Below are 130,000 nucleotides of genomic sequence, written 5' to 3'. Positions count from 1 at the left end.
CTGTAATCTACAATGAATGAGGGGTCATCTTAACATGAAAGAACTGTAATCTACAATGAATGAGAGGTCATCTTAACATGAAATAACTGTAATCTACAATGAATGAGGATGCTCATCTCAGTTACAGTGTTATTCCATTAACATAAAAATCCCAAATCTCTGTATTCCTCCTTGTGACCCCATCTTGAACCCGAGAGTCATGCTGTGAACACACGTGTGACCTCACCTTAAACCGGAGAGTTGTGTTGTGAACACACTTGTGAACAAATTTGAGATCCCACCTTCAACCCAAGAGTCGTGTTGTGAACAAACTTATGACACTACCTTGAAGATGAGAGTCGTGGTCTGAACAAATTTGTGATCCCACCTTGAACCCAAGAGTCGTCTTGGGAACAAATTTGTGACACCACCTTCAAATCAAGAGTCGTGTTGTGCACAAATTTAATGCACAAGATGATGCTTGCAGATCTATTTGTAAAATGAATTTAAATTGGTTGTTCCTAAATAGAAAATTTATCTTGGAAGAAAACATTTTCCCTCTGTGACTTCACCCTGACCTCAGGAGTCCTGGTATGAACAAACTTGAATGTACACTTCATGAGGATGCATGTTTAGTGATATTACTATGTATACCAATAACCATTGTGGTTCTTAAGAAGATTTATCACAGAGAATTGATGGACCTTACTGGTCACATGAGTCTTTGTATGTCCATATTTCTGTAGCCCCATCTGAGATCATTGTGTCTACAAACTGGAATCTACACTAAATGAGGATGTGGGCATTACGACATAAATAATGATATTTATCTCATACGTGTGGTGTATATTGCAAGTGAGATAAAGCATTAACTTCACCACACGCCCGTTTGATAAAGCACTTTCGGTCTAAACTACTTTTGACACTGTCCCCGCTTGGATGACCTATTTTCTGTTTATGCATATTGATGCATGAAAAAGTACATATAACTTGTTATTCAGAATAACATTTGATTTAGAATTTCTTTTATACCAAAATTAAAATGATATTGCCCCCACTGTGATAATGCAAATTAACGGTCATAAAAATGTCAACTCGATCAATAACTAGAAATAAAATTTTCTCAAGAATTACGATCAAAAAACAAAGAGATGTCCACATGAAGTCTATTATCATCGACAAGGAATCAACTGTCAACTGGAAGGCCTAATCAAACGTACCTCGACAATTTGCAGTACCAAGCATTCACAAGTGTAGTGTCTTTTCTCTGGAGCCATATTAAATTTAATGAATCTCAACAGCTTTACTTACTAAAGCGCCCAGAAATTCCTCTTGCCCTCAGATCCAAAGAAACCATGTGAATAAAATCCTAATGTATATATAGGTGAGTGATGACATGTACAATAACCCCTGTACTCAGGGGTAGGTGAGTGATGACATTTACAATAACCCCCTGTACTCGTGGTGGGTGAGTGATGACATGTACAATAACCTCCTGTACTCGGGGGTGTGTGATTGATGACGTACAATAATTCCTGTACTCGGGGATGGGTGAGTGATGACATGTACAATAACCCCCTGTACTCGGGGATGGGTGATTGATGACATATATATACAATAACCCCCTGTACTTGGGGGTGGGTGTGGTGACATGTACAACAAGAGGTACTGTGAGCAATACTCACTAAGAATACCCCCCACTTACCCCAATCTCCCAAAGGGTGTTGGTAATAGGTATAAACTACCTCTTTTCTGAGTGTAAAAAACAAATGGCATAACAATCCAACCCATATTGCTACTTCGATGTCCAGTGCGCGTGACCTTTGACCCCAAAATCAATAGGGAACACCTTCATCCCATGGGTAGTCCATATGTATGATATGGTGACTGTAGCTGGAAAGGATAACGCTTTAGAGCCCGGAAACCATATTGCTACTTTGATGTCCAGTGCGCTTGACCTTTGACCCCAAAATCAATAGGGAACATCTTCATCCCATGGGTAGTCCATATGTATGATATGGTGACGGTAGGTGGAAAGGATAACGCTTTATAGCCCGGAAACCATATTGCTACTTCGATGTCCAGTGCGCTTGACCTTTGACCTTTTGACTCCAAAATCGATAGGGAACATCTTCATCCCATGTGTAGTCCATATGTATGATATGGTGACGTTAGGTGGAAAGGATAACACTTTAGAGCCCGGAAACCATTGCGTCTACAGACGGACGGACGGACAGACAGACAACCCGATTCCAGTATACCCCCCCCCCCCACAACTTGTTGCGGGGGGTATAATAACCCCCTGTACTCGGGGGTGGGTGGGTGATGACATGTACAATAACCCCTGTACTCGGTGGTGGGTGAGTGATGATATGTACAATAACCCCCTGTACTCAGGGGTGGGTGAGTGATGTCATGTACAATAACCCCCTGTACTTGGGGTGGGTGAGTGATGACATGTACAATAACCCCCTGTACTCAGGGTGGGTGAGTGATGACATGTACAATAACCCCCTGTACTCGGGGGTGGGTGGGTGATGACATGTACAATAACCCCTGTACTCGGTGGTGGGTGAGTGATGATATGTACAATAACCCCCTGTACTCAGGGGTGGGTGAGTGATGTCATGTACAATAACCCCCTGTACTTGGGGTGGGTGAGTGATGACATGTACAATAACCCCCTGTACTCAGGGTGGGTGAGTGATGACATGTACAATAACCCCCTGTACTCGGGGTGTGTGAGTGATGACATGTATAATAACCCCCTGTACTCGGGGGTAGGTGAGTGATGACATGTACAATAACCCCTGTACTCGGGGATGGGTGATTGATGACATATATATACAATAACCTCCTGTACTTGGGGGTGGGTGTGGTGACATGTACAACAAGAGGTACTGTGAGCAATGCTCACTAAGAATACCCCCCGCTTACCCCAATCTCCCAAAGGGTGTTGGTAATAGGTATAAACTACCTCTTTTCTGAGTGTAAAACACAAATGGGCCCCAGCGATTTTTTTCTACCCACTGGTACTGGTACCGGTACCCATTCAATTGGGAAAAATAGCGTCAAAATCGAACAAATTGGGAATTTTCTACAAATGTTTCAGCAAATGATATTAAATAAAAGAAAAGAAAAAAAGAGAACAAAACAAGAACTATTCATCTCTTTACAAACTTTTTACGGTAATATTTGCTGTTGGATTGTTTTAGAATCGCTGTAGCTCTACAAAACATGCGCACTGCCATGATCTGTACTTTCGATTTAATACCAGAAGTGAACATTTTACTTAACTTGTATATCGTTTCAGACTAAGTAAATTACGATGTCAGCGGTCTATTTTTCGGAAAGAAAGTTGGGAATTTTTAGTCTCAAAATTGGGAAAAATCAACAGTTTTTGGCATTGGGAATGGTACCGTTTATCGGTACCAGTTATATAAGGAAAAAAATCGCTGATGGCATAACAATCCGACCCATATTGCTACTTCGATGTCCAGTGCGCGTGACCTTTGACCCCAAAATCAATAGGGAACATCTTCATCCCATGGGTAGTCCATATGTATGATATGGTGACTGTGGGTGGAAAGGATAACACTTTAGAGCCCGGAAACCATTATGCTACTACAATGTCCAGTGTGCTTGACCTTTGACCTTTTGACCCCAAAATCGATAGGGAACATCTTCATCCCATGGGTAGTCCATATGTATGATATGGTGACTGTAGGTGGAAAGGATAACGCTTTAGAGCCCGGAAACCATATTGCTACTTCGATGTCCAGTGCGCTTGACCTTTGACCTTTTGACCCCAAAATCAATAGGGAACATCTTCATCCCATGGGTAGTCCATATGTATGATATGGTGACTGTAGCTGGAAAGGATAACGCTTTAGAGCCCGGAAACCATATTGCTACTTCGATGTCCAGTGCGCTTGACCTTTGACCTTTTGACTCCAAAATCGATAGGGAACATCTTCATCCCATGTGTAGTCCATATGTATGATATGGTGACGTTAGGTGGAAAGGATAACACTTTAGAGCCCGGAAACCATTGCGTCTACAGACGGACGGACGGACAGACATACAACCCGATTCCAGTATACCTCCCCACAACTTGTTGCGGGGGGTATAATAACCCCCTGTACTCGGGGGTGGGTGGGTGATGACATGTACAATAACCCCTGTACTCGGTGGTGGGTGAGTGATGACATGTACAATAACCCCCTGTACTCAGGGGTGGGTGAATGATGTCATGTACAATAACCCCTGTACTTGGGGGTGGGTGAGTGATGACATACATGTACAATAACCCCCTGTACTCGGGGGTGGGAGAGTGATGACATGTAGAATAACCCCTGTATTCGGGGGTGGGTGAGTAATGACATGTACAATAAACCCAGTACTCGGGGGTGGATGAGTGATGACATGTACAATAACCCTTGTACTCGGGGGTGGGTAAATGATTACATGTACAATAACCTCCTGTACTCGAGGTAGGGTGAGTCATGACATGTACAATAGTCCTTGGTACTTGGGGGTGGGTGAGTGATGACATGTACAATAGTCCTTGATACTTGGGGGTTGGTGAGTAATGCAAATATAAGGGTGAAAAGTTCTTCCAGCTGACAAAACAACCTTTCATAAGAACATCTAAAAAATTAAAATGATGGAATAGAATACAATTTTCTTAACACATACACACTTACTAAATAAGAAAACAGCTGTAGTCCTGGGGTATCTGGAGTAAACCTGTCATCATACTATAGGGATGGAGTTCACCTGGAATAGTGATGCTATGAGGGAACTCCTCTGTGATAGTGACCTTGAGGTACTGGGGATAACCACTGACCCGATCAGTGATACTGGTCAAGCGGCAGATTCCCTCTACCTGGACGGGCTTCTGAAAAAAACATTGACACTTGTCTGAGAGAATTACAATTTTCATTAAGAAAGACAAAAACACTTTCACAAATCATGCCGGGAAGAATCAAATATTTCCGTAATTTAGATGACTTCTTTTTCATACCTTTCTGATTAGATTTGAATTGTAAGCGAATATGGAAATTGTTTAAATGAGACAACTGTTGTTACGCGAATGCAACTTCATCATACAGCTGACAGATGCATCAATGAGATTTAAGGAGGACTGCTACACTAGAGAGATATGAACTGGAGGATAATATACAACATTATTATATACTTTCAATTTCATCTCTTCTTTTTTCTTTAAAAGTTTGCGGGCATATATCACACGATATATGCCCGGAAACATTCCGGCCCGCAAACGTTACGTCACAATCAAATTTTTACGCAGTTAACTTTCAAATTTTTCGTGTTTTTCATCTTTTACTCAGTTAAACCGATAAAGTTATTGTTAAAAATAAAATTATTGTTAGTTTCTAAATGAAATTGAAAGTATATAATAAAAAGGTTAGGGCTATTCCAGAAATAAATACATGGGGGGGTCGGGAGGCACCTTTTGTATATACCAAGCACCCATAAAAAAAATAAAAAATTACCTCATGACCCATCAAATTAATAAACTCATTTTACAATGACCCATCTAATAAAAAAAAAACTAACCAGACCCACCACAAAAATATTTTTAAAAATGAAAACGGTAAAAATCTCGCGAGGTTTTCGGGACAAACATTCTAGTCAATGACGCGGTAATGCCTGTGCGACATTGTATCACAGTAGTTCTGAAGAAATGATGTCACATCAACAATCAAAGGCATCTATGGCGGGAATGTTGGAAAGATTGAGAGTCCAAACGATGCTATTATTATGAAATGGGTATGGATATGTTTTTCCACGAATCGTTCGTCTTCTAATGGAGCCCGCGCCCGGAGGCCTCTAAATCACCATCACACCGACTGATAAATATAACGCATCGGTACCCTCGTATAAATCAACTAAGGTTTGCCTATTTTTATTAGAAAACGGAATACCTATTGGTTTCACAATATTCCCAAAACCGATGCACTGTAAACTGTAATAATCTACAGAACAGAGTTCGCCGCCATCACGTCCAAAGGGACCCTACTAAACGCGCCTCTAATTTGAAGAGTGCCGTAATGGAAAGTTATGCACTGCAAAGAGCGACAACTTGAATAGTTCTATGTTACTTCCGATTTCCGATTTCGAAAGCAGCATTTCGAGAGCACGTTTTCAATTTTCCCCCGACGTTTTGTAACCAACACGACAAGAGCGACAATAAAAATATTCTGAAAACTCAACACCCACGTGGCACAAAATAAAACAATAGAAACTACCCACAACCCATAATAAATAATTTTTTAACAGTCCAACCACGGACCAATTAAAATATGAAAAAATACGACCACCCACACAAAAAAATATTGTTTGCCGCCCGACCCTCCCATTTGATCATTTCTGGAACAGTCCTTATACACTTTGTATGGGAAATATGACGACCTCGTTTTTTGTCGCGAACGGACCTCGCAAGCTCGGTCCGTCTATGCGCCAAAAAAACTTGGTTGTCATATTTTCCCATACAAAGTCTATAACCTATAAATATTTTGAAAATGAATACTTTCAAATTTACTCTATTTAATCAAACGAGATTGCTACTCATAACCATATGTCCCTAGCCGACGCAAAAAGTTGATTAGCACAAAAGTCCCATAACTCCTGTAAAATTGATCAAATGAAAAGAGCAGCGAAATATGATCAGTTACATATGGTGACTAACATTAAACAATCCTACAAAATTTGAACAAAATCCATTGATTGGTTTCGGAGACGTTGTGTCCACAAAGTCAAAGACTATCATTCTTGATCCTGTCTGTGAAATACATCGGACTGTCGGATCTGACCGATGTACAGTGCCTCAGGTCCGATGCGTCATTTTTTGCACCGGACCGGAATGTCGGATGTCTCAGTGTCCGGTTTTGAGCTTTACTGTTTTGACGCAGAGTCATTTAAATGTTTGTTTTAAGTAACAAATATCACACAAATCCAAATCCGTAAATGTGATTAAAACCGCATGGACTGTCTAAAGTGTTATGCGGGAGGGATCCCTGGTAGAGTATTATTAGTATAATAAATAAGATTTCCTTGGTTTTGCATTTTTACGTGTTTTGCTTGGTTACATTAGGTTTATCGGTCTGACAAAGACTTTTGCATAGACTGTCTTGATCCCTCGAAGTGTAGCGTATACAGACCGTCACTTATGCATATAATTATTTCTGATTGGATCTTGCCTGGATCAGTTCAGTTTATTCTCTCAAACCATTATTGATACATGAGGTACAATGAGCCGGTAATTTTGAGAATAAAGTTTTATTTTAGAGACATGCCATGTGATCATCGTTATTTATTATGTGTGTTTTGTGTAAAGTGACTGAGAATTGTGATGATTATGCTCTGTACAGTTACTGTAGTGATGGGCCTCTGTACAGTTAGTGTAGTGGTGGGCCTCTGTACAGTTAGTGTAGTGATGGACCTCTGTGTAGTTAGTGTAGTGATGGACCTCTGTGTAGTTAGTGTAGTGATGGGCCTCTGTATTGTTAGTCTAGTGATGGACCTCTGTATAGATAGTGTAGTGATGGACCTCTGTATTGTTAGTGTAGTGATGGACCTCTGTGTAGTTAGTGTAGTGATGGACCTCTGTGTAGTTAGTGTAGTGGTGGATCTCTGTATAGTTAGTGTAGTGATGGACCTCTGTGTAGTTAGTGTAGTGATGGGCCTCTGTGTAATTAGTGTAGTGATGGACCTCTGTGTGATTAGTGTAGTGATGGACCTCTGTGTAGTTAGTGTAGTGATGGCCCTCTGTGTAGTTAGTGTAGTGATGGGCTTCTGTATAGTCAGTGTAATGACGGGCAATCGGGGAAATGGCTGAGATCTCGCAAAGTCACACCTTGGACTGTGATTGTGAACTTGCGTTGGTTATTATCCTAATCCTGTGGTCTCCTAGCTCGAAAATTCAGTGCACCATTAGGCGTACTGTTTATAACAAATAGAAGTGTGCGGTAGTATCAGTATTTTTCTGGTCCCGGTATGTACCGTGGTACAGGAGGCGAAATATCAGTATATTCAAGTCTCATAGCTCTTTAAAAAAATATAAAATTGAAACAAAGTAAAAATATTAAGAAAAAATAATGAAAAAAATCTGTGTGCGCAGTGACTCACTTTATTTACATCGTTCCTTCGTTGTGATGTAATAAAAGGTAAGTCTGTTAACAGTACACAATCGGTAAATATATGAACAAGTCGCGCATCAAAGGTTAAGTAAGTCACAGTGAAGGCGGCAGAAGTAAAATGTATAGGTATAAAATATTTCAATCCCATTCACATAAAAGTTTTATGCTTTAATGATTTGATATAAAACCATGGGAGAAAACTAGAATGGGCTGTTTCTGTTGCCTAATTTCATTCATGTACTGAGTATTTGGCAAATAGATATTGTTAAAATTAAACCTGACCAAAGCATGAACATTACAAAATATGTACATACCTACGTAGAGCTCTGGGCTCGCTCAAACGGTAGCACCGTCAACATTGATTATCGCACTTGAAACAACAGATGCATTGCTCGACTGCCCCTTATACAATTATACAAACATACAGTTTACCAAGGGACGGATCATCTATGGACGGATCAACTGTGTGACGAATAAACCTAACACCGGATGGTCTGACATGGATGGCATTCAACCGTCCGAATTTACTCTTTCCTCTGATATGAGGCTGTGAATATTTTGGGCTGGCTTTAATGATTAATTTGTTTTAAAGTTTTCTTTTTCTATTTAAGTAATAAAAATGCTGAACGGTAAATATTTCTTCAAACCAGTCAATTTCATCCATTCACAGGTGACCCCTCATAACATCGCTGCATACAATATTTTCCGTTCCATTTTCTGTTCCGCGTTTTAGCAACACCCATGAAATTTGAAAAACCCGTCTGTCCTGAATATTTCTTTCATGCAACTCAGGCAAAACCAAATAACCAGAGGAATCTAAATAAATGGTACCTACATGTAATAGTACTGTACCCGACAGTCATTTTCGCTAAGTACCTGCAAATATAAGCTTTCTGTCTGATCACGCTGATTCGGCATCCATCTTCATTTCCGCTGCAAGTGTCTTCTGCTTCATCAAGAAAGACAACTCTTTTAGCAATCGCACATTCTCGGGCCTTTCCGGCAAGCGAAATGCAACACATTCATATTCCCGAGTTTACGGAATGACCCGAAAAGTTCCTTTCAAGATTTTTTTTTTGTTTGTTGGTGGCGGATCAAAAAAAATTTGCAACCAAAGAGAAGGAAGGGGAGATCTTTTTATGTGCCCCTCCCCCAACTACCATAACCAAAGGGGCTAGGGGTACACGTACTCCCGTATCTTTTAGATCCGCAAACGTAAATTCTAAAAAATCTAACTTTTATAGGCTATAACATCTAAATATAAATTGAAAAAAAATGTCAGCGTACATTTTCATTCTTGACACTCCTCCCCCATTTTTACTCACCCATGGCGTGACGCCATTGTGCAACATGATTTCAGGTTTGCTCCTATATATATGTAAACTTCAATATATTTTCATTTCTACAATAGCGGATTTGGACCTTTTTTTTTAAATGAGAGAGATGCGATCCAAGTGTGTACCTTTTTCTCCTACCCCCCCCCCCTACCCCCTCCCCTGTAAACGTGAAGATCCCAAAATGGCAAAAATGGACTATTTAAAAAAACAACAATAGGTGCATGCCTATAAACAAAATTGATATGGGGTTTTTTTTTTAATCAAGCCCCGCTACTCCCCCCCCCCCTCCACCCCGTCCCGCTAGATCCGCCACTGTTGTACAACAATATGCGATCGAGAGAGTAATTCATTCACTTTTTTGTATAGAAATATAATCAAGTGGCGTAGCGACCTTTACACAACAGCACAAATGAATACACAGAGTTTTCATTGTTCATCTTTTATAGATCCCTTTTGTTTTTCATACTATCAATTCAAAGCATCATCAAATCATTTAAAAAGGTCAAACTAAAACCCGAGAAAGTTTCTGAGGTCAGTATTTAACTCAATTTGTGGGGGAAAAAAAGATGTCATACAGAAAATTGAGACGGACTGTTTGATTTTCGTTCGAGGTAATTTGATCAATAATTATCTAAATTATGTTGCTAAAAGTAGAATGAGATATTTTTATTTTCTAATTGCCTCGATATTATTTTTTTTTTTTTTTTTTTATTCATTTTTACTTTCTTTTGGGAAGTGACCTTAAAAACGGAGGTCCCACGTCGCGGCAGGCATTGACACACTAACGAACCCTCACTGCTACGACCCTGAGCGCTAAGTATAGGTCTAAATTTGTGGTACTTCACGTACAGCTGATGACATCTCAAAAGAAGTGAAAAATTCTCGACAGAAAATTCATGTTCCTGGCCTTTCCGGAAAGACCCGAGAAGTTGTTATTGCTTTCAAGATATAAGATAAAGATTTTTAAAGAACTTTTTGTACCAAACAAAGTGAGAGAAAATAGAAGACCCCGAAATGACAAAAGAAAAAAAAAATGTGTCTGAAATATTGAACCATAGGGGGTTGAGATGCAATTATCGTGCCTTCTACGTTCGCCATCGTAAATTCTCTTGCAGTGAAACAAAATTATAAAAAAAATCAAAGTTTCATTGACTAGCGTGCAGTTTTACCTGTGAAAATTCCCTCCACATTTTAACATCCCCCCCCCCCCCCCCCCCCGTTGTGTATCAGAATATTTTCAGTTAAAGGATTACCCCCCCCCCCTCCTATACAGGGGCGGATCCGAAACATTTACCAAGGGAGGGACGCGACACTATATTGCACGTTTTCCGCCAATGAAGTTTCCTTTTAAAAACAATATCTGCTTTTTAAAATCAACCAAAAGGAGGGGGGGGGGGTTAAACCCCTGGTCCGTTATTCCCCGCCCCTCTAGATCCGCCACTGATGAGCAGCAACACGCGATCAAGCGAGTGATCTATTCAGGTTTTGTAAGTGACATAATGACCTTCACGCAACATCACAAACGGAGAAATTTCTTCTTTTTTTTTTTTTTTCTTGTTTAAATTGGAATTTCCTTACTTTAAAGGTCAAGTGTAATAAAAATATATTTGAAAATAAAGTTTATAATTCATTAAAACCCGTTTTGAAAAGTTTATTGATGTGCTTTTTTTTTTTTTTAAAATCCAGGTAAATGCGCAAAATACCTATTCAAAAATCGTTGTTTATAGAAACGAATGAAGGAATTGTCGCCCTTTCTTATTACGTCATTTGAGACAATTGTAGTTGTTTACGCTTGTATATCATTGTTTTAATTTCTGTGAGAAATTGCCACTTTTAGCAACACCGTGGATAGTGACGGTGAAATACCGTAGATACACTTGAGTTTAGGGATTCAACCTTTTATGTTTGTACCTGCACCCGTTTCGAAACCATCAGATAGTAATATATCATATACCTAGTAGTGTATCAGCCCTGATACACCTATCTTGGCTAGGGTGAGACAGCTGCAAGTAGGTAGGGCTGTCTCGCCCTAAGGGCCGAGATATCTCTGTCTCGGCCCGTTGTCAAGGGGCTGTCTCGCCCTCAAATTTCAAATGGCCATTTCTTCTTTAATCTTTTGAAATCTAACATAACTACATGAAAAAATGATGTTAGACACAATTTTTTTTTCAAATATAATACTTTTATCCACGACAAAATTCAATTTAAGCAGAAAAATTAAATAAAAACGTTTTCAAAAACAGCGCTAAATTGTAGCGAGTATCTAAGCAAAGGGGGGTAACCCAAGTAACAATTGTTTATTTAGAACAATAGCACGTTTAACTTCATTTAAAAACAAGCAACGTTCTAGGCGACAGAAAACAGTAGAAGGATTATGGAGGGTGATACTTAAGCATTAATAGAAATTCCCGTTCCTAATGGAGATCAAAATGATAATTTACGGTAATTTTGATGTAGAAAACTTCTTTAAAACGATTTCTGAAACCTAAAATCCCGAGGGCTTGGCAATAAAACGAGAAAAGCAGAACCAATATCTTCCAACGTTTTTCAACGACTTATAGATGCTAAACAGATGGGAAACGGTAAAAAAAACTTACTTCAGTATAAGGTAACATTCCCTAAGCAAATAAATAGCAGCATCAGATCTGTAAACATTCCCGTTCATACGATGACGCCACGTCAACAAAGTTCTACAACTCTTACAAATTATATGAAATAATGAAAACGGGCGAGTTTGGTAAATCCGAAAAAAGAAATAAAAATAATTCACTTATTTTCCAATTTTAGTATTCATTGGCAGGCCCCTAGGAGCTGCTTAATAGTATATACATGTACATGAACAGCACAACGATAGATATGACGAGTTTCTCAGCCAAGCAGTTCAGTTAATTGAAACGTCCAGATTCTAGACCACATGAAGGGATGTCCATGATTAATCATCCAATTATTGTGACCAGCAGTGGAATAAAGCTACAAAACCCAGACTTTAGCATGTTTCACAATGCCAATAGTACTGGAAACATAACCATTAAAGTAAACTCACTGAAGGAATAAAGTAGTCAAATATCGTTGTATATAGTATACCATGTATTTATGTTTGGGCCAATCCCCCCCCCCCCCCAATTTTTCAAAAAATGTTTATCAACTTGTTGTGTTTTAGGTATATGATATAAACAATATCACACTCTAATGTTGATCTCGGACCTGTGTTTAGCTAGATATATATTTAATTGAAAAATGCCTTTTTGAAAAAAAAAACAAAACAAAAAAACAAAAAAAAACAACTTATTGTGCAAAATGTTATTTGTATCCCCCCCCCCTCCTTGTTAAAACATCTACATGTAGATACAATATCATAAAATGTAAATTAGGCCTATTAGTGCATGCACTTTCTTCACAACACACGTCAAATGCGAAATTGAAATATTACGGCACAAACTTGTGAAATTTTGCCTTAATGATCCATGATATATTAATTAATATAGCACTTAAAAGCAATTAGGAAAAGGAAAAACTTGTACTTGTTTGCATAATGATCTTGGGGGAAAAAAGCTTTGGAAATTGGACTGACCTCGCAATAAATAAGGTTTTATCAAAATGGGTTTTTAAAATTGAATTAATTTCCAGTTTTACTATATTTTATTTTTTCAAAATAGTATAGTGAAGAAATGAAGTGATGAGTCTGTTATAAATACAGTATGATTCGAAAGATATTTCATTTAATAAAATCAATTTAAACTAGGTAATGGGTGACATTAACTTTTATGTTCTATCGCAAACGCAATGCATACAATGTCGCATTAAAGCATTCAGTGGTGGATGTAGAGAGGGGTGGATTGCATCCCCCCTTTTGAGGTTGAACTTTTTTATAATTAAAATACATCCCTCCACTTGTTTTGTAGAATGTCCAGTTAATCACGTTGCACTTTGTTTGGAGTCAAACAGGATGATACGTCAGGGTTGATGGAAACTTAATCCTCGTTAATATTAAAGTGTCGCTCACTGATCCTTGTGGCTTGTCACAAATCTCAGTGCCTCTTTTCAGTTTCAGTGTCCAAATTCTTCGAAATTTAGGGTCTTTTGGGGAAAGAAACATACTTAATCCCTGTCCCGATTTCACATTGCAGTTCAAAGCAGCGCACTGTACCTTAAATGCAAGACTTTTCTATAATAGATGTAAACAAGCCTATCAATGCAATCGAAAGTTGTCTCAGATGACGTCATAAGCTACGAGCGATAACTCACGTCACAACACATTTATCGATTGCACAGGTAAAAGTTTGATAGCGCCGTGTAATTCACGCCAAGTGATTTTTATCAAAATTGCCATGGAAATTAATCCATAAGTGTACGACAGACATTTTTCTGTATAAAACTCAAGTTTTTGGAAAACCATCGTACTTGACCTTTAAAGTGAGTCAGAGTGTTTGTATTTGTATCGAGGTAATTCAATGAAATAATCAACTAATCAATAATTATAAAATGAAGTATGCTGCTACAAGGGAAATGAATTTTTTTTTTTCATAGTTTGCTTAGATGTAATTTCATTTTTGTTTTCATGCATTTGTTTTCACTTTCCCGTCTTCCTAAGTTTGAATGCTTATAGAAAATCAATACAATATGTTAATATTAAATTCAAACATCAATTTTATCATGTTGCATTTTTACACAATACGGAGAACTGCATTTTATTAAAACTTTTCGCTATTTTTGAGTAAACCAGGGAATGGATAATGCGATATTAAAAGATAATTACTCTGCATTTCTTTTGGGAACCTCCGGGCCCCCACCATGGCGTTTCAATGTGTATAAAAGTACGCGAGAGGACCAATCACTAATATCTAAGGATCATAACTAAAGAGAGAAAACTCTTAATCAAAACTTTCCAATTCATTTTGCCAGAGTTGTCTTTCTTTTATTTTCATTTTAACGGACTAATATTCGTTGACACTCCTACTTGGCATTACTATTTCTGATGTTTAAATTGATAAAACGAATTGATAAAATGGTCAGTTATGGAGTCAAGCCTTCAGTAGCCCCAGCCTGGCAAGAGTAGAACCGACACCTGTAATTACACCCATGTATGTATTGTCTACATTTTAACGTGATTTAGGACGAACAGTCTGATTTCGGATTGAGAAATTCAGCCAATTAAATAGTACACGTGTTACAGCCTAAAACGTCGATACACCCCGATTTGGGGATGTCCTAAATCGTCAGCCGCCAATATTATATTGACGTTTCTAGGATAAATTGCTTGTTGGCGTGGGAGCGCTAAGGCACGTTGCTTGTTTGCACAAAGGCGCGTTGCTTGTTGGCGTGAGAGCGCAAAAGCGCGTTGCTTAATTGTTGGCGTGAGAGCGCGAAAGCGCGTTGCTTGTTGGCGTGAGAGCGCGAAGGCGCGTTGGTTGTTTGCGCGTTGCTTATTGGCGTGAGAGCGCGAAAGCGCGTTAAATTGCTTGTTGGCGTGACGGCGTGTTAAGACTAACGTGCAGTCACGCTTTTGCAAATGGCCCTATCCGGACACCATACAAACTTCATACCATCAATTCAAAGCAATATCAGATCACTTTGTTAAATCAAACCAAAACCGGAGAAAGTTTCTGAGGTCAGTATAATTCAATTTGTGAAAAGAAAAAAATAGGCCCTACTTCATAGAAAGAAAAAAAATGAGACGAAGTGTTTGATTTTCGTTCGAGGTAATTTGATCAATAATTATCTAAATTATGTTGTTAAAAGGAGAATGAGAAATTTATATTTTCTAATTTGCTTAGATATTATTTATTTATTTATTTTTAATTATTATTATTGATTTTTACTTTCCTTTGGATATGACCTTAAAAACGGAGGCCCAGCATCGCGGCAGGCATTGACACGCTAACGAACCCTCACTACTACGACCCTGAGCGCTAAGTATAGGTCTAAATTTGTGGTACTTCACGTACAGCTGGTGACATCTCAAAAGGAGTGAAAAATTATCGACAACAAATTCAATTAATCAGTCAATGTTCACTTCCCCGTCTTCATAAGTTTGAATGTTTTGAGAATCAATAACGTATGTTATTATTGATATCAACCATCAAATCTATTTTGTTACATATTCCAGAGAAATATTTTTAAAAACTGAATACCTTTAAACATCGGAATATTTTAGTTATTATTTGTAGGGAATAAATAATGCGATATTCAGACCATTTAAAAAAACAAACCCAAAAAACCATTGGACTGCATTTTCGGCAGTCAACCTCCAGGTCTCCATCATGGCATTGTTTTAGGTTGGGTCAAGGACATTTTCCTCGATTCCCCGGGGTCTTACGGCACCCCATTCTTAAGGTATTCCATAACGCGTCATACCACTGCAAAACGCCACCGTTTTAAATAAGGTAACCGTTGTATCTACATAAAAGGATCAACATTGAAATAGACAATTTTAACTGGAAATATATAATTATAAATTAATAAATTTTGCTAATAAACTACGAAACGCTTGCTTTAAAGTTACTGCTTGCACCTTTAATTTTGTTTCATATTTGAGGTGAAGTCCGTAAGCTATGATAGAAACTTACTTGACTAGTACACATCGTAAAATGAAAGCTTTCGTTTTCGATAAACTACCCTGAAATTGCAGAAAGAAAGTAAATTGGCGGATCTAAGACAATTTTCTTCTTCGTTTAAGGACAACCTAATATGGTACGATATGAAGTAAACCCGTCGTTTATCGACCTTTCATTTTGATCTTACAAAAGAAATAAGTTCTGATTATTGTTGAATCGAGCGTTCTAGGGTCTTTCCGGCAAGCCGACACGATGCGATTGGTTTACAATATGATCAGAATAAAATATGTGTAGGTTTTGAGTGATTTCTCTACTTATAATAGTTTTGACTAGGTCCATATTCATCACTTTATGAAGATTTATATCTATTTCAGTTAAATGTATATCTCATTCAAGTGCATGTAAATAACCAACCAGATCAAACTCATACCAAAATGGAGGAAACACGAGAGTACGACAAAATAGGTGTCAGAGATACGGACGACTATCAAGAGCTGTCGCGCACTGTCATTGACCAATCTCCACAAGACAGAGCTTCCGCTTATATCAACTTATCGTGATAAAGATAACATTTTTCACACAAATAATTTGTATCTTGTTTTGAGATAACGGTAGTAACACCTGTTACTTAATTGACAATCATATCAAGTTTTTTATGGTTTGGTAGAATAAAGTCATGAAGTGTTATCCGGAAATAAATATATTTTATCGACACTGAAATGGTATGATTATTGTGAACTTTACCTCGTTTTGCGATGGTTGATTCTGATCGGGGCTACATATACAAACCAAATATTCCCCGCAATGTAGATGCACCTAGACAGTTAATGAAATTGATAAAACAAGTCATTTCACTCGGTAGGCGTCAAATATAGTGTAGATTATTCAAAACAGATTGGATAGAAATAAGTAATACTTAGTTGAATGAATGGTACATAAATCTTCGACAAGCATATGTGGATGATCGATAATGATTTGAGAGAGAGAGAGAGAGAGAGAGAGGGTAAACTTCATTTGCAAACAACGAGCTTGTCTTCAAATAATAATAGAAGCTGTTTAATTGGGTTCGGAATTAACTTTTAAAGGAAAAATATGCCTTAAACGGAACTTGTACCAGTATATTCATTCTATGTAAACAAAAAATATCACACGCCTTGTTTACATAACAATGAATCATGAGCTCTGTACCCCCCACATACCTTGACAACTGACATTCAAATTCTTGTTGACCATTAGAAATACTTTTTCTTAGCCTTCTAAACAATAAAAAGGAAAAAAGAAACATAGTTAGAAAAGTTCAGCTCAAACCATCCCTTTAAAAATCATAGATAACATAAAACAAAACTTCAACTAACTTAATAACTTTAAACAAATTGAAACCGTGTATAGTGTTTTATTTTTCGATCTCCTGTAGTCATGATAGTTCCTTCGTAATCAGGTACACTACCACTAGACTACCAGTACGCTATTTCTTCCAATCAGTCATACTATTATCGGACTACAAGTACGAGGTTTCTACTTAATAGATTACACTATTACTGAATTACCTCTACGATACGTGAAAAGTGTTGATCAATCTCAATAATAGCTGAGGTCCTTACATGTGTCAGCCGAATTAGATCGCCGGTGTGTAGGTTAATAGAGCACCCCACTAGATATTCAGGGGTCCCGGGTTCGAATACCGGTGTGGTCTGTTGCATTTAACCCCTCCCGTTATTTCCTGGAACTGACAGGTGAAAATGCCTGCCACGGGGTAAAAATCCTAGGTTGATCTACCCAAGTGCATGCGATTTTGAGCTATCTTCAAATTCAGATATCCCGTGGTGATCAGGGTTAGAATAGATCCTCAGTACCCCTTGCTTGTCGAAAGAGGCGACTAAATGGGGCGGTCCTTCGGATGAGACTGCATAAACCGAGGTCCCGTGTCACAGCAGGAGTGGCACGATAAAGATCCCTCCCTGCTCAATGACCATAAGCGCCGACCATACGCATAACATTTTGCAGCCCTTCACCGGCAGTGGTGACGTCTCCATATGAGTGAATTATTCTGGAGTGAGACGTTAAACAATATATAATCAATCAATCAACCAAATTCGGAGACTTTCCTTATTTGTAATGACAATGACCTTGGCGTGTTGACGTTAATTTGTCGAATCCAAAATCACTGCATGAAAACTATGGTTTCTACGGTTTGGAAACTACGTACTTTATGCGGAAACTTATAAGATAACAAATGGTTTACGCAAGGTTTCAGTTTGGAAACCTCAAGTTTACAAGGGTTTACGGAGTATGTACACCTAGGCCGTCCTCAATTCCAGGTGGTTTAAATAGCGGAAACTTGCTGAAACCTAAGGTTTCTGTACTGTTTCCTCACTACTAAAACTGGTCGCCACCCTAGGTTTCCATAAGGTTTCCACACTACTCACACTACTTTACAGCCTATGTCTATGCAGTGCGGAAGCCTCCAGAAACGTATTAACATGAATAGCCCACCCTTCTCTAAAATATAACGACATGATTGAATCAAGGCCATGTACACCCAGTCACACTTTAGTATTAATGATATATATTCTGCTCCTGAAATTTACAAATCTTTGAGCAAGAGTTTATGCAAACCAATTCTGTTTAAATAAAATATTACTTTAGGATTTCGGGTTTTTGTTCGTTTAGGAAACTAACCGCTAAGGTTTTGAGCAGAATTTCGAAGTTTGTTATAACTGTTTAAGTACTGTCTCAATACTTAGTTCATTGATCCCCATATATATTATGCATTTATCCAGTTAAAGCTATGTTTGTCAATTCAAATTTTAAATGGGTTTGGAAAGGAATTCATGCTGTGGCGGAAATATTGTTTGATAAAATAAAATATCTACCTCTGTCATTTCCTTGTTATCGAGTATTTTGTATATTTTTATACCACTATACACTCATTTCAAAATAATTATTTGCGATTGAAATATCTCTTTCCTGAATTTGGTTGTTATATTTTTTTTCTAAACAGGATTCCTAAATAAAAAAGGTCAACATTACTTTACTGAAATTTTGCATAAAATTTTGGATTTCCGTCAGAAAGTCAGACATTTGATACATAATTCCACTTTCTAATTCTTTTAAGTTTCATCTGAAATTTAAAGGCAAGATTTGGTAACGTGTGCACAATTTTAACTGGATACCCGCTGACCTTATCAGTTAACTGAGTATCAGTTAAAAATATCGCTAGTCAAAAGGGTTATGGAACATAAAACACATTTCATGTTTTTCATTCCTAAGCTAAATTCTTATATTCAGCAACAGTATCAAACAACATGTGTTCTGAAAGTGACTATAATGATGAAAGATGTTACACGATACATGTAACATTAAGACAGTGTGACTAATTGGGATCCGTCCTCGAATCAAAACCCCGGTATTGCAAAATTCACAATCTTCATACATCCTATCCTGTTTTACCTGAATACCTACTGCAAACATAATAATTTTGGCCCCATCCTAGAAATTATCAACAAACTTCATCCCCACCCCCACCCCCACCCGGGTTTAAAGAAATGCAATTTTGGTATAGGATGACCGACTCCTTTTAAGTTTTATTTTAAAATATGAATTGCATTAAAGAAAACATTATTGAAATGTTTTACACATATACACTCATAAGTATATACAATACTAAGTTTGGATTAACCCTGGGTTCAGAACCATTAACCCGGGAGATGTGAAATTACCCATTTTGGCTGAGACCTTCCTGCTCCACATTACTATATATTTAGTTTGTCGTAAATTTAGTTTTTGTGGCGAACATTTTTCTAAAAACTGGTTATTTTTGGAAGTTTTTGGCCCACTTCCAAATCCCAGGAAGTTCTGAAATTTGCAATTTATGTACTCGTGTACCAAAAACACTGCATATCAAACCGGAAAAGAATTAGAATATAACGTAGTTACCAAAAAAGTTCAAAATGTTCAATTGTGAACAAATGTTCACGCTGGTCAACTGGTAAACAATGTACCAATGAATTCGTACAATATATCTAATATGTTTATAACTCACAGATTATATATGATGATATTTAACTACCAACATATCGTATATATCTATACTGCCATTCTATAGGTACATCACTTATTAACTATCAATATTGTTAGAAGGCATGCAAGGTGAAGATAACGTGTGTATCAATGTGATGAGCGAATCGTATCCAATACGTTGAATCGATTATAATCTATAATAGTAAGTAAATTATATGGGTAAAAAGTAGATTTCAACACATTCAAGTTCAATAACGCTATGACTCTATGTTTTCTTTCGAATTATATAACCTCTTCCAAGTAGAACTTAAAATGTACTTCAAAAAAGAAAATGACAGTACAACCTATGTAGCATATTTGTTTCATTTATTTCAATTAACATGCAAACTGTAGAGAAATATTTGAGATAGAAGGTCAGATAAGGAAGTTAAATGTGTGTAAAGCATTAACATGGATCAGAACATTAGATTAATAGGACAAAGATAACACATAACAGATAACGTATAGCAAGACAAAAGCAACAGGCATGTCATAATTTTGCAGATTTAGAGCTTGCTTATAAATATATATACAGTAAAATATCTCTATCTCGAAGTTCAAGGGACTTCGAAAAAACTTCGAGATATCCGGGGGTTCGAGATATCCAAAATCGATCTTGAATTTTTTTTTGAAGGGGGATATATGATGCATAGTATGGGATTTGCGTTATAAACAACAACCCCGTTGCCGTTTCTTATAATGCAAGTTGATTGATATTGTGGGATTTCAAAGGCAAATATTTCGGTGTTTTTTTCTCCATATCTATAAACATCACATTCACAATGTGTTTCAAAATTAAGATGATCGTACAATTTGTATGCTTAGTTTACTGATGTCTAGGCCCGACTAGGATGTAGTTATTGCGTTGTAGTGAAAGAACCTATCACGTAAGAAACAAAAAAGACGGATTTTTAAAAAGAACTTTTTATGTTTATTAAATACAATATCTTATTAAGTACAGCTAATACGCATGCTATTCTATTCAGCATTTTTTATCCATGTTGATAATGTGTTTGGAGGGATTTCGTATTTTTTAGCGATGGCCGCCTTACTGTCAATTCCTTTCTCTACATCTGCAATAGCTTGAATCTTAGTTTCTATGGTATGCGATTTTAACTCTCTTTTAATGCCAGGGATTAGCAGCTTGTCTTTACTGTCTTGAGACATGTTGTCGAATGATGAAAATTTCACGGGTCTCTATTTATATGTTGTTGTGATCCAAAGTGTTTAATTTCTGTTCACTTTGAAGATTTTCGTGTTTTCTATGTTCTAGTTTTAATGATGAGGCGTGTATTATTAAATGCATTATCGTTATTATGAGCATTAACTTCAAGCTCACTTCGACAATTTTGTGCGTTTATCTAACCCACATGTTAATGATATAGCGTGTATCAATCAAAACACCATCCCTGGAATCGGGCGTGTCGGTTCATAATTGGCGGTGGACTGAATCCGTAATGTTGGAAGGCTTCACTAATCACCTGAGCTGTTGAAACAATTATGGTCACCAGTGACTACTCGGAAAAGGCGAGCGTGGATTAGCGGTCATTAATTATAATTGATGTAGCCGCGGGCGGAGACGTGTGTTTTAACGACGCCAGGTATGGTAAGCAGACCGGAAAATTGACTGCACTTCGAGCTAAGCCAGGTGAAATTAGGCATGGGACCTTGAAAATACTTCGACATAAGCGGAGTATTCGAGATTACCGTGTTCGAGATATCAGAAGTTTTTCAAATCATTTATATAGGGAAAACGGCCGGGACCGGCGGTCGACTTCGACTCAAGCGGGGTATTCGAGACAAACCACATTCGAGATACAGATATTTTACTGTATTTGTGATATTTCAGAAATATTAATCGGAAAACAAAGTTCCGTTGTAAAAGTATTTCTTAAAATGCCATTTTAAAACACGATCTCCTTCCTGTTCTCTTTTATCAGGAAAATCTTAATTTAGAATTATTTCTGAAGCAGTGTTCCTGATACTCTCATATGTTTATTGACAATATCTGATCGCTTTATTGACTTAATGTTTTATGTAAAACGCAATGTGTTAGAGACGGAGAATTTCATTACTCTGTTATTTCCAGCATAATATACATTACGTTAAACACACAGCTATGAGATCAAAGCCATAAAGCTAGAATTGTTAAATATCGGACACGGATGTATGAAAATGTGGGTGCTGAAACACGTGTGGGTGCTGCTATTTGCGATAAATTGTGAATGTTTTGGTAAGCCCTCTCAATATCTCTATTTCTCCATTTATCTCCCTTCAATTAGTGAATGTTTTGCTAAGCCCTCTCAATATCTTTATTTCTCTCCCTTAATTTAGTAAACGAAACGATAGTGTAGCAGAAAATGTTAAAGGCATTTTCTTTTTATTACACTTTTATTTGTTTTGTTTTGTTTTAATTTAGGTTTTTATTTGGTGCGAGGATTCCTATTTTCTGTATTTGTTTTTATTTGCCGAGAATAAAAAGTGATATTTGCGTAGCAAAAGAATTCAAAGATTGCCACGACAGAGTTTTATTCCAATGTGATAAATTAGTTATAATAAAACAAGTAGACCTATGAACAATCTTTCTAAAATCATGTTTTTATTAATCAGTGTCTAGCCATGTGATATACAATATCAATAGATTCTTGAATTATATCATCACATTTATAAAGTACTCACCACTATCAATAATCTTTATTTAATATTCATAAAGCGGAGGAATACGTGCTGTCTTACTTCTACATTATCCCCTACATTTCTCTCAGATGGGCTATTTTACTCTACCCGTAATATGCTTATATATACTCCAATGTGATTATTGCACCCAGTGACTTTCTAGCTAGATCGGACTGGGCTGATAGTAATGTATAGGGAATGTGTATTTTTCGAAAATATTACAGTATATTTACTCTGCAAAACCTACTCCATTTGTATCAAGTATTCATGCTTGGTTGCGACACACTCCACTCGTGCCAATCAAGATGTCTCCAATGAGGATGTTATCAGAATCAAATAGTGCTTCCTGTTTTGAATGATTGACTGGTCAGATGTTTTGCAGTTTATTAAAATCAAGAATCTGATCAGGAAGTACAATTTATGTATGGTTTCATATCAAACATGAATACTATTCAAATATAAAATACATTATGACATACATTTGGACGAAAATACGGATATTATTCGCGCAATCCTAAATAGACAGTTAATAACACACACGCATAACACCTGTCTTTGAGAATCACATAACCGCTTAAGGTCAGTTTGTGTATACATAATCAAATTAACAATATATAGAAGGAGATAGTTATACTTAGATGCTTTATATACCTCTGGTATCTTCTTCAAGAGTAACATTGATGTTTTTCTTCGAAAGTAATATTAGTTTTGGTTTGGACATCAACAAAATCAATTACTGGTATGGAATAACAGGCCTTTCTTTAAGGTAGATAAACAGTACATGAAATGCCTACCTTAAACGCTTCAGAAAAAAATCTTTAAGTTACGGTATTTTTTTTATAAATGTAAGTCAAAATCCAAGATCAAGATTATGACGTCAAAATCAAAAGGAAAAGGTCTTGTCAGAAGGAAGACATATGTGAAATATGTGTCACTCCCTATACCAATAATATGTGAAGGTTAGGCTTGACATCAAACTTTTAAAACTTCGGTCAAACTATACGATGAAGGTAACAAGTTAAAAAGCCATGGCGTCAAATAAATTTTCTTCGCATAGGTGATCTTAAAACAAAGCATGAAAGCGCTGCAATAAAGAGTTCAGAAGATATTGTCCAGGTTAGATTTCCCTAAAGGTACGTCAAACTCCCTGATGAAGGTCACATGGTGAAACATATATATATATCTATTTCTTTCCTTTCATTTGCTTTATTTGATTCATTTAAAACACGTATTAATTAAAAATTATACATATCTGAGGATTATAAAATGAAAGCGCTTGCGTTAAATTTTTAACTTTGTGTACTATTTATTTTATTTCTTTTAATATATATATATATATATATATATATATATATATATATATATATATATCACTATAATCCAACTTAAAATTGTTCTGCGTATAATCAGTTTTTAAATCGAGGTAAGCTAATGACAAACAAGTTGATGGTACAGGGGTTTCAACAGCCTCGATTGAAGTCAGCATTTCGCAAATTATATGGACGTTATGACGATCTAGTACGTCAATGCAATCTCGCATTGGGCTAAATGATGTCTGACGTGTTTGATACCGATTGCTAGGCCGTTCTTGGGACACTGATTTTCACTACGGATAACTCCGTTTACCTGATCAGGATATAGGGTTACGGCGGGTGTGACCGCTCAAGAGAGGATGCCTACTTCTCCAAAGCACCTGATTCCACCTCTGGTGTGTCCAGGGGTCTGTATTTGCCCAACTATCAATTTTGTATTGCTTATAGGAGTTGTTAGATTGATCACTGTTCGTTATCTTCACCTTGCATATCCGAGTAAATCAAAGATATTTTCTTGAATTATATCAACACAAATTAAGTCAGAGTATGTTAAATTCCGTAAAATGCGGATATGATGAGTAACGGAATATTGATTTTATATTATCTAGTTGATCTTGTTGATGAATTTGGAGGCAAGGCGACGATGAGTGAGCGTCCTTTTTATGATTACGTGGCTTCCAATGCAATTAATGGAGATACAGGCGCCCAGAAATCATGCGCCGTCATGGACGTCTCAGGGGGATATCAAAGTGTCTGGTGGAAAGTGTGGCTGCAGAGGAATTTCAACGTTGCTGAAATAAAGATCCATTTTCAACCAGCTAGTAATGTTTTCACTATATGAGTAAATGGGAAAATACGTTAAAAGCAGAATGCAACACACAAACATGAAATTGAAATAAATAATAATTGTTGTTTAACACCCACTACCCCATGCTTGAGGTTTTAGTCGTGTGGAAAATGAGGCATATATTGGAAATACAGTGTGAAATCAACTTCTCTTTCAGTTCCCTCACCTTTTTGTCGAAATACTATGCTACCTGTCTGAAACATGACTTGACGAATTTAATAATATCTAAAATTATTTGTTTCAGCGATATATTGGTCAACAGGATTTTCAATATACGTTTTTGACAATGAATCCTTTATACCCCCTAATAATGTGACAGAACATCTAGTGTACCATCATGACCCATCTACCGGATGTCTACTACAGCATATGAATATAACCGTGCACAGCACAGCACACGGCATCGCTTTCTATAACACTAGACAAAGGGTCCTACAATCCAACTGTAACGACAAAAATGAAAATAGACAGTTCGTAGAGATTTGTGAAGTCAATGTACTAGGTACGATCGCTATCTTTCTGTCTCTCTTTTCATTTCAAATATTAAATGTTTGTATTACTACTTCATTTAAACATACTATGACAATCTTAGATACGTAATATGCGATTACTTGATCATTCCATAGCCTAGATATTCTATAAACTATAAGTTAATTATAACAACGCTGTTGAATGTTAGGTTGTGATGCCACGCGATACAGTGAAAATTGTTCTCATGAATGTGACAGAATATGTCTAAACCAACACTGTGATGCCTATAATGGTGAATTTATATATGGATGTAGTGAACCGCATCGTGCTGGACCACATTGTACAGGTATTGTCGGAATTATTTTACCCTTCATAATTTAATGCACAAATCCAATATGAAATTTACAGAAAATAGCAACAACAATTAGAGTTGGGTACCGCAGAAAATAAATGTACCGCGGTATACCGTGGTATTTGCAAAATACCGCGGTACATACCACGGTATACCGCAGATTTAATCTTTTAATTTTATGATTCAATTTTAGTGGATTTTAGTTGCGATTTATTGTAAATAATGAACAGTTATTAGTTTATTGATTGTAAATTGCACTTAATTTATTCAAATATAAATAATAAGGAAAATATCTTATTTAAATCTATTTTGAAACCAGTTAACAGAACAAAAGTCTAATCGATACATAAAAGTTAGCATATATTGTACATACAATATAGTAGTCTCTCTGTATCATGACTAGAATCGACTGTGACTGGACTACTGACTGGAACGACTATCAAAATAACTAATAGGGGGAAACCTGTGGAATTTATTTGACACGATCTCAAAGTCTAGAAGTTCTTACACTTGGAGTCGGGAATGACGAGAACTTTTACCTGTTGGATACGTCTGTCCAGAACATGTGCGCACGAATGTGTTCTTGTTCTTCGACCACAATTCCTATATTCTTGCACCTCAAACCCATTAACTCGACGCTCATAATCGGCAGGAATTTGTACTCGCGCGAAGAACGGTGGTTTCGAACACACATGTCTGCATCGGCCATTTTATTTTATTTTTTATTCGGGGTTTGCCTAATAAGCAGAAATGGTATTCGACCCACATAAACCAAACAACATAATAACATTTTTTATAATCTACCTTGTATATTAAAATAATTACTTAATGAAATGTTTCCTATTATTTTTCTCTTTAATTTTGATTTGTTTTCACATCATTAATAATCAAATCATCGCGTTTTATACTTCGCATGTTTTACCGATTGTGTGCAGTTATTAGACATACCTTTCATTACATTACAACGAGGGATCTATGTAGATAAAGTGAGTCACTGTGTACACAAATTTCTTTAATTATTTTTTCTTGTTTGAATTTTATATTTTTGTTAAGAGTTATCGGACTTGAATATACCGGTATTTCGCCTCGTGTACCACGGTACATACCGCTACCAGAAAAATACCGGTACACCGGTATACCGGTAATACCGCGCACCTCTAACAACAATATCACATCGACACGCGTGTCATACACCATAGAAGTTTGATTTGATGTAAAATATCCCATTGACAAAATGAAAACTGACTTTGGCAATCACCTTTAAACATTCTGACAATGTCATAAATAAGACATGCTTTCAATGGAGTAGGCCATAAATATAAAAAGATGCTGAATAGCACAGGATTCCTGCAAGCTGCAAGCCATGACAACGTTAGATAACTCTATAACAATGTCTCCACTCCGCAATAATAATCATAACTCCTGATCAGATAAAACAGAAAAATTACAAAAAATGCAATTATGAAACACGCGGATGTTTACCTAACCCCATCCCTGGTATATCCAGGGGTCCGTATTTGCCAAACTTTTTTATTTTGTATTCATTTTTGGAATTACAGAATTGATCAGTATTCGGTATACTCGCCTTCCACGTACATAACCACAGTTCACCGTGCTGTGTACCATGCCAGCGTGCATTTAAAGAAATAAAAAAAATCAATAGTTCACCAAGTTTTGATCATATTGTTTTAACTTTGAAAATATGTAACATCCTAAAGATTACAAAACATATGTAAAATGATTTGAATTCGCCACCCCCAATTTTGTATCTTATTATAGACTGCCAAAAGGGATACTATGGAGTAAAATATACACATAAATGTGGTCACTGCATCGACAAACACGACTGTAATAAGACAACTGGCGTTTGCTTCAAAGGATGTCTGCCGCACTGGAACGGGCCGAAATGTGATGGTTAGTATTTCAATTATTTACATTTGGTGATATAAAAACGTTACATATGAATTTAACGTTGTGCTTCCCATATATACCTGTAGCAATCAGCTGTGTTCGATCGCTGGTGCCAAGATAGTTCAGTTGGTAGAGTAAATGACTAGAGATTCAGGAGACCAGGGTCCGAATTTCGGTCTGGTCGGATGTTTTCCCTTCTTGTTATAGTGAGTACCGTAGACTAAGATCTGAGTTGATGTCTGCAAGTATGAAGGCATTTAAAGAGGAGTGAACGTAGCAGTCAGTCGCGTTACATTTTCTCCATTCCCGATACACACCATTGTAAACCACTGCTGTAATGTTCTTGATTTCATTTGGAAATTCGACATTCTTACTGTTTGCTAATGTTTGGTAGTTTTTTCGACTGCACTCTCTTATATGTATGCTCGTTTGTAATTTTTGCTGACGGATATTACGAAAGAAACTGTTCGTTGCGTTGTGGTCATTGTAAAAACAACATGCTCTGCAGCCAAGATGGATTATGTCTTGATAACTGTTCCGACGATGGACATTGGAAATATCCAACATGTCATGGTAAATAAAGGATATCCATTGATCGTTTGGTATGAATTGTAGCGAACGAGGTGTGTGATTTCTATCTCTGATGGGGTAGAATAAAAAGTCTACCATAACTACCCTAAAGGGATTAAAAAACCCAACTCAGCAGCACTCATTTATATGGTAACATGTAAAACATTGCATTGCTAAGAGCAGAAAACAGCATACTCGTCAACATATTTCACATTTAGGCAAGATACGAGATAATCTAAATTCCCTTATTCTCAATACCTATCAATAGTCATGGTGTAAAAGAAATCTATACAGTTTTTCAGGAGAATTAATGTACTAGTACGTTCGAAAATGTCCGGATAAACAGACAGACAATAGACGCAATACTTTCATTATACATATCCCAAGGCGTACTACACGCTTCGTTCTCGATTAGAATCGTTCCGTTCTGTTCCCACATCACACATTTCCGTTCAATTCATACAGTGTTCCGTCCTCAGACCAAATTGCTCCGTTCTCAGATCGAGCCGTTCTGTTCTCATTTAAAACCGCGTTGGTTCCATCAAACTGTATGTTTCCGAATCCACAGTACACGACACGAGTTTTATGCGTGTTCCACGCAACGCGGTGGAACAAATTTGCCCCAAACACGGTGGACCTTTAAAATTGTCGGCACCTTTGAAGTCCTATTTTTCCGGGCGAGCTAGACATTGAAGTCCACGGAGGATCTCCGTGGATGCCACCGCGCATCTCCGTGGATGTCACCTGTACCTCCGTCGATGCCACCGTGTACCTCCGTGTGATAAAACAAAGAAATAATTTCCGAAATGATTCACCCAAAAAACCTTTTCGCTTGGCCAGCATGCATGCCCCCACCCCATTACTTATTTAGAAATTAGCTATAAATCATTCAATTCTTGTAATTGTTGTTTAATGATACGTTGGTGTTTTCGGTACATATCCGTATGTAGACTTCCCAGCAGACGTTCACACCTTTTTATGAAACGCCCAAATTCTCGACATCCTGTATATAAACACCTGTGTTATTCCTACCACTCGTCGGTACATTGTTTCACGGCACGTGCATGCAGCACAATTTCACCAAATAAAAGAAGGGTCATGAACAACGACAATCACATGCCAGTAATTTCAATTTGATAAACAGCAGTTCAAAGAAATGTGTACCATAAGCAATAGTTTATTTTTACGTAAATTTTTCATTGTAATTAGGAATATGTGATTAAGGTCAGCTATATACAAGTACATGTTTACATTGGATATGAATTTCATTATGTGCTCAACGTGAGCAAAGAATCAAAATTTTATCACCTAAATAAATAAATATTGAAAACATCTTTACTTTTAAACAAACCTTTAGAAAACTCCGTACTTTCATTAAGAAAATAATAAAATAAAATGTGCTCCCCTACCTAGAATACCCATACTTCACATTAATAATAACACGTCTTTTTTAGTTTTTTTTTTCTAACTTGATAAATAATTTATTACACTCATGTATTATTTACTAAATGTATATATAACACCTTTTTGTCTTATATTTTTGTATACCATTGCATAATGGTGATGAGATCCAATAAATTGAATTGAGTACATGTAGTCTTGAAATATCACAAAGTAAAGAGTTGACAACGATTGAAATAAAAATGCAGACGTTTTCTCGTTTATTCAGTAACTCAATAACTTGCGCGTCTTCTGAATGACAGTTGTAAAACAAACGTACTAGGTTTTGGTCAGTTATAACATAATACGGGGGTAAAATTCATCTAATCTCCGCTAACAATGGGTTTTGAGTCAACTGTGCCTTCGTGGACGAATAATCTCGACTAGCGAAGATGGGAAACCTAGATAGTCCGCTTGCATTAACATGTATTATGAAGGTGCAATCGAAGAATTATCCAGTAAATCCAATGATGTTGCAGTATATATAGCATGTATTTATTTCATTTTTGACTGAGAAGGAGATAGACAGCTAAGCACGTAACATCGTTTTAGAAGGGGGGGGGGGGGACTCATTCATTAGTCCTAACCCGGACCAGCCAAAAAATTTAACATTGAAAGAAAACAAAATGGGAAGTAAAAAAAAATATCACAATGAAAGGGGATGGATAATTAATCAGAAAGAAATTGTACTTTCAAGATTTATACTGAACGTATTAAACTTCCCGTATCTGCATACATTCATGAATATTATAATCAATGATTACCAATGCTCTCTCTCTCTCTCTCTCTCTCTCTCTCTCATTATCTAATGCATCTAAAGATTAAATTAAAGATTTTAATAATCGATAGCGTATATGAACAAAAGCTAATAATCGTTAAGTCATTTCTGTTTATATGTATATTAGTTGTTTTTTTTTTTCATGAACTAGTTGCATTTGACACCGAGGATTTACTTCCTTAAATAGTGATTACAAGCACGTAGAATCGGAGAGGGTGTACTTTGAAAACTTGAAAGGTTTTCGTAATCGGACAATTTAAGCACCATTTTTGTTGTTATTTTATTGTTTATCAAGAAATTTTCACAACTTAACCGGCAACATACCTCTTCTGATACATTGAAAAATATAAGTAATGTTAGCACGGGGCTCTATAAAGTCCATTCTGCAGTTTGGTCATACTTCGTCATTCAATAACTTATTCAAAATAAAAAAAAAAATGTTTGTCGGGTTAGCGGTACTATGATGTATGACTATAACAATTGCCTGTGTATAACTTGTACATTCCTTGCAAATTCGAAGGGGTTTTCGCCTCAGTAGAACAATGGAGGTCAGCTAATCCGTGTATTGGAAATCAACAGAAGTGCTTAGCTTCTTGCGGAAAGTGTGAAATATATTGGGTCGGCGCAAGATACCCGTGATCTTAGACTAGAACTGATATCGCGCCGACCCAATATATTTCACACTTTTCATGAGAAGTCAAAACCCAAACTAGTTAACTGTAATTTAGTTATACTGTGACAAGACCCTAGCAATTTGCATGGTATATACTTATTATACAAAAATCATTGCATTATCCAGACACTCCCGATGAACATTTTTTTTTAATGAAAACCTCTATTAAAGTATATCGAACATAAGTCTCGGTCAAATGTAATTAACTCGGGATTTTAAAAATAAATAATTCCATTTTTTGTATTTTTGCTTCTATTAATTACGTAATAAATTAATTCCAATTTGTTAATCATCGATAATGCTCTAATTTATATATTGGATCAAGTTATATTTGTCAAGATGCATATCAACACAATATGATGGAGGTTATTATGTTAAACAGCGCATTTGTCAGAGAGAGAGAGAGAGAGAGAGAGAGAGAGAGAGAGAGAGAGAGCACATCGGTAATTATTAAATATCCCTATCACATGTTGTACATGTATGTTTTTCATTTACTGAATATATAAATTCGCATTCAAAACAGGAATTGCCTGCAAGTACGCATTATTTAAACATAGAATTTAAGAATATTTTAATGAAGAAAGAAGATTAAAAGAAAAAAATTCAAAACCAGGTTTTCTTAAAAACATAATATGTAGTGTTTGGTATCGTTGGAATCGGTTCAATATGCTGAAAAACAATATAAGTATCAGGGGGGAAATTATTGACATTTTTTCTTTTTCTTAAAATTCCACCCTTATCTTGATTATTTGGCTTGCGGCACATTTTCACATCTCCCGCAAGGCGCCCGTGGCCAGAACAAAGCTCTTAGCAGCTGTGTGTATTCGCAAATAACACACACCGTGGAACACGGAGGACAGGGTGTATCTCCGTGGATTTTCCACCGTGGTCTTTCCACGGTGGGTTGTATAAAACTCGTGTCGTGTACTGTAATTCGGAACTCTCCTAGCATGATTGAGTCGTTTATATCAACATGCTGCTCAGTTAGGGACAGAGAAGTTATTTTTTGGATGAAAAAGATAACATCAATGTGTCATAGTCAATGTTTATTCAGGATCAGATTGCAACTTGGTTTCAAAAGAAACAAAACGTCAAATTACACGCTCATTGTAAATGCGATTAAGTCTTAAATTCAAAAAACAAAACCACATATTGACATAATTGTTGGAAAAGAGGAATTATTTAGGTGTTTACCTGGCCATGATATAGGACTCATGGTGGGTGTGACCGGTCGACAAATGATGCTTACTACTCCTATGCACCTGATCCCACATCTGGTACAACCAGGGTAAGTGTTTGTCAAACTATCTATTTTGTATTGCTTATAGGAGTTACGAGATGTGTCACTGTTCGTTATCTTCACCCTGCATTCATCATTTTTATCCATCCTTTACTTTGGCAAGAAAAAAGAAATCTATCTAAAATCGTACGCGTGGATAAATCTCAATTAAGTAAACATTTATGTCACTGTTCGTTATGGTCAGCTGTCCTTCAGTTGTTGTTTTCAAGTGCGAGTGTGAATTGAGAAGCTATGAATAACTAATGCAATGCTGTTTTACTATACGAATGAATGGACACGGAGTCCAAGATCAGGTACAATTAGCCTTCTTGGTATATCTCTCTGGGTCATTAAGTATAAAAACAACTACTTACATGAGCTGTATATTACATGGATACCATTACATATCTGTATCGTCAATTTGTTCAATGCGAGCACAATCCCTTAAAAAAATAAGAAAATGCCCAGCGTGACTTGTTTATAAACGTTATTCAATTATTTCTTTAAAACAACAGCTCCGTATATTTTTTATGTTAAATCATTTTGAAAATATAACTTGCATCATGATAAATCATAGGGGCCTCCGTGGCTGAGTGGTTAGAGCATTGCGCTCAAAATCACACGGCCTCTCACCTCTGTCGGCGCGGGTTCGAATCCCGCTCGCACCGGTAAGTGAGCAAGTTTCCCAGTTTACTTTCGGAAGGTCGGTGGTCTCTTCCCAGGTACATTGTATCTGGGTTCTCTCTTCCACCAATAAAAACTGGGTTCCACCATATAACTGAAAAATTGTTGAGTGTGGCAGAAAACATCAAAACAAACAAAACATGATAAATCATCAATGTCATTCACATTGCGCATGTACATCAATATTGACTATATTATTTACTGGGAACCTTTCACATATCTTAAAGCATACTATCACACCAGTAGAACGGTGTACGAACGTTGAATGACTTAGGAACGAACAGTTTTGATTGGGACACGAACGGTTAAGGTTTGAACGGAAAGATTCGCAGCAAGAACGAAGCGCTTTCTATCGAGAACGGGACGCTTTAAGATGGAGAATGAACAGCTTAAGACGGGAGCGAACGGTTTGGCCTTGATTTCAAATTCCGTATTTCGATCGATTCTTTTTATGCCGAGACATTGGGATCAAGAAAGATGAGAAATAGAGAATGAATTGAAGTTTTCAAACGATTTATTTGAAAATGTTACCGTTATAAAATAAAAAGAAATGGGGAATGAAAATGAAATGAAGCATGATATATTTATTTATCCGGAACTTAAGCTCAGAAACAATAATTACCTGTGTAACGTTATTGATACAGACAGTCTTTTAAGAATAATTCTGCTGGGACCTGTTCAGGATTTGTAACGCTGTGTTATCTCAGAGACACTACTCTTTTTATTTTGGGTGCAGCATGCTTTGTGATGACACAGGTCTTAAAAGTGAATAATAAGTAGAAAACTGTCCAATATGCCAGATTTCGAATGGGCCAGTACTAGTCTGAAAATTTTGCGCCTTAAAACTTAAGCGTATAACCGTAATTAGATTGCACACTACCTGACAATGTCCACGAAATCAGGCCACTATTCACGGTATAGCAGTTTTCAGTTTGCCGTTCATGTAATGCACTACGTTTTCGATTATTGCGTTTGAGGAGAAGAAACAACGTGCATTCAAAACCTTGCCCTTAAATTGTCGCACAGGAAAAAAATTAGAACATTTGATTTGGAGCGCGAATTGACTTCCTAATAATCAAGTTTATTTACTGCATAAGATATCAATAAATATAACTGATCCACCATATTATTAAAAACAATGATAAATTCATTGGAATTACATATATCGTTAATTCAATTCATGTGCATAACAATTCAAACACCCATTTAAAAAGTCCTTCCTCTTTGTTATAATATTTAATTTTGATTCCCCGTGTGTTTGCAGAATTTCATCTAGTAGATAAAAAGGAAATAAAGATCAAAACATTATATACATGTAGAAAATTTGCATAACATAATCTTTAGTATTGTTCTTTATTTTTAGTATCTCCTGACTCGAGCAGTTTAACATTTACCAAATATGGTAAGGCGTCATTTTGGATCATTATCATCAGTACATCATTATCATTAGTCAAAATGTTCTATCACATTGTGTAATTTCAGAGAAAGGTTCCTCCAGTGGATTGCACATTGCTATAATCGCTGTTACCTCAACACTCCTGGTCATTTCCGTATTGGTGAACGTTATTCTAGTTTTCCGCAAACAGAGACGGCAATCCTCAACACAGCATGTAAATAACCAACCAGAACAAAATCATACCGAAATGGAGGAAACACGAGAGTACGACAAAATAGGTGTCAGAAATACGGACGAGTATCAAGAGATGTCGCCCACTGTCATTGACCAATCTCCTCAAGACAGAGCTTCCGCTTATATCAACTTATCGTGATAAGTAGCGCATTTTCTCACACAAATAATTTGTATCTTCTTTTGAGATAACGATAAGGACACCTGTTACCTAATTGACAATCCTATCAAGTTTTTTTTTATGGTTTAGTAGAATAAAGTCAAGAAGTGTTATCCGGAAGTAAACATATTTTATCGACACTGAAATGGTATGTCTAGTCTGAACTTTACCTCAAGGATTGTACCATGTTTTTGTTTATATATAGATTGCTTATTATAGAATATAACGTTTAAGACAAAATGAGTGGTGCCAAACTCTAGAAGCTGTTTAATTGGGTTCGGAATTAACTTTCAAATAAAAAAAATATGCCTTAAACGGAACTTGTACTTGCATATTCAGTCTATGTAAACAAAAAATGCCACGCGCCTTGTTTACATAACAATGAATTCTGAGCTCTGTATCTCCCAAACACCGTATTAACTGACACTCAACTTCTTGTTGACCGCCAGAAATACTTCATCTTAGCCTTCTAAACAATAAAAAGGAAAAAAAGAAACATAATTTGAAAAGGTTCAGCTCAAATCCTGCCCATGTCCCTTTCAAAATCATAGATAACATAAAACAAAACTTCAACTAACTTACTAATGTTAAACAAATTGAAACCGTGTATAGTGTTTTATTTTTCGATATTCCATAGTCATGATAGTTATTTCTTAATCAGTTACACTGTCACTGGACTACCAGTAAGATATTTCCTCCAATCAGTTTTACTATTACCGTACTACAAATACGAAATTTCTACTTAATCGATTACACTATTACCGAACTACCTCTACGATACGTGAAAAGTGTTGATCACTCTCAATACTAACTGAGGTCCTTACATGTGTCAGCCGAATTATATCTCCCGTGTCCAGGTTGATATAGCACCTCACTAAAGATTCAGGGGGGCCGGGTTCGAGTGTCAGTGTGGTCCGTTGCATTTAACCCCTCCCGTTATTTCCTGGAACTGACAGGTGAAAATGCCTGCCACGGGGTAAAAATCCTTGGTTGATTTACCCAAGTGCATGCGATTTTTAGTTATCTTCAAATTCAGATATCCCGTGGTGATCAGGGTTAGAATAGATCCTCAGTACCCCCTTGCTTGTCGAAAGAGGCGACTAAATGGGGCGGTCATTCGGATGAGACTGCATAAACCGAGGTCCCGTGTCAAAGCAGGAGCGGTACGATTAAGGTCCCTCCCTGCTCAATGGCCATAAGTGCTGAACATAGGCCTAAATTTTACAGCCTTTCACCAGTGGTGACATCTTCATATGAGTGAACTATTCTGGATAGGGACGTTATACAATATTAATCAATCAATCAATCAAATTCGGAGACTTTACTTATTTGTAATGACAATGCCTATGGCGTGCTGACGTTAATTTCTCGAATCAAACATCACTGCATGGTAACTATGATTTCCACGGTGTGGAAACTATGGGCAAACTATGTGAAAACTTAAGATAAGAAATGGCTTACGTAAGGTTTCAGTTTGGGAACCTCAAGTTAACAAGGGTTTGCGGAGTGCATAAACCTAGGCCGTCCTCAATTCTAGGTGGTTTAAACTCGCTGAAACCTAGGGTTTCTGTACTATTTCCGCACTACTGAAACTAGTCGCCACCCTAGGTTCCCACGTTTCCACACTATTCACTTTACAGTCAAGGTTTATGCAGTGCAGAAGCCCCCAGAAACTTATGAACATGAATAGCCAACCCTTTTCTAAAATATAATATAATTGAATCAAGGCTATATACATAAAGTCACACTTTAGTATTTGTGATACATATTATGCTCCTGAACTTTACAAATCATTCAACAATGGTTTGTGCAAACTAATTCTCTATTAATTGAATAAATTGTTTTAAATCTAAGATATTACCAACCACACAGACGTTTGGATATTACTTTAGGATTTCGGGGTTTTTTCTTCGGTAGGGAAATTAACCCCTTTGCTTTTGAGCAAAATCTCGAAGTTTGTTTTAACTGTTTAAGTACTAGCTCAATACGTATTTCATTGATTCACACATATTATGCATTTATTACTTAATCTTACCAGTTCAAACTATGTTTTACTAATTCTTTACAAGAAAACTATGTTTTACTAATACTTTACAAGAAATACAAGACAGAGCTCTTCTAATTTTACCAATTTTGGTAATCATACTTATACTCCAACTGCCCTTTCAAAAGACGAAATTCTTCAAAACCATGCTTCAGTTTTAGACACATTTAATATTCCAGTCAATGGGTCGAATGAATATGAGTTACCGTACCTATACTGGATTCCTAAACTACATAAAAACCCTTACAAACAAAGATACATTGCTGGATCCAGTAAGTGCTCTACCAAGCTCATATCTTTGCTCCTTGCAAAAATGTTAACAGCTGTGAAGGAGAAACTTCAAACTTACTGTGCGACTACATATGCCAGAAGTGGTGTTAATCAAATGTGGATTCTAAAAAATTCTAAAGAACTTTTAGTAAACTTGATATCACAGAATTCTTCCCAAATCAATAGCATTAAAACCTATGACTTTGCAACACTATACACGACCATTCCTCACGATAAATTAAAGACTAGACTTTTTAACATCATAGACAGTTGCTTCTTCAACAAAAACGGAAAACGGAAATGTTCATATCTAGTGATCAGTCATTCAAAAATTTACTTTGTTAAACACCACTCTGATTCCACGCACAAGTACTCTGAAGTTGAAATAAAAAATATGCTAGAGTTCTTCATTGACAATAACTTCGTGGTCTTTGGTGATCAGGTCTTCCAACAGTCTGTTAGAATTTCCATGGGCACGAACTGTGATCCTTTGTTAGCTGACCTGTTTTTATATTCATATGAAGCAGAATTTATTCAAAAACTTCTACGTGAGAAGAAAAAATCTCTCGCTGTGACCTTCAATTCGACTTTTAGATATATCGATGACATTTTGTCTATAAACAATGATAGCTTTCATTCATATGTCGATTTGATATATCCTTGTGAGCTCGAAATAAAGGACACCACAGAATCGTCCACTTCTGCTTCATACTTAGGTATTTTATTGAAAGTAGACATTAACGGCAAACTGACAACTCAACTGTATGACAAACGGGATGATTTCAGCTTCTCCATCGTCAACTTCCCACATTTAAGTAGCAATATTTCATTATCACCTGTATATGGTGTTTATATATCTCAACTGATTCGATATGCAAGAGCTTGTTCTGGGTATAGTCAGTTTTTAAATCGGGGTAAGCTACTGACAAACAAGTTGATGGTACAGGGATTTCAACAGTCTCGATTGAAGTCAGCATTTTCTCAAATTCTATGGTCGTTATAACGATCTAGTTCGTTAAGACAACCTCGCATTGGGTCAAATGCTGTCTGACGTGTTTCATACCGATTGTTAAGCCGTACTTGGCATACTGATTTGACTGCGGATAACTCCGTTTACCTGATCAGGATATGGGGCTCACGGCGGGTGTGACCGATCAACAGGGGATGCTTACTCCTCCTAGGCACCTGATCCCACCTCTGGTGTGTCCAGGGTCCCATGTTTGCCCAACTATCTATTTTGAATTGCTTGTAGGAGTTATGAGATTGATCACTGTTCGTTATCTTCACCTTGCATTTATGTTGCAAGAGCCAAAACAGAATATTTTAGAAGATATTTTATCATTTCAGCAGCAATTTCATGGAACTCGTTACCCGATTTTATAAGGAAATGCACAACTACCATATATTTTAAAGCAGCCTATCTAAGACATTATCTTTATCATCAATGATACTCATGTCATTGTCTCTTTTCATTTAGTTCTTATCTGTATATATATAAATTGTGATATTTCCATGCTTTGTGATATATGTTCTCGACATGTATATATGTTTTAGACAGGACCACAATGTAAACTAGTTTATACAACTAATTGTGCAATCCTGTATAAATAAAGGATATTATTATTTGTCAATTAAGATTTTAAATGGGTTTGGAAAGGAATTCATGTTATGGCGGAAGTATTGTTTGATGAAATAAAATATTTACCTCTGTCATTTCCTTGTTATCGAGTATTTTGTATATTTTTATACCACTATACACTCCTTTCAAATTAATTATTTGCGATTAAAATATTTCTTTCCTGAATTTGGTTGTTATAATTTTTTTTTAAACAGGATTTCTAAATGAAAAAGGTCTACACTACTTTACTGAAATTTTGCATAAAATTTTGGATTTCCGTCAGAAAGTCAGACAATTGATACATAATTCCACTTTTCTATTTTTTTAAGTTCCATCTGAAATTTAAAGGCAAGATTTGGTAATCTGTGCACAATTTTAACAGGATACCCACTGGCCTTATTTGTCAACTGAATATCAGTTAAGAATATTGCTAGTACAAAGGGCTGCGTGATGTAGAAAACATTTCATGTTTTGCATTCATAAGCTAAATTCTTATATTCAGCAACAGTATCAAACAACATGTGTTCTGAAAGTGACTATACTGATGAAAGATGTTACACGATACATGTAACATTAAGACAGTGTGACTAATTGGGATCCGTCCTCGAATCAAAACCCCTGGATTGCAAAATTCGCAAATTTCATACATCCGTTCCTGTTTTACTGCAATCACAATAATTTTGGCCCCATCCTAGAAATCATTAACAACCCATTAATGAATTGCATTAAAGAAGACATTATTGAAATGTTTTACACATATACACTCACAAGTATATACAATACTAAGTTTGGATTAACCCTGGGTTCAGAACCATTAACCCGGGAAGTATGAAATTACCCATTTTGGCAGTGACCTTCCTGCTCCACATTACTATATATTTAGTTTGTCGTAAATTTACTTTTTGTGGCGAAAATATTTCTAAAAACTGGTTATTTTTGGAAGCTTTTAATCCACTTCCAAATCCCAAGAAGTTCTGAAATTTGCAATTAATGCACTCTTGTATCAAAGACACTACATATCAAATCGGGAAAGAATTAGAATATTACGTAGTTACTAAAAAAGTTAAAAATGTTCAATTGCGAACAAATGTTTACGCTGGTCAATTGGTAAACAATGTACCAATGAATTCGTACAATATATCTAATATGTTTATAACTCACAGATTATATATGATGATATTTAACTACGAACATATCGTATATAGCTATACTGTCATTCTATAGGTAGATCACTTATTAACTATCAATATTGTTAGAAGACATAAGGCGTGGTTGTTTCTGTGCCGGTATTAACACCGGCAATTCGGCACGGGCACTTTTTTCTCGACCGGAAATGCACACGCAATTCCGGGTTATGCCGCTGTATGCCGCTTTGAATTGACCGGGTGGATCGGCAACTGCAGATTCCAAGATGGCATCAAACAGGTAGAAAACCAATATCTGCAATTTAACTTCTGCAAATTAATGCGTTAATCTTTCGTTTTGAAACTCATACTAATTGAAAATTATTTACACGCCAACTGAAGCATAATTAATCGACAATAAGCACATTATACACGTATCTAAATCGGTGGATGAGTCGCATGAGAAAAAAGTGCAAATTTTGATTTATATTTTATTGCATCATTTTCCCCCACAGTAACAATGAACTGCACCGGCTGAGGATAAATGGTTCCGATGGAAAAACTACGAGTATTAAAGTGGATGGACCGACTTTAGAAGCACTGAGAAATAACGGTACGCACATACTATGATACTAGATGTCCCCCTCCCATCAAACATGCACCATGTCTTGTCATTCTTACACACGGGCGTTTGACGTGAGTAAAGAGATCACATAGGCTTCTATATATTGAGGAATAAAGACTATCTTCTACATGTATGAATAAAAATCGCCAAACTGCAATTGAATTCCCAAGCGCTTATTGAAGTCGGGGTTACCTAAGATTAGAAAAGGAGGGGGGATGCTCCAGTATAAATTTGAATTAAACTGGTTTTGTTGTCATGTAAGTGCATTTATATTTGGAATCAAATAAGATTTCCTTGAACTTCTGTCACCCTCCCCCACATCACTAACATTTTCAGGAAAAAAAATTGAATTAGATTTAAGTATTGCGCAGTTTGTTACATGGTCATTTTTAGTTGTAACCCCCCATCCCCCGCGGGGAAAAACATGCAATACATATTCTGTAGAATTTATAACTTATGACTTCAGTCAGACATTTTAAGTACATGTTTATTTTTTTAGTAATTTTATATTTGTATTAATTTTTTTGTCAGACCCAACTACTACTGCCTTAATTCTGGAGGCAATTGGTGACCCCAAAATTAAGGGGGATGAGATTGTCTATTTAAAAGAAGCTACCAGTGAAGCTGATGGTAAATATATACATAGTGTACTTTCTGTCCTTCTCCTGTTAAAATTACAATATCATACTTTGGAGGATACCATATGATTTGATACAAATTTTTAGAGTAGTAAAATACATGTTTAGATTAAAACCTTAACATACACAGGTTATTCACACAAAATATTGTTTGTGACAAATCTCACTAAGATTTTGTTTAGTTAATTCTGAACTGCATTCAAAATTTCATGAAATCCTTGACACCTCCCCCTTGGAATTAATTGTAATTTTAATATGTAGTCAAATTGAATGAAATCTTCCCTGCATTATTCTGAATAATTTACAGCTTACACAATGTAATGTATATAATCATTACTCCATATTGTTCTAATCTTGGTTTCATTGCTTAAAGAGGTCTGAATTTTTTTAATATATCATGACTGAACACTATAATTTAAAATTAAAAGCCAAAGGGTTATCAATTGATGCATTTCATGTATAAGTCCTGAAACTTTTCCAGTACAAGTTGCCAGTACACAATGGACAGCAGAGGCTGAAAGTGTCTTAATGGACATATTCCGTGAAACTGATGAGAAAGGTCCTGTCAAAAACAAATGGGCCAAAATTTCACAAAAACTGAAAGATGCTGGTTTCCATTTTTCATCTGAGGAATGTCGATTAAAGATAAAATATTTGAAAGAAAAATTTTCTAAAATTTCCAAACAAAGAACAAAAAGTGGGAATGGAACACCAGATACACGCTGTTTTTGGCTATATTTAGCTCTAAAACTTCATAGTTATTTCGGATTTCAAAGATTTCGGTTGAGCATCACTGAAGAGACATTATTTGTCGAAATGCGCATCTGGTGCATCAAAATTGGTACCGTATAAGTTTTGCATACAGGTGTAAGTGATGAGATTGGGGAAAAGATGCTGTTGACGTTTTCTACCCCAGACTGCAAACCAATTTATGTTACAGAGTCAGGTAGATTATTTAAACAATATTGTATTCACTAATAAGTAACAGAATCAGGTACTATTGATATTGGTGAATTCACAATGAAGTCATTTATTTTTTATTTTTACTCTCAAATACACATTTCATGAAATTTATTTAAAGATATATAACAAAAAAGAAAATCAGCATTTCAATTTCTTTAAAATTAATTTAGAAAAGAAAATTCAGTCTAATGATGACGATGAAAACCCAGCAGCCAAAAAAATAAAAGAGGAAGACATGTGGTAAGTTATTTGAATTTATATTAATTTGGCACTCGTCTCCATAGATAGGTACCCTTGTAGCATCATAGGAGTCGTTTGTTATAAATCTCTAGGTCTTGGAATTTAAGATCCTATAGCATGTAAAGCCAAACTTTATGTTTACCTAGAGAAACATTATGTACTACTGTAAAGGTTTTGAATTCAACTCTTTATATACATATATAAAACATGTCACATATTATCAAAATTCATTCTTTTTTAAATTGATTCTGGGCAGAGAAAAACTTAATATATCCAAGAAGAGCAAGTGCATGTCAGTGTTAGGGGGGGGGGGTCACCACTGCCTTGGGTATAGTTCATGCAATGAAGGAGTACTTGGCCTGATACTGAAACGTCAGAGTGGCAGTTTTTTACGAAACCCATCGTCTTTCATCAAAGCCAGTTATTTTTTCATATTTCCTGAGACCACACCTAGAAATTTTGTAATGAAACCTGGACAGTTAATTGAATTTAAATTTCACCCAAATTGTAAAAATGGATGTTAATGGTAAGCCTCGTTAACTAGTTACTGAAAAGTTATTTATTTATTCAAATTAACTTATCATCGATTAACTGAATTTAAGTATTTAACCCTTTCTCTACCGGCACATTTTAGAGGTTTTTAAAGATTAAATGACAATATTTTTAAATCGATTTAAATCTGCATGGATCACGATTTGGTGTAGGCATATGACATGTAATTCTGTTAGGAATTGGACAGGGAACAATTTCTTATAAAATTTGTCAATGTATCCCATGACCTCAAATAGATGTACGGGCTCAAAGGTCATATAAGTGCACATTTTTGCAATCTTTTTTCTCTGAAATATATATATATTACGACTCCTCTCACTAGATTAGAGTCAAAAATAGGAAATTCTAAATATATGAGCTAATATGCCTTTTAATATACTACAAAAAGAACAAAATCAAACTAATCAATTTTATTGACAAACAAATATTTTTGGTTGCTAAGTAACAACACTCATAGTACAATTTTGACCATAATTTGCCTTTCTGCATCCATTCGACACAATTTAAACGTAATTACAATCCATGATGATTAGTAAATGTCACATTATTTTAAAGATATAATCTTTAAATAGATCTTAATCATTTTAAAAGGTTTTTCACAAAAATATGATGAAGAGAATTAAGGTCAAAGGTCATCAAATGGAAACTTCGTACTTTATATACTTGTCCATCATTTTCTAATAATATGACGTTTTGCCATTATGTTCCATTAAATAGAATAAGTATTGCAACATTAAAACAAAGATCTTTCAATTATTGTTAATCTAAAACAATCTATTTTTTTTATTCAATTATATTTGGTTGCTAAGCAACAACACCTTATCAAAGGTTATCAAAAAGTACTAACCATTTTTCCTCTCCAAGTTCAACATATACGAATGTTCAAGTACTTACTTTCAATCACTAGATTTAAATGTACTTGCATCATATTTAACAAAAATGTTCTTATATTTAACCTCTTGAAACCTATTTCTAGACATAATTCTTGATAATGAGTTGTTCCGACAGGGGCATGCGTTGACCAATATCTGTCTATCGACTGGAACTTCACAGCAGGCGTGTATAAGATAATGCACAAAAATCTGGAAAAAAAGTATTTCTTAATACATAGTCCTAAATACTAATTTATTGTCAAAGCTTTTGAATACTCAATTGGCTCTGTAAATGTTTTCGATAAGCAAGGCCCGCTGAAAAGTATGCATTTAATTACTTATGAAATTTTATCAGAGTTAATTGTAGTACACATTTAATAAATGAGCTACATTCACAGCCAGATTAATTTTGGTAAAGGTAATCTTTTTACGATGCATTTTATTATTCTTTTTAAACTGGAAATCACCGCCACAATATCGGTTTTTAAAACTAGTAATACCTGTACAGTTCCTCTTCAGTGAGAGGCTGCAAACTTCCTTGGGAAGTATATGGCAACCCTTCCCCCTAGATATGACCATCTCATTCTCAGCATAATGGTTGATGGCAACACAGATGGAGAAAACCAAATCTTCTGTCAAAGACAGCTTCATAAAATCTGCAGTTCTCCAAATAATAGGGTCCCATATCTGAAAGAAAATTGCAAATAAAATCAGTATTGGCCACCATACCATAAAACGTGCCATACCTTATAATTAGAAACTATTTAAATATTGTTTTGTCTCATTTTGTATGTATACGATCCCTAGTTATGCAGCCAAAAGACCCACAAAGAAACAAAAAAAAAAAACCCAGTAAAATGGTACACACATATCAGTGTACCATAATGCCATGATTCCAATTGTGAATGCATTACCTGGATTTATTTGAATGTTAATCAAATTTATACTGATTTAACTCTATATTCAACCTCAAAGAGTCATACCAACTGAAAGCCAGGTTGTCACCCCGAATGAAATGCCACAGTTCTGGGATCAGGTGTTCCTGTGTCCTCCACATCAGCATCCTTCCAATACATGTCTGGATTTGCCAGTAGACTGTCGCTAGCAGATGATACCTGGGAACTTCCAACTAAATATTGGGATGTCAATACCCTTTTTAAAGAAGGAAAGAAATTACAATTAAGAATTGTTGGTTTATATTTAAAAAGCAAAATCTAAGTTTCACGGTAGCATGGAACAGTTTCGCACTTAAATTTATTTACTCAGATTTATTTAAAGATAAGGTAAGGAATTGCATACATGTGTTAGAAATGAATCGAATATTTTATTATACATTGCGAGAGTAGCAGAGTGGGTAATGAAAAAAATATGTATCATGTAGGTATCTGCATTATGCCCAACATATATTATACACGAGGGCAAATACTGAAGAAATTCAGGTTAAAACCTACAGGGTCCAGCGAAAATACTGAAACTATGAGGGAAAGTGAATGACCCCAGATATAAAAGTTGAATTGAATTGCTTCTTAATGGTACCCAGTGTCTAAATCCCCTTGCATGGTACTCTGATGGGCTGTGGATTTAGTCGAAATTAGAGAAAATCTAGGCAAGAAGGGGATTGATTGATGTTTTCTGCCAAACTCAACAATTTTTCAGTTATCTGGTGGCACCCAGTTTTTTTTTATTGTTAGAAGAGAGAACCCAGATACCTGGGGAGAGACCACCGACCTTTTGAAAGTAAACTGGGAAAAACTTCTCACTTACCGGCGCGAACGGGATTCGAACCCTCGCCGACAGAGGTGAGAGGCCGTGTGATTTTGAGCGCAATGCTCTAACCACTCGGCCACGGAGGAGGCCGACAAGAAGGGGACACGTGCCCATCAGCTCATAGCATACAAGTACCAGCATGTATGGATCACATGTAATTTATGGTCATAAGCTACTAAGTGTATATAAAATAGATGCATTTCAATAAAAGAGAAATCAATATGATTTTTCATTAGCCTGTCATAATCAGACTTTGATTGATGTTAACCCACCCACCATTTTGGCCCAAACACACATTTTGTTTTTATTTCTGTTACAGAATAAAGAAAATAATTCAAATTATGATAATAAATTATATCATTACAATAATGCAAAGTGTGTTTTCCTAACAGATTGTGTTTTCTTTTCATAGAAAGATAATTTCTTTTATAAACATGGAAAAAAAAACTTGGAAAATAGCCTTCTCACCAGCGGTCGTGAATGCCCAGTCTGATTAAATCCATCCCATCCCATTATACACTAAATATACCCTCTTCTTAGACTCGCGCGTCAGATAAGGAGATAATTTTGGGAAAAGGGGGGGGGGTAGTCAAACTGCCGGACCCGGACAGGGTGTTATTCACTTGGTTTAGGTATCATAAAATATAAATATTTTCTTCCATGAAACGACAAATCATGGCATCAAATCGCGGTTAATTAATCGTGAATTTTTCATAGCATGACAAAACCGCATTTTTTTTTCTTTTTAGTCGGCCTATGTGGCTACATCAACTTACATGTACGTATTTATACTGAATGCATGATCGTTTGGGTCATCCCGTAACAGGAGATCCAGGGCATCTTCTTCTGACATCAGGTCGTTTTAAAGATGTAAAATACTTGTAAGCGTTCGCTGTGACAGTCACGGTGAAGCTGTGTTGTTTTCGTTGAAACGGAAACACGTGTGTTCTCCGTGCACACTTTCAGAAAACCCCGCGATTCGGATCACGGAAAAATAAAAGTATACAGGCTATATATAGGCGAACTTCCTTTTTGTTTTCTTTCTTTGGCAGAGAAAAAAATTATTACTATTCCGAACAAATATAACGTTTATATCTGAATTTGAAGTACTTTATCTTTTTTTAAATTCAATCTGCCGATGTAACATTCTCAATAGGTGTTTTATGAAGTTACAAGTAGGTTGTGTAACTGTTATAAACCAATATTGGTTTTATGCTTTTTAAAAATAGCAGAGATACCTGGCTGATTATTTCATACATGTATGTATGTTGTTTTAGTGTATCAACAGGTACTGAATTTACTAAAAGAGGACAATACAAATAGTTTTCACCACTTTATTGTGCGACGCGCGTCGATTGCTGTTAGCGGCGTCGATTTGTCGCTAATTTTTAAGAAAACCGCGCAGCATGTCCCAATTTCATTTTATCGTAATATAAAAACTACCGAGAATTATAATATGAATAAGGGTCCATCAGAAAGAAATGTTCCTCTACTTTTACAGGATGTATTTACTTTTCCCTATTTCCATATATAAATATAGATAAAACGCCGATCTGTTTAAACATTGAGAAATAAAATCGTAAAACAACGTATATGTGCAAAAAATTGCTATTTTCTTATAACTTTGCCAGGCATTAAAAATAATTTGTATATGTACTGAAAGCAGGGAATATATGCTTTTCAAAAATATAAAAAAAAAATATTGCATTCATAGGGAAAATTAAAAAAATCATAGCAAGGGGGAAATGACCTTGCGATAAAGCGTTGCGTCATATTTAGACGAAGTCATCTTTCATTTTAAATGCTTTTTTTAATTTAATGGCTTTATTTATTCAATTGATTTTTGCATAGTTAAAAAATATAGAAAATTTCCAAAAATATGATATATAAAACATATATATTAAGTCCGTAGTTTCAAAGATTTATAGACACTCCTTTTGCGTAGCCCTGTTTTTACGCGCTATCGGTCATATTGACCGATACGGTAGAGAGAGGGTTAAGGCTTCCGAGTTGTCAATGACTGCAATTTTGGTTAACATTTGCAGCAATACATGCAATGAATAGTATGTACTTTATTTTCAGATGAAAAAAAAAGACTATGGTGGAAATGCTAACAAAGTCGGAAGCAGATGCAGAAAGACGTCACCAGGAAAAAATGATTGTTTTGAAGGGATTTTTGGATTTGATGACAAATGTTATGAAGAAAGACTGAGTGTCGATCTATTATGATATGAAACATGAACATTTGATACGTGTTTCATATGCACCATTTATTTTTAAAAGTGCCAAATAGCAATTTCATAGATACAATACACTGAAACCAATGTGCCATTTATAAATATATGTACATGTGCATTATTTACCCATTTTTTCCTCATGTGCCAAAAAGCAGGTTGTTTTATTTTGCTTCGATTGTGAAGTACGTTTACATTTTATTGCATTGTCAAATGTGTAACCTTCGAGAGACACTGAGAGTCGTCGGAGTCGGAACTTGCATGTAGTGTGTGGCCTTGACACTAGACAAACAGATTGTACAACCCTGTTATGTTTAAGTCTTAAATTGTAACGGTTCATGATTTATTCAATTGTTTTCATTTGCATTTTACAAATTAAAACTTAACATTTTTGCTTTGTTTTATTTTTAATTACATACATTAGTTACTCAATGTATCTGTAATGTTGATCCTTTTTAAAGTCCCTTCTGCATCATTTTCTGCAATGTTTAATGGGTTCAACATTTGATCTCCATCTTCATCATCCTGGTCCAGAAACTCCTCAATGTCGTCTTTATTCTGGATGCACAAGTTATGCAGGATACATGTGGCTTGAATTGTATCACATGAACTTCGAACAGATTTATTGTTGATGTGTTTTAGTCGACGGAATCTACCTTTCAGAAGTCCAAAAGCTCTTTCAATAACTTGCCGCTTTGAGGAGATACATTTGTTAAAATATTTCTGTTGTCGTGTGAGATGTCCGTTATCTCGATATGGGGTAATCAGCCAGACTTTCAATGGATACGCACCATCCCCCAATAGATGATTGCGACCATAGCGACATTTTTGATACCCTTCTTAGAACTTTGGCATCGTGGACCCAACCTGGCCATCCAATGTTAGTGTGAATAAATTGTAGATTGTCTTTACAAATTCCTTGCAGAACAATAGAGTGAAATTTCTTTCTATTGTAATAGGAATTTGGATTTTCAACAGGGGGTTCTATCGAAATGTGTGAGCCATCAATTGCTCCGATTACTCCTGGAAAATTGTGTGCATCCATGTCATTAAAATGGTCAGAAATAGTGTCCATTTCAGCATCACTGGGCAAGTTGATAAATTTATTGAGTAAATTGTTGTTAATACAATCTATAACTTTTCCTCTATATTTCAAGAATGTGTATTCAGTTACTCCAAATATGTCACTAATTTCCTTTGTGTTTTCTTGTGAAGCTAAGTATCTTAGTGTCATCAATACTTTTTTATCTCTTGCAAGCTCCTCACGGCCTCCCTTGTATTCACGTTTTTTCAGCTCCCTACATCTTCCCAGATGCTGACATAAAATTTCTGCTGTCCCTTTTGACACTCGAAAAAATCCTCCGAAACTGTCAGGGAACAAAGGTGGCACTGTTTTCTCGAAGAACCCCTGAGTTTTTTCTCTTCTTTTTCGAATCCTGTCAAAGAGATAGAATAAATTAATTAATGCAAAATAATTGGAAAAATCAGCAAAACTAGGTTCAACACTAGACCAAAATAAAATATATGTGTGTGTTTCCTATTTCACTCCCCAAAATTAGGTAGAGTAAAGATGTAAATATTGGTGGCCGCCACTTAATCTCTATTAAGACCGCCAGTTATTCAATTATATATATATATATATATCTCTCTCTCTCTCTCTCTCTCTCTCTCTCTCTCTCTCTCTCTCTCTCTGTGAAAATAAAAGGGGTACAATCATAAACTCAAATAATATAGATGCTCTCTCTAAAAGAATATTGCGCGCAATAATTGGATTAATCAATGATATAATCTAAGGAACAATAATTCAGTCATTGTGTGCATCAATTGAACTCAATATTGAATTAATACGCGCTTTAATTCATTTGAAGAGAGCAATGATTCAATAGCGCACTTCAGCAGAATAATTAATGATATCAATTCAATTAATGCGCAATAATTCAGAATGGAAGGTATCATTAATTATTTGAAGATATCTTTAATTGAATTATTGCACACACTAAATTAATAGATGATATTTTCAAATAATCAAAAGATATCTGCTATGAACGTTGGTATGAGAGATAAACACGACTGAAGAAAATATATATATAGTAGTACGACATATCTATATCATGAATACTTGGTATCAAATGCTTACATTCCGTTTGACAAGTATGATTTAAGAAAGGAAAATATCGTGCAATCGTCGTCGTTCAGTAGTTCGTCGATAAGAAAGGGTATAGACCATGAAAGCATGTTATTGTCCGCCATATTAGATTATGCCGTATATGCCCCGGAACACTTGTTTCTTGGCAGTTTGCCGGTCTGCGCCGGTTACAGAAATCGGGAGAGAAACAAGTACGCCTAGTGGTGTGTATCAATTTGATGACCGATTCGTATCCGATACGTTGAGTTGATTATTATCTATAATAGTAAGTAAAGTATATGGGTAAAAAGTTCATTTCAACACACTTAAGTTCAAGAACGCTATGACTTCATGTTTTCTTTCGAATTATATAACCTCTTCCAAGTAGAGCTTAAAATGTACTTCAAAAAGAAAATGACAGTACAACCTATGTAGCATATTTGTTTCATTTATTTCAATTAACATGCAAAATGTAGAGAAATACTTGAGATAGAAGGTCAGATAAGGAAGTTAAATATGTGTAAAGCATTAACATGGATCAGAACATTAGATTAATAGGACAAAGACAACACATAACAAATAACGAGTAGCAAGACAAAAGCAACAGACATGTCATAATTGTGCATATATAGAACTTGCTTATATATATATATATATATATATATATATATATAGATAGATATTTCAGAAATATTAATCAGAAAACAAAGTTCCAAAGTTCCGTTCTATAAGTATTTTTAAGCATTTTAAAACACAATATCCTTCCCGATCTCTTTTATCAGGAAAATCTTAATTGAGTATTATTTCTGAAGCAGTGTTCCTGATACTTTGATATGTTTATTGACAATATCTGGTCGCTTTATTGACTTAATGTTTTATATAAAACGCAATGTGTTAAAGACAGAGAATTTCAATAGCCTGTTATCTCCAGTATGATAAGGTACATTACGTTAAACACACAGCTTTAAGATCCAAACCAGGAAGTTAGAATTGTTTAATATCTGACACGGACGTCTGAAAATGTGGGTGCTGAAACACGTGTGGGTGCTGCTATTTACGATGAATTGTGAATGTTTTGGTAAGCCCTCTCAATATCTCTATTTCTCCATTTATCTCCCTTCATTTCGTGAACGAAACGATAGTATAACAGTAAAACAGTAAATGCTGAAAGTTTTTTTTCTTTTATTTCACTTTTCTTTGTTTTCGCTTTTGATTTGTTTTTTTAATTGAATTTGGGGTTGTTGTTTTTTCTTTTTTGGTTCGAGAATTTCTGTTTTCTGTATTTCATTTCTATTTGCCAAGACCAAAAAATGATATTCTAGCAAAAACAAATTAAAAGCTTACCACCACTGAGAGTATTTCCAATTTGATAAATTGGTTATAATGAAACAATTAGACCGATGGACAATCTTTCTAAAATCGTGTTTTAAGTAACCACTGTCTACCAATGTGTAAATATTAATAATGTCTTGAATTACATCATTACATTTATTAAGTACTCACCACTATCAATGATCTTTATTTAATATTCATAAAGCGAAGAAATACGGGTGGTCTTACTTGTACATTACCCGTATATATGTTTCTCAGATGGGCTATTTTACTCTACCCGTAATATGCTTATATACTCCAATGTGATTATTGCATCCCAGTGACTGTCTAACTAGATCCGACCGGGCTGATAGCAATGTATAGGGAATGTGTATTTTTCTAAAACATTAAAGTATATTTACGCTGATCAATCAGCAAAACCTACTCGTTTGTATCAAGTATTCATGCTTGGTTGTGACACACTCCACTCGTGCCAATCAAGATGTCTCTAATGAGGATGTTATCAGAATCAAATAGTGCTTCTTGTTTTGAATGATGACTGGTCAGATGTTTTGCAGTTTATAAAAATCAAGAGTCTGATCAGGAAGTACAATATATAGATGGTTTCATATCAAACATGAATATTATCCAAATATAAAGTACATTTGGGCGAAAATACGGATATTATTCGCGCAATCCTAAATAGACAGTTAATAACACACACGCACAACATCTGTCTTTGAGAATCACATAACCGCTTAAGATCACTTTGTGTAGACATAGTTAAATGAACAATATATAGATGGAGAGAGTTATACTTCAATACTTTATATACCTCTGGTATTTTCTACAAGAGTAACATTGAATTTCAAACTACCCTAGTAAAAAAAGTACTGGTATCGAATAGCAGGTATCTCATTAAAGGACACATCTCATGTTCTCAAAGTATACAAAATTGTATGCATTTTGTCTTCATTTTGCTTATAGTACTTAATTCTAGTAGTTCGTTTGCCAAAATGTTTCGATAATTAACCACAATACAAACTTAAATCTCAGCCCCGATTTGAAAAAAAAGTCTAGTTAATTAGGTAGGTAGTTACGTGGTACATTGACGTTATATGCGCCCTTTGGATTGTGAAAGTGAGGTGAGGTATTATTAAAAACTCAGCTTTTAGGGGCCTGATTTATTCACCATGGGCAACATTTAAATTGATGTTGACAAATCTCCCGAGTTGTATATCTTTTCGCTACCAGTGCTTACACATAGTGATGTAAATACCCAAATATGGCGAGGAAAGCAAGTATGAAATCGGCAATATTGCGAGTAAATAATGTTTATATGGGTCGCTGTCTACAAACTGTTTGGTAATTTTATTCCTTTATACATCTGTAGTTGGCGCTGTTTTTTTTTTCTAAAATAAACATTGCAGTCATTATTTCTTTTCGGATAAGACAAATTATAATACGTTACATTGCTGACAACTAGGCCCTAGGCCAACTTACTGTCACGGATGCATTTTGAAAAGAAAGAAAAAGAAAAAAACCCACACAAATCAATAAAAATATTCAAATTTAGTGGAAATCACATTATTTTGATAAAGCAATATTATTATTATTATTAGTATTATTGAATAGTGATCTGCACGTCGTTAGGAAGTGAGAGCACGGCATTATCCTGACGCGCACTCTTGAAAGATTTCACGAGTTTAGTGAGGAAATTATTTTATAATTCATTTTAAAGTTAGGAAATACAAAATTCTATTACTTATATTAAACGTTCAATTATTTTGTGTCATTATTATTTTTTTGTAAATCTACTAGTTGGTAGTTCAACTGATAGCACATGTTGTTACAAAGTGAAGGTCAGTTGATTCGAGTGTGTATTGAATTTGAAGACCAAAAGAGAATGTATGCTGTAGGCCTACCAGTGCTTATAGCTTCGATATATCCATTTTCTCGAAGTTTATCTGGGTCTCTGTCCAAGCGGTTTTTGAAAGGTGACTGGGTGTTTGTTATTAAGGTAAAGTTCTTGCTCCAACAAAAAATTATCGACGTCTTTCTTCTCGTACCTTCCTTCGAAAAATTGAAAAATACTCAGTCTAAATCCTTTTTACCGACAACTAGTACACCTGAGCACAGCGCAACACATCTTAATGCAATATTATTTACAAGCCGTTAACGTGATAATTGTTTTTTTGTCAATTAAATCTAATCTGTTTATGAAATGGCTAATAGATGTTTCAAACCCGAGGACGCATATGATGTTACACATAATGTCGCGTAAAATATGCATATCGCAGGGTTTGAATTCCATCGCTTTGAAACTCGAAAACTACGCAAAATATTTAATTTAAAACACTCTTAAAATAGTTTTAGTCATAAAAGGAATTAATTTTGCTGAAAAAAATGAAAAAGTTTAGAAACACACGTTGTGTCTTTCAAGGTAGATGAACAATGCATGACACCCCTACCTTAAACACTTCCAAGAAAATTGTTTAAATTACTTTTTCTTAAATGTAAATAATAATCCAAAATCAAGGTTGCGAGGTCAAAATCAAAAGATCTTGTCAGAAGTATGTGTCACTCACTATTCCAATGTCAGGAGTTTATTAGACTTGAAAACAAAAAATTAAAATTTCGGTCAAACTACACAATGAAGGTCACAAGGTCAAACATCATGTCGTCAAATCAAGTTTCTTGACATAAGGTATAGTTGTACAAAGTATCAAAGCGCTACAATATATAGTTCAGAAGATATTGTCCAGGTTAGATTCCCTTAAAGGTAGGTCAAACTCTATCATGAAGGTCACATGTTTAAACGACATATCATATCACAAGAAATCTCTCTCTCTCTCTCTCTCTCTCTCTCTCTCTCTCTCTCTCTCTCTCTCTCTCTCTCTCTTCATTGCACTTATCGTAATAAAGCATTCAACTGTGAGGAAATTCTTAAGATATCGGACTTTGTAACGTTAAGAAAAAACATCAACCGTAGAACTGCTGTGTATCTTAATCATGCTGAAAAGAATTAAATCAATGAAATGTTAGATTGAAAGTATTGATAAGAATGATTAAACCAATAACTTGTTATTGGAAACATTGATAATAGAATTAAACCAATGAACTAATATTGGAAAATATTGATAAAGAAACAATAAAATCAGTGAAATTCTATTCGAAAATATTGATTAACAACAATCAAATCACTGGAATTTGTTTGCAAAATATCGATAAAAAACATCAAAATAGATCAATGAAATATGATTGGAAAATAACATGTTTTATCTGCCCTTTGTCTATCTTTTTTAACACGTGCATGTTATTTAGAACGTCAAACTATTTTTATAAATTAAAGTTTAGATTTATCAAACATGTCAATTCATCAAACATTTCAGCGTACTTTTACATCCATGGTCTCATATCAGTTCATAGATTTTGACTTTATCATTTTTGATATTGAAACTCGTCACATATACACGGAGAGCTCTGTAAATCTCGCTATACAATAAGAATAGAAAATTCAATGTTACCTTAATACTGTTACATGTATCACAAGCGATGAATTACATCACATACAGTACATCACATGTCTGACCATCTGCAGGAGAGAGGTCGCAGTACTCCAGTGGTAGATCGTTCACTTTGTAACCGGGAGGTGGGGAGTTTGAATCTCACTACGACAAAAAAAAAAGAAACGATTCTAGTATAGCGATTCCCGAAATATGGCGCGAAAATATGTAGATATGTATAACACGTATACGGTACTCTTTTTGTATTCGTATCTTGAATCAGAAGAGCCAAACTACACGTGCGAAAGCGCGAACTATAATTAATCAAATGAGTACTTATTTTTCGTTGGATATGAAAGGTAATATAATTGATATACATATGATGGGTAAAACAATCGCAAAATTAAGCCCAAATTGGAATTCCTTGTGTAAATTGAAGTTTAAAAACTGTGCTTTTAAACAGTTTTCCTTTTTAAAAATTGAAACAAAACCAGAATGAAGAAGACGTACAGTTTGATTTGTTAAGTCATTCTCCTGAATATTCACGTCACTGTTGTTGATGTAAGCATGTGGAATTGTGGGAGGATATGTATTCTTCCTATTTTACAAAAAAATATTGGAGGAAATACGACATTAAAGAAAAAAAATAATAAAACGTTTTTACTGACAATTTCGCTCACAGACACTTCCGAAATGGAGAAATGGGGCAGCCCCCAATAATATTGCTTTATCTTTTTTAAATCTATATAATTGACTTACAAACGGGCGCCCCCAAACCCTCTCTTAATTACGGTCAAACGCCAGTGGGACTTCTAATCAATTTTATTATATGGAACATCGGCGAGTTTCACGTCTCGGCATCCGATGCAAATATGCAAATCATGGTGATTTTCATTTTAAGATGTCTTTGAATAAGTATAATCGGGTTCAATATATTTGTATAAAGTCTAAAACAATAATATTTGAGTCCTCGTCTGTTGAAAAATGATGATGATTACCTACAGTGCTTCATGAAGTTATGGGTTAACGGAGTGCATGGAACTTTAATGAATATTTGAAGCTAAGTTTGAACACAAATATAGTAGGAAAATAAGTTTAAGGACTTTTTGGTATTAAATTGATGAGACGACGATGCAATAATATAACATATAAGACCTGAACCGTGCACATTTTTTATACGCTGTAAATCGAAGGTTTTTATAAGGGATGGATATGTAGCTCTCTGATCTGTCCCAACAATTTCTCAGAGAGCTTAAGTTCTGCAGCTAACCTTCCTACGTTTTCTTTTTGCTTGGATTTAACCATAGACATAAGAAAGCGACCGCTAACTGGTGACGCCCCCTGGGATGTATAGGAAGCAACGTCCTTTGTATGAACACACTGTTGTTTTAAGGAAAATAGACACACAGGGATTTAGCTATGGCAGCCTTTCAAAGAGATTAATACACTGTGTGGCTTGCATGGTTGAGGTTTATTGAATATTTCGAACAATATTGAAACAGTGAATTTTGAATCATTTATTTTTTCATATTGTTTTTAGATTGAAGCTGATTTATGACAAATAATATTTGAAAACAAAACACAATCTGGACTGGCCTTAGAGAGTTCTCAGACATATATGAGTTAAAAGGAGTAAATATTGCTGGCCTTGGTGACCGGTGGCGAGAGCTTATGTGATCCTCTCACTCAAACGTGCATGTATTTCGGATCTATAGGTTATCCAAACATTACAATGAAATTGTGGTAGCTTTTAAAATTATTTAGCTCTTATCCTTGGACGAATTTGCCTCCAATTTTTTGGCACGCTGCTTTTTTTGGCTATATTTAGCTCTAAAACTTCATTGTTATTTCGGATTTCAAACATTTCGGTTGAGTATCACTGAAGATACATTATTTGTCGAAATGCGCATCTGGTGCAGCAACATTGGTACCGTATAAGTTTTACATTAGCAAAGTTTTGATAAATGACAAACGGAGAAACTACAGGCCCCTGAAGTGTGGATCGCCTGTATAGTGTAGAGATCTGCTGTACTCCTCCTTCTAGAATGGTTATTTTTTTACAGAACCAATTATGTATCCAAAATATATTATTTCCCCACCGATCACCCCCATATTCAGTTTCTATCTTCTGTAAGCTTTTGAGATGAACACATGTGAGAAACTAATATATGTAAAGGTGTGCAACAAATCATATAAACAAATAGGGGGCTACCTGCTTCGAGACCGATTCACGGGGTATAAACCAACTTCATCGAAGGAATTTTTGCGAAGATCTCGTTAGGCTAATGTTGTTCTACCTGATATGTCAGTTATCCAAATCCCATGCCATCTGTTTTATTTGTTGCATTCTGTCAGGGTTTTTTTGTATATGGGAGATATTAATGAAAATGAACTGAGTTATAAATGGAGCCGAGTCGCATTTCACCGTTCCTACGACACAGATATATATAGATATTTACATTATTTTGTTTCCCGTTATTTCGGTACTTGTCTATGCTGTTCAGAAACACGAATTCTGCCTTGTAATCTTGTGCTGGCCTTTCCGATGTAGAATTCGTATCTGCCTCTACAGGTTATAACGTAGATAAGAGTTTTGAATTCAAAAGACGTCTGATTTACATGATTTTAGATTACCACGGGGAAAACACATTCCAGATAAAAACAGTCCCAAGTGCTTAGTGCAGATGGACTCTGGACGATTTTTTTTTTACTAAGAAATCAAATTAATTTTTCATCCAACCGCCATTGTTGTTAAGTCAACACTTCAAAAGCTATTGAATGATATACATTTTCGGGAAATTTCTAGTATACCGGTCCCAAGAAGCACGCGACTGTGCATAAACAGTTATTTCCCTTGCCGTTGCTAAGCGGAATGTAAACACGCTGCCATTTGCATTTTCGCCTTGGATGCTGAGCAATGAAAATTGTCCGATAAAAATAAAAGCCCAACGGCGTTTGAGTATACTAAGCCGGTGCTTGGGGGCGGCAGCCCCCGACAAATCAAATGTAGTTAAAATTGTCTTACCTTACAACATAAAATAATATATAAGCTGATGTTTGCATTAATCAGATCAAGGGGTTGAAGAACTAGTCGTGGTTTGGCAATCAAGGGTTCCGAAGTAAGGTTGGGTACGAGTATCGAAGGGTGATATACAGATTTAATGAGTTCTAGAAATTTAAGGAATGGATCTTGGCAGTCTGTAAGATATTTTTTTTTCGGATGCAATACTGACTAAAATAAGTATCGTACAGAGATTTAACTGTTCCGCTGACCGGTAATGACTTTTTTAATGCACGGAAAGTAGATTCTATAGTATTAGTGTGTGCCCTTGTATCGGGATCTACAAAGTTTATAATTATAGTTGTACAGGAATGTATCTTGGTTTTTATTATTTCAAGCAGAGTTTCTCGTGTTCGATCTACTACTGTTGTAAAAAGGCACCTTTTCGTCTCCCTTTCAATGCCACCAAAAATCCAGACATCGTCAACTTTCTGTCCCTTGTGAAATGTTCTTTTACCAAATTTGGTCAATTTCAAAAAAAAATCTACTCCTACTATTTTTTTCTGAATTCTTCTCTAAAATATGCAGGTGCACACTTCTCTGGAATAATTATACCAATCAACCACAGTTTGACTTACAATTTCAAGTTCGTGTCTCACGAAGCTTTTACTAGCTTTGTATACCCAGAAATATGTTATTAACAAAACTTTTTCCAGCGTTAATTTGTGCTTTTCAAACCAGTTACCAGTTATGATGGAAATTTTGTTGCATTTTTTGTTAGAACATCTCCATACAAATCCGTTGCTTGAATATGACGAATCCTTTCTTAATTCAAATTCCCCGTTGTCACAGCTGCCACAGATTTTGCCGTCCAAATTTATCAAAACAGATAATCCTAGTGAATCAGTTCTCTTACATCAGCAGAAATAGAAAAGAAATTCAGTTTTAGAGACATTTCATCGCAAATCAGCTGTTCAATTTGTTTACACCAACACCAGTGACGTCGTATCATACATATATTCATGAGAATTACGTATACAAAGCGCACGTGACCCTTTTGCTCAACAACGTATTCCATTTATTTTGAAACAAAAAATGCACATCTTCTTGCATTATTTTTCATTTCGGATTTTAAAAACTGATTTAAAAAACAGTTTTTTAAACTTTTTAAAAAAGAATTCGAATTTGGACTTATTTTTGTGATTTTTCCCCGTTTTAGCGATTTTACTGATCGCTAACGCGATCGTATATATATATATATATTAAACCACCTTCGACGGCACACATTTTAGCGCCATATTTTGAGGACCGGTATACTAGAAGTGATCTACATTTTCTCTGAAATTAAAGGAGGTCCCTTTTGCCGGACATGTGCTACATCGTAAATCTTTACAATTTCTTCCAGTGTTAGTAGATTTTCTGAATTTGGATAGACAGAGCATTCTCATTAGGTTATTTGGTTTACAATCTGAATATGACGCTCATCGTCCGTAGTCTCAATGAAATTTTGAAGCAGATGAAGAAATACAAGGCGAACTTTCTAATTTTAAACCCATTAACGGCAAACTTAAACATGCATCTGTTTATTAAATTACATTTAGACAGATGACATGGAGGTGTGTGTTTAAACATAATATAATTTATATATTTTATAGTTAATCTGGTTCAGGATCAAGGCTTTACAGCAAAAGCAACAATGAGTAAGAGTCCTTGGAACATTGTTCTAGAAGCTTCCAATGCTATTGATGGTGATACAGGCGCCAAAAAGCCATGTACCGCTATGAACGTCTCTGGGGGATACGAAAGTGTCTGGTGGAAAGTGTGGCTGCAAAGGACTTTTAACGTTGCCGAATTAAAGATCTATTTTCGACCTGCTAGTAAGGCATTTACTTTGAATGGGATAATTCTTTAGAACACGGAATGCAACATATAAGCTGAAAATAAAAAAAAAAATGAAAAAGAAATGTTTGATACCCACTCCGCAACGATTAAGGTTTTTAATGGTGTGTAAAATTATGTCTATCTTTGTTTTACTTCCTTATTCAGAATTTTAGAGAGTTGTGAAATCAACTTCTTTTAAACTGCCATTTTATTTGAGAAAGCAATGTTAACTGCCTAAAACATGAATTGCTCAATTTCATCATATCTAAAATTATCTGTTTCAGCGATATATCGGTCAACAGGATTTTCAATATACGTTTATGACGATGAGTCCTACAATCCTCCTAGTAATGTATCAGGAAGTCTAGTGTACCAACACGATCCATCTAACGGTTGTCCGTCAAATATCACCACTATAACTGTGAACAGAACAACACAAGGCATCGCTTTTTATAACACTAGACAAAGAGCTCTAACCTCTGCATGTATCGACAAAAGTCCAGACAGAAAGGTGGTAGAGATTTGTGAAGTCGATGTACTGGGTATGTCTTTTTCTTTAAAGAAAATATCAGCTCCTTATATTGATACCCCATTTACATGTATTTTAACGCTCTCCAACGCATACTTTGTAATTACCTGATCATTTCACACATCAAACAAAAAGCATGAAATCGAAGGCTAAAATTTCAAGTACTTTACTTGTAACCTAACTCCAAAGAAACACACGTTGACGGCCTTTGAGCAGTGAGGGTTCTTTGCTACACCAACTGTAACACGGGACATCCGTTTTGAAAGTCATTTCCGAGGACCCGTGAAATTCACAACTGATGACGAGCGTTTGGCGATGGAACTGCCACTACCTGTTTTTAACAAAGTTCCGTTCTAAAATTATTTTTAAGCATTTTAAAACAATATCTCCTTTCTGTCATCTTTTAATAATAACTATAGTAACTTAGTATTATTTCTGAAGCTGACTGTGTTATCAATCATGACAGTTTAACCAGTATTTATTCTCAGTTAGATTGCACTTGAAAGTTATATTAGATTTACATATTAAATCAAAATAAAGTTACAAAATTCATGTTCTGCGGGCTTTGCCCCCCGACCCCATCAGGGCGAACGGGGACCGAAAGACGACCAACATACCTCTTGTCTCTCTGATATTTCCCACGCCTCTTTAAATTGAAATCCTAATTTGCTATCTTCACCTTTCATCAGATTGTCCTTGTAAAAACTTCGATTGATTGACTGTATAATTTGGGAATGCTTAAACATTTTAAGTTATAAAAAGGTCAGTAGTTTATTTCTGTTGGTTGAATCTTTCTTCTCAATGCACCGAGTGCAATCCATGATGTTTATGTTCCTGCTCATTCTTTCTCCTCCATACCATTAATTGATTGATTGTATCTTGCTTAACGTCTCGCTCGAGAAATTTTCAAGGGTTTGACGAAGGAACTGTCACTACCTGTTTTAACGACTTAGGCCTGTCACGGCCAGGTTTCGAACTCCGGCCTTCCGCATGCAGGGCGAACGCTCTAACCTCTAGACCACCGCGGCGGTGTAAAAACTTCAAATAAAGTCGTCAATTCATAATATTCATTTAATAATGGATACAAATCAAAATTATTGATTACAGTAATAGCGTCATGTTTCTATATTTCAATATTTTAAGAAGCTTTTATTCAGAACTTGTATTCATGTCATCCGTAAGGAAATATTTATGAAAATCAAATGATTTCCTATTTCCCTGTGCGCACTTTCTAACACAACCGCAGATAGGCCTACAGTGGCAGATCAAGGAATTGATGTTGGGGGCACTTTATGAGGCAGGGTGTCCAGAATTTTGCAGATTTTATAGGGCTTGAAATATGTATCCTATTTAGTCATTTGTATTATTTCCCATCATATTATGTAACGTGAAATTGATAAAATTACCCAAATTTTAAGGTGTGTTTTTTTTTTAAATAAGTTCTCCCAATAAAGTAGTTCAGGAAATCAGGGAGTAGAAGAATTAAATGCTTCTTTTATCGTTTAGTACATTTTTCTATACAAGATACCACGATTGTCCTTAGATGTGAAAATTTGCTGTGCCACCCCTCTCTTCCTCCCCCATTACATCCACCACTGACCAATATTCAACCTAAGTTACATATCATTGCACTCTTTATTGTTAGGTTGTGATGCAACACGATATAGTCAAGGTTGTTCTCATGAATGTGACAGAAGATGTCTCAACCAACACTGTGATGCCTATAATGGTAAATGCATATATGGTTGCAGTGAGCCGCATCGTTCTGGACCGTATTGTGCAGGTATTGTTCAAAAAGGTTGATTCAGAATGGATTTCATGGTACGTTATTGACATCATTGATGGACAGTTGTCAACAGGCGTTCATGCGGTAACGTAACTCGTGGAATGGTTTACGGCTACCACAACCACCGCGAGGCAAACAATATGATGTCAATTCGCGAATTCTATGGTCGTTAATAAGATGTAGTTTGCCAGTATAACCCATCTTTGGGCCAAATGCTGTTTGACATGTTTCATATCAATTCTAAGGCCGTTCTTGGCACACTGATTTTGATTACGGACAACTCCGTTTACCTGATCAGGATATAGGCCTCACGGATTGTGACCGGTCGACAGAGAATGCTTACTCCTCCTAAACACCTGAATCCACCTCTTGTATATCCAATGATCCGTGTTTGTCCAACTCTCTATTTTGTATTCCTGTATGGAGTTATGATATTGATCACTGTTCTTTTTCTTCACCTTTCATGAAAAGCAATTCACCATAGAACAATTTATCGAATATAGAAACGTCATGGAATTCTCGGCAGAAAAGATACAAAGGTTTACAATTTAAACCCAATCATCGGCGTTACAGAGCAAAGTCTATATTTACTATTAAACCAATATAAGATTGGAATATTCTACTGTTCTACATCAACGTTTACCACTACACCTTTTTTATTTTACATTTTGTTACAGATTGCAAAGACGGATACTATGGAGTAAACTGTACACAGGAATGTGGTCATTGCACAGATATACACGACTGTGATACGACAACAGGTGTCTGCTTAAAGGGATGTCTGCCGCACTGGAATGGATCGACATGTGATGGTTAGTGTTGAAAGTAATGTACAGGGAAAAGGTCCGTGAAATAAAATTTATGACAAATGTAGACTACTGCGTATTTTGGTAGGACAAAAAGCTTTTTAAAAAAATAGGTAGTTATCTTAATTATAGTGCTTTAATTTGACAATTTTACTGATATAAAATGTTAGAACATTTCGGTTGAGCATCACTGAAGAGACATTATTTGTCGAAATGCGCATCTGGTGCATCAAATTTGTTACCGTATAAGGTTTACAATACGATCGTATACCATACTGTCATTTAATTTCATTTAATTATGTTTTATTGTTTTATTCTAGTTCTATTATTGTGAAGCACATTGGGATAATTTGTTTTACATAAAGTACTATCTAAATATTATCATTATCATTGTTTTTATCGTTATTATTATTAATAATGATGATAAAAACAATGATAATGATAATATTATTAATAATATGATTTCAAGATATCGATCTTGCAGAATCATAGACCATGGATTGATTCAATTAAGGGATAAAGAATGAGATTCATTTAAAAGTTCTATCATATCAGTCTGATATATCCCAAACTACATTGAAAACTTAAACACTTGAATGTTTCTGATTGATCCGATACTTATGCAAACAAGTGATGTATATCATTGATAGAATGTTCTTACTTTCGTCTGAAAATTTATAATGTTTACGATGAAGGTTTATTAAAATGTCTTTCGATTGTAGTATGTCATTTATATATTCGTTTGTAGTTTGTGCTGGTGGATATTATGGGGAAAACTGTTCATTGCATTGTGGTCACTGTGAGGATAACAAACCCTGTGATCAGCATGGACACTGTCCGGTTAAATGTACCACCGCTGGACATTGGATGTATCCAAAATGTCAAGGTGAATACATGTTATCCCAGAGTTTGTGGTTTGATATGATTTATATCCAACAAGAAGTATGGTCACTACCCTAAAGAGATTGAAGAGGAAGATTATAAAACTTTATAATAAAAGTATACTACAACTGTCCTAACGTGACTAAATATGCCCGAAAGAATAATTTATAAGGGGCATTTCACATTTTGTATTACTGAAGACGAGAAAGTGAAGGTTTTCAACATTATCCATGTTTCAAAATTATGAATACAACACACAGGATAAACATAATTCCTCTAATCTCAACACCTATCACTGAGCATGATGTAATAAGAAGTTTATACACATGTTCAGGAAAATTTATGCACCAGTCGCAAAAAAAAAATCCAAATAAAATCATATCCGGAGACAGATAATGGACATAATTAGTCCATCATACAGACGATGAAGTGTGCTAATACACTAAAACTGTTCCGTTCCCACACCAAACCGTTCCTTTGAAATCGTTCAGTGTTCCGTTTCACCGTTTCAAGACCAAACCATTCCGTTCTCATCTAAAACCGTTACTTAAAGCGTTTGTTTCTTCAAACCGTACATTCCTGCATGGCCATTCAGAGTTCACCTAGCATTATCGAATCATTGTAGATGAACATGGCGCTCGGTCGGGAGCGAAAAAGACGAAATAGATCTATTGATGAAAAGAACATAAAAGATGTGCCGTAAGCGATTTTTATTCCGGGTATTTCTTTAGTATAGTAAACGGACTGTACTAACGGACTGTACCCCTACACTGGTACTAGTAAAAAGTTTAACCAGGGTATTCCTGAACTATGGTCAACACATCGGAATGAAAGCACAAGTAAAGGAGTTTATAATCCATTTATGATATAGGGTTAATTTATTTTGTAATTGATAAAAATAACAATTTACTTAGACAAATAAGTGTAAAGTAGTATTGAAATTGAAATAACAAAAATGGAATATCCAAAGTTTTAAGTATCCATTAACTGACTAAATTAAAAAAGAAGGACTCAATAGTGCAAGGTGAAGATAACGAACAGTGATCAATCTCATAACATAATATGAGAAAAAATATGTAAGGAAATGTAAGGAACTGTGACGGAGTCAAAAATGAAAAAAAAAAATCTAGATATGCCCTTACTGAGCCTCAATAATACTGAACATTTTAAAAAATAGAAAGGGAAATAGCTACATCTTAACCTGTCAAGACTATAATTTATATAAAGTGTGATTGACTCTGAAAAATATTTACACTACAAATATAAAACTTCCTACTACTGTCCACTAAACCTAGAACCAGGACTTACTAGGGAGAATTAATAAACTTCAAAATATGCTAATAGCATATCAAAATAATGTTGAATACTCTTAACTTTGAGGTTTTTGGCAGTTCCAAACACCTACCCATGCTTATTTTATGTTTGAACTATTCAGAGCTTTAAAACCTTCAGGTTTATTTGCTCAGAATAAAAGAATAAAGTACTAACCACGAGGTAAATTCCTAACCAAGTTAGTGAAATTGATCAAACATTCTTGTATACCTTGGGTTATTTCCACTACCTTAACTCTATTCAATAACTTAAACCAATCAAAACCAAACAAACTATGCTGGTTTATCCAATCGCGAAATAGATAGCTTATTCACATATCCAAACATGAAAAGTACTCAAATGCAAGGTGAAGATAACGAACAGTGATCAATCTCATAATTCCTACAAGCAATACAAAATAGATAGTTGGGCAAACACGGACCCCTGGACACACCAGAGGTGGGATCAGGTGCCTAGGAGGAGTAAGCATCCCCTGTTGACCGGTCACACCCGCCGTGAGCCCCATATCCTGATCAGGTAAACGGAGTTATCCGCAGTCAAAATCAGTGTGCCAAAGAAACTAATTTTACAAATCATGGCTTTGAATTAAATTCAACTCTACATAATAAAAACATCAAATCCGCAAAAAAGCATATGCTTACTGTAAGTGCATTTAACTCTTCAATTGTTAAAAATTCCATGTTTTGCCGAATTTTTTGCAAAACAAAGATGAATAATTCACTGAACATATAATGTTTATGGAATCCCTGCTAAAATTTGTTTCCAAGGGGATTCTAATAATGTTTTCAAATATATTGTCAGATGAATACATTGAAAGATTGCTTTATAGGGTACCCTGCTCAACGCGTACAATTTTCAATATCGGCCGATCTGAACGAAATTTGGCACATGTATGATGGAGTAGATAAGGATGGGAAATATAACTATGAAGTTGCAGATTCCAAATTCTACAAACGCCTCAAACTTTTGTATTGGGGAACCCCTGTATTTCACGTATCGACAGCTGTCTCGCTTCCCCAAGTTGATCGTTGCTAGACTTTATAAGGAACAGGATAATATGGTTTAGCGAAATTTTGCATCTTGAACAAAATTAAACGAAACATGATCTTCCTCAGTATAACATAATAACTGTTCTTAAGGATGGAGTCTTGTCAAATTCATTGTTATTAAAAAGTTTTCATTTTTTTCACAGAATCTGAATTAAGATACACTTAATTCAAAAACATGAAGAAACCATGAGGTCATCAGCTTTAATTTTGCGTCAAAGTGAACGGAAGTTCACTTTCTAAAAATAGCATTTCTTTGGATAAAATTGCAAAATTGAACCATACCTTACACAAGTGTTCATAGACAAAATACTTGATGTTGATTTTCAAATATCTAAATAGTATGAATATACAGTACGATATGCCAATTGTATATTTTAGGAAAAATATTGATATATACCTTTAACTTGTTCATATAAATTCGAATTTCCTATGTCTAATTTCAAAATATACTTTTTTTGAGCCAAAAACATAAAATTATATAATAACCATATAATTACAAATTCCTATAATTTTGCCTAATGATTGGCAATTCCTTATAGTTTTTCTGCAAGAAAAAATGTACGTCATCACACATTTAAGAAAGGTGAATATAACAAACAGGTGAGATCAGGTGCCTAGGAGGAGTAAGCATCCCCTGTCGACCGGTCACACCCGCCGTGAGCCTTCTATCCTGCTCAGGTTCACGGCGTTGTCCGTAGTCAAAATCAGTGTGCCAAGAAAATGAGCTTTTATTGAAATTGTACATTCTTTTAAAGTGACTATATTTATAATATCAAAATTTATCAGTGTTATAAGCAAATTAGCAGTCATCATTTGTTATGATGCTTTGAAAAATATGATTTTTTTGTAAAGAAAAAAAAGTAACGATCATTTGCTAGCTGCTTTCGTGAACTAGACTTTTCAAGCAATCTAATCCGAATTTTCTCTATATTTTTTTCTTAAAACTAAAATGCAGTTCTTTTTAAACTCATTTATAATTATAACGTAACTGATGCATTTTAATGGTAAAAAACACTTTGTTTTGAAATTCAATCATTTTCATTTAATAGGATAATTCGATTTGGTACATTTATATCAAAATTCAGAGAACAGTATCACAGCCGTGTGCATCGATACTGATGCAGTTTGCACATCATTTCTTGCAGTGATCTCTCTCTCTCTCTCTCTCTCTCTCTCTCTCTCTCTCTCTCTCTCTCTCTCATAAATAGAATTTGTTAAATTGAGTAGGGTATACAATAATCATTCATATTGTTGACATTCATGCATTGCTATTGTAAATGCATATTTACTTTAGTTTGGAATTTTGAAACAAACTTAAGCATCTATTCCTGCTGAAATTTTCAAAGAATTGAGTTCATTATTTTTGCTAAACATATTCTCATCAACATCTTTGATTCCTATAATTTATGAGGTTTTTGTTGTAATAAGTATTATTGGAAAGATAAATAGGTCCTGAAGCATACCACTACACCGCTTGCTCAGAATGGTACGAAACGATTCTTGCACGGAACGGTGAACAGTTTGCACGAAATGCTGAACGACCTGCACGGAACGGTGAACGGTTTGCACGAAACGCTTTGCACGAAACGCTGGCAATTTAATAGGCGTGACTTGTATGCTTTTTGAACTGTATGCACAAAACAGTAGGCGTGGCCTGCACGCTTTTAGTTTTTTCGGTATTATTTGGTTCATCCTTGGGTTAGTTTAAACAAGTAATAGTTTCAATAGAATGACAGTATTCTAGATATCAAAAAAGGCTGAGAAAGAAATGATAATGATTCATTTTAAAATGATTGCTCATGTACGATGCGGTATATTTCAGCTTTACTTATTAGATCATTGCCTTATGAACACGTTGGAATAAAAGCAATTAATTTTTCTTTTATTTCGGAAATCAAAGAAAAATATACAGAATCGTACCATCACGAAATATTGATTAATCACATTTTATTGATTCATTGCTATATTAGATTCATTGAAACTGAATATGAAATGATCGCGTCTGTTTCGCTATTTTTGTACATTCATTCTAAGTGTTGTTAAAATACGTTTACATTTTTTTATATTCCAGACCTCTTTCGAAAGAATGATGTTAAATAGACCTATAAATTTTATATGCATGTGTACGTGTATGAAAATAGATTAAATAATTTCAAAAAACGTCACATCAGGATAGGTTGAAACATTTTTGGACGGGGAGAGGGCTGTGAACGGTCTGCACGAAACGATAGGCATGGCCTGCACGCTTCGATTTTGTTGGCATTATTTGTTTCATCCTGGGGTTAGTTTAAACATGGAATAGTTTAATAACTTATAAACACATTATAATAAACGGAAATGATTTTTTTTTACTTTGGAAATAAAGGAAAAAGATGCATAGACAGTATTGTCATGGAATACTGATTATTCAACTTTATTTGTTGCTCTATTAAATTCATTGAAAAGAGTTGCGTCTGTTACGCTATTTTTGTATATTCAATCTGAGTGTGATTTTTATATCCCATGTTTTTTTTCAAAGACATATGTAGGATACACCTTTACATTTTCACATACAGGTACATAACAACAGATAAAATGATTTTAAAAAGATCGTCACGTATTAAAGACTTGAGCATATTTTTTTTGGGGGGGGGGGGGGTGATGGGGGATGGGGTTGTATCTAGACATCATATTAGTCAGTCAATAAAATCCTGTTACCTTGCATAAGAAGGGAAAATAAGATACAATCAAGCATATAAATGAATAAATAACACAAATAATGACTACATGTAACTACGGTAATGATCAACATATATGCGAGCGGATCTAACATCCAATATTAATCAGATTTCTGAATTTGCCTCAATTTTAACCTTATAGAAAACTGCATTCATTTTTGAGCGAATCTAACATCTTTCGCTATCTTCACCTTGCATCCAATTTCAATTAGATTGTTGCATTTGCCTCACTTTTAAACCTATAGAAAACTGCATTTATTTTTGAGAGAAAAAAGATATGAACACCTCTTTTGTCATATTTCATTTGCCTCCGCCGATTTTCACATCTTCTGCACGAATGTTAATTTCAAATATCCGGATTAGCTCAAGTTGATCACCTTTATTGTGGTAACAAAAACACGTTGGAATATGCATTCAAGATATACACAGGTCAGTCTTTCCATTATGCGGACATTTCCGATAAACAACTTTGATGACTATATATTTTTTTTTATTTGAAGAGAGAAATTTACCATACAAGTGTAACACATAAATTAATACTATATACAAAAAAAAACTACAGAAGGCAAAGATATACAAGTCCCTGCAGTTGTTAAAAACTACCAAGGGTGATAAAATGGTATCGGATTTTGCTCTGCCTGATGGTTTTATAATAAATTGGGTTTCCCCCTGATTATTTCCAGATGTTCACCGTTGAAAGCCCGTCTTAGAGATAGTTTGAAATGCTCAAATTCCAAACAATGTTTACCTGTCCTACATTCCATTCGGAAATTACTTGCACGGTCTTTACGTTTCTGTGGGCGTAGTTTGAACGATCTGCACGTTTCTATGGACGTGGCTTGATCATACACGGAACGAGTCTTGCACGGAACGCTGAACGGTCTCCAACCAACGCTGAACGGTTTGCACGGAACGGTGAACGGTTTGCACGGAACGCTGAGTGGTCCGCACGGAACGGTGAACGGTTTGCACGAAACGAAACGAAACACTTTGGAGGTGTAGTAGCACGCTTCAGGGTCTGTAGCAAGAACACTTTTCTTCACCACACACGGCAGCTAACTGTGTAATAGGAGAATCGCTAGCTGGAAAACGAATTAATACTAACATATAATACATGTTTTCATTTAAGAACTTCTTTTTTCAACTGATCAAGCAATTTAAATATTGGACAGGTAGTAAAAAGTAACAAACCTAATCCTGTTGATTCCAAGTCAAAGAATACAAATGGGGTGTTGGAGGAAAATGTTGCTTGCTGGAGTGCTGTTTGACAATTGGTTCTGGTATCATTGTCATACCAGTCTCATCAAATGCAATATCACACTTGAGACTTTCGCCATCTCTCGTCTCCATCACAACTGTTGATTGCTACCTAAAATTTTGATAGTCATCATTATTTAGCTTTAATGAAATGTGATGAGAAGTCTATATTCTTAATAAAAGAAATGTATCAACGTTTTTTTTTTAGTTTGGAAATTAACTTTTCTGCCAGTTATCCACTGTGAATCTATCTAGTGAAAAATACAGTTCAATAATTTAAACATGCATAGAATATCTTCATTTTTTTTTGGCAATTTGTAATCAAACATTAGATACTTATGAGCATGAAAGTTGAAGATAAAGAACAGTGGATAATATCATACCTAATATAAGGAATACAAAATATATAGTTGGGTAAACACGGACCCCTGGACATACCAGGGGTGGGACAGGTGCCTAGGAAGAGTAAGCATTACCTGTCGACCGGTCACTCCCACCGTGAGCCCTATATCCCGATCAGGTAAACGACGTTATCCGTAGTCAAAATTGGTGTACCGTACATGGAACTCCTAAAGCACACTTTTCTCAATAATGTGATATCTCCTGACTTACTAGAGTAATTAGCATACAACTTGTTAGTTTATGTATATATATATATATATATATATATATATATATATATATATATATATATTAAAGCACTGAAAAGGCCACGACACTGTTGGTTATTTAAAACTCAAATTTTCGACACAACCCGCGTCTTTATCAAGAGACATAAATTACATAAACAAATAACACACAAAAACGACAAGTATCGATAAACTACATTGGTGAGAAGAGTGATACACTATTGTACTGAGTGATAAAAATGGTGGTGGTTACGTTGTAAAGCGTGTTTACTGACTATGGTTTAGAGAGTTTGTACCATGGTCGGGGTCGGGATGAAAATAAAATTATTCTTGAAAAATTACAGAAATCAGAAAAAATTAGAGGGAAATCTTACAAAACAATGTGATTATGGAATAAAATGGTGGGAAGATAATGATATGGAGTGATTAAGTTCAAAACAATATTAGGTAGTCCGTACCATTGATGATTCGGATATGGTGAACAGCGAAAAATAATGATTGCCAGAAGAACACGATTAAACAACAAACAAAGTCAATCAAAGGACACTGATCTAGCATTAAAATCAACAATCGAATAGGTGAATGGGAGAGAAGTCTAAGGAAAAAGATTCAATAATATTTTTATTTTTCAAGGTAATATATTTTTCAAGGTCAGACAAATTGAAGCCGCATTCTAGAAATTCTGATATCCCAACATAAAGAGCTATGCGAATCCGAATTTATGTTGATTTAGAATAATGTTTTACCATAGTTTAGAGGTCTTAAGATGATATATTAATAAAATACTAGTCTTCAAGGTCAATACATTTTTTCCTTTATTATCATCCCCCCTTTTTTTTATTTTAAAATTTTAAAAATGAGAGGGAGAGAGAGAGAGCGAGAGAGAAAGAGCTATAAAACTTCATAATTGTAATGATTTCTTACGATGTTCTAACATAATTAGGAAGTATTGAAGGTCAAACAACAATCGCAATCCTGGGAATCCTCGCTATGGCTAAACAGGGAACTCAAGGTTAAATAAAGGAACTCAAGGTCAGAGCCTTGAAACCGGGGAAACGAATTGTATTTATATTAATCAAACAAAATAAGATATCTTATCGGGTGAATTTTGGCGATTAGGCTATGGAAACTGATTTTAACTAAGGATTTATCCTGGATTCATGCGCGTGAAATCATTCAAATTATTCATTCCACCTGGACGGAATGATTTCAAACGGTGCATCCAGGATTTTTCCGTGCTCTTTCTCTCTGCATCGGTCCATAATGGGTTATGATCAATAACAACCACTTGCATGTCTTGCCAAATGTGACCTTCTTTGTTGAAATGTTCCCCTACGGGTTCGGTCACGCGTTTGGTTTTGATGGTTGATCGGTGGTTGTTGGTCCTAAGTCTGATGTTTGTAGTTTCCCCAACATATTGTTGTCCACATTGTTTACAATTGATGAGGTATATGCAGTTGTTGGTTTTACAGGAGAGTTGACCCAATATTTTATACGTTTTGCCTGTAGTGAAGCTTTGGAACGTTTCTGAATTATGGCTAAATTTGCAAAGCAAACACCGCTTGTCAGAGCAAGTTGAAAAGCCTCCATTGGGTAGGGGGTTGTCTAATCTGGCCCTTACCACCAAATCCTTGATATTCCTGGGTCGTCTGAAGGACACCATTGGTGGCTCACCAAATTCTCTTGCCAATCTAGGATTATCCAAGAGTTTCGGGAATATGTATATCAATCTAATCTAAATATTTTATTGATGACATGTTTTATCTAAAACTATTGACCTGTCAGCAAGGTATTCCTTAATCTGGAAAATGTCCATTTTCATCATTCGGGTTCTGTTATTTTCGTGCGAAAAACAGTAGCTAGAGTTGAACCATATTATTATTGAACTGCCTATGGTCGAAACCGGAAAAGGTGTTTCTCTGCATATACAGTCTACCAAACAGCAACCTATGCTTACATAATGGTTAACCAAATATGCGCACAGAAGTTACGGAAGCAAGCTCGGCATGTACAATTAAATTTCGGAAGTCAACTAGACATTTGCTATGGCCTAATAACATCCAGGTAATAAACAAAAGATAATTTATTAAAAGTGCTGCAAAAATAAAAACAAAACAAATGAAGGCACATATTCAGTGCAACGACACAACTGAAAAATGCTACATACAGTCAAACTTTTTAACAATCTAGTTTTTGAAGCCATTTTGTTCATGCTTAGTCCAGTATCTTGCATACACGAAGAAACAAAAAGTCAACATGCATGATCAAGGAAATTATGTGGTTTTTCTATTCAACAGAGTGTGACATTGGATTTTATGGAGAAAATTGTACTCAGAAATGTGGACACTGTGTGGATAAAAGTGATTGTAATAAAGCATCAGGCGTATGCAGGGACGGGTGTCAGTGGCATTGGAATGGTTCTAGATGCGATGGTAAGTGTATAACTATGTAAAAATATTGAATTGCTGAATTAGAAATAGCACCCTATTGTTTTCATCTCAACAGAGATTTCCTGACTTCAGATCATTTCATTGCGAAGCTGCATGTATCGCCCGTAATTCATCGTGTCAGCTAAATACTCAAAGTACAAAATGCACTCCTGAGAAACTTACAGTATGTATCAAAATAAGTTCGCAGTAGCCTTGTTATTTATTTCCCATACATTTGCATAATTAACATTATTATACTTTCATGTAAAATAGTCTAACCTGATTGGTCGAGAAGCATTTGAAAAAAGCATATTGTTACCCTCTGAGAACAGAAAACACGCGCCCCAGGATGATAATATCTAGTAACGGGTAACAGTACTTGACAACTGGTGATATTATTAAAAAATATCACATGCGTCAAATTTATGCGCGTACGGTTCGCCGTATATTGCTAGACGACGTCGTTTCAGCGTTTGCAATAAACGCGAGTACTCGCATCGAAATACGAAAAATCGCATGACAGTGATTGATCAAATGTCAACAGACGTACGTTTTTCTGCTTTCCAGTTTACATAACATTCAGTATAATAAAACAAATATTGGGTTTCATTTATTCACAATATGCAGAGACTCCAATGTGTTATGGAATATGTCTTCATTTTGATACTCCTCTATTAATCAGCAATGAACTTGTCGATATAGTGCCCAGCGCGGTGCCGATTGAAGAATGCAAAAGAAAAAAAAAGTTTATATGAATATATAATTTTCTATAATCTATTGTACTTCTTACGAGGTAAAAAATGAATTATAAAAAGCATATTTTCAATAATTTCAGCAATGCCACAGTTTAATCATGAAATGTATATATTCATGAAAGGCGAAGATAACGAACAGTGATCAATCTCATAACTCTTATAAGCCATACAAAACAGATAGTTGAGCATATGAGAACATACCATAGGATCTAACTAGATTTCAACAAAATATTCCTTGATTGTCGCAAATTTTAACAGAAATTACACAAAAAACACGCAACGAATGTAAATATAGAATAAGTAATTATCTTTGGTGTATGATATATTATTAATACTTGATAACATTCCGGATGCACATCTAAATTTAAACATTCTACTAAAATTATACTTACATTCTTAGTCAATTTACTGTGTTCATGTACGCATTCAGTCATTTCTACAACGGTCCTATTGATATCTAATCTGATCGCTTTGATCCAATGGTTAGGAGGAACATGGGGCTAATCTGTTTTTAACTTCTCATTCGAAAGACCAGTGACTCTCACAGATAAATTGTATAAGCTGCATGCAGCTCTTCGGCTTTTTCGGGGGTTGGGGGTAGATATTTTTAAAATAAAAGTCACGTTGTTAAAGATAGTCAGTTTTCTTTAGGAAATATAATATGAGTACTTGGTTTGTCCTTTTAAGTCCTCTCACTGTTTTAAAGCTGTGGGCTTTGTAAACAAATGGAAGATGTGTTCATTGCAAAGATTACCTCCTGAACATATGAATATCTTGTTGAGAGAAATTTAACGAGGTACATTCATAATAAAAGGAAAGGGCTGCGTTTACATAATAATAAGTTGATGTAATATATTCACATAAAGCATCAAACCTACGATGTTCAAGTTTATAAGTTAACCCAAATAAGCTTCCCTGAATATATATGAAATTTAAACGACTAGGTAATTAATATATTGCCGATCTTCCTTTAATTATATGTTACAAAGCAAAGTATGTTACAGCTTGATGATTGTTGATACTACCTTAAGTAAAGTTATATGCTTTTAGGAAATAAGTTGATGTCACAGGGATTTCAAAAGTTTCTCTATCAGTCAGCATTTTGCAAATTCTTTGGCTTTGGTCAAATAAGAATTATTACCCGTCGTAGGCAATTGTTGTGTTTAGGAATCCGTGTTTGTTCTATTCTAAATGTGCATTTTTATAGTAATTATGAGATTGACTCCGTTGTTTTCTTCACATTTTCCCGTTTATGTGTATCTTTTGTTTTCCAGTTTGTGCCGACGGATACTATGGCGACAGTTGTTCATTGCGTTGTGGACGCTGTAAAGATAACAAGCCTTGTGATCAGACTGGACACTGTCCTGTAAACTGCACCAAAGTTGGACATTGGCAATATCCAAAATGTCAAGGTGACATATTAAACACTCGCAAGTATCTACATTGTACAAAAATATCTTCTGAGAATAGATGCCTTGACGATTACAGTGGCTGTTAGGATGTCCGGAAATGCGAGCCGAAGTCTAAATTGATACGATTCATTATGAAAATCATATTTGCATTGTCTTACGCAGTGTAAGTTAAAACAAAGTTCATGAATTTGACAGGTAAATCATTTACGCATAAGGTTTCCTTGTCGAACGATGAATGTCGAATTTCAAAGAAATGGCGAAATCAAACGTATGAACACCACGGGGTTCCTCGGAGTAAATATTCTAACCATCGTTGATAATTACTTGCCTAACATCTGCGTCAAAATGCCACAATTGTTATTCCTTTAATGGTTATTGTCTCTCTCTCTAGAAAATCCAAGTCAAATGTAAACATTGAAGCTTCACTACTGAAATCGAAATAGGGTTTTCGTTTCTTGTATCTTATGATTGCATTTTCCCCACAACATTCTTTCTTTACAATGTAAGATTGTGTGGATGGATTTTATGGATCCGAATGCAACAAGACATGTGGGCATTGTATGGACAATACACAGTGCAATAAAACAACTGGTCATTGTGTTAGTGGATGTAGAGGAAACTGGATGGAACCGAAATGTCAAGGTTAGGAGAATATATATATATATATATATATATATATATATATATATATATATATATATATATATTGATATATATATATATATATATATATATATATATATATATATATATATATATATTGATATATATTGATATATTGAATATTAGTATTATTGGTATTCATCATCATTACCATGATCTTTATTGTATTTTTGAAAAGGTTGTGTGGACTACTTTTATGACGAAGTTTGTTCAAGTAAGTGCGGAAGCTGTGCAAATAATGCAAGCTGTAACAAGATGAATGGGATATGTGATGATGGTTGCAGTGGGAATTTTCAATTGCCACTGTGTCATAGTAGGTACTAATGTTATCGAAAATGTACTCACGTTATGTATATTGAAACAAATACAATAAGTTTTAGTTTAGTGGAGAGCATATATGCAAGGTAATGTTATCTGTTTGCAGAACAAATCATCATTTATGAAATTACTACCCTATCTACTTCAAATTATACGATTGATAACCGTACTGATATCGAGAAAAAATATGAAATAAAGTAAATAAACTTACAGATCCGTCCAAAAAAACACCGCATTTTCATAAAAAAAAATATTTCTAGAAAACAGCAGAGTAATACATAACCCCTTCCTATAACCTTCATTTGTGCTTTGTAATTGTACATATTTGCAGTTTGTTTACTTGTTGATTGATTCCAAAATTGAATTTCGATGGCGACATTTCACTTCACATGCAAGTTGAAAAAGGAAACAAAATGATTGATTGCAAATATAGTAATCATTTCCTCGTTTTTTATGAAATGGGGCAATGTAAAATGTGTTTTAGATTTGTAAAGTTGATTATATCTAGTCTCCAATAAAATCGGTCTATCTACCGGAAAATTCCCCTTGTAATGTGATACCACAGCATAATGTTCCTGGAAGAACTCCACATATTTGCATTTAATTGTGTACAAAAAATAAAGAAAATGTGCCTTTCTCTGATTGTCATCATTTTCGCCATGACAAAATATCTTGAATGATTTTCACTAAAAACATACATATAGTATGCAAAGGGAGTTTATTCTGCATCAAAAACGCAATCCTTGTTAAGGACTTTATAAACAACTTGAAAATGTGCACATTGCAAGGATTTTAATTCTCAACAATTTTCTGATTTTATTTGAAGTTTGAACGTGTTGTTAAACCTTAAACAATTTTCAAGAAAATATTTTTCGTATAGAATCTTAATTTGTCTATCTAACTTCTGTCACAGTTTTAAGTTAGGTAGGATCTTTTCTTCCTGCGATGCAAAAGAAAGTATCTTAATAAACGTTGATATCGGAGTTAGAAGGAGTCCGCAGTAAGAGACGACATAAGAGACGACAAATTAGGGTGGTCCTTCGGATGAAACCGAAGTCTCAAAAGGGACATTAAATAACACACACAGAGAGAGAGAGAGAGAGAGAGAGAGAGAGAGAGAGAGAGAGAGAGAGAGAGAGAGAGTGTGTGTGTGTGTTACCAAGACATTCACAAGATGTTGCATATATTAACAGAGAGAAAATTTAAGAAAGGCTTATTAACCTAGGTAAAGTTCTACAACTCCTGGCTGAAGAATACATCCTATATGATATTGTGACGATCATATCATGTGCCATTTCCAATATTTTTGTTTTTAGAATGTATTGAGTTTTATGCACAGTTTCTTGGATTTTCTTATTCAAATACCTAACTTGGTGCATGTTATGCTAGCAGATTTTATGTATTTCTAGAATGTGTTGGTAATTTTTACGGCCCACATTGTAATTTAACGTGTGGACACTGTAAGGGAAATGGAACGTGTGACAAAGGGACCGGGAAATGCACTAGAGGATGTCAGTCCTCGTATTCTGGAGATTTATGCCAAAGTTTTCGTTAATATATGTGAACGTTTCTTACATTGTTTCTTACATTATTTCTTTACTTTTAGTGTATTGTTCATGCATGTCAATATAAATGAGAAACAATATATCTTAGGTATGTCATGCTATTATTGAAAACAACAAGATAACCGTTAATATGATATATATATATATATATATATATATATATATATATATATAGAGAGAGAGAGAGAGAGAGAGAGAGAGAGAGAGAGAGAGAGATAGAGAGAGATATTTCAAAAAGTTTGGGTGAACATCACTGAAGAGACACCATTTGTCGAAATGTGCATCAGGTGCATCAAAATTGGTACCGTATAAGTTATATATATATATATATATATATATATATATATATATATAGTCCAACTATATTACCTGTCTTATTAAATAATTCTAGGTGGTTCTATCAATATCCCGTTTTATTAGTCAACTTCCGCAACTTATAGAAACACATAACTATCAGATTGATGTACATGGCATGTATTTGTTTTTGTTGTTGTTGTTGTTGCATAAAATCAGTGTTAACGGTCGTTTATTTGATGTGACAAAAATTCAAAACATACGGTAAATGAAATACCCTGCACTCTGCCGTATTCTGTATTTTTCCGTCTCTGTCTCTATGTGTGTGAGGCTGTGTTTTATACGTGCGTTGCAGCTCTCTGCTACCACCCAACATGAGTTAAATATAATAATTCATCTTAGTGGTTGTTTGGTTGAACGCTTAGTAACTGGAAAGTAGAGAAGTAGCGAATTTTAGCTCCGCTCGTGCGATGGTCACGTAAAACCTAAAATAAAATAAAGAAAGTGATATGATAAGTTTGAGTGTATTCGGCGTATGAACAGCTTTCTACACCAAGACAGGCTACTGGCAAACAACTTAATGTTACAGGGATTTCAACAGTCTCGATTAAAGTCAACATTTTACAAATTCGATGGTTGTTTTAACGATCTATTTTGCCAGTAAACATTTCATCGAGTCAAATGCTATTTGACATGTTTCATACCAAATGTTAAGCCGTTCTTTACACATTGCTTTGGTTACCAATTACTCCGTATATCTGATCAAGATACAGGGATCACCTTGGGCGTAACTGATCGACAAGGAATGTTTACTCCTCCTAGGTAACAACTGATCCCACCTCTGGTAAGCCCATGGGCCCGTGTCTGCCCGACTCCTAATGTTATACTCATTATAGGGATTATGTGAGTGGTCACTATTCGATATCTTCACTTTTCATGCTCCTTCGCCATTCGCCATATAAAGGATACTTTTGGATATGGGGGTGTTGGGGCAGGAATTTGCGCGATGCAGAACCCCTAATGTTCCTTCCCTGAGCGCGATGCATAGTCCAGGATTTGTTGTACTTAAATTTTCAGCTGACGTCGCCCCAATGCAGAATCATTGAACACACGTAAACAATGATGATATCTATCAAAATAATTTGCTAAGAACATTGTGACAAAAATCTTTCAATTAAACGGGTATTAAAATATATCTAGCCATTGTTGATATATGTATGCATTACTGGTGTCCATTTTTAGCTGTAGAACATAACTCCGACATCGGTGTTGTTGCTGGAGGAATCGCGAGTGGATTGTTATTTTTGGCAGTCGGAGTGGCTATTTTGATGATCACAAGGTAATAAATTTCCAAGGTTTTGTGCAATTGAATCCATATTAAGCGTCAGAGCAGTGATGAATTTATTGATTGACAGACGACGAAGATTGGGACAAAAAGCGATGGAATCTAGGAATTCAACAACGGAAGGTTTTTGGAAAACGAAAAACAAGGCAAAGGGAAATAAATATATGGAAGGTATATATCTATGTATATCTGTCCAGTCATATCCACTATAGCTATCAATTCCCCACGTGTTACATGAACTTATTTCGAATTTAATTGGATGTATCGACCCGAGATAAGAATGATAGTGAATATTGCTGATAGATAAAACGCCGTCGATATACCTCTGGTGTGTCCAGGGGTCCGTGTTTGCCTAACTATCTATTTTGTATTGCTTATAGGAGTTATGAGATTGATCACTGTTCTTTATCTTCACTTTGCATCTTAGTCAAATTGAAAACAACCGCAAGATATTTTTTCTTCTTCTCATATAGAATATTTTGAATATAAAAACATATCAATTAATAATGGAGCACAATTCGTCCAGTAGAATGCTAAATGTGATTACCAGTATACAGTAAGTATGATACAGTTAAAATCACTATAAGCTCGTGTCCCATACATTGATGTTTTAGGCCGATGTGAACGAAATCCGGTATAAGAACAATGGCAAAGCAGGTTGGTTTTATGTTGTATTATATCCCACTCGAGAATATTTCACTCATATGGAAACGTCACCATTGCCGGTGAAGGGCTGGAAAACTTAGGTATATGCTCAACGCTTACGGTCTACGAGCAGGGAGGGATCTTTATCGTGCCACACCTGCTGTGAAAGCAAGGATACCGAGGGTCTATTTTAATCCAGATCCCAATGGAAGATGCCAAGTATTTACAAAACCTGCTTTCAAGTCTCTTTTCTTTAATAGATATAGTATAATCATAAAAGGGGTGATTGTTTCTTTTCCAAGCTTCCGGTAGAAGACAAGGTTACAAATCTTCAAAAATGACATGTCTTGTCACAGTAGGTGATGACACGATGCAGAACTCTCACTCCTACGGTAGTATGTGCCTTTTAAAAACCATAACCGTTATTCTTATGTTTTACGCTGGCGGAATACTGAACGGACAGTCATTACGTATGTATTCGGTATCTTCACGCAGCACTGGGGAAATCCATCGAACCCGGACCTATCAGTGACAAAGCAAGTAGCTTAATCTATTTCTTTTATATCAACAGTTACTTTTCTCAAAAATCCGATGGACGTACATCTCTATTTTAGAAACCCCTGGCACTGGATCACTTGAAGAACAAGAACTGACGATGAGTAATTCTTCAGATGGTGGTTATTACAATATCGCATCAGTCAATTCCTGCATTCGGGTTGATGATCTTCAGAGGATAATTGCGGAAAAGAATCGTAAAGAAAACAACATATTCGCTGAAGAATATAAGGTAGCCAGCTATATTCAACAAAATATTTATATATTAAGAAATATCGTCCGTAATGATTTTTTTTATAGTTATGTAACCATTTCATTTGCAGAGATTACCGACGAAAAACACTGAGATTTGTGGAACAGCGCAGAGACCTGAGAATGTGTTAAAGAATCGCTTCAAAACAATCTTTCTTTGTAATGTTCATAAGTTTATTCTACTTTCTTCTAAGGTTTAAAATCAGAAAACGCATTTTTTGTTATACCTGCTTCAGTCTGATTCCTTTCTAAACGTCACTAGCTTTACGTATCAAGGGCAAAGGAAATGATACTGTTTCCCGTTTTGTTAACATATGTTAACTAATTAATAGATGAACACTCGAGAGTCGTCCTGGAGGAGAAATGGAATCCGTCTGACAACGACTACATCAATGCAAGCTATATCAAGGTCAGTTCATTTAAATGTACATACGTGTAATATACATGTACAACCACTGTGATAGCTCTCAAAATCAAAACAATATCATAACAACATCGTGATTTTGCTCTGAGCTTCATTGCCGCTTTTATTGTTGCAACCGAGAAATTCTCAAGAATCATCCAGGTATTGATTGCAAAAAATTTTGTTAAGATCTTAGATACAAGATTAAGTGTTATCGACCATTGAAATTGATAACTTAACCCCACAAGCCTAGTTACAGTAATGTAGCTATACTGAATAATGAATCGGGATCGAGATAAGGAACTAAGTTCTTACATACTCGAATAATCATATTTTCAGGATAATGACGGGAACGCACGATTTATAGCTGCACAGGGTATGTTCTTCAATGAAATTATATGAAAATCATTTAACATCAGTGTTTGTACTTAAAAAGTATTACTTGTATATTAAAAGATGTGTCATGTTCATTTTTCAGTTACAAAAGAAAAAGATAATAAAGAAACACCATTATTAATAATTTTGCTAAAAATTATCAAACAATTTAGAATTCAAATCGATTTTTGCTTCTAGGTCCTAAAAAGACTACGATTAAAGATTTTTGGAGAATGATGTGGCAGGGAAATATCAAAACGGTTGTGATGCTGACAAATATTGTTGAAAACGGAAAGGTGCACATTCTTCATCATCAGTACCAGCTTTAGTTAGAAACGGTGAAACGCACTGGTTTGATGACTTAATGTTCGTTGCATTCATCAGAGTCACATTACAAAAAATTAAAGTTTGATGAAGTGGATTAGAATGTCGATAATTCTTTGTTATCAAATGTATCTTTACAATTACAAAATATAAGTCAAGCGATTCAGAACATAACCCCTTTCTTTCAACGTATTTGCAGTGTCGAATATCAGACAAGTAACTTCAGCATTGCATGGTGGTCGCCACATGGATTAAAAAAGAAATAACGACATTGCCTCATAATTCTAAATGATGCAACACAAAACAAGCTAACGTATAGAGTTAAAGTAGTTAGATCTGACAAATATCATGTCAGGGCCAGCTTTTATTCGACAGAATTTAATCAGGTCGGTCAATAAGATAATGCTTTTCTTTTTTTATATATAGATATTTCATAACGGGCTGTTCTATTTTTCAGAATAAATGTAGCAGATACTGGCCAGATAAAGACCAGCCCCTTTGTATCGGCCCGTGTACAGTAACTCTGTCCGAGGAAGTTGTGTACTCTTTCTATGTTGTTCGAAGACTCTGTGTTCAGAACAAGGAGGTAAGTTTTATTGTTGTGTATTTAGATTATATATGCCCTTTCTTCGGATATAGATTGAAACTATCTAAAATTTCTCTTTGATTTGTTTTTCTTTTTGGTCTCAATTTGAACCTTAAGTTTGATGGAGAGTTTCATTCATTATAATTGTACTACAAAAAGACAAAACTACAAGTCTTAGTTGAAATATACTTGAAACATATCTTAACATTTGCTTTGAGAGATCGATCAAGCAAACCCTCCAATACAAAATGCATTTTAAGATAACTACAGTAAAAAAATACACCAATTTTTATTTGCCATTACTTTTGAAATATGTAATATCTGGGGTTGTTTTTGGTATTATCTATATATCATGTAAACATTATATTGCTTTCTTTACAAGAGCATCAATAAAATGCAATAGCAATAATTAACAATTGGCCCTACCCTGGAACCAAAACCCATATCCCTGGGATAATGGAATTTGCAATGTGGTAAAAGATGGCAATCTCCTTTACAAGGCCCTTTAAGTTTTCATTTAGTGCCAATGCATTAAATATGTTATCAAAATTGTTTACACATCATTTTGATTGTATCGTCAAGGTTGGTCCTATTCTAAAGTCAGAACCTCTATCTTGGAAAAGAATTGACCATTCACAGGCCTCTTTGTTCTATGTGACTATGTTTCTAATTTTTCTTGGAGATGTGCGGTCCCAGAAGGTTTCAATTTGGAAAATGGCCAAATGTTGTCTGGCCAAATGTTGTCCCGCCCCAAAACCGTGGAGGTAAAGGCCTCCTGAAATTTATTATTTATGTCTCCCTTTTCCCCAATACCGAATTCGTAATTATTGGAATGATAGTTATCAATAAGTTTAAATTGTCATATAGCAAACGGACGACGATGAACGCAGACTGATCACCATACGGTTCTTACGAAGGGACAGCCACTACCTATTTCACAGTACAGTGTTGAGTCGTATTAGAGAGAGAGAGAGAGATCGATCAATCATGCAAAATGGATTTTAAGATAACTACAGTAAAAAAAATACACCATTTTTTTTTAGTTGCCATTAATTTTGAAAGATGTACTCTCTGGCTTTTTTTTTTTAGTTTAATTTTGTTTTGCTATCATCTATATATTGTGTAAACATTATATTGTTTTCTTTACGAGAGCATCAATAAAATGTAAGAACAATGATCAACAATTGGCCTTACCCTTGAACCAAAACCCCTATCTCTGGGATCATGACATTTGCAATGTGGTAAAGGATGGCACTCTCCTTTTCATTGCCATTTAAGTTTTGATTTAGTGACAATGCATTAAATATGTTATTAAAATTGCTTTCACATGATACTGCGTGTATCGTCAATGTTCGTCCTGCTCTAAAGTCAGATTCTCTATCTTGGAAAAGAATTTGCCATTTACAATTGATAGAGGCTTCCTCGTTCTATGTGATTGTGTTTCTAATTTCTCTTAGAGATTTGCGGTCCCAGAAGTTTTCATTTTTGAAAATGGTCAAATTTTGTCCCGCCCCCAAACCCCGGATGTAAAGAAGTCCAGAAATTTATTATTTAATTCACCCTTTTCCCCAATTCGTCACAGGTCGGTAGTCATCACGAAGTTTAAAATTTCAACAGTAAACGGACGAGGATGAACGTAGACCGATCACATTAGGGTTCTTACAAAGGGATAGTGGTCCCAGAAGTTTACAATTTGGAAAATGGTCAAATGTTGTCCCGCCCCCAAACCTCGGAGGTAAAGACCTCCTGAAATGTATTATTTATGTCTCCCTTTTCCAAATACTGATTTCATAATTATTGAAATGATAATCATCAAGAAGTTTAAAATGTTCAATAGTAAACGGACGACGATGAACCCTGACCGATCCCAATAGGGTTCTTACAAAGGGATAGCCACTACCTATTTCACAGTACAGTGTTGGGTCGTATTTCTTACAAATGATTAAGTGATCAACTTCAATATTTTAGCTAGGCGTGTGTTCTGTATTGGTTTACATACCGTCAGTAAGCGCAACATTACGCATCCCATGTTGATTTCTAGCTAAGTGTTTATATATAACGAACAGACATATTTCATTTATTCAACAATTATCAAAACTTATTTCTGTAAGATCAAATTCAATCATCGATGAACAACGGATCTATCTTCCTACCGTATCATTGTAAGGTGAAGATAACGAACAGTGATCAATCTTATAACTCCTACAAGCATTGTATGTTGCTATTTACAAAAAAAAAGAAAGAAGACAACTGCCTTAGATCTGATATTTTACTTTCATGTTTTTGCAATGTCAACGTAATTTACTGAAAAGGAAAGTATGTTTCTAATTAATTTTACGATATTTACTAATCAATTAAGATGCCATTATAGCTTACAGAGTTCCGCTCAGATATGAAACAATATTAAAGATGCAAGTAGTAACTCTAGAGCAAGCGTTTAGGAGTTTATTGGCAAAATAGTTGTTTATTGATAAGTTTAGATTTTGCACAGCTTTCGCAAACGAACATTATTCAGTTGATGTTGAATTCTAGCTAAGTTTACCGGTTGCGGTAGCTCAGTGGTAGAGCGGTATCGTCGTTACATGGAGGTCGTGAGTTCGAGCTCCGCTCGTGCCATGATCGCGTTAAACTTAGGACTTCAAAGTAGGTACCAATTGCCCCTTCGCCAAACGTTCAACATCTTAAAGCGATAATAACGGGTCTTTCGCATATAACATTAATAACGGAGGTCCCATGTCGCGGCAGGCGCTGTTGCGATAAAGAACCTTCACTGTTTCGGTCCTAAACGCTATGCATAGGTCTATAGATGTGGAACTTCACCTACAGCTGGCGACGTTTCAATATTAGTGAAAGATTTTCGACGGGAAGTAAAAAATCAAAATATCAACCAATCTAGCTAACTAAGCTTCTTCTGTATAATGTTTTACAGGCCCTTCGTAAGCGCACCATCACACAGTACCATTACACAGCCTGGCCTGACCACGGGACCCCAGAAGAAGTCAGTCTCATTCAATTTCACAGAGCTGTGCTAAAAACACACCAGCGAAGGTCACCGTTACTCGTCCATTGTAGGTAAGATGATCATTCTAAAAGGATCCAGGTAAGATTTGTTTTCTAAACTTATATAAGTAATTTGGATTACTTATCTAACAAGATTCAGGTAAGATCAGTATTCTTATAACATTCGTTTAAGATAAGCATTCTAACAAGATTCAAGTAATGCATATACTGATATTGATAATTGTGAGGGTTCAGAAAACGACAGAATTGTCCGAAGGGTATGATCAAATATGAAAAAGGTGGGGATAACGAACAGTGACCGACCTCATATTTCCACAAAGAATACAAATATAAGAGTAGGACAAACGAGGGCCTCCATATAACCCGAATAAACTGTAACTGTATTTGTGATAAAACAACTGGCTATCTATGTATTTTATTTTATTAATTTACAGAATTTAAATCGTAGAACGGTTTTATGGTTCACTTTTAAATCATATTTTCGATGAAAATCTGAAAGTAGGGAGCATAAGGAGTTAATTACAATTTTTTAGATAAAACTATACAAGAAATATTTATATTGAAACCGATACTATGTATATGATGTTCTTAGGAAGCATGAATGACATTTATTATGATTATATTGAAATGATTCTGTATTACTTAGTGGTGGAGTCGGAAGAACAATGATTATCTATTGTGAAATGATTGTACAGTGCTTAGCGCCGATGTCGTCTTTAGTGAAATGACTGTACATTGCTTAGTGCCGGTGTCATTTATAGCACAATATTTTTACATTCCTCATTGCCAGGATAATTGATAGTAAAATGATTGTACATTGCTCAGTGCCGGTGTTGGAAGGACGGGGACATTCATTGCATTGGACACACTGCTGGAAGAAGGACGGAAATCTGGAGAAGTTAACGTGTTGGAGTTTGTGAAATCGATGAGGGAGGACCGCATGACTATGGTTCAAACAGTTGTAAGCTTGACTTATTTTAGTACTGACACAATGGTGCATTTCAGGTGTATATAACTCATCAACACGATTATAATTCATTCAGCCCAGTAGCTAAGTAATTTGTTACCAGCTTGAAAAAAACGGATGTATATTTAATTGCTGTTATAAAATTTAGAAATTCATTTCAAAATTAAGGATTATCTCCCTCAAGCACAGCTCTTATCCTTAAACGAATTTGACTCCACTTTTTGGCACTCTGTTTTTCCCTCACATAGCTCCAACAATTCATTGTTATTTCGGATTTCAAACATTTCGGTTGAGCGTCACTGAAGAGACATCATTTGTCGAAATGCGCATCTGGTGCATCAAAATTGGTACCGTATAAGTTTTACATTATGACCTCTGGGTCGAGGCTGTGCTGGTGGACTGTTAGTCCCCGAGGGTCTCTACAGCCCAGTAGCTAAGTAATTTTTAGTTTTACATTGATATCTGATTATTAACTCACCGGGGCGAGTGTATTGTAAAGTGCGTAAGTACACACTAATGAGAAAAAACTTTTACCTTTGCAATAATTTTGAAGGGGTGTATAGCATAAGTAGGATATATATATATTTCACAGAAAGATTCACCATGTCCATTTATTACCACGGCATTTAATCTAGTGACTTTACTTTTGACCTTACTTTAAAATACTATGACCTTGACTGTATAATCATTTTGACATTTCACACACTACTCGCCTTGCACGTTAACCTACTTTTCAAAAAGCTTAAAACTTAGCTACATGTATTTATATTGAACCACGGACGACATAGCAATTATAGTGGTGGTTTTCCTTTTGATCAGAAATATGAACTTTCTATGAATGAGTTACAGGTAAAATCGTTTCACTTTGCCTACAGGAACAATACGTCTTTCTGCACAAAGCTTTGTTGGACGGCTTACAAGGATCCTGCACTGCGATATCAGAGAGTGATTTCCAAATCAAAGTCAAGAACATGCTGGAAGAGACCTCCGCTCTGAATCAACGACAGCTGTACTGTGAATTTAAGGTACGCTGTGACTGAAATAGTTTGACAACTTATTATGAATGATCATAAACCTGTGATATTTATAAATGTTTGTAGAGTGTAATCATGGAAAACATATTTGTGACTTCTATTTTTTTGGTATTGTTTAGAAATTATTGACATTAAAGCCTGCCTATGACGATGAGGAGAAAGAAGATTCTAAAACACCCGAAAACCTCAAGAAAAACGTATCCATTGATATCTTGCCCGGTAAGCATACTCGTAATTGAAAGATATTTTGATGAACAAATGATATTGAACAATTTCGTTCAATGCCATCAATGATGAATATTTGTATTTAGCTTCAACTCTTTCTTTTTAGTTTCAAAGCATCGTCCCTATCTAGCAACGTATGTAAAAGGCCGGAACGACTACATCAATGCTGTGATAGTGCCAGTATATATTAGTTTGATATAGTCATATTTAATGCTATTTCAATTTAGCAACATTTATTTGTTCACTCACTGTAAATGTATCATTTCTAAAATAAATTATCTTTTAAAAGTAAATTCACTCAATACGTTGTTTACAAGAGTAGTTGCTAGTTTGTAAAAGCAAAATGCGATTTAAAATCACTGTCTTCCAGTCTTTCACAAACCCCATAGGATTCATAATTACCCAAAAGCCTCTTGTGGACACGGAAGTGGACCTGTGGCGGATGTGCATGGACCACGAGACTGACGGAATTGTGGTTCTCAATAATAAAGACGAGGTGTGTTTATCAGGGATACCTAGAATAGTACTCAATATATCAACCGTTCATGTCATAAGGAGAAAAATATACCTTTTCAACCCCACCCCAGGAAACCTTACATATTATCATCAATCTTAGAAATCGTAACAAATTAATGAATGTTTGTGTATCTATATTACTGCAATATCCTATATTATGATGTATATTGTCTCGTTTCCATTTCTTTTATGACTATGACAAGCTTCGCCATCTTATCTCATAGGAGAAAACGTGGATCCCGTATAGAGGGTCATCCCGGACTGTACCGCCATTCAACATTACAGCAAAGGACATAGGGAGCACGATGAATGGCATGATACAAGGTGTCCTTGGAGTGTCTGATCAAGTAAAGTACTGCTTACTTATACGTACACAATGATTTAATTGATAACGAATTTGGAGTCTTTGAGGACTCCACAACCTGTGGGCGACGACGTGACTTGAATTTGGACCCCATGTAAGGCACTGGGAGTCGTGACAGGGAAGTTGTATTTTCGCGTGCAAACATATACCGTGACATGGAACTTCCGCTTTGTATATTAATGTTAGCTGGGTTTATCTTCTCTTCATTTCGACATTATGATCCAACTCTATCAAAGCACAACTATTTCCAAGCATAATGCTGAACTTGCAGTAATTTCGCTGCTGTGGTACTACAAAAATCTAGGTTGGGACTCCAACCCACTCCAGCTTTCGTTCAATCATAAGCACGATTGTTTACACTTACACATATCAGATATTTATATATAAGGGAAACTGTAAACCGCCGATTTTGTCCTCTCTCTATTAATCATGGTATGCCGGTACTTTTGTTGATAATTACAAGTTTTGGAACACACCTCTAGAGAAGCAACTGTCTTTAAGTCCAACCCCCTAATCACTAGTTTACCGCCACCAATTCCTATAGGAGTAGGCTCAAGTTTATTCACAACAACATATTGTGCCTGGGTGATACCCCAATAAAATATTACATTCTCAAATTTGAAATAACTGTTCTGATGACCGAGAAAGATTATGAATTTATTGCTATATTTTCACTTTCTTAAATTTAAAGTACAAAATTACAAATACATTGCAATGGGATTGGAAATATGATTTTTCATTCCGTAGTTATTGATTCTGATGTCACCTTTTATATTCGTCATAATAAATGACAGATGTCTTATCTTTAAACAATTGTATATTTGTGTGATACTGTACTCGTAGAAGGATATGCCATGTGGCGACCAATCATATGTGATGTGACTAGTGTATTTGAAGTTTACTTATCCAGTCTTCATTGTCGTTATTTTTATTTAGGATCGACACAGGTCCATAGACACATTTCAGCTTCCTGCCAAGGACGACAAATCGATTCTGAAAGGAATAGAACTGTTACTGGATAAAACCAAGTCCTCGACATACAGAACAATCGTAATGAGCACGTACGTCACTGTATGTCTGTGTGTTGATTGTGTTCTCTACATTTCATTTTAGTTTGTTATTGTAAGTCCCATTTTGAAATGTCTTGCCTCTGTGAAGAGACACGTTACCTGCTGAAGGTGAAGTATCATAATGATCACCCCTGTATGGCGATTAGGTATGAAAGTTCTTTATTACGCCATTACAGTCCTTCGCAATAGCCACAAGGGTCGTGTTGTATCTCAGTTAAATCACACAACAGTCACAGGAGGTGTGTTGTATCTCCGTTAAAGGATCAGTGGATTTCAGCTATACTACCAAATGCTTTGAAAACGATATCTAGAAGCATATCTGCAAATATCTCCACTAAACCAAGGAGAAAGACGACTTTTATTTCTCAGCTATTTTTTGAATATTTCATAATCCAATATATTTGCAATTGAAACATTTATAAATTGTAACTGAGTTATGAACAATGAGCGTATGTTGATAGTATGATATGTCTAGTTGACATATTTATAGACTGTCACTGAGTTATGAACAATGTGCATATGTTGATAGTATGGTATGTCTAGTTCAGCGATTGAGAATTCTGATAGAAATGAAAGTAAAATGTTAAGATACATTAAATCAATTTTGGAAAAAAACAACATTCGGATGCAAATTTAAACGTTTCGCGCCAGCATACTTTTCATGAAGAGTTACCCTAACTTATTTTCAAATTAACATTTATTTCTTGAATGTTTTTTTATTTATTTTATTTCGCAATATTCATCAATCATTCAACTGTTTAAAACGTCAAACAAAGTTATTTTACATACTTAATGATATAAACTACAGCTGATGTTTTCAATAATAATCATCTTTTTCTATAGAGACGGCGCAGGCGAAGCAGGAATATTTTGTGCTGTTCATAATGCAGTTCAAGAATTAAGGTGGGATGGGGAAATAGATCTGTTCACTATTGTGAGACAGATCCACGTCAGGAAACCGGAAGTTATTGTGAAGCTGGTGCGTATGATGCGATGCAGATATTTTATCTCTTATATCTTATAAAGCACATTGTACTTCGAATTATCATATGTTATTTTGATACAAAATTCACGTTCTGGTTGAAATCTTATAATATTATACGGTATAACAATATACAACTCACATTCTTCTTGTTATAATGATAGATGATATTTGATGGTAATGCAAAATTCGGACCGGCTTTCTTTTGTTTAAAAATTTAGAATTCATTGAGAAATTTATTTCATTTCTAAGAATTGACAGTCTCAACATTTCAACAAATTGTTAACCGGTGAAATACGTTTTGAAATAAGAACTGTGAATTAGATATTATATTGTAGGATGAGTACAGGCGTTGCTACGGCCTGTTGATGACGTTGTTGGAAGCTCAAGGAATATATGCAAATCTATAGTTCAGTACGAGGCCGCCTCTGTTGCTGTCAGCAAATTCTCTTCAATTTTTTCATCTACGTCTTTATCGATGGTGCACCTTTAAGTTTTCCTAGACCATTTGTTTTTCTGATTTCCCTCGGGAGTTCACGCTACAGTTGTTGTGACGTTTTCATCTAGAAATATAGGCTATCCACTTTCGTTGTCGTATTTGGATAGCTATTCACAAATGCTTACAATTTAATTTTGCTTTATGTACTTCAAATCTCCGCACCTTTTAAAAATGCATGTTCTTGTAACTATATATTTTATCATGTTTGAACATTTTGAAATTCCCGATATGAATGAGGAAGCAATACTTTTTATTTGTCCTTTTGTCTGTACGTTAATCAACTGTGAAATAGGTCAATCATTTTATACTTGATGACCGTAGAGACTAATGTTGCAGCCGTGAGCTTGTGATTGAAATGACAAACACTATTTAGAAAAGTCATCACATTCGGCAAAATTGAACTTGGTGTGATCCAGTGACACAATTCAATGTCTAGAACAGACTGACACATGTTACTTCTAAATTAACATGAACACCACACAATTTCATTCAACAGAAATCGTTTTCGATAATTGAATTTTGTATAGAATGTTTATGCTAATTGTTGGTTATCTATTTGTGTTATGTTCTATCGAAAACGTGTCGACGATATTGAGACGTCACCTGATGACCATTTCAACCTATACCTGGTGATAATGATCATAGCAGTAAAGATTTATTAATGTGCTAACGTCTGTCGTAACATACAAACTCCGATTTGAAGGTCAAATATTTGCGACAGCCGAGCGTTTTGCGAAGGAGCGATCATTACCTATTTTTAGATGAATGCTGTTTTTGACATTAGCGGGACTTAAACTAATAATTAAAAAAACAAACTGCGACCGTTCGGGATGTTTCCTGTAATTGTATTATGTTTGTGTTCACCATTACTCAATCATCAGTTTGTAAAACGTGTCAGAATCTCCTATCATCTGTTTACATAATTCAATATATTTTTCGTGAATAATAAGTACTTCACGGTCCGAATACCAAGTCCAGTTAATTCATCACTGCTATGCATGTGATGATGAGGGAATACGTTGGAGAATCTAATCAACATCATCAAACACGGGTTATCACCTCTAAACGATCATTGCCATTGCTGACGCCCCTTTGCATATTATAATTAAATGTATATGGTTTTTAAGTTTTTGATGCACAATGGCTTTTTTTTTTTGTTTCTCTGTTTTTGCTTTATATCGTCTGAGATGTCTTTTTCACTGCATTCGTAATCAATCAATGTGTTTCCTGTCAAATTCATAATGGATAATTTAACTATGTGTAAGTCAAAGCCCTCACTTTAGTTGGATATATATAATAATTCGAATAAACGACTATTTCTATGCATAAACCAGTGACTGTGTTGGGTTTTTTTTCTATATTTAGCTAAAGACGACAATATCTTCTATAAAAACTTTTACGTATGCAAAATTTATACGAAAATCAGGGTTTTTAGTTTAGTTTACGTCAATCGTTAAAGAAAACGTTTACACGGACTTTGTTGTGTTCGAGATGATACGCTAATTTGCTACATAGTTTAAGTAAAACCATAAGTCAGCTTAGTACACATTTAATATCTCAGTCAATGGATCGAATGGATATGAGTTACCGTACCTATATTGGATTCCTAAACTGCATAAGCACCCTTACAAACAAAGATCCATTGCTGAATCAAGTAAGTGCACATGCTCTACCAAGCCCCTATCTTTGTTCCTCACGATTGTTTTTTACAGCTGTGAAGGAGAAACGTCAAACTTAAAATAGTTCGACTACATATGCCAGAAGTGGTATTAATAAAATGAAGATTCTAAACAATTCAAAAGAACTTTTAGTAAATTTGAAATCGCAAAACTTTTCTCAAATCAACAACATCAAAACGTATGTCTTTTTAACACTTTACACGACCATTCCTCACGGTAAATCAACGGTTAGGCGTTTTTACATTATAGACAGCTGCTTGGACAAAAATGGAAAAAGAGAATATTAATATCTAGTGATCAGTCATCAGAAAACTTACTTTGTTAAACACCACTCTGATTCCACGCACAAGTACTCTGAAGTTGAAATAACAAAATAAACTAGAGTTCCTCATACACAATATCTTCGTGGTCTTTGGTAATCAAGTCTTCCAACAGTGTGTTGGAATTAGTCATGGACACGAATTGTGCTCCTTTGTTAGCTGACCTCTTTCTATATTCATATGAAGCAACATTTATTCAAAAAACTTCTACTTGAGAAGAAAACAATTCTTGCTGTGGCATTTAAATCGACATGCGTCGATTCCACATATCCCTGTGAGCTCGAAATAAAAGACACCACAGAATCGTCAACTTCTACTGCATACTTAGATACCTTATCCAAAGTAGACATTAACGGCAGATTGTCCACTCAACTGTATGAAAAACGGGGTGATTTTAACTTATCCATCGTGAACTTCAAATATTTATGGAGCAATATTCAATCATCTCCTGCATATGATGTTTATATCTCTCAACTTATTCGATACGCAAGAGCTTTTTCTACGTATAGTCAGATTTTAAATCGAGGCAAGCTACTGACAAACAAGTAGTTGGTACAGGGGTTTCAAAAGTATCGATTGAAGTCAGCATTTGGCAAATTCTATAGTCGTTATAACGATCTAGTTCGTCAATACAACCTAGCATTGGGTCAAATGCTGTCTGATGTGTTTCATACCGATTGTCAGGCCGTTCTTGCACACTGAATTTGACTATGGATAACTCCGTTTACCTGATCAGGAAATAGGGCTCACGGCGGATTTGACTGGTCGACAGGGGATGCCTACCCTTTCTACGTACCTGATCCCACCTATAGTATATACCATCTCCAGAAGAGTAAACAGTTCAAGTAATTTCAATGCGAAAATTACAGAAATCAACAAACGAAAATAACGAAAGCTCTCCGATCTCATAAATTCCTCAGAGGATACATATTTCACAGAATGGAAAACATGAACCCCAGTGGTGGGATAAGGTGACTAATAGAAGTAAAATATATTTGTTGACCGGTCACATCCACCGATAACCGATATATTGACCAGGTTAACGGAGTAATCCGTAGTAAAAATCAGTATGTAACGAACGGCCTAACATCTTCCGATCCAGTATATTAGCAAATTATGACGGTCATCCAATTTACGATATCTTGACTTCAAACGACAGTGTTGAAACCCATGTAACTTTGACTTAGTTGTCAGCAGCATGCCTCCTCATTGAAATTGATCATAGGCAGAACATGCTCTTGCATATCGAATCGGTGTAGTGACATAAACACGATGTCCAAGTGATGATGGGACGCTGCTATACCAGTATAAGGAGTTGACAACGAGACGCTGAAATCAGCTTGTTGTCTTGAAAATGTACTTGAGAATTACGTACTTGCAACATATCTCTTCGCCACCCACACATCATGAATGCTTCTAAGAATTGTCTAGTATTCGAGCAGGGGACACGTGTGTTAAATAATTTAAACGTCTGAAGGATTTCAACACAGAGTAAACTTCACACGATACCTGTCACCCTTTTTCTCGCCATTTTTGACTTATATAAAACTTTAAGCATTCTATGAATTACATTCCAGGAAAGGCGAATATTTTAGATTAAAAAGAAATTGTTTGTCTAGTCCAAATCATCGTAATGAAATGAGGAACCTTTACATAGTTTGAATACAAATACATGTGAGAGGATGTTACCGTCTGTGTTTCGGCACGAGTTGATTGACACATTTTTTAAGTTTTTGATTAGGTAGTTTGGAAAACGCTGTTTGTATTTTTCCATAACAATATCTCATGCTGGTGAAACAATGCAATAGCACAGGCAGTAGCCAGCAAACCTGAATATTCATATACAAGTGAAATTGATGCAATGTTATACTAGTTTGATGAAATTTATTCGTTTCACCCACTCTAAAGCGAATTTGAAGTTCTGGGAAGTACGTGTTGCCATTTGAAGTTTATCTTTGACGTAGAGATAGGGTGCGAGCGTTGCATAATCATTAATGTAAACGTTTTCCCTAAATCAAAATTTGAATCAGTGTTATCATGGGATGAGACTTACCGATATATCCTTGTGAAGAAGTCGACCAGGAAATACAGAGGTTTAAAACAGATCTCTTCCACATCCATATCCTGCATATAAGTCCTGAATATCGTAGTACACGGTCTGTCATCTGCAATAAAACAAACAAGATGTGTCCAATGTACTCCTAAGCCCGTTCTCCGGGAAATATACAGAATCTACTCTTAAAGAGGACGCCGAAACATAGTGATGTGACAACCACGATTTTAAACACGACTGTTTGGATTCAGTTTTCCAGGTCGAATAACGAGGATGATAAGGTACAAGAAATGTTGACGTGAACCACACGGAACTTAAATGATGAACGTTAAATATTTCTTAAGTGGATGTAATGACGTCAAATTTCCTTAGTGGATAAAATTATGTCACATATTTCCTTAGTGGATGTAATGACGTTACATATTTCTTTAGTGGATGTAATAAAGTTACAGATATCCTTAGTTGATGTAATGACATCACAGATGTCCTTAGTAGCTGTAATGACAGGAGATGATAACGCTTTTTTTTCCTCTACATTTGCATACCCTTGTTCGTCTACAGTGTTATCAATATAAGTGTTTCAGTTTGGTGGAAATATTTAATGTAACATTAGTCTCCACCTTAATGACTCCTCAATTTATACGTGTCTTCCTTCAAAGCTCAACCGCTTTTGCAACACCATTCACGAAAACTGATCAAGATAGTTGATATTTGGAAAAGTACAACCACGGTACATACGTATATATGTACGCAAGTAAAAAAAAGTGTACTCACACACATACATGCACGCACGTTCTAAGTCTAATTTCATTTCCTTAATTGTATGTGTTTTGTGTGAAAAAAAGCTCAAATGTTTAAGAACTTTGAATACTTTTTTAATGGAAATAAATATAACTACTTTAACATGATATTCACGACGTAAAGGGAAATTAGCTCTTCACTGTTTTAGTTAAACAAAGTAAAACATGAAACATACCGTGTAAAATATGCATTGGTATTTCATATGCACCCCTTGTTTGAGTATGATAATTGATGAAGAATATCGCAGCTCGTGTGCATAATACGCGGCAAATATTCTGATCAAACGGTAATCTTGATTTTATTATTTGCGATTTGTTGAAATAATGTAATATATTATTATTGTCTTATATACACCTTCTATCAAAATTGATTCCGCAATCATGCTGATATTAAAGTCATTAATCTGGCCATGAATTGTTCGAATAGAAGATAATTATCTCATATGTATTTAATGATAAGTGTCACTACAGTATGTTAATTTTTCGTAAACTGTGTAAGTCAGAATGGCAGAGGGTCACTAGCTTTGTAAACTTCGGCTTACATCGTTGACCTTATACATTCAATGAGAAGCCATCTTCCTTTCTATGAAATTCCATTGAAAACAATTACCTATGGAGTATGTTCAGAACATTTTCATAGTTTAACTTAAGAAAAAAATACCCTTCAAATTAAGGAAAGGATTTTAAAATGACCACGTGGTATACGTATTCTGCTTTATGTCCCATTCAAAATTATCACAAATGTTTTTATGGCATTCTATTAATTGTAGCTTGGAAATGTGGGTTAGAATTTGTCATTCAGTACATCTTACTTGTCGTAAGAGGTGGCTAAGTGGGGCGGTCCTTCGGATGAGACCGTATAAATCGAAGTGCCGTGTCACAGCAGGTGTGGCACGATAAAGATCACTCCTTTCTCAAAGGTCGCAAGTACCGAGCATGGACTTAAATGTTGTAGTGTTTTATTTGCAATGGTGGCGTCTCCATATCAGTGAACAATTCTCGAACATCCCGTTCAACCATATACATTTTAAATAGAATTATGAGTTTTAAAAACCGGAAATGACACCTTAAATTCAAGTAAAACCAATCAATACATGCAACCCATTACTAATATTCATATTGGCGCTGTGCTTCTCATAGGAAATATAGTCTTAAAAATGTTTGTTTAGAATATTGTTTGTCCAAGAGTATTTCTGAATACTATAATCATAGTGTCTTTTCTGACCAGTTTAATGGTGAGTATCGTCTTTTCCTGATTCGTTTTCCGATTATTGTCTTTATTTTTGACTTGTATAAATCAATGAGCATCAAATTTACACTAAACCTCAGTAGATGAAAAATCATCGAATAATCTCGGTAATCTAGTAAACGCATCTCACTTGTGACGTAGTTTATTTACTTAGAACATTGATAAACAACGCGTCTGATCGGAGGGGAGACAACCGATGTAGCCGGCATAAACAGATATGACATCAATCATGGACGGTATCAAGAACAACTGGCATCGTTGAGTACCGATTTTGAATTGAAATGAAAGATCACAAGTATGAACCATCCCATCGTTAGATTCCCCATACATCGGAGACTCGTAAGACATGGATACATGTCATTCGGGGGGATCCTTATTCATTATTCCGGGTATGTTTATAACAACTAATGTGCTGATATCCATTTTCACATCAAATTTACAAAACAACCAACCATCTATAGATAATTACTTTACTAGTGACGTTTTCCATATCCTAATCATTTTCATAATAATAGTGAATTAAGCTTTCTGGTGCAAGGTGAAGATAACGAGCAGTGATCAATCTCATAACTCCTATAAGCAATACAAAATAGATAGTTGGGCAATCACGGACCCCTGGACACACCAGAGGTGGGATCAGGTGCTTAGGAAAAGTATGCATCCCCTGTTGACCGGTCACACCCGCCGTGGTCTGATTTATCTCCTGGACTGAGGTGATTCAATGATGGTAGACAATGAATATGTTCTGAACAAACTATTATAGTTAAGTCCTACGAGGTCAACAGTCAGAGGAAGAAGCATTAAAGGACCAGGCAGTAGCAAAACTAAGGATAATATAAAGAGTATATCCTTAGAGTCAAGGAATATCATCTGTTTGATAGTGTCATTCCCTTGAGTATGGTAGGACAGATAAATCGATTATGGATGGTGACAAATATGCTGACTTCATACAAAGCTTCTATCGTCAAGAAATGAAAGTACAACCAGCGATAGTAAACTAGGATTACTAAATTTCAGATTTAAAACTAAAGTTGGTAGATTTCAGTTTTAAGAATAGAGTTAATGATGAAAATATACTCAATTTCAGAGTAAAACCAGGATAGATAGAATCCAGATTTAGAACCAGGCCTGTGAAAGCAGGATAGGTGTTTTTATGCGTGAAAACCAGAGCTAACAAAGTTCTTATTTACAGTGAATTTAAAACTGTAATGAAGGGGTATTAAATTTCATATTTCAATAAAGGGCAAGTAAATATCAGATTTAAATCCAGAGATACTTCTTTTCAGGCTCAAAATACGAAATCCTGGATGGAAACACAAAGTATCAAATTTTCAATCCACGACTAAAATAAATTCAGTAGAACAATTGCTCATCAATTTCAGATTTAAAACCACGGTTAGTAAGATTGCAGGTGTAAAACTAGGACAAATATATTTCATATTTTAAACCAATGCTAATAAATTTTAAATTTGAAAACCTTATCTGGTAAATTACAAACGCGTACTAAGATATGGGTCCCCTGTTGACCCGTTACACTGATGAAGAATCTGGAATTATCTCGTTAGCCATGCAATATAATTGGAAGTTTACCTTTGAGATATATTCAATGAATGTTTAAATATAACATAGTAGGAGTTATGAGATTGATCACTGTTCGTTATCTTCACCTTGCATATGAGAGACTCTCTTGTGTTAAGATATATTATATAAATGTTTAAATATATGAGAGACTCTCTTGTGTCTTATCTGGAGTTTACTGGAATTCATTGAACCAACAAATGAATGAAAATGAAGATTGTTAATAAAACGTATCGCTGTTTGTTATCTTCACCTTCCATCTTGAGTTGGAAGTCATAGCAAAAGATTATATTCTCGTGTAAAAGCTTTTGAATAAAGTCTGCCTCATAACAATATAAGCATGATGTTAGGTAATAAAGGAACATAATTCGTGATCAGAGGAATTCATACAGACATATAGCAGACAGGGGATGCTTACTCTTCCGAGACAGCTGATCCCACCTCTTGTATATCCTGGGGTCCGTGTTTGTCCAAGTCTTTATTTTGTATTGTTTATAGGAGTTGTGTGATTGATCACTATCCTTTATCTTCACCTTTCACCTTTCTCGTAGATAGTTAATGTAGGTCCAAAGCACCTTTTTATAATAATTTCAGAGCAGTTGTGCGTATAATCAGATTGGCGTTTAGCATAAATGAAGCGAATGTATCGAACAGTTAGAATTGGTTCTGCACTCGTCACATGTTGGGTCATTCTTACCATATTGGATTGAGTACGGATTACCCCCTTACCTGATCAAGCTATACAGTTCATGCTGGATATGGCTGATCAACAGAGAATGTTTTCTCCTTAAGGTACCTGATACCACGAATTATATATCAAGGCGTCTGTGTTTGTCCCACTCGTACTTGGGTCAACTGTATGAACGGTGAAGATAAAGAACACTGATAAATCTCATGACTTATATCAGCAATACAAATAGAGAGTTGTGTAAACACGGACCTCTGAACACACCAGAGGTGCGATCAGACAAACACGGACCCCTGGATACACCAGAGGTGGGATCGGATGCCTAGGAGGAGTGAGAACCCCCTGCTGACTGGTCACACCCGCCGTGAACGCGATAAGATAAGTCGTACGTTGAATTAAATTTACCTCCAAATTATATTTGAATGAATCACTCTTTAAGAATAACAGAAATCGGAACAATTCAGAAATGATATTTGAAAAGTTGTTAGACATTCGGATTTATAATATCGATCACTCCTCGTTATATCCATTTGTAAATTTCATTTCTTACACTATATTGCTTATATGAAAAAAGACTTTACTTTGTCTTTAATCCTTGTGAAAGCTAAAAGAACTACATGAATGGTATTAATCGTTAAGGATGATAGAAAATTATTAATTACCATAACTTTGAACATTGTTTTCCAGTATGGCTAATGTTACTGTAAAATCATTATACTAATAATAGTTTTTTGCTGCACGTCATGACGATGTGATCTTGTAAACTGATTATTATAATGCAAGTTTTACAGTAAAAGTTTTGTTTGTGTTGATTGATTAATGCTAGTTTCACCGCGACACCTGTGTTTATGTTAATGCTAGCTTTCCCAAAATGCAGATTTGTATATGATTTAGTTATGCCACTGATTTTACTTTTAACCTATATTGATTTCCTATCTACATTTTATTTACATTCATTTCTGATTCGCATTCATTAATTGAAATCATACGTAGAAAATAGAATAATGCAAGGTGAAGATAACGAACAGTGATCAATCTCATAACTCATAATAATGTAATTCAATGCTTGAGGAAACTTAGAATACATAACCAACGATTACACTGAGGTTGAAAGGTTTTATTACAAAATCAATCCATCCATCAATTTCTTCATAGTCGTACTGGCCACGCCCCTCCTGCGCCTGTCGGGTGTTGACGTCAATAATGCAGCTTTGATCATCAGATTCGGGATATAAGAAGGTAATGAACTCATTCCCAAAGTCCTCCACGACTGTTTTCAGGTTGGTATATTCAGTTTCACCACATTTGTATTTGGCGACTCGTAAACGCTGCCGAATTTTTTCCTTGGCCACCCTTCAATAAAATCAACGTATCACAGAACACTTGTCTGAACAAAATTAACGTATCAGTGAACACGCGTCTGAAGCAACATCAGTAATACTAAGGGCAGGAAGTCGGGATCAAATACTTTTAAGTGTTTTGAATCTCCGCCGGAAATGGCTGGTATTTTGTTTCGATTTTCATCTAGTAGACTGACTAAGCATTTTGAACTAAATATATCTCACTGCATGCGGCTCTTTCAATTTCTGAAACAAAACAGTATTTTATACAAATCCAACATCTTAACTCGAGTCCCGTGGAGATCCGCGTTAGAGTAGGTCCTCAGTACACTTGCTTGTCATAAGAAGTGACCAAAAGGAGAGGTCGGTCGGATGAGAACACAAGCGATACACGGTGTCGCAGCAGAAGGGACACGATACATACTTCTCTCTCCTCAAAGGCTGTAACCGTCGAACATATACCTACATTTCTAAGCCCTTCTTCGGTAATGGCGAGGTCTCCATATGAGTGAACAATTCTCGAGAAGAACGTTAGATAATACACGGACAGTCAATTAACAAGTCTTAATCCAACAGTATTAATACCCGATTCACTTACGTCTCGTCTGAGAAGTTGATAGAAATGAACAACTAAAGATAGCGAACAGCGTCCAATCTCATAGAGGATGAAAAGGAGGAGATAACAAACAGTCATCAATCTTAACTCATATAAGGAAAGGTGAAGATAACGAACAGTGATCAATCTCATAACTCCTACAATCAATATAAAATAGATAGATGGAAAAACACGGAAACCTGGACAAACCAGAGGTGGGATCAGGTGCCTAGGAGGAGTAAGCATCAACTGTCGACCGGTCACACCCGTCGTGAGCTCTATATCCTGATCAGGTAAACGGAGTTATCCGCAGTCAAAATCAGTGTGGCAAGAACGGCCTAACAATCGGTATGAAACACGGCAGACAGCATTTGACGCAATGATAGGTTTTATTGACGAACTAAATCGTTATAACGAGCATAGAATTTGCGAGATGCTGACTTCAATCGATACTGTTGAAATCCCTGTACAATCAACTATTTTGTCTGTAGCTTTCCTCGATTCAAAAACTGACTATACGTAGAACAAGCTTTTGCATATCGAATCAGTTGAGATATAAACACCATATGCAGGTGATAATGGAATATTGCTACATCAATATGGGAAGTTGACGATGGAGAAGGAATAGACATTTAAGAGTTGGACAAATACGGATCACTAGATATACGAGATATAGGAGGAGTAAACATCTTCTGTCGACCGGTGACACCCACTCTGAGCACTGTATGTTGATAAGGTAAACGGGGTAATTTGCAGTTAAAACCAGTATGTAAAGAACGGTCTTACAATTGGTATGAAACACACCAGACAGCTTTCGACTGAGTGATAGATTGTATTTGCAAATGAGATTATGACGGTCATATAATTTGAAAAAAAAATGTTAACTTCAAACGGCGTTGTTGAAACTCCTGTAACAATGCTATTTCTCGATATCCTGTCTCCATCTTACAATATTGATTATGTGCAGATCATGTTCTTGAATGTCGAATCGTCTGGAGGACATGTAGGTGACAATGGAATACTGCTAGACATATAAAGCAGGTTAACAATGAAGTAATATCCTTTGTCATAAAGCTCACATTAGAGCAGATGGTGTCATCTCCTTTGTCATAAAGTTCACAACAGTAAAGCGGAAGTCAGCTTGCACATCATAAAGGTGTGTACATAATTAATTTCATAGTCGATTACTTACTTGCAACGATTTCCACCCTCCTCGTCTTCAACTGGGCGATTGTATTCGTCATAGAAATCTTTATCATTCAAGCAGTGAATAAGAGTGTTCATGGCTGAAATAAAGCATTGGCAAGGGTAACGATTTCACTATGATGTACAACTAGCTTCTGTGAAAACAAGAGCTCTGAATGATACTTCTCACCTTTTCCCGCCGCTGTTTCAATATTGCAAAAATGTTAAACATTTTGTCAGTTGCCTTCTATTTCTGACGTAATATTTTGTTTGTGTTTATTGTCAAAGACATTGTATTGAAATGAAGAAATTTTCAGCCTGAGATAAAAGGTGGAGATAACGAACATTAATCAATTTGGTATCATAATTGTTTTACCGTTTGCGTTTCGACACAATTTGATGGACATGATCTTCGATCCCTTCACTGCTTTCCTCGAAAAACCTGGCCCGCATGATGTCGATTTCATTTTTTCATAACAACCACTGAATGTGGCGAAATATCTGATAAGCAATAAGATGTATCGGTGATTATCCATCAAAATGAAAATTCATATGCAAGTGAAAATAACAAAACCTAATGATAGTTTGATAACAATTTGTTCATTTTATCCATGCACAGTAAACCGGATTTAATTTGGGAACAAATCCAACACTTGCCTTTGGTGTAGATAAAGATTAATTGTGTTGCAACTCATTTTTCCTCTTTAAAACGAAGTTAAATGTTGAATTATAGGAATGTATCACTTACTCACATGCCCTTTTGAAGAAATCGGGCGGGAAATACAAACTCCCATCAGATTTGGTGACCGGTTTTACATCCCCCTCATTCACATTCTTCATACAAGTCCAGTACCTTCTAGAACAGTATCCTTCCACTGCAATTAAACAAATGTTTCCAGCGTACAATTTCCTAAAATGTTGCTTTTTGATAACAAAAAAGGTTGGTGGGCTGTATATTACTTAACGTCCTGCTCGAGAACTGTTCACTGATATAGATGTAGATAAGCAACCAATGCCGGTGAAGGACTGCATAATTTAGATTTATGATCAGCACTCACGGTCTCTAAGCAGGGGTAGTAAAGATGAGCATTGTATAGGTAAAGCGGAACAGTGTCACCCTGCCTAGACAAGGGAGGGGGAGGGGTCTATAGTGAAAGAAGTATACAAGTAACACTTCATCAATCATAAACAATATACATATGGATATCCATAAACTAGTAACGGACATCCACAGAGAGAGAGAGAGAGAGAGAGAGAGAGAGAGAGAGAGAGAGAGAGAGAGAGAGAGAGAGACGCGCTACAGGTTGGGGAAATCAAATGCTAGACAAATAAATATCGACACAAGGTTTTATAAAACAAATGTCCTATATAGTGAGCTCACGGTATTCACTCCCCGTGCCTTTCCGTTACTATCGTCTCATAATCTCGCCTGACAAAACGTGCGGTGGTACATCTACATAAAATAGCTGTGATGATCACAAACCCTAACACTGAAACAGGAGTCATGTCTCTGATAGTATGGTAGTATGGTGTAAACATGTGTCGCATCTATTGTTTTATATACACCTGCTTCCCTAAATTATTTCGACAATTACGGTTGTTAGTAAAGTCATTATTCTGTATTTAACACAGCCATAACATTCTCGAATTGCAGAAAATTGTCTCTCGTTTGTTTATTGACAGACTTTACTCCAGTGTGAATGAATTGTTGATGAAGTTTAATTATTAACAACTGGTATCTTTATACTATAATATAAAGTAACTGAATGTCAAATGAACAATTTATATGTTTATATGGTGAGTGAAGAGTTCAGACACTGGTAGTCCTTTTTAATTTATTGGCCTCAATTGAGAATTCAACGAACTTAATGTCAAACCGTCCTGACTGAGAGTAATCCTGTGTCATCTCTAATCATTGTGCATCAATAGAATGAACATGATGGTAAATACATCTGGCACAATTGATATAAGACTGCTAATCTAATGAAGACATTTTTTTTTTTCAAATTGATCTTATCCATGAAATATTGATATTCAAAATTCAGCGAAATTCAAATTGAGATTTAAAATTCGGTTCAGAATGACAAAGAATATCCGTGTGATTTTAACAAGGTAAAGGCATATATTGTTACTATTTCACTTAAATATAGTTCTCTGTTTAAGACCACGGAGTCTGGATTGTGCATGGATAGATCTGTACATTTTAGTTTGTCACATTCTAATCTATGTATAACTTTTCATAGTTAATTTCTTTTTCTCGATTCACATTGGAGCTAATCGAACGCACCTTTACCCTGTTCTGGACCTCTTTTAAAACTGTAAACACCCTTTATCAAACCTCAGTGTAATGGAGCTTTAAACCGCCAGCCTGTGCTCTCAGTAGGAACGGGGTAGTCCAGCGAGAAGGACGCATTCACCTTCTCAGTAATTTCCAAACTATCAAGTACATATTACCAGTAACATACCAGTATTCAGAAACAACTTAAAGCCACTTTTATCTAAATATTGCTTTTGTTCTGTTTTTCTATTGTGAGTTTTATTTTGATAATTTTAAAAGTATTTCCTTTGTTGAAAAGGTCCTAGAGCTTCTAATCGTCATTATTCATACTTTGTGCTGCTATATACTGTTATTTGCAACGCAATGCGTATATGTTTTAGGGTTCTAAAATCCCGAGTATATTACGATACCAAATTATACGTCGGGTTCGTATTCTCTATAAAAAAGATTAAACTGACAAGATTTTTTTATGAATATCGAGGAAATCGCCAAAAATATAGAGAGATTAATGAACAATATCGTATGTTTCATGCGGCTGATTCCATTATATCATTTCTATTTTAATTAATTTGTTAATGCGATGCAGGTGTGAACTGCCTGTATATTAATTTTGATAGCTGCAAAAATGTAGTTATCTAACCACATACTGGGACAGATCAGAGAGCTACAGATCCACCCCTTGTAAAAACCTTAGATTTACGGCAAACAAAAACATGTACACGTTTGAGGCGTTGCATCGCTCTATTCTTGCATTATCTTCTCATAGATTCAATGTAAAAAAGATTGTAACATATTTTCCTGCTATATTCGTGTCCAAACATACCTTCAAACATTCAGTGAAGAACAAATTGCAGTCTTACACTGTCAAGAAAATTCCCCAAAACATTAAATATGGTATTTGAGAATGTGTAATTAAAAAAACGGCAACTATTAGGTTTTTTTACTCTCAATTGAAACTGTAATATATTCAACGGAAAATCCTATATGAAATTGACGGCGTCGCCACTTTGACATTATTTTTGACGTAAATATACAAGGGTTCTCCCAAACAGTTGTATAGTCAAGCGATATTTTCAAACGTCTGATAACGTAGAAAAATCAAATGTGTAGCACATATATAGAAGTTGAAACTTTCAATATCATATCATTATTTCTCTTACCAGTCACGTGCCTTCTCGTTTAAAAGATCATATGGGTCACAGTGCAGTTGACGAATATAAAGGATTCTGATCTTGCTCTCTCACAATTTTGTTTATGCCATCCATAGTAAAATAAAGGCATGAAGGAATGAAAAATTCCGACTCCGACGTTGATAAATATCATGCATTAAAGAAATATGCATGAAAGTATAAATTGACTGATATTAACTTATTTATAAGTCACAAGTAAAATTTGATAATCTTACAAGCGATCTTATACCATAATAAACACAAATCAAAGAAATACAAAATTCCGGAAAAATTGAAACAAAAGAATTTTTTAAAAAAATTCAACTTGTCCCCAGCTTTTGACCGGGGCGCTATTTACAGAATATACTTATTTAGTTACCAAACATATTAATGTGAAAATTTAACCGCGGTCGACGGCTGGGGAAGCATTAAATGTTTCTGCATTTTGTGATTAACAGACGTAAATATACCATTTTGGGACTCCTTCTGGTGGTTTTAAACACTATATATCACATATGCGCGCACGTGCACTGAATATCTCATATGTTTGGTCTTAAGGTGTACTATACTGATAATTCATACAAATGAAATCCTTCCATCTGCACGTTTAAGTTTTTGGAAATAACAGGGTTTATATATGCACAAACCGTATCTTGTTTTTCTTTCATATAACCCTACAGCTTCAAATGATTACGTTTGATGACGTAGCCATGTTAGGTAGCCCGTCATATTCGAACCATGTTCCTATTGGTATTTATTCATAATTTTCGTTACAGATTATATGTTTGTTCTTCACTTATTTAAACACTGATAATTGATATAAATAAAAACTATAGTTTTTCTCAAGGTAAAATAAGCTCTTGATTATAGAAAATGTTACAAAAGGCATGACTGATCCTCTACGCTCTGGTAGCAGGGATAGGCAATGCGCCAGACCATTGAAAGCCGCGTAGCCATGAGTTCACTTACATGAACAATTACTATTTAACCAAACCGGGATGGTTTATCATCTAAAATGTATCCTGTAGATGGAAATTCCTAAAGATGAGACCCGTCACGTTCGCAGTCATAAAAAAATTACAATGCACGAAATCCTGGACAGAAATTTAAAAGCAAATGATGGTCATCAATAGAATACATTTCATGGTACGTAATGTCTATGCATTTATGTTCGTGGACTGCAGTAAGAGTTACCTCTCTTTCTGCGTAAACATGATATGTCAACTGAATCTTTCAATGTTGATTGATTTAGGAAAACTTTTACTCTGAACGCATAAACCTTATCTTCGCTGTCACGCATCTCAAATCATATAAGATTAAAAATCGTAAGGAAGATGATTATTGCAATGCAGCATTTTGTGTGTGTGTGTGTGGAGGGCGGGGGGTATGGATTGCGTACTTTACACAAGCATTTAAATGTATGTCAAATAAGGTATGGATTTGCATTCTTCTTTTGAGAGAGAGGGAGAGAGAGAAAGTGCATGTCTCTAACTTGATCATGTTTCGGGTAACGTTTACCGAGACACTAGTCCGAAATCTCCGCACAAAGTGAGACAGAAAGTACATAAGCTTAAAAATCATTTAACGAAACTAATTGAATCAGTCAAGCGTACATTAAGTCTAACAATTTGCTAAGGTACAAATGGAATGATTTGTAAAGTCAATGAATTGATTAGTCTATGAAGTATTATAGAAGATTGAGTTTTGTTTAGATGTACGGATTTAAAACAAGATCCGTGTTCACGTGCGAGGTTAATAGAAAACTGCTAGTTCCGAGAGAGAGAGAGAGAGAGAGAGAGAGAGAGAGAGAGTACAGAGTACATCTCACATTTGGTCATGTTTCGGGTAGTGTTTACAAAGAGTCCCTAGTCTAAACAAGGTATTTCAAAACTCAAGCACACAGATAGACAGGAATGATTATATATGCTTTTAAAAATACATTTACCGAGATAATTTAAATCAGCCACGCGGACATTAAACAACATGTATAAATGAAATAATTTACAAAATAAATCTATATCACCAGGTTTTTTTTTCTTCAAGAATTCATAAGTGAACTAAATATTATCAAAGATTAAATATTACTTAGATCTATGTAATTTTTATTTCATTTCTAAAATTTCAAGATTCGGTTAAATGAAAAAAATATAAGACATGAATTTCCCATGCAAGTGTTCGCTTTCCAACATATAAAAGAGTAAGTAACAAAAATGTATCAAACTCAACACTCCTGTCTTCCCATGTGTCCGAGTTTTGAAATACACGAGTTTTACAAGAAATTGTATCTTGGAAGGGTATGGCTTCCTCGCAAACACAAACTGAGAGTGGCCTGGTCGGATATGGCCCCCTTTTTCATTGTCGTCTTAAGACTAGTTAATATTAAGCACCGCTGAGACTCGAGTTAGATCCGTGTGATCGGCGGCGGTTGTATTTAGAGGGTATGGTGGCCGCCCGCTCGGACAGTATGTCTTTTACCCTGTCTGTAAGATTTTTGTTCTCTTAATAAAGTTAAAACTGAGAGAATTTTAGGACATAGACCCGGTGTTGTAGCATAGAATTTCCCTCAGAAAAAACGGGCCTGGGACAGACATTGTCCCCGGAAAGATAGGTCTGGTATAGAATTGCCCTCTGAAAAAAAACGGGCCCGGGATAGACATTACCCCCGGAAAGATAGGTCTGGTATAGAATTGCCCTCTGAAAAAAAACGGGCCCGGGATAGACATTACCCCCGGAAAGATAGGTCTGGTATAGAATTTCCCTCAGAAAAAAAACGGACCCGGGATAGACATTGTCCCCGGAAAGATAGTATAGAATTTCCCCATAGGAAAAATTAACCCGGGTCCAATCCCCCTCCCACTAGGACACACCATCCAAGTATAGAATATCCCCCTGAATGACAGTACCCCCCCCCCCTTCTTACATTTTAGCTATTTATCCGTTTCCAGTTCTATTACTAGAATTATCTTGCTGATCTAGACCCAGGAATTTTTCGTATTATTGTTTTTATTTTGAGCAGGGTCTTGTGTATCACAATCATAATATTATGTTTTCTTTATATAAAAAAGAAAATTATTGAAATCGTGTAATGGTATATCAAAATTCATTCAGACATCCCAAGTCTTTGTCGTTATTTACTAGTATCTAACATTTGAAATAGTGAATGTGGAAAGAAATCAATGGGGTTTTTTTTAAATTCAAAATTTCGAATTTGAATACACGGGAAAATTGAATTACTTTAATTTATACAGTGCATCTATTTCATTTTTTTCAGATATTTTAATTGTATATTTTTTAGTCGACTCTTTACAAAAATTGTACCGTAATAATAAGTCTTTTGGGAAGGCTGTTGTATTTCCTATATGCAATTCAAAGTTTACAACGAGAAAACAAAACTTCAGTATCTTAAAAAATATTCGTTTATTTTTTGAATATCGTAATACATGTATCAATGAACGCATATCCATTTCATTAAACTATAACAATTTAACAGCACATATTTGTTTCTTTTTAAAAAAACTCCTTTAATAACATGTACCTCTTCATAGCAATAATAACAAATTCCATTGATTGTTATGTACTATTGCATGGGTTTGCTTCATTCTATATTTATTCAAAAGCTTATGCACGAGAAGAAAAAATCTCTTGTTTTGGCCTTCAACTCGACATTAGATATATCAACAACGTTTTATCTATCAGCAATGGTCATTTTCATTCATATGACGATTCGATATACCCCAGTGAACTCCAAATAAAAGACACCAGAGTCTTCCACATTTGCTTCGTACTTAGATATTTTATTGAAAAAAGATGCTAACGGCAAAGTAACAATGAAATCCGGAAACAGGAGGGGGAAATTCTATATCAGACTACCCCGGGCCCTGACTTTTTAACTACCCTGGATCCTGACTTTTAACTACCCCGGGTCCTGACTTTGAACTACCCCGGGCCCTGACTGTTACATACTATGGGTCCTGACTTTGAACTACCCCGGGTCCTGACTTTTAACTATCCTGGATCCTGACTTTTAACTACCCCGGGCCCCGACTTTTAACGGACCTTCTGCTGTTTTTAACGGTGTGTCTCTATACTTCTCACATACAACTTTTATTCCCTATTGACGCCCCATCTATTTCATGGTGGTGCAATTTGAAGAAACGAATCCGCACTACCTATGGATTAACGATGGTTTTCGTCTACACTTGAAAAGAAGATTCTAAAATATTTTAGTATACATCTGCATGTAAAATTATTCCCAGGAACCATGATTTACACAATCTTGAATAGATTTCATATCAGAAACATATCATGTAAATTTCAACTATTCTGACTCAGTGATTCTTGAATAGAACTATATTTTTAGCTTTTCTGGATTATGTCCCCTTTGAAGAGGTCAGGGTCATTCATTTGAACAGACTTGATTCCTCGTCACCTGAGGATCATTTGTACCAAGTTATGTTTGAATTGGTCCGGTTGTTTTGGAGAAGATAAGATTTGAAAATGTTACAGACGGACTGACAGACAAAAAAATGTGATAAGGTACGTTTACTTGAACTTTCAGCTCAGGTTTGCTGACAGACAGACGGACCACTGTCATGTGAGCTAAACACATATCATTCTTCTTTCACAACAGAACCTAAACTATTTATGAAATAAAACTCAAACACGCAATATAAGATAAGCTCGCATGCGCGAGTGCAACAGAAGTTTAATCATACAGTGTAAATGTACATAGATATCCGGAGGTTCATTGTTCCACTCAACTCAATATACAACAGAAAAAAAAGAGTAATAATACAAAAACATGTAACGTATTTCATGTCATTTCCTCACTAGAGGGCGCGTGATACAAGCTTCACTCACACTTCAAAACTACACAGGTAATTTACCTATTGTTTACCTGTACACAGGTAAGTATCGCATTTACAGAATGAATAACATGTAAGTGAAAGCTTGAGTGACGAGCCCTCTGGTAAGATGGTAAGACAATGATTTCAATAAGCAATGTAATCTTATTAAAAAAACAATCAGCTAGCGTGGATTCAAATTGTTGATTAAAGTGCCATTAAAACGACAGGAACACTTCAATCCCGGATATATGGTTTCCGATAATTTTTGATAAGCTCTATGTTTACATTTCAGAAATCAAAGTCGCATATCATTTCACCCCCCCCCCATCCTCACCCAGTCCGTGAGGATCCTAGATAGAATAGATCCCTAGTACCCCTTGCTTGTCGTCAAAAGGTGACTAAATGGAGCGGTCATTCAGATAAGAGCCCCACGTGTCACAGCAAAGATCCCTTCCCGTTCAAAGGCCATACGCTCCGAGCATAGGCCCAAATTTCGCAGCTCTTCGTCGGCAATGGAAATATCTTTATACTATACGAATGAAAACTTCTCGAGATGGACGCCTACACAATATACCCCCTCCCCCCGACTGTCAGACGTTGGATTTTGCCTCTAAATGTTTACAATGTCTCGCTTTAATGTTTTGGAATAAATTAACAATACCATGATTTCCTGAGTATAGATAAAATGTTTACTGGTTACATTTACTAAATGATTTCAATCTCAGTACCGCGTCAACTCATTAATATATAGGTAGTGATTATTCCTTCACTTAGCGCTCAATAGAACTTTGTTTATTTCTGTGAAAGTCACACGTCACTCACATACATGTAAGTTTGTTTGGAATTTTACACTGGATACTAGGGAGCAGAAATTTACAACGTCGCGCCAGCATAATCTTTGGCACGATAAACAGCCCTCAATGCAAACTAGTCTTTGGCACGATAAACAGCCCTCAATGCAAACTAGTCTTTGGCACGATAAACAGCCCTCAATGCAAACTAGTCTTTGGCACGATAAACAGCCCTCAATGCTACGTCTGTAAGTACTTCACCTGAATCAGGAGTTGTCTCTATATAAAACTCTGTCCAAACTGAGATAGTAGTAGTGATTACTGTATCTAGAAGAGTTAGAAATGAGAATTTATCCCCAATACGAAGAAACGACCTCCGATGTCCAAACTGAAAAAGCCGAGTTAGAAACAAATTACGGAGAACTGACAACAATCGCCGATCAACAAGGAGAAGTCTTACACGGAGAGATCACCGCCATTGTCAACCAGCGGAAATCCGACATTCAGGAGATGAAAAACAAACACCTATCTACCCTGAATAAAAATACAGAAGAAATCACACAGAAAATGGCGGAACTCAAACAGATCATGTCCGACTTGAAATCAATCCTAAAATCAAATGACGTCTCCTTAACCTCTACTTACCAATCTAGGAATTCCGAATTTAGAACATTACCGCCTAAAGTCCGAGTTACAGTACCCAGTTTGTCTGTTCAGAAAATAAACAAAGATCAGCTCAATGAAATTTTTGGTTCTCTGTCGCCATTATCCATTAACACAGAACATGACGACACAATGAAGTTAGCAGAATCTGTAATGTCTCCTCCAGTCAAACCACTGCTTGATGAGCCGTGCGTCACCGCCACCATAAACACTGGGTATAACAATCTATACAGTGTTAGCTGTCTGAGTGAAGATCAAGTCTGGACAGGCGGGGATAACGAAACCATGAAGCTGCTCAACCTCCAGAGTAAACTACTGACATCAATACAAACCAAGTCAGGGAACAAACCAACAGACATAGCAGTGACACGGGACGGAGATCTTGTTTTTACTGACTATCATGATAAAACTATAAACTTAATTAAGAATAAACAGATACAGACCGTGATCACACTACAGGGGTGGTACCCTCTCTCTGTCTGCTGTACCGCCTCTGATGATCTCCTGGTTACCATGATCAGTGATGATCTCAAACAATCCAAAGTCGTGCGTTACTCCGCCACAGAGAAACAAAGCATTCAGTTTGATGATCAGGGTCGTCCTCTCTATTCATCTGGTGGTTATATCATTGACATTTTTGGTATCCTTAACAATAAATCCATCAGTGAGAACAAGAACCTGGATATCTGTGTGGTTGACTGTAAAGCTAGAGCAGTAGTGGTGGTCAATCAGTCAGGAAAACTCCGATTTAGATACACTGGTCATCCCTTAAATACCGAGCTATCATTTAATCCATTCGGCATCACTACAGACAGCCAGAGTCACATCCTGACAGCAGACTGTTGGAATCACCGTATCCACATCCTAGATCAGGACGGACAGTTCCTCCGTTACATTCACTGTCATTTAGAACGTCCATTAGGTTTATGTGTGGACATCAGAGACAACCTCTTTGTGGCTGAGTGTAACACTGCTAAAGTGAAGAAAATCCAATATCTATAAACACAGTGTTAATTACACAGCTCTACAGTGTTAATTACACAGCTCTACACAGTGTTAAGTACACATCTCTACAGTGTTAATTACACATCTAAAAACCCTGTTCATTACACATCTAAACACAGTGTTAATTGCATCTTTGTGTTGATTACAGCCCTGTGTTAATTACAGCCCAAAGTTTGTGAGTTTAACTGAACAGTCTGACATTATTTTGTTTGTGAATTCTATCATTCAATATGTGTTTGATTTTACAATGTATATATTAGATAAACATGATACAGAGTTCAGTCTTACATTATTACTGAGTACTTACTTAGATTTGTAGTACTGTAACAGAGAGTGACCCCAAACGTCCAGTCTTCATCACAGGTCTTGATATTCAAGGTCATAGTCTTCTGTTTACCATCAATAACATCACACCACTTATCGAAATCCCCACCGTCCTACAAAATGAACAAAGTGTAATCATATCAAACTGAATTGTCAAGGATAGTTTGTGATATATTTACATGTTTACATATATGTCAATGTAATGGGAGGGAAAAGAAGATATGATTGAACCAGTATCATACCGGCAATCGAATCCCATGATATGACAGGACCAGGAATCGGACCCGAGACCCCTGTATTACTAGTCAGGTGCTCTAACCACTGAGCTATCCAGATTGATATCAATGATTTGACTGGACCGGGAATCAAACCCGAGACCCTGTATTACATATGTAATAGTCAGGTGCTCTAACCACTGAACTATCCACGCCGATATCCACAGTACAAAGTAAACTTTTCCAAGTTTGTCTGCTGTTATTAACTTTTCGCATTATCATCTTCTCTAGGAATTCAAGTTTGTTCAAATGAAGGGCCAAAAGGGAAATAACCAAGCAAAGGCAAAAATAGTGTGGGGTCAGTATTTTTTTTTTCAAGAATCACTAGGTAGATTAAACTTTTTTTCAAATCAAAGGTCCCAGGGGTAATTTAAGGCCACAGAAAGTGATCAAAGTTTTACATGGAAATATAGAGGAAATATCGCCTCAAAAATGAGAAAGCCCAGTCCAGTGTTCAAGCTGTATATGTGTAGATCTGTTTGTCAGATGAATTTTTTTTTATTTTCTTTGCACTACATTGATCTAGATATTATATTATGACCTTGAAATCGCCCCCCCCCCCTCCCTAAGTGTAAATAGTTATTTAGAATAAAGAAAACCAATCGTGTGAACATATCATATTGGCACAGGTGAACGTTATTTTATTTCCATCAATGTATATTCCAAAAGGTAACTAGTTGCAGATTTAGGATTTTGATATGGAAGGTAGGATCGTTTGCCTTGTTTAGACAAGATTTGGCAGTGAATGTGGGAAGTGTGCAACATGTCAATTGAGATTATGGAAATTGCTAAATATGAGAGAAAATTGTATCAGTCCAGATCACTTTTTAAATTCATCACATCAATGTCAACATATCTAGTCTGAACTGCAATTGATTTGCGTGTATCTTTCACCTGTGCTGGGGTGATAAACAACTGAAAGCATAGTTGATGGAAATAAAATGTATGACGACGTAATAGGTAAGCAAGGGGTTCCCCACATGATACGATATCTGTTTATGTACTGACAAAGGATTTGAAGTAATATATGCGACGCTTAGAAGAATTTTACTTTAAGTTGAATATGCTGTTACTCGTTATTTTACTCAGGACACCTTAACCCTACTACGTATAGTGCAAATTCAAGTTTGTTCAACTCAGAGGCCCTGACGTAGGACGGGGTCACAATTGGAGATCAAAGTGGAATATAGGAATATGCAGGTAATTAACAGAAACAAATTACCAGTATTTTCAAGCAGGGCTACACTAAATTAAATGCAAATGTTCTCAAGTTATGTGGAATCAAGTGTTTTATGTCTCTGCATCTATAGTCAGGGGAGGGGGAGGTTATATAACAGTCTACTACTATAGTCAGGGGAAGGGGAGGTTATGTAACGGTCTACAACTATAGTCAGGGGAGGGGGAGGTTATATAACGGTCTACAACTATAGTTCGGGGAGGGGGTGGGTTATATAACATTCTACAACAATAGTCAGGGGAGGGGGCTATATAATGGTCTGCAACTATAGTGAGGGGAAAGGGAGGTTATATACGGTCTACAATTATAGTCGGAAGGGGGAGGTTATATAACGGTCTACAACTATAGTCAGGGGAGGGGGAGACTATATAACGGTCTACAACTATAGTCAGAAGATGGGGAGGCTATATAATGGTCTACAACTATAGTCAGAGGAGGAGGAGGCTATATAACGGTCTACAACTATAGTCAGGGGAGGGGGAGGGTATATAACGGTCTTTAACTATAGTCAGGGGAGCGGGAGGTTATATAACAGTTTAAAACTATAGCCAGGGGAGGGAGGTTATATAACAGTCTACAACTATAGTCAGAGGAAGGGGAGCTATATAACGGTCTACAACTAAAGTCAGAAGAGGGGAGGCAATATATCAGTCTACAACTATAGTCAGAGGAGGGGGCTATATTAAGGTCTGAAACTAATGTCAGGGGAGGGGGAGGTTATATAACGGTCTGCAACTATAGTCAGAAGAGGGAATGCAATTTATCATGCCTCAGACAAAATTGTTGAAATCTAATTGGTCAGATCTTGGTCACATGACGCCGTGAAAAAAACCTTATCACGCCTCAGACAAAATTGTTGAAATCTAATTGGTCAGATCTTGGTCACATGATGCCATGAAAAAAACCGTATCATGTGAGTAAAATCCATATTGGGCGAGTAATTTTATTTATCGTCGGGTTCGACTTGAAGCCGTGTCAAAAGGAAAGACATTTGACTAAGTTGTATGATATAGATCCCCACATATACAGTTAGAGGTCTTCAACGTGATAAATTCGTTACACAGTTAGTTAGTGACCTGATACGGAAAAATACGTATCGGGTTTTCTTTTCACGCCATGTATTTTTCCGTATCAGCTCACTAACTAACTGTGTAACTAATATTATCATGCGAGTAAAATTCGCATTGGGCGAGTAAGAGGGGGAGGTTATATAACGGTCTACAACAGTCTATAGTCAGGGGAGGAGGAGGGGGAGGTTATATAACGGTCTACAAATATAGTCAGGGGAGGGGGAGGCTATATAACGGTCTACAACTATAATCAGGGGAAGTGGAGGCTATATAACGATCTACAACTATAGTCAGGGGAAGGGGAGGCTATATAACAGTCTACAATTATAGTCAGGGGAGAGGGAGGTTATATAACGGTCTACAAATATAATCAGGGGAAAGGGAGGCTATATAACGGTCTACAATTATAGTCAGGGGAGGGGGGTATATAATTGTCTTCAACTATAGTCAGCAGAGGAGGAGGCTATATAACGGTCTGCAAATATAGTCAGGGGAGAGAGAGGCTATATAATGGTCTTTAAATAAAGTCACGAGAGGGGAGGGGGGCTATATAATGATCTACAACTACAGTAAGGAGAAGGGTAGGCTTTTGTTTTGTCCTTTGTCTCCCTGAAACTTTTAACTCGCTAGTAACTTTGGGTAAAACTACAACTATATAACGGTCTACAACTATAGTCAGTAGAGGGGAGGGGGAGATTATATAATGGTCTGTAACCATAGTCGCGAGAGGGGGGGGGGGTTATATAACAGTCTACAACTATAATCAGGGGAGGGGGAGGCTATATAACGGTCTACAACTATTATCAAGGGAGGGGGAGGCTATATAACGGTCCACAACTATAATCAGGGGGGGGGAGGTTATATAACGGTCTACAACTATAGTCAGGGGAGGGGGAGATTACATAACGGACTGTAACCATAGTCGCGAAAGGGGAGGGGTGTTATATAACAGTCTGCAACTATAGTCAGGTGAGGGGGAGGTTATATAACGGTCTACAACTAAAGTCAGTGGAGTGGGGTTATATGACAGTCTGCAACTATAGTCAGGTGAGGGGGGGTTATATAACGGTCTACAGCTAAAGTCAGGGGAGGGGGGCTATATAACGGTCTACAACTATAGTCAGGAGAGGGGAGGCATTATATCGGTCTACAACTATGGTCAGGGGAGGGGGCTATATAAAGGTCTGAAACTAATGTCAGGGGAGGTGGAGGTTATATAACGGTCTGCAACTATAGTCAGGAGATGGGAGGCAATATATCGGTCTATGACTATGATCAGGGGAGGGGGCTATATAAAGGTCTGAAACTGTTTTCAGCTGTCTACAATAATATTCAGGGGAGGGGGCTATATAATGGTCTGCAACTATAGTCAGAGGAGGGGGAGGCTATATACGGTCTGTAACTATAGTCACAAGAGAGGAGGGCTATATAATGATCTACAACTCTAGTAAGTGGAAGGGGGGGGGCTATATATTGGTCTGTTACTCAAAATACAAGAGGGGAGGGGGGCTATATTATGATCTACAACTATAGTTATAGGAGAGGGGTACGCTTTCGTTTTGTCCTCTGTCTTCCTGAAACTTTAACCTCGCTAGTAACTTTTTAATTACGAGTGATCTGGGTCTTATCTTTCATTCAAAAATTTGGCCAAAACTTGAACCTCTCCCCATTTTCAATTGTTAAGTGATAGGTCTTTCATTTTTATACACCCGACATCAAAGATGAAGATCGGGGAAGGGGAGGGGGTATTGTTTTTGTCCTGTCTTTTATTCTGTAATTCTGTTTAACCTTGCTAATAACTTTTACAGAGATCATCTGACTAAAGATTCTGAGAGTACCTGACTAGACATTCTGAGAGCACATAACCAGAGATTCTTTGAGGACCTGTCTAGAGATTATGAGAACACCTAACTAGATATTTTATGAAAACCTGACTAGAGAGTTTGAGAACACCTGATTACAGATTCTGGGACCCTGTGTTCGAATTCCAATCTGGTCCATTGTATTTTCTGTAGCAAACAGCTATGTCTACAAATATTCATGGGAAATTGACCTGTCTTACACAGTACAACACTAACCAGTCACTTATCAACTTGAAATAAATGGCCAACACGTTCAGATACATGAACACCGAGTGTATACAGTGCAGCATGTCTTCTAGTGAGAGGAAGCGTAAATGGGTAAACCTAATATTTTGACATACTATGCTACAATAACGAGACACAACTCATAGCAAACTAAAATTTACATGTGGATCAGTGTGACCTTATCCAGGAGCTTCGAGAAACACATGCAGGTCTTTAAAAGATAGTACTCTTTTTCTCTGAACACGATACTCGTTCGTTTAATAAACATTCTTTGGTCAATAGGGATACCGATGGGCTGTCATTAGAGGAATGCTTTACAATTTCTTAATTATAAGAAGCAGAAAATAATCCCATACATGAAAATGAGCTGTAGTGTCGATCCCTTCAAGTATTTTTCCTTTAATATACTGCTTTTGAAAAAGAAATCTAGATGTGTCATAGCTATCCAATTGCCTCCACGTAAGGTTCATCATTTTACCAAAACAGAAGATGTTTTCTATATATTACAATGTAATACTTCTGATCCTCTAATATGACCCCAGCATTTGTGATCCCCTATTGTAGTCCCATCTTACTCCTTGGTGCCATAATTTGAACAAACTTGAATCTACACTTTGTCAGAAAGCATTCATATAAATTTCAACTTTTCTGACCTAGCGTTTCTTAAAAAGATTTTTAAATGATATCTTAATTGTTTTTATCATCTCGCCTTTGGAGAGAGCTTGGCCCTCCATTATGCACAAACTTGAATCTTCTTTACCCAAGTATGCTCTCAGGCAAGTTTGGATGATTTAGTCCTGTGGTGCTTGAGAAGTCAAAAATGTTAAAAGTTTACGAAGAGACGAACAGAGTGATGCTGAACAATAAGTGATCAGAATAGCTCATTTTAGCTTGCAGCTCATGTAAGCTAAAAAAGGGTTAACACTATATGCCCCAGCCATTGCGAGAATGAGGCATAAAAATGGAAGATTTTAAATAATTTCATGAACAAACCTGATATTTTCTCAGCAATAGAGCTATCCAAGTCCTACAACATGTCAGGGTCTGAGGGAAATTATCCTCATCAATCAGCCGGACATCTCAAGTAACTGCTACCCTGTAAAATTGATTTCAACATTAAGGAGTAGGTACCAAAACCGACTTCTTCTCACCATTATATTATGCTATTAGAACATGAATGTCTATAAAAAAAATCCAGATAATAATTCTGAACGTGCCAAACTAAGAACAAACCTCAATTTAAAAACTCTCATAACACAATATCTAATCTCTGTATACATCAAGTCCTATACAACATCATTGAAAAGTTTCTCACCCCTCACCTCCCAACGTAAATTTCAGAAAATAGTTCTCATCCCTGTCACCTTACTACATAAAGTTCAGAAAATCCTTCATTTGAAAACTAGAAACCCATGGGCCACATCGCTCACCTGAGTCACCTTGGTCCATATCAGAAAACTTTCCATATATATTTGCATGTAAAACCGTAGTCCCTATTATGGCCCAAACCTACCCCTGGAGGCCATGGTTTTTGCAAACTTGAATCTACACTATGTCAGAAAGCTTTCATGTAAATGTGAACTTCTTTGGCCCAATGGTTCTTGAGAAGAAGATTTTTAAAGATTTCTCCTATATATTTGTATGTAAAACTTTGATCCCCTCTTGTGGCCCCATCCTACCCCCAGGGGCTATGATTTGAACAAACTTGAATCTGCACCATGTCAGAAAACTTTCATGTAAATATCAGCTTTTCTGGCTCAGTGGTTCTTGAGAAGAAGATTTTAAAAGATTTTCCCTATATATTTGTATGTAAAACTTTGATCCCCTATTGTGGCCCCATCCTACCCCAGGAGAGGGGGGGGGGGGCATGATTTGAACAAACTTAACTCTGCACTATGTTAGGAAGCTTTCATGTAAATATCATCTTTTCTGACTCAGTGGTTCTTGGGAAGAAGATTTTTAAAGATTGTCCATATATATTTTATTTAAAACTTTGATCCCCTATTGTGGCCCCATCTGACCCCTGTGGGCCAGGATCTTAACAATTTAGAATCTGCACTATATCAGAAAGCTTTCATATAAATTTCAGCCTTTCTGGCTCAGTGGTTCTTGAGAAGAAGATTTTTAAAGATTTTTTCATATATATTTGTATGTAAAACTTTAATTCCCTATTGTGGCCCCATCCAACCCCCGGGGGCCATGATTTTAAAAATTTAGAATCTTCACTACCTAATAAAGCTTATCTATAAATTTCATCTTTTCTGGTTCAGTAGTTCTTAAGAAGAAGATTTTTTAATGACCCTACTCTATTTTTACCTTTTCTTGATTATCTCCCCTTGGAAGGTGGCCTGGTCCTTTATTTTAACAGTTTAGAATTCCCTTTACCTAATGATGCTTTGTGCCAACTTTGGTTAAAATTGGCCCAGTGGTTTGTAGAAGAAGTCAAACATGTTAAAAGTTTACAGATGGACGGACAGACATACAAACGCCGGAATACGAGTGATCAGAAAAGCTCACTTGAGCTTTTAGCTCAGGTGAGCTAAAAACTGAATCCCCTTTACCCAAGAATGCTTTGTGCCAAGTTTGGTTGAAATCGGTTTTACCATAAGTGGGGTCATTGGCATGTTGTGTTTGTCCTTCCCAGGCACCAATGGCCTAATTCTATCCCCTGGAGCCATAATTTAAAAAAAATACAATATGTCAGGAAGGTTTCACATGACTTATAGAGGTTTCATCATTTCTACCTCAGTAGTTCTGGAGATGATACTTAAATGACCCCATCCCATCTTTCTTCATTTGTTGATTATCTAACATTTGAAGGTGGGAAACCCTTCATTTAAACGACTTTTAATCCTTTAACGGTACAACGTTTGGTTGAAATTGGGCTCTGTGACTGTAGAGGAGTTAAAAATAAGTTTACAGACAGATGTACAACAGACAAGTGGTGATCAGAAAAGCCCACTTGAGCTTATAGCTAAGATGAGCTAAAAAATATAGAAATTTTACCAGCTCCATACAAAAGTTTTGTCTCCAGAAATGGATCAGATGTAAAGAGAATCTCAATCTGTCTGTTTTAAGAGATACCGATGGGAACAGCTCTACTGCATGGTATCAGCATCTCGTGAGGCCCAGGCAGCTGAAAAATCAAAGTGACAATGAGTGCTGGAATGACCAAAAATCAGACAGGTAAATGAAAGTTTGAGCAAATTAAAAATCCTAATGAAACCAGCTTGTTATCTTTTAAACAGGAGACTCAATGGCCTTATTAGTCACCTTAACATTGGTTATATGTAACACTAAGGCTACAAAGTCTATAATAATATCCCTATATTGACCCTGATTGAGAGCTTGACCCTGACAGAGGGGCAATGGATTTTACAATTGAAATTCAGGTTTTTTGAAGGTCTTCATTTCGAGAGCCTGTACCTTTCCATTTGGATTTGGAAAAAAAATAATTGCATTTGTTTGAACCTGGGAAAAATGTTTCACACAAAAAGGTAAGGAGAAAACCAATCCAGAGTGAATTAAAGTAGAAGTGGACTCCTTTTGACTGGCAGAGGCCAGAAAATTAGATTTGCTTAACAATTTTGAGGCAAAAATTGTAAGTGAAGATTTATGAACAATGAGGCTACCCTGATTTGATTTGTTTTCATTGTTTGGGAATTTTAAAGCACAGAATGTCAAAAGTACCTACTTTTTTAACATTTGGAATGGGAACTTATCTCAGCCCCCTACAGACCATAAAAATTCCTGAAGTTAGAGGGCTTTTCATACATCATAACAAAGCATTCAGATGATGGACCCTCCTATACACATTATCAAATCAGACAGGCATACAGACGGACATACAGACATTGATGTGCCATAATACGTCCCATCTACAGGCAGACATACAGTGATGTACCACAATACACTCCATCTATAGACAGGTATATATCAATTGGTAATGCACGACAGACAAAACACAACGATGCAGACAACAGCAGTTGTCACTCAGGTAACCTAAAAATGCATTCCTGGAGAGTCAGATACATGTAATCTACTGTTAATTCTGTTAAGGGAGGTAACTGTAAAATCTGCCTTCATGCTCTTTACATGAACTTAACTTTTTATAATAAAATGAATACTTCTCTGACTCTTCTCAGGACAAATGATGACATCCACTGATTCCTACATCCCATCAATTTTCAATAAAATGTTCAGTCTCCAACACCAGGCAATGGTGGGGTAGATAGTTAAGAAAATTTATTCTGCCTATTCATACAAGTCCCTACAAAATTTCAATGATAAATTATAATGAACAAAAATTGAGAATGTAAATGAGCCTGATATGATTTAGTCACATATGCTGCCAGCTGGTAAGTGTCATGATCCTCAGGAGAAATGAGCCCCTACATGTAATCCCTGTTTAGAGTGATGCAATGTACAATACTCCCCTGTACACAATATGTACTCGGGGAGGTCGTCATTCTTGTAGCTGGCAACACAAGCTGTATACTCCTTCCTTAAAAGTGTCACCTCAAAGCATGAAAATAATTAAAATGTTGACAAAGAATGAACTTTGCTGAATACATGATCACTTACTAGATGACAATGACAAAACAAAGATCATGTCGACTATTCTGTTAGTGTATGTGACAAATAAAACCTCAGACTCATATTTAAATAGTTGCCTAAACATTTTAAGTTAACGCCCCCAAATTTTACCTGTGTTGTGATCAATGATAAGCCGCTGGTCAATCAAACTTTTAACAATAGAGCTTAGGTTGATTGACGTTTGCAGAGACCTTGGTCTACAGCTACCTGAGAAAGATGTTTTGATAACAATCATGGCTAATGATGACCAGCAGTCTTCAGATCTTGAGGAAAGCCCCAGTATACCTGAGTTTTGATAACATTGACTCGCACTTAGAATATTTTAATTTCTAATCGTATTTTCTCTCTCCATCTTTATACATGTATTATAGATTAAACAATCAGAAATCAAACAATAATAATAAAAAAAAAACACACCAAACAAACACAAGTTATTGGAATATTTTCTATTAATGATTTATTGTGGCTTTATATTTATAAAAACATGAACAATTCTTTATTGGCGCAGCACATCAACATGTATAATAGTTATATTGCCCATGTGTAAAACTGTTACAGTAGTTAAAAAAAATGCTTCTGTGTGAGATACCACATGGATTATAAATTACACAATCAGAAATCAAACAATAGCAAACAAGAGGCCCATGGGCCACATCGCTCACCTGAGTCACCTTGGTCCATATCAGAAGATTTTCCATATCTCTTTGCGTGTAAAACCGTAGTCCCTATTATGGCCCCAAACCTTCCCCTGGAGGCCATGGTTTTTGCAAACTTGAATCTACACTATGTCAGAAAGCTTTCATGTAAATGTGAACTTCTTTGGCCCAATGGTTCCTGAGAAGAAGATTTTTAAAGATTTTCCCTACATATTTGTATGTAAAACTTTGATCCCCTCTTGTGGCCCCATCCTACCCCCCCCCCCCCCGGGGGGGGGGGGCATGATTTTAACAATTTAGAATCTGCATTATATCAGAAAGCTCTCATATAAATCTCAGCTTTTCTGGCTTAGTGGTTTTGGGAAGAAGATTTTTAAAGATTTTTCCTATATATTTGTATGTAAAACTTTGACCCCCTATTGTGGCCCCATCCGACCCCCGGGGGCCATGATCTTAACAATTTATAATCTGCACTATATCAGGAAGCTTTCATATAAATCTCAGCTTTTCTGGCTCAGTGGTTCTTGGGAAAAAGATTTTAAAAGATTTTTCCTATAAATTTGTAGGTAAAACTTTGATGCCCCCCTTGAGGCCCCATCCAATCCCCGGGGTCCATGATTTTAACAAACTTGAATCTGCACTAAATCAAAAAAAAAAACCCGAAAAAAACCCCAAAAAACAAAAAAACTTTGACCCGGTATTGTGGCCCCATCCGACCCCCGGGGGCCATGATTTTAACAATTTAGAATCTATACTATATCAGGAAGCTTTCATATAAACCTCAGCTTTTCTGGCTCAGTGGTTCTTGGGAAGAAGATTTTTAAAGATTTTTCCTACATATTTGTATGTAAAACTTTTATACCCTATTGTGGCCCCATCCGACCCCCAGGGTCCATGATTTTAACAATTTAGAATCTGCATTATATCAGGAAGCTTTCATATAAATATCAGCTTTTCTGGCTTAGTGGTTCTTGGGAAGAAGATTTTTAAAGATTTTCCCGATATATTTGTATGAAAAACTTTGATCCCCTATTGTGGCCCCATCCGACCCACGGGGGCCATGATTTTAACAATTTAGAATCTGCATTATATAAGGAAGCTTTCATATAAATCTCAGCTTTTCCGGCTCAGTGGTTCTTGAGAAGAAGATTTTTAAAGATTTTCCTGATATATTTGTATGTAAAACTTTAATCCCATATTGTGGCCCCATCCGACCCCCAGGGGCCATGATTTTAACAATTTAGAATGTGCATTATATAAGAAAGCTTTCATATAAATATCAGCTTTTCTGGCTCAGTGGTTCTTGAGAAGAAGATTTTTAAAGATTTTCCCTATATATTTGTATGTAAAACTTTGATCCCCTATTGTGGCCCCATCCGACCCCCCGGGGGCCATGATTTTAACAATTTAGAATCTGCATTATATAAGGAAGCTTTCATAAAAATCTCAGCTTTTCTGGCTCTGTGGTTCTTGAGAAGAAGATTTTTAAAGATTTTTCCTATATATTTGTATGTAAAACTTTGATCCCCTATTGTGGCCCCATCCGACCCCCGGGGGCCATGATTTTAACAATTTAGAATCTGCATTATATAAGGAAGCTTTCATATAAATCTCAGCTTTTCTGGCTCAGTGGTTCTTGAGAAGAAGATTTTTAAAGATTTTTCCTATATATTTGTATGTAAAATTTGATCCCCTATTGTGGCCCCATCCGATCCCCGGGGGCCATGATTTTAACAATTTAGAATCTGTACTATATCAGGAAGCTTTCATATAAACCTCAGCTTTTCTGGCTCAGTGGTTCTTGAGAAGAAGATTTTTTAATGACCCTACCCTATTTTTACCTTTTCTTGATTATCTCCCCTTGGAAGGTGGCCTGGCCCTTTATTTTAACAATTTAGAATTCCCTTTACCTAAGGATGTTTTGTGCCAACTTTGGTTAAAATTGGCCCAGTGGTTGTTGAGAAGAAGTTGAAAATGTGAAAAGTTTACAGACGGACGGACGGACAGACGGACGGACGCCGGAATACGGGTGATCAGAAAAGCTCACTTGAGCTTTCAGCTCAGGTGAGCTAAAAAGCATAAATAAGTTATTGAGATAGTTCTATTTATAATTTATTACAGCTTTATATTTAGAGAGAGAGAGAGAGTTACTGAAATATTTCTATTTATAATTTATCACTGCTTTATATTTAGAGAGAGAGAGTTATTGAGATATTTCTATTTATAATTGATCCTGGTTTTATATTTATAAAGATAAAGAGAGAGAGAGAGTTATTGAGCTATTTATAATTGATCACGGTTTTATATTTATAAAGAGAGAGAGAGAGAAATATGTAAAACTGTAGCAATAATAAAGATAGATGAAATAATATGGCATGGCAATAATGTTACATACGTATGACAATAATTACTCATTTAGTCAATGATTGAGAGTAAGGGAGAGTCAGAAAGGGGGGGGGGGTAGACTAGCTATGTGTCAGCTTCTGTTTGGGATACCATCGTTACACAAACACTACCTCCACAGAAACCCTAAAGAGAGAGAGAGGAGGGGGGGGGGGGTAGACTTCGTATCAGCTTCTGTTTGGGATACCACCATTACGCAAACACTACAGCTACAGAAACCCTACAGACAGCCCATATTGAGGGGTATCTTGATCATTCTTAATTTGGTTGTACATGTACATGTACACAGATCTACTTGGATTTATTCATTCTCTCGAAACATGGATATTTTACCTACTACACCCACGACACCGCGAACTCCCAGGACACCAGGAAGTGCCCGGAAACGCCGGGTAATATTATATTTAGGAAATTATTTATATACAATATATAACAATTTAATTAGAAGTTTTAAAAAGCAAAGGTTTAGAAATGGGCTAAACCTGTTATTTGCAATACATAAATATGACCAAGTTTGAAGGTTTACGAGAAATAGAAATGCGGTATGCATGTAGGTAGAAATTTAATTTTTTTTTTTTTTGCACAAATCAAGACACTAAGCATAATTTGTAATAACCTGAAAATTTTCCTGTGTATATCATAACAAGAGGCCCTGGGGCCTTATAGGTCACCTGAGTATCATGTAACAACCTTCCAATGTTTGAATTAGGTTTGTGTTTAAATATAAGAATTTTACTTTTGGATGGAAGAAACATTGAATAGCTATGTGGTCAGCCCCGCCTTTGCACCAGAACCCCTGACCCAGGGGCCATAAATTTCAGTTTTGAAAGAAGCATCCTTGATCATCATTATCATACTATTAGTTTGTCTACTTAATACCCAGCAGCAGAGGAGAAGATTTTCAAAGAAATAAAATGCATTTTCACTATATGATCAATAGGGCCCCACCCTAATACCAGAACCCCTGACCCAGGGGCCATAAATTTCACAATTTTGAAAGAGGCATCCTTGCTCATCATAATCATGCTATTGGTTTGTCTACTTAATACCCAAGGACAGAGAAGAAGATTTTCAAAGAAATAATGCATTTTCACTATATGACTTATAGAGCCCCACCCTAGCACCAGAACCCCTGATCCAGGGGCCATGAATTTCACAATTTTTAACAAGAGGTACTGTGAGCAATGCTCACTAAGAATATTCCCCGCTTACCCCAATCTCCCAAAGGGTGTTGGTAATAGGTATAAACTACCTCTTTTCTGAGTGTTGCTACTTCGATGTCCAGTGCGCATGACCTTTGACTTTTTGACCCCAAAGTCGATAGGGAACATCTTCATCCCATGGGTAGTCCATATGTATGCTATGGTGACTGTAGGTGGAAAGGATAACACTTTAGAGCCCGGAAACCCTATTGCTACTTTGATGTCCAGTGTGCTTGACCTTTGACATTTTGACCCCAAAATCGATAGGGAACATCTTCATCCCATGGGTAGTCCATATATATGATATGGTGACGGTAGGTGGAAAGGATAATGCTTTAGAGCCCGGAAACCATTGCGTCTACAGACGGACGGACGGACGGACAGACGGACAACTCGATTCCAGTATATCCCCCCACAACTTGTTGCGGGGGGTATAAAGAGGCATCCTTGCTCATCATTACCATGCTATTAGTTTGTCTACTTAATACCCAGAGACAGAGAAGATTTTCAAAGAATTCCTACATTTTCACTATATGACCAATAGAGCCCCACCCTAACACAAGAACCCCTGCCCCAGGGGCCATGAATTTCACAATTTTGGTAGAGGGCTCAATGCTCATTATAATTATGCTCACAGTTTGGCTTCTTGATGTCCAGGAGTAAAGAAGAAGATTTTTTAAAATTACACTCATTTTGATGGTTTTTGCTATTTTCACTATATGACCAATAGAGCCCCACCCTAACACAAGAACCCCTGCCCCAGGGGCCATGAATTTCACAATTTTGGTAGAGGGCTCAATGCTCATTATAATTATGCCCACAGTTTGGCTTCTTGATGTCCAGGGGTAAAGAAGAAGATTTTTTAAAACTACACTCATTTTGATGGTTTTTGCCCCACCCCTCAGGCCCCAGGGGGGCAGGGACCACGAATTTCACAATTTTTGTTCCCCTTCACCACAGATGCTATATGTCAAAATTGGTTGAAATTGGTTCAGGGGTTTCAGAGAAGAAGCTGAAAATGTTCAAATGTTATCGCACGACGCACGACGACGGACAAAAACAGATAGCAATAGGTCACCTGAATGAATTCAGGTGACCTAAAAATATACACAACAACCGACCTCTTGGCCAGGTAAACAATATTGACCATGGATAAGTTCCGCCCACATTCAGTGATCCGTGGAGCAACCATATGGTGTTTTTTGGGGGTCTTTAACGTTTTACAATAAAATGAATACTTCTCTGACTCTTCTCAGAGCAAATGATGACATCCACTGATTCCTACATCCCATCAATTTTCAATAAAGTGTTCAGTCTCCAACACCAGGCAATGGTGGGGTAGTTAGTTAAGAAAATTTCTTCTGCCCATTCATACAAGTCCCTACAAAATTTCAATGATAAATTATAATGAACAAAAATTGAGAATGTAAATTGTAAATGAGCCTGATATGATTTAGTCACAGATGCTGCCAGCTGGTAAGCAGTCTTCACGAAAACTCAGTGGTCCGATGACCGAGGCCAGTGAATTTTACGGTCGGGTCAGTGAAAATTAAAAGTCCGATGGGCTTGTAGACTTTCTGTAAGTCACATTAAACATAATGTTTAAAACGTCTTATTTGTTTAATTTACCATAAAAATAAAATGAACAAGAGGCCCATGGGCCACATCGCTCACCTGAGTCACCTTGGTCCATATCAGAAGATTTTCCATATCTATTTGCATGTAAAACCGTAGTCCTTATTATGGCCCCAAACCTTCCCCTGGAGGCCATGGCTTTTGCAAACTTGAATCTACACTATGTCAGAAAGCTTTCATGTAAATGTGAACTTCTTTGGCCCAATGGTTCTTGAGAAGAAGATTTTTAAAGATTGTCCCTATATATTTGTATGTAAAACTTTGATCCCCTATTGTGGCCCCATCCTACCCCGGGGGGGGGGGGGGGCATGATTTTAACAAACCTGAATCTGCACTATATCAGAAAGCTTTCATATAAATCTCAGCTTTTCTGGTTTAGTGGTTCTGGGAAGAAGATTTTTAAAGATTTTTCCTATATATTTGTATGTAAAACTTTGACCCCCTATTGTGGCCCCATCCGACCCCCGGGGGCCATGATCTTAACAATTTATAATCTGCACTATATCAGGAAGCTTTCATATAAACCTCAGCTTTTCTAGCTCAGTGGTTCTTGAGAAGAAGATTTTAAAAGATTTTTCCTATAAATTAGTATGTAAAACTTTGATGCCCCCCTTGAGGCCCCATCCAATCCCCGGGGTCCATGATTTTAACAAACTTGAATCTGCACTATATAAAAAAACAAAAAAACAAAACAAAACAAAACAATTTTTTTTGGACCTTTTGACCCCCTATTGTGGCCCCATCCGACCCCGGGGGCCATGATTTTAACAATTTAGAATCTGTACTATATCAGGAAGCTTTCATATAAATCTCAGCTTTTCTGGCTTAGTGGTTCTTGGGAAAAAGATTTTTAAAGATTTTCCCTATATATTTGTATGTAAAACTTTGACCCCCAATTGTGGCCCCATCCGACCCCCGGGGGCCATGATCTTAACAATTTATAATCTGCACTATATCAGGAAGCTTTCATATGAACCTCAGCTTTTCTGGCTCAGTGGTTCTTGAGAAGAAGATTTTAAAAGATTTTTCCTATAAATTTGTAT

The 130,000-nt window shown here is 35.9% G+C and overlaps 4 protein-coding genes and 3 long non-coding RNA genes across 8 annotated transcripts in view; 3 read left to right on the top strand and 4 right to left on the bottom strand.

The window, feature by feature from the left end:
• LOC125667572 (uncharacterized) overlaps window positions 1–9,084 on the bottom strand; it is a 16,874-nt gene extending 7,790 nt beyond the window's left edge. Inside the window, exons 1-2 of the long non-coding RNA XR_008797830.1 lie at window positions 9,021–9,084; window positions 4,686–4,879 (exon numbers count right to left, since the gene is read on the bottom strand). This is a non-coding gene — a long non-coding RNA (uncharacterized LOC125667572). The remainder of the gene's footprint in view (window positions 1–4,685; window positions 4,880–9,020) is intronic.
• A 15,133-nt stretch (window positions 9,085–24,217) lies between these two features.
• On the top strand, window positions 24,218–35,103 carry LOC125660827 (uncharacterized). 2 transcript variants are annotated; one of them, XM_056146759.1, is made up of 4 exons: window positions 24,691–25,432; window positions 25,610–25,747; window positions 27,533–27,667; window positions 34,571–35,103. In XM_056146759.1, the coding sequence occupies exons 1-4, from the start codon at window positions 25,300–25,302 to the stop codon at window positions 34,855–34,857; spliced, it is 693 nt and encodes a 230-aa protein (XP_056002734.1). In that variant the 5' UTR covers window positions 24,691–25,299; the 3' UTR covers window positions 34,858–35,103. The 2 variants fall into 2 exon arrangements, with proteins under 2 accessions (XP_056002735.1, XP_056002734.1); XM_056146760.1 differs by lacking the exons at window positions 27,533–27,667; window positions 34,571–35,103 and having other exon boundaries at window positions 24,218–24,904; window positions 25,175–25,733.
• Window positions 35,104–43,344: 8,241 nt separating this feature from the next.
• Window positions 43,345–44,635, bottom strand: LOC130049335 (uncharacterized). Its single transcript, XR_008797838.1, has 2 exons — window positions 44,322–44,635; window positions 43,345–44,031 (listed from the first exon to the last, which is right to left on the bottom strand). It is a non-coding gene; the product is annotated as an uncharacterized LOC130049335 (long non-coding RNA).
• Window positions 44,636–59,425: 14,790 nt separating this feature from the next.
• LOC125660802 (multiple epidermal growth factor-like domains protein 6) lies at window positions 59,426–79,412 on the top strand. The gene is made up of 11 exons (XM_056147736.1): window positions 59,426–59,642; window positions 59,931–60,188; window positions 61,821–61,958; window positions 62,639–62,773; window positions 63,516–63,653; window positions 72,931–73,065; window positions 75,092–75,229; window positions 75,737–75,871; window positions 76,071–76,205; window positions 77,620–77,721; window positions 79,312–79,412. Exons 1-11 carry the CDS (start codon window positions 59,462–59,464, stop codon window positions 79,410–79,412), a joined length of 1,596 nt encoding a protein of 531 aa, XP_056003711.1. The 5' UTR covers window positions 59,426–59,461.
• Window positions 79,413–79,418: 6 nt separating this feature from the next.
• Window positions 79,419–91,143, top strand: LOC130049758 (receptor-type tyrosine-protein phosphatase T-like). The gene is made up of 16 exons (XM_056147735.1): window positions 79,419–79,585; window positions 80,674–80,846; window positions 80,938–81,025; window positions 81,199–81,275; window positions 81,609–81,645; window positions 81,843–81,940; window positions 82,426–82,554; window positions 85,484–85,626; window positions 86,401–86,536; window positions 87,418–87,567; window positions 87,696–87,795; window positions 87,908–87,981; window positions 88,172–88,297; window positions 88,542–88,664; window positions 89,618–89,752; window positions 91,072–91,143. Exons 1-16 carry the CDS (start codon window positions 79,465–79,467, stop codon window positions 91,141–91,143), a joined length of 1,782 nt encoding a protein of 593 aa, XP_056003710.1. The 5' UTR covers window positions 79,419–79,464.
• Window positions 91,144–100,675: 9,532 nt separating this feature from the next.
• Window positions 100,676–103,214, bottom strand: LOC125660843 (uncharacterized). The gene is made up of 3 exons (XM_056147734.1): window positions 103,096–103,214; window positions 102,727–102,820; window positions 100,676–100,952 (listed from the first exon to the last, which is right to left on the bottom strand). The coding sequence occupies exons 1-3, from the start codon at window positions 103,184–103,186 to the stop codon at window positions 100,676–100,678; spliced, it is 462 nt and encodes a 153-aa protein (XP_056003709.1). The 5' UTR covers window positions 103,187–103,214.
• A 25,350-nt stretch (window positions 103,215–128,564) lies between these two features.
• Window positions 128,565–130,000, bottom strand: part of LOC130049334 (uncharacterized) — a 14,699-nt gene continuing 13,263 nt past the window's right edge. The window contains exon 3 of the long non-coding RNA XR_008797837.1: window positions 128,565–128,703. This is a non-coding gene — a long non-coding RNA (uncharacterized LOC130049334). The remainder of the gene's footprint in view (window positions 128,704–130,000) is intronic.

Source organism: Ostrea edulis, chromosome 8 (assembly GCF_947568905.1).
Source record: "Ostrea edulis chromosome 8, xbOstEdul1.1, whole genome shotgun sequence".
Lineage (NCBI taxonomy): Eukaryota > Metazoa > Mollusca > Bivalvia > Ostreida > Ostreidae > Ostrea > Ostrea edulis.
This window is presented reverse-complemented; position numbering and strand designations above follow the sequence as displayed.

Coding starts and splice junctions, on each gene's coding strand:
- LOC125660827 (XM_056146759.1), top strand. CDS start 25,300: ATGAATATAACCGTGCACAGCACAGCACACGGCATCGCTTTCTATAAC. Junction 25,748..27,532: donor TGCTGGACCACATTGTACAG/GTATTGTCGGAA, acceptor ATCTTATTATAG/ACTGCCAAAAGGGATACTAT. Junction 27,668..34,570: donor GAACGGGCCGAAATGTGATG/GTTAGTATTTCA, acceptor GTGTAATTTCAG/AGAAAGGTTCCTCCAGTGGA.
- LOC125660802 (XM_056147736.1), top strand. CDS start 59,462: ATGAGTAAGAGTCCTTGGAACATTGTTCTAGAAGCTTCCAATGCTATT. Junction 60,189..61,820: donor TTGTGAAGTCGATGTACTGG/GTATGTCTTTTT, acceptor CTTTATTGTTAG/GTTGTGATGCAACACGATAT. Junction 73,066..75,091: donor GAATGGTTCTAGATGCGATG/GTAAGTGTATAA, acceptor TTTGTTTTCCAG/TTTGTGCCGACGGATACTAT.
- LOC130049758 (XM_056147735.1), top strand. CDS start 79,465: ATGAATTTATTGATTGACAGACGACGAAGATTGGGACAAAAAGCGATG. Junction 81,026..81,198: donor CTTCAAAACAATCTTTCTTT/GTAATGTTCATA, acceptor ACTAATTAATAG/ATGAACACTCGAGAGTCGTC. Junction 88,665..89,617: donor TCCTTGGAGTGTCTGATCAA/GTAAAGTACTGC, acceptor ATTTTTATTTAG/GATCGACACAGGTCCATAGA.
- LOC125660843 (XM_056147734.1), bottom strand. CDS start 103,186: ATGAAATCGACATCATGCGGGCCAGGTTTTTCGAGGAAAGCAGTGAAG. Junction 102,821..103,095: donor ATTGTGTCGAAACGCAAACG/GTAAAACAATTA, acceptor GCTTTATTTCAG/CCATGAACACTCTTATTCAC. Junction 100,953..102,726: donor GAGGGTGGAAATCGTTGCAA/GTAAGTAATCGA, acceptor ATTTTATTGAAG/GGTGGCCAAGGAAAAAATTC.